We start from the raw sequence: 144,179 nt of genomic DNA on the forward strand, positions 1-144,179 counted from the left end.
ACGGCGGTGCCGGGCCCCCGTTTTGGGGGTAAATCGTCCACGCTGCGGGCACCAGGCTGCTCAGGCTGGCGGCTTCCCGCGGGGCCGAGTTAGGGGAGGCCGCATCCCCTCGCCGGGCACGGCGTCCCCGACGCCCGGGTCAAGGGCCGGGCCGGTCCCGGGAGGGGGGGCGACCCCGCCGGGGGCCCGGCGGCGCCGCGCTCGGGGCCCGGGGCCGGGCTGGCGGGTGGGCGGAGGGGGGCGGCGGGAGGGCCGGGCCGGCGGGCGCTGCCCCGCCGCGCTGAGGGGAGCTCCGAGAGCGGCGCGGCGAGGCGGGGCCGGGCGGCGAGGCCCCTGCGGCGGCGGACCCCCCTTCCCTCTCCTCCCTCCCCTCCCCGGGGAGCGGCGCGGAGCGGAGCGGCCCCTCGGCGCGGCGGCGGTAGGACCCGGCGGCCGCTCCCCGGAGGATGTGAGCGAGCGCGGCGGAGACGCGCGTGGGACGAGCCCGGCCCCGGCTGCGGGAGCTCGGCCCGGTGGCGCGGCGGGAGGCGGCGGCGGCGGCGGGGGGGCTGCTGAGCCAGGCGAGGGGCGGCCTCCCCCTCCCGGCCGGAGGCAGGGCGGCGGTGGCGGGGGCGAGGCGGAGCGGAGCGGCGGGGAAGGCAGGCCGGCAGCCGGAGCGGGCGTGTGAGCCCCATGGGCCGAGCGCCTGCGAGAGGGGGAGGAGGAGCCGCCCCGCCGCCCGCCGCCCGGGGATGGTGAGGAGGCGGCGGCTGCCGGGAGCCCAGTGAGGCCTTCGCTCGGCACCCGCCGGAGAGCCCGCCTCGCCGGCCTCCCCCTTCCCCCCGCTCGCTCGCTGGCTCGCTCCCCCCTTCCCTCCCCTTCCCCTGCCTCCCTCCCCGGCTCCCTTCCCCTGCCGCCGCCACCCTCCCATCACCTCCTCCTCCCCGGGCTCCAGCCATGTAAGTGACCCGCTCCCCCGGCTGGGAAGGGCTGGGGGAAGGAAGCGACGGGGCCGGGGCCTGCTCCGCTCGGCCGCGCCGTGCCCGCCGCATTGTGCGGGGCCGGGAGGGGAGGGGAAGGGAAGGGGGGCGGCCGCCCTCCGCCTTCCCCGGGCGGCGGCCGCTGACCCGCCTAGGCCGCGGCGGCGGGGGGCTGCCCCGCCGCTGCCCCCCGGGCACGGCCGGGCTGCGGCGCCCCGGGGCGCCCGGGCGGGGCGGGGGGGTGAGGGAGGCCGGGCTGCGGGCGGCCCCCGGCCGGCGTCCTGCCGGCGGCCCCGGGGCGGACAGGAAGCTGTTGGCTCCCCCGGGATGCGGCGGATGAGAGGGCGGCGGGGCGGGGGGCTCCCCCGGCGGCCCTCGGGCCTGCCCCCGCCCCGGCCCCCTCGGAGCCGCGGCCCGGCGGCGGGGGCTGGGGCCGCCCGGGACCTGCCCGAGCATCCCCCAGGGAAGCGGGGGTGGCGGGGGGGCGGCGGTGTTTCTGAAGCTGTGGCAGATAAAGTCGCCAAGTGCCCCCCCGTTCTCCCACCTCACCCGCCCCCATTTTCTCCCCTTGTCCTCTGTAGCCGCGTTGTTCAGCCCAGCTCCGCTTTGCGGACCACTAAGTGTTTGCCGACGGGAGTGTGATTATCTCCGTGGGCATTTGGCGTGTGTAGGTGGTTGTGCAGTGTTTGTGGACTTGATTTTTTTTTTTTTTTTTTTTTTTTTGCAGTCGTGTTTTGCAGAGCTGTAGGGAGCTGTCTGCAGATGCCCCCCCGCCCCCCCAGGTGATATTCTGCAGTTGCCGAAATGTTCTTGGAGACTTGTAGGACTTTTGCTTCTGCTTCCTTGTAAAACACATAATTATAATCGAGTAATGCTGCGACTTTTTATTTATTTTACTGACAGTACGCTACTGATGCTAATGCAGCTTGCACCTTATCGGTATTCCCCCCCCGCCTCCCACCCCCTTGGGGAAAGTATTTAACTCTTTTTCTTCTTGCTTTGTTTTCCTACCACCTCTAACATATAAGAAGCAAATCCCTGATTTGCTCTTGTCTGTTTTATTTATACCACAGGAGGGATGTACATTTCAAAATACAGTTATAAAGGGGAGTTACTAACACTTAATTCAGAAGAATATTTGTTTACAGGTAAATAAATTTGACATACTGCATGACTCGTAATTACTTTTATGTAGTAGTTAATTTCCTGATGACAGCCACAACATTTGTCTGAGTTAATAGATTTAAAGACACTGTGGAACTACCTTTGATTTTTTAAATAGGAAGGTTTTTGTTGTGTGTGATGTTTATAGAACTGTTTTTGGTGTGCAGCAGTGGTAAATCAAATTTAAGAATTGCTCCAGTGTCCGCAAGTAACTTGCAGCTCCAGCATTCACTTGCTGGCTTATAAAAATGTCCTGTAAGTGATTGCATTAAGAATTAAATAGATTCACGACTGACTTGATTTGTTTGGGGATAGATCAAAACTTCTGTTATAAATACTTTAAAATGGAACTTAATTAAATGTGTTTAAAGTTGGTACAGAAGTTCTGAGCAGCACAGTTCTTAAATTATATGAGCATAAACTGTAAAAGGACTTGTTCTTGTTCGGAAACATAAAGAGGATTTTGTCTGGCCTGTGTCTTTGACAGAGAGAGGATGAAGTACTCTCTTTTCTGCCATCACTCAGTCTTGAAATAGGCAGCTTAGTTTGTCCTATCAAACTATAGTTGTGGTTGCAGCTTGGACAGCTGGATGTCGTAACTCTGGCCCCTCACCTGAACAATATTAACCTCCTGTCTATTGATCAGCAAAGACATGAGGGCACAAGCATTTCAGATTACAGTTTTGTAAACCTAGATTAGGCTAACCGATTAAAGGAAAAGTGGATGTGGCTTTAGAGATTTTTTTTTTTTATTCTTCACTTACCATTTTTCCTATAGCTCTTAGTATCAGAGAAGCCTTTCTGAACCTTAGGATAACCTGCACGTGCAGCCATGAAATACCAGTTTAGACATGGTGTCATTCGACACACAACATAGAGTAGCAAATACTGGCGACCGCACCTAACTCACGGCCCACAATGCGTTTTTGTAAAGTAAGCGTAAGCTGCTGGAAAACCTGGTCCCTCTAAGCTTTCATGAAAGGTATCTGCCCAGATTTGGTAACTGGGTCATGGTGCGAAGCTACTGCTGTGTGCTTAGAGGGCCTTCAGCGCATTGGAACCGCTGTCACTCCCACGAAACACCCAGGGCAGGATTTGCATAATGCAGGAGATGTACTTCACTGGTCAAAGCCTGGTGGGGACACCTATCTGTACGCTCCACTTGAAACACTGGCTGGAACCCAGCTTTGTTGGGTCTGTGCCGTTCAGGTGCAGTTGGCTGTCAGCTGTGAGCTTACACTGGGATCTACTGCGGGAAGGGAGTTTAGGTTGCTCATGATATCCCATGTAATGGGCCCAAACACACCCCCTTCTGCCCCCCTCCAGTTCCTGTGTGTCTCATCTACTCTGGTGATGGTGTCATGTGGCCAAGGTAGGCAAATAGGGGCAGCTGGATCCTTTTTTGCCTGGTCCTGCTGTTGTGTGTTATAAGAACACACAACAGTGTGTACAATGTGTAGCACATTAGGGCTCAGGGTGTCCTGGGAGCATGAGGACTGTGCCACAGCAGAGCGGTGGGCATCATCGATAACTGGTGGTGTGAAGGGCAAAGTGTTAGTCCAGGAGCATGCTTTGCTGTGACCTGCTTTCTGATCTGGGCTAACTAGTACAGCCTAGACGCAGTCTGACATGCCAGGTGAGGCATGGCAGGACTGAGGTTGGTGGGTCTGATCCTCCTTCAGTCTCTTGTTTACTCTTCCCTTATAGGCAAGGTAATTACTGTAAATGCTCCTGCATCCCGTAAGCTGCGGTTTCAGTTTCAGTGTTACGGAAGAATTCCTTTTTTTCCTGCTCTGCTTTAGGGTGTGAGTAGAAACAAATATAAAATCTCATCTTGGAAAGAGGGCAAGGAGGACAGATTTATGTCTTGATCTTGTAGAGACAAAAGAAGGTGAGCATAGTAAGTGGAAGAGAATGAGAGGAGCTCTAACACAACTCTCCCAAATACGGAAAAGGCGGTTCTGCTCCACCTTCTGTTGGACAGTTGGTTTGACTGACTCCTTAAAGCAGGTTTCGCTGCTGCAGTGCCTAGGGAAGTGAGTTATCTCATTATTTATGAAGAAGTTAATAGCCTTTAAGGAATTAATACATGCGTAAAACCAGCGTCATCGTGATAGGATGCTGATGTCATGCCACTCATGATTCACTGCGCTTCAGCCACATGAGGAATACTTTGGTATTGAAAAAGGTATAACAGAAATGCATATTGAAAAACAAGCAAACAGAAGGCTAAGAGAAAGACGGAGTTGTTTAGCTTTTGACAGTGTTCAGTCAAGTGCAGACACAGGCTGGAGCAGCCAGGTCACAGTTTCTTTAGATGCCTTCTGTTCACCGGGAACCATTCCTAGATGGCCATAAATGAGGACTGTAATCATTCCTCCCCCCCCACCCCCCCTCCAAGGATTTTATGGAAAAGGAACTTTCTCTGGTTTACGCATCTTCAGTAGTATGTTGACCTGTAGTTAACTGGCTCTTCTATTCCGAGAAATTACTCTTACTTGCTGCCATTGTCTTCAATAGCGTCTTTTACTAAAATAGATACATTAGGCACAGCTTGAATGTGTGTTTTAAAATATACCAGATAGAGTGGGTTTGCTTCTGTTGAAGCTGTGTCTATGTGTCTATCTTGTTGGACAGTGAGAAGGGATTCCCAGCCTTTCACACCGTGAAGAAAAATTAACTTAAGTTCCCCTTATAAAATAAGCGCTCTGGCATAGCTGATTGAAGGACTGAGGTGGAGCCCATGCTGCAGGTTGGTGTCGGGGAATGCTCAGTGTTTTCCCACTTCCTTGTGCCATGCTACCCCATCTTCTGTGCATGGCTCCTTTACGATACCTGCTACCCCCTTCCCTACCCCTCTCCCCTTGAAGGAGATGGGCAGGTAAAGACACATCGCTGACAGCAGGGCTGCAGTAGCAGGTGGGGAATGTTTCTTGGGTAGAAATTGTAGGGAAAAGGCAGTCCAAACTTTTTGGACACCACAAAGAGTAGAAAAAGTAGTTCCTCTGAACTTTGGATTCCTTTGTTTGTTGATTTCTTTGTTGATCTGTTTCTTTGGGCTGTATTGTCATTAAAATTCAGATTATGAGATGACAGTTTAGCCGATGACAAGCCAGAGGCTGCCAAGTGGTAATCTTGGCAAGCATTAACCCAGAAAAACCTGGAGTAAGTTAGCTGCAGATTGCAGAATTTTGGACCTTTGCACTTTCTTCTATTCTTAATAATTGGATTGTCCTTTCTACAGACTAGTTTGGCTTGTAGCTCTCTTTTTTACATGTGGTTATTGAAAAGGATATTGATCATTCAATGCAGCTAAATTGTTGAATTCAAGACGCAGAGGTAGGTTGCACAGTCCCCGTGTTGTCTTAGGGCACAATGCTAGAAGCGTTAACTTTCGCACCTGGGTGTTGCATTTTCAGACGTAAACTGTGATAATCTTAGGGGTTTTGTTCAACAGTTTGCAAATTGCTAGATGCTTAATCCAAGCCTCTAAACAAGGTATAGTTTCCTCTTGACATCAACAAGTAAGTCTAGCTCACATGGCTGTTGCGCATACATTTTTGAAAGGAGAACGAAAGCCTGCCGTGTTCGTCAGGTTCTATCCTAATTGCTCTGGAGCTGAAGGAGTTTGTTCCAAGGTAACTCTGGCAGCTGTGGGTTGTTGGTCTCTATTCTGCAGTACATGGTGTTCTCATATTTATTTATGAAATTAAGGAATTCTTACACATCTCTTGTTCCAATGTCATTTTTTGTGTTTTTTCCCTCCCTGAGGCAAATGACTTATCTGTTTCTTGGAGCTGATAATTATAACCAGTGAGATATGGCAGATTTGTAATTTGGTAAAAAAACCCTGGCTTGTTTCTGGGGAAAAACTAGAAGATAAAGTGTTACTGGAAAAGCTGAAGAATAGTGATAAACAGTGAAAGTTCATAGGCAAGGTATCAGGGGAGTGACCTCCTTTCTTCCAGTCCATTTCTGCTTGCAGTGATGGAACTTGTTCAAGTTTGACCTCCTTGCTTTGAAGGCTGCCTGTTTCAGGGCACAGCAATGTACAGAGCCCTCTGTTTCATTTCTAGGTTGGATTCATTTTGACCACCTGTTTCTTCCATCCAGGGCTGTGTCTTAGTGAGTTATGGGGAATTAGTTGCTTTTTAATCTAGTTTGTGACGGATGGCTATCACCTGCATGTTCAGAGATAATTGATGCACGTGTGCCAAATGCATGCAGAGACGGTATGTATTTGTTAGATGGGAATGTGATGTCTCTGTGGTTTGAGAGAGACTCCAATAAAAGCTAGGTCTTTGGTGATGAGTTACAAATGCTGCTGGGTTCTGGTTTATTAAACTTCTTAGTTATTGCTGGGAATTTGTCACCAATGGCATTTTTTGATCACCCAAGTGATACCAGATTGAGTGGCAGTATGGACACTTCAGAGAGAACAGAAGTCATTAAAGAAAAACAAACGACATTTGTACCACAAGCAGAAAAATAATTCGATTCAATTTAGAAAAATAATAAAAGCTAATGCATTTGGGAAGAGATTACTTTCATTGAGGGAGAGAAATGCGAAGAACGTTTCTGTAGTAGTCAGCCATGAGCTAGACACATTTTCAGTAAGATACGGCAGTTTTGAGCTATTTAGATAGGGACTTCATCTCATAAAGCAGAGGGGTAAAAATCCTAAGTTACGCTTAGGTGTAATTCACTGTGAGAAAGACAGCAGAAAACTGCGGTGTGTTCAGGGAAGAGCAATAAAATTGATCAGGGTGCCACAAGGACTGATTTAGGATAACAGAAAGGTCCGTGAGCTTATCTGAGATTCTCTGTATACCTCTAGGAGAGGCAGGAGTTATAAATATCCAAGATAGAGAAGACACGTTTTGGGGGAGTTGAGGAGATCTGAGTGGGATTAACAGGATGATGCTGAAGCTATGAAAATTTCAAGGAGAGTATTAGGAATTTTTACTGTTAGTGCATCTCTAAGATGCACTGTGTGTTATTTGATAGAGTGCTCTACATCAGGCTGTAAAGAAACCTTCCGGAAGATGTTCTGGAAGTCTTCTTACTAGGAAATATTTAAGCCTAGACTTTGTGAAATCTCAGAATTTTTATTGTTGTGGAGAGTGAGGTGTTGTTGGAAATATGGAGGTCTACTGGGCAAGGTCTTGCGTCCACCTCTAATGCAGATGGTGTCTGGTGATGTTGTGACTGCCCACAATCAAGCTGCTCAGTGAAGAACCAGGACTTTAGCAAGCACGTTTGGCACCTCCACCTGCCGAGATGTAAAAATCCTTGTGAAGAGCAAAGCCCTCATTTAGGATTTGTAATAATAATAAAAAAAACACCCCAAACCAACAACCCAGCAATGAAAGCTACTCCCTGTTGTATCCCTTACTGTACATATGTGACATGCTTCAAAATGATGGTGCACTCTTCTCTTGATCCTTTTAGAAATATCTGAGAAGGAGAAAAACGGAAAAAAAACCCCATCCCTTTTGTGGAGCCTTCTGCGGGAGTTCAGGAATTTCAACAGAGTGATCTTTTGGCATAAACTGGTTTTTCAAGAGACATTCCTGCCATTATGAATGAAGTAGCAATAGTGAAGGAAGGGTGGCTTCACAAACGAGGTAAGTGTCTCTTCCCTCGAGGACAGTAGATTTGCTTTCTCTCACGCGGTGATCTGTCCTTTAGCAGCATATCTTCAAATAGTCCGTTATTTTCCCATTCACCCTGATGGAAAACAGCATATGAGGAGCGTGTGTGACTTTCTCTCAAGTTAGAGACAACGCACATATAAGGGGTTTTCTTTGTGTGTGTGCATGTGTGTGTGTGTTCACTGAAAACTGCGTCAACTGCTTTGAAAATGATGATAAAGGTGGCAACTGAAGGAGATGCTGCTTAGAGTGTTAAAGGTTAAGCCGCAGCATATTTTGTTTTATATATAGGTCTGTAGCTTTTCTTTTTGTATTAGAAGGTAGAATTGTCTTGAGGTGAATCTTCATTTGAACGGTGAAAAATATGCCTGTATTTTGTGAGCAATGCTGTGCTCTTGCAGAGACTTGCTAGAGAATGTGCTGTTTTGTTTGTGTCTGAACCGCTCTTGGTACCAGTGTCCTAGACGGGAAGAATAGCCTTGAGTTTGTGCGCTCTGTGCATTTCTGTTGTACCACTAATGGCATTGGATTTTTATAAAAAGTCTTTATTCTTTACTGGGTGGCAAAACTGAAATAACATAGTCGTGTACTGTTACGCTTTTTGTATTCTTAAATGTTTTATTCCCAAAACAGTGGGTTTGTTCTTTTTTGGGGAGGCAGGGGGTATTTGTTTTCAAGTACTACAGCATTACTTCTATAAGGTACTTGACTTACCTGTTTCTTTGCATTCTATTATCGTTTCTTGGAAAGGAGAGAGCGGTGTTAGGTACTTTCCACAGTATCGTCATTATTTTGGACCAAAAACAGAATCTGTGTGCTCCAGCAGTAGGGAAGCTTGCATGGTTTTGCAGACTCAGGATTTTTCTCGAGGGTTTGCAACAACTTGCCTGAAGGTGCAAAGGTGTAGCATAATTATTTCTGGAAGAAAATGGAAATACGTTATCATAACCTTGATAAAGGCTGATGGTTCTTCTGCAACAATAAGAAATTTCTAAGAATTTAGAAAACATGTTGATAATCCGTGTTTTAAAAGGGTGGAAACATATATTTCTAACAGCTGGATGTGCAGCTTAGTTTAGCAAATTGTCTGATGCTTGATGTAAAAGTGTTTTGATAAAGTTTCTTCTGTATTTTTTGTTCTGGTTTATTTCAGTTAGAAATGCCTTTCCACACATTATCTTAAATAACTTATTCAATAGTTCTGGTGTACCCAGGCTACCTTGTTCTGATAAAGTGTTTGAGAATTATGCTGTGTTTGGGTAAAATAGGAGAAAGAAACACAGAATTATGCTTCCCATTCCCATTTATGAATCTAGAAACTCTTCAAATCAGAGATATGTTTTTAGTTTTAAATGATGTTTTTAGGCTGAGTGTTTTGGTTTTTTTTTTAACCATCTATTGTTACAATTCTTTCTGCACTTACCTGTAGCTTAAAAAAAATATTTTGTTATTTTGAGGAGCACTGTACAAAAACCTGAGGGAGAAACATTTATTTTAAAAAGTGTGAAAATGGAATTGTATTGTCAGGATGATTCCGAGGCAGATGTGTTTGAAACTTTAAAACAGTCATGTTGTATTTCAAGCTTGTGTGTATTTACTCTTGAGAATTGAATTTTCATTGTTTCTAGCATTACGGTAAAGCTACTTTCAAGTAAGGAGACCTCTGGAGGAGGTCTTGGTAAAAGATGCCCTGATCTCCTGATCTGATTTTTTTTAATTACCTTAGAGAAACAGATTATTATCTCTGATGGTTTGCTGATAATATTATGATGAGATTATCTGCTGAACACATTTCCATTTCCAAAATGTTACTCTGCATGTTCTGCATATTTGAGACTGAAAATTTGTGGCCAAATGCCCAAACTGTTAAAACGTATCTTGGCTTTTTTTGGATGCCAGGTTTCCTAATCTTTTTAACCTGTTCCCCAGTGCCTTTTTGCCTTCTTGGTGTGTGCGGTGACACCTATTTCATTCCACTTCGTTGACTTTGCAACTGTTAATTTGGCGTTGTCCATGCGAGGAGGGTTTTAGAAAGCAGTGCGCTCTCTCCTCAGCTTGCCAGTGTGTCAGCTCCGTTACTCTTCTTTTTTGTAGCTGTTTCGGGATTAGCTGACAAATTCTGTTCTTTTGACTGGGGGTGCCCATGGGGGGGAACTGATCTACTCATGTGCACGTGTTTTCTAAAGGGTTGGGGTTTTGTTTTTGTTTGTTTTTTTTTTTTTTTTAATCATCTACGTTTATTGCCAGACTCTATCAGTTTGCTGGCTCTGCAAGATCGAGTGCTTCAACCACAGGATGTTTCCAAAACTGATGTCTGATACTATGAGCTTCTGAAGTTAAGGCATAAACAGTAATTACTGCAGGGAGGGACAGCTAAAGGAGGATTTTAGATATAGGAAATGTATATTGTTTGTCTTTTGGATCATTTATAAAACCGAAGGTTGCACTGCATGTGTTCTTTAAAGCTCCTAGGGCTTTCCACATGCAAATATTTTAAGTAGTGACTGGATGAAATCCAGATTGGGCAATGATGTTCTCTCTACCTAACGTTCCCCCATAGCTTTGGTTGGATATGGTGTCTCTTAGTTCACGTCCTGAGCAGTTGAACAGCATGGCTGTGTGCAGTTAAACAGTTGCTACATCTTACCCCAGCAGTGGCTTAATTTTGGTGGTTTTAATGATTTGTGTATGTATAAATCAGGCTGCAAAGTGCTCTGGAGCCCTTCTGGATGGCAGGTGTATATAAGCATAAAGCCGTCATTAGCAGGAGCAGGTGTTTTGGCCTGGCAGGGAAATAGCAGGGCTTTCTAGAATTGTGGGGTTGTTTTCTTCTGTCAGCATGCTTTACATTTCTGTTTTTGTTTCCAAGATTAAAAATACAAATGGAGAAATGAAATTAAACATCGCTGCCTGGCCGAGAGCTCTTGGCAGTTCTGTAAGTCAGTCGCTTAAAGGAAGCTCTACTTCCAGTAGCACAGATGTTTGTTTGTGCAGGGGCCAGAGTCATCTCCATGACATGTCTGACCTCAACCAGGCAGAAATAGAAGAATTCATGAATGAATTTCTTCCCCCCCCCCCCCCCCCCCCCCTTTTCCCCATTGGCAGCGCTTGGTGCTGTTACTCTAATCACAGTGAGGTGATAGACTCTTGTGTGAAGACAGAAACAATAGTTAAAATACTAACCGCTCTTTGCCTAACTGCGTGGCTGACGTGTTCCAGCACACACGTTGAAAAGGTGAAGAAACTCATACTTGGGGTTGGTGTATTGTACATGTACACCCAGAATATGTAGTCCCTGGTTGTGTTTCGTTGAAGGTTTGTTTAGTGGGAAAGGATGGGGGAAATGGGTCGATGCAGAGGTGCTATAATTGTGATTGAATATGAGTGGGGAAGGAGAAAATTATCTGCCTAAATTGCTGCTTGTTGAGTTGTGAGATTACAGGTTTTCTGGATGTATGTCATGAGTATCTTTAATTTTGGTTGTGTGTTGTGGAACTTTTTGGATAAAAGAGGTATGCCCGAGTGTACTTTATTTACTTTACTGATCCATTTTAAAGATCTCATTGGAATTCTTGCATCTTTCTGCTCTGGTCCCTGTTTATAAAGGTCCCTCTATTGTCTTCAGTCTTCATCCTGTTTGTGGTTTTTTTTTTTTTTTTTTTTTTTTTTAAAGTCTTTCTGCAAGGCTAACAAAGAGGGGGATTGTGCGTTTTGATACTCTGTCATCTCTGTCTTCCCTAGTATGTCCGGTTTTCTTGTTAGGGCATAAACTTGTATGGAAAAAGGAGTCTTTTGGAGGCAGGGAAAGAGGGGGAGGGAAAAATGTACACTGACATTTAGAAAAGGAAATAGAAATCTTGATTTCTCACTCTGAGGACTCTGAAGCAATTATAAGCAGCAGGAGAGACCTGTGTATTCATCCATTAATATTTAGCAGCAAATGTGGAGCTAGTTTTTGCTTTTGGTTTTAAATAGTATATAAACACTGCACAGTAATTTTAACTGTGAAAACCGGAACATGTCCTTCAAATGTCAATTTGTGTGGACTTTAGTCAGGTAAAACTATTTGACTGGTTGGGAGTCTGGCTTCCAAGCTGATCAAAATTACTAGAGGTCCTTAAGTGAGGAATTATAAAAAAGATACTTACTCCACTTGTGGAAATACTACTATATTTTTTTTTAAAGCATTATTTCTGTAATGAAATGGAGTGATACAGACATCCTAATAAATAACCAGTAGTCCATTGTGATTTGTCTTCCTATAGTTTCATTGCATAAAACGAATGCAAGATCCATATGTAGAATACAAGCCAGGAATTAAATGCTGATTGTTGCTCTTTTAACTTTCTCTAGCAGAATAGCACAGATGGTGAACTTTAGCTTTTTTATTTTGAGCACCGGTTCATACTTTCAGTATTCTGTTAGTATGAACCAAAACAGGATCTTACGAGGTATGACCAGAAGTTAGCTTTTTTTTTTTTTAAAGCCAGTAGGTCTCATGTTGCTGTTTTTCTTCACCTCTTCTTTCTTCTCTCTTTTCTGTTCTCACTATGTTCCTTACCCCTGTGTGCGTGTGTTTTATTTTGGGGCGGGTTTTATTTTTTACCTTGGCTTCTGTGTGTCCCTGGGATGTAGCAGTGCACTTTCTTGATGACCTGTGCAGCCGGAACCTTCAAGGTTCAGATTAGCTGAAGGATTGTCTGGCTTTCATGGTATTTCAAAGGAGTGGCTGTGGCACTTGACACAAAGGATGGTTAGACATATCTGAACTCTGAAGATGCCGGCTATAGAGGGCACAGCTACTTCAGAGGAAAAACTGGGGGGAAGAGGAAAGGTAAGAAACAAGATAAGGGCTGAACAAAGAACGGAGGAGGGAAGTTTGTAACGGGGAAAGAAGCTGGTGCTACTTCCAGAGCTGAAGGGTTGGGTTTATAGGGAAATCTGTCGCTCTTCTTATTGGAAACAAAAGATAAGCTGTGTCAGTTTGTGGTTTTTCTTGTGTGTCTCTTTTTCAACACAAGGGGCAATAGTTTTGCAATGCTAGCTCTCGGTTGCTTTCATTTTGCTTGCCCTGTTCTGGGAAAAGGAGATTGGGGAGGAACCAGGAAATCATCGACCAATAAATCTGACCTTGGTGGTAGGCAAGATGCTAGAGACATTAAGAAAGGATGAGATCACAAAACATCTGGAGAAATATGAGCTGATAATGGCTAGTCAGCTAGACTTTTGGAGGGTAGATCTCATCTGATGGAATTATTTGTGGAGAGATCATAGGAAACAGGCTGGATCCAGTGTACTGTAAAAAGTCTGCTTTGGATGACAGGGAAGTCAGATGCTGAGAATTACTTAGTACAGTGTAACTGTACTGTACTACATCTTCGAGAGAGGTCGTGTAGCCTAGAGATTGCTCATCTTCCTTCCACTCAGCAGACTACTTAAGTCTTTGACCATCTTTGTTACTTTCCAGTGTCTTTTTAGAAAAGTCTTTCTTCCAGAACATTTTTTCGTGTAGGAAAACTCGTTCTTCAAGCCACAGCTTCACATTTTTGGAGGATGAAGTCCAAATGATTCTTTTTTCAGTAAAAATTACTCCCAAAAAAATCTTTATTCCAACATTTTCCCCCGCCTTTTTTGCAAAATACTTTCAGATCTTTAGGGAAGTCATGCTAGGTTAGATGTTTTTCTCTGTGCTTGTAAACTGACTGTCTGGAACTTACATGCGAGTGACACGAAACCCACTCTCGCTTTGAATGGCAAAGGGGAAGAGCTCAGATGTTGATGCCCACATTATTTGTGTCAGTCCTGGAAGTTTACTTTCATATTCTGTTTTAATGTACATCAGAAGCGAAACAAACTAGCTCTCAATTTTATCTCTAAAAGTGGGGTAGCATCATAAATTACTGTTACTTGTCGTTAAAAGAGCTTGGAGAATGAGGGATCTAGGACGTTGCAAGCCCTGTTAAAGCGAGCCTGGGAATGCTTGATACAGTGGATTGTGGAGAAACTGCCTGCATTGGCTTTGGTCCTCTCTTTCATGGTTCCTTCATTTTTGAGAAGGAAAAGGCAGGCCTGTGCAAAAATAAAAAAGTTGTCCACATGTGGTTTTCTGTTCTTTTTTTCTCTCAGTAGGCATGTTGAGAAGTCACCAGGTTTGGATTTAGGAAGAAAGAAGTACTAAGCGAGTATGCTATTTTGAGGTAAAGACAGAGCAAGAGAGTAAAGCTCACTTGTTGTTCTTGCAGCAGTGGTTTTAAGCAGGGTGCTGTGCCATGCATTTTAAGTTTGGCGCCTTGTCCTCACTTGAAAATGTCTTCCCCTGCAGCCCCTGTGTGGATGCCAGAAGGTTCCTCCCCTTCCAGCATTCCCTGCTGGCGCTCCCCCTGCCTAAGCACCAGCAGTTGCACTCCTTGCTTGTGCCCGTGGCTTCCCCTGCCGAAACTTGCTCTGTGTTAGCACTCTTAGCCCAAGACTTTACCATCTGAAAAAGCTGGTGAGAACTTTGATGCTCTTAGGCAGTACATGGTGACATGCAGTGTATCTCCTTTTATCCACAGTTTATGTTACTGGCAAATTCTCTTAAAAAGTGGGGTAGGTATTGGTCTCGGACTCATTGAGGAAACAAACCATAGTCTGTGTTGGAAAGAGGGGTTTACTTAACATACTAACATTTAATTTGAATGCATTTTAAAAGACAGAGCATTGTAAAAAAATAACTGTCAGCCTTGTGTTTTTTTTCTCTTTTACATATTGAAGTAACTGATTTACTAAGAAAAAAAAAAGACTTAAATCTCATTTAAAAAGTCATCTCTCGTGGGGGGAAGACAGAGGCGGGATTATTATTTTCAGATGTATTATGTTGCAGGTACAATGTGCCTCTTAAAGGGGGAACAAAAACCAGGAAACTATATGAGGAAAGAGGAAGAAAAAGAATGGAGAAAGAATAGCACCATATTAGGTGTGAAGTAGTGTGCTTCTGTGAGAAATATTTACTGCAACTGAAAGGGGGAAATAATGAAGACTGACTTTGACTGCAGTTGGAAAACATGTTATGGATCTCTGGGATTATTCTCCCACCTCTTCAAGTTGAGCCAAAAATGTGAAAAAGATAGCTGGTCAAACAGTATTGTGAAATTTGTCAATTTATTCAAAAGTGCATGGTCGTATTTGAGGACAGCAGAGGTAAACAATCATCACAGACTGCGGGCAAGTCAGTTACTGTTTTCCTCAGTCTCTTGGGTAAGTTGGGAGAGCGTGTTTTGAAGTGCTGTCCAAAGCCTAGGCCTTGGTGAACTGCATGTAGAAATACGCCTTGGAGTCAGTGGTTCTGTGCATTACTGCAGTGGTATTTTGTGTTAATACTGAGACTGAGTGCAGCATCTGAATCATTTACAGGGCTATCAAATCAGTCTTCTGCTTGCACTTTACTAATGTACTCTTAATGAGGACCACAGAACGTGTGTGCTGGGGAACTGAGTTTTGTGTTGGTTGTGAACCATCGCCTTCATAGGAGATACCTGTTTTGGGAGGAAGCTCCAGTCTTAGAATGATTGAATGGTTTGGCTTGGAGGGGACCTTTAAAGATCGTCTAGTCCAACCCCCTTCCCATGGGCAGGCACACCTTCCACTAGACCAGGTTGCTCAAAGCCCCATCCAACCTGACTTCGAACACTTCCAGTGATGGGGCATCCACAGCTTCTCTGGGCAACCTCTTCCAGTGTTTCACTGTCCTCACAGTAAAGAATTTCTTCCTTATATATAATCAAAATCTACCCTCTTCTAGTTTAAAACCGTTGCCCCTTGTCCTGTCACTACAGGCCCTGGTAAAAAGCCTCTCTGAGTCTTTTTTGTAAGCCCCCTTTATATGTTGAAAGGCCACGATGAGGCCTCCCCCGAGCCTTCTCCTCTCCAGGCTGAACAACCCCAGATCTCTCAGCCTTTCTTCATAGGAGAGGTCTTCTAAGACAAGCTGATAGGAAAGTCTAACTCATGAAGTCGATGCTGGTGTTATTTTAGTGGACTTAAGGTGCTGATGGGGGTCAGGGCTGCTTACAGCAGTTGATGCTAATTCTCAAAGTTTAAGTGCAGCCCTTATATTTGTTATAAATCGGTTCCCACCTGTAGAAGTCACAAGATTTTGAAGGTTTCGTCCCTTTTTCTTTCTGAAGCAGAGGAGCTTGCTAATCCTCATGATGTAGAGGAAAAAGTGGAAAACATAACCTGTGTGTCTTCTTCACAGTTTAGACTAAGGAGAAGAAAAAGGGCAGTTTAATTACTTTTAGTAAAAAGTCTCAAAAGTATACAATTTAAAATAATTTATAATGTGTGTTTTTTGTTTTCTGAACACTCAGCCTTAGCAGTATACCCTACTATTTCTGCAATTCTGTCAAAGGGTCTGGGCGATCAAGAAATGTACCTTGATTACGCTTCAGAAAGCAAGCAGTGTGAAAGAATAAATTTTGCCTTTGCTGCAAGAGGCTTGATTGGTCTAATGGCTAAGAGAAACATAAAAATGAAACTGTATTTGAACTGCTTTTTTATCCATCAAACACCAGTTAAACTAAATCTCAAGATTTAAGAGAAAAAAAACACTTAAAATTTTTGCCATGTGTTTCCATATGAGCCTTTGTACATGCCATATTACATCTGCCAAATGAATGCTGCCTTGTTTGGAATGTTGTAGTTATACCGGTGTGGAAAATGCATTTCAGGGCATAAACCCTACTTTGTGTAAGGATGCACATTATTTTGTATATTCTTGCCATTATGCCTAGGTTGGAGCTTCACTGTTGAAGTGTCACTAAGAAGTTACACCCTTGAAGAAAACTGCCAAGCAGTTCAAAATCCATTGTCAGGCCTCTTCATCCCTGCAAAGTGGGAATACTACCTTATATTTGCTGCTTGCTTTTCAAGGACTTCCAGGCATGGATTGTCTGGATTGCATTTTTTTTGTGGGTCATACATATCCTTGCGCCTGCCTGTGGTCTGTAAAGCTTCTATAAATAGCAGTCAGTTAACTAAATGAAAGTGTTTTCTCTGTAATGCAGATTTTTGTTGGTTTTGCTGTGTGTGTTTTTTTTGTTTTTTTTTTTTAATTTTTAACTTTCGATCATCTCCTTCCCCTCTTGTCCTCATTAAGGAGAAATGAAACTTCAGAACACCAAGAGAAGCAAAGGCATGTATTTCTTAATTCAAGACTTGACTTAAATTTGTAGTTTTAGCTATATTCCACTGCAAGTTTATGCATGGAGCAGGCTAGAATCCAGTTGCGATAATCTGTGGTGACAGTGCTGGTTGTGGGGCTTGGAAGTAGTTTTGTAGGCAGAAATTGATTTCTGGACATAGGATATGAATCTTTTGCCGCTATGAATTAAGTAATCAGATCACTCTGTGATACATGTTCTTTGTGTTGCCCTGGCAGTGTCTTGAGAAGACCGTGCTTTAGATTGGGAGGTTAAATGCTACTAATCATCACAGCTTTTTCTTCAATATTTTTTTTTTTAAAAAGAAATCTTGCCTTTTTACATGGTTGTTAATAGAAAAATGGTTTCACTGCTTTAATACTGCCTTTGGCGATATGTTTTAGACAGTGAAGGAGTAGGATAGTAGCTGACTTTTTCAATTTGAAATTTTATATGCGTCAGAGATCATTGTTCTAGGTTGTCTTTGCTGGTACAGATACACTTTTACTATAGCACGAACATTTAAAGGTATATAACTGATGTATCTCCTGGTGTGGAAGTCAAAGTTGCCTTGTTACTTGCATGATAGGAAAAGTATTTATTCTAAATAAGAATTAGGGAAAAATTACTTTTTCGTACATGGAAAATCACTGCAAACTTGCTAGCAGCAGCATTCAGCTAACTTGCAGAGATACTGCCTATTGAACACTATTGCGACAGCTTGTTTCTGTCGTTTTTGCTGAAGTTTAGCCTGTAAAGTCAAGATATCTTGATCTGAGAGATGGGGAGAGAGTTAAATTACATCATCATGGAAGAATACCAGCATACTTAGCTTTAAAGCCATTCAAGACTACATTGGCACCCCTTTGTTATACAGTGTAGCTGAAAACGAACTGCAGCAATAATGAACCAATCCATCTAAATCACAGCAGCTGAACGACTGACTGTTCTATCTCAAAATGCAAATGCCTTGTGCAGAATGGATTTAATTGTAAATGTTTGCTTAGTAGGGAATATGAGCCTTTTAGTTTGCGACGATAATCGTGAATACGAAGACCCACAGAATTTTAGGGTTTACATAGCTTGTCCCTGTTCTCATGACAATATTTCAAGTCAGTTTTTTAAAATGTACCATTTGGCTTTATTCTAGCCAGTGAATAGAACTCTAAATGCCCGCTCTCTAAGCGGTGTTTTGAAAACTGAAAGATAAATTTATCTCTATGTATTTAGATCAGGCAGGATTTTCTGTTGTATTTCTTTCAAATCTATGTTAGGGCTTTTATATAGCATCAGATAATAAGAGGAGAAAGTGCTGACTTTCAGAGCTTGGATTTGTTTCTGCAGTGCAGAAATGCCAAGTGTAACTTACAGTATTAGCATTTTCTTTGAGGTTCTAGTAAGGTGCCTCTCAAATAATTAAAAGGTTACTGTTAGGAATTTCTGTTCTCGTAAAAAACCTAAACAAACAACACCCCCCCCCACACCCCCCCCCCCCCCAATATTAAAATCTTCATTTTTTTGTTAAATTCTTGAAACCTGGCTGCTGAATGCAACTAATGAGGATGAATCTCTGTCACCGATTTGAATGAATTAAAATAAAATAGCATTGCCATTTTATGGCAAGGAAAGGAAAATGCTTTCAGAGCTTCACTAGTGAAAAGAGAAAAAGCAGAAATACCTGCCTCCAGGCTGTTCCAGGGCATCTTTCTGTGTAAGGAGAGACAGATAAAACTTTGAAAACACATACACAGACAAAAAGTGTGCGTGTTTCTGCTTCTGTTGGCATTTTGTGTGTGTGTTCTTTAATAGCCTTCACATGTGGATTAGTCCTTCCGAAAAAAAAGGCAACCGAGCCCCCTGAAGAATAGGCCTTTGTGACACTGGAGAAGTTTACTGCGCCAAAGTTATGGTAAGAATTTGTAAATTTTGGCTGCTGGAGTACTTCCTTCCCCTGCTATGTTTTTAATGTTGGAAACTTATAAGTGTGGAATAGAGGGTGTTTTTTGTGTTTTGGGTTTTTTTTTAAAATGACATGCAAACATTCATTTCACAAACTAAACCACCCGTTCACATGATGCTGCTGGCTGTATATAAACACCCTGTTGATCTTGTTCTGCAGAAGTCTTCGCTGGGCTTCCTGAGTCATACAGAAGTGCTCCGCTGCTTTTTTCGGGGCTGTGCTTTGGACTTAGGCTGTATCTGCTCAGATTTACTTTGCCAAATTAATGTCCCTGAAAGAAATGTTTTTACTTGGAACAGGGCCCTCAAAGCCGGGATGTTTTTCTATGTCTCTTTTTCTCCGTGTGTTTAAAATATTTCATTCTGCTATCTTGGGAATGGTTTTTGTTTTGCCTGTATTCCTCGGATAAAGCTGAACCTGTCAGGGAGATGTTTAGTATTAGTTGCAAAACCATCTTCCTCTTACATATGATGTTGTTTCTTCATGCAGATTTTATGTTGAATGTTTTAGTTTGTGGGTAGGCAAAATAGCTTGGGATGAGAGAGCCCTGCAGAGCACGGAGGGCCGAGAGGACGCCGCTAGCCGCGGTGCCAGGTGAGCCTTCCCGGTGGCCTGGGACGCGGCGACGAGCTGTGCAACACAGTTGACTTCACAGGGGTTTTCTGGAGTAACCGAGGGCAGAATTCAAGTCCAAGGCTAGACTGTCATGGTGACAAAATATTTAGAAAACATTTTCTTGCTTGAAACAAAAGCTTGGATTGTGCAACACGAAGTACTGTCCCAGTGTAATAAACGACGTTGTGTGGTTTTTTTGAAGGGTTCTGTGTGTTCCCTGACCATCAGCTCTTGCCAGATTCAGTGTGTTCAGGTAAAACGGGGCATTTTTCCTCCGGACTGTTGGCTTTACAGGCTGGGTTAATTTTCCTCCTTTACGCAATGGGGTTGCAAAGATGTAGCGGCCAAATCTGGCCTCACAGTTTGAACATGGTGGACAGCCCTGTTAGAGGCAATGGAGCAGCTTCTTCTCTTCGGCTGTGGTGGCTCAGCTGCGTTAAAAGCAGTTGCTTAAAACTTACACCTTGTCGTTGGCATAGACTGATCTGGTCCCGAGTAAGCTCTAGGACTAGGCTTGGTGATTGCTTTTATGGGGTTCAAATGTACTGTTCTTGCTGCAATAGGAAACTTTTGTACTGTAGGTGTTTCATCCTTCAATAATAACTGCTATAACTTTTTTTTTTTTTAATGCCTGAGGTTTTGAGATGTCCTAGCCTTACTGATATCTACCCTCTGACTTGAAAGGAAGCCAGAGGTCTAAAGTGGCTGTAGTAGATTGTTCCTTGGGAATAATATAAAATTACTTTAAGATGAGCAAACCTGTGACAGCACAGTGAAGATTACTAGCCAGCCGTATACAATTCAGTTCAACATAACCGCGCCATTTGGAACTAACACGTTTTTTCCCAGTCTAGTGTGTCTTCCGGGGTAATACCAGTTGTAATTATGGAGAAGAGCATGATTTCACATGTATACCGCCTCCTCTGCTTACAGCAGCAGGTGGCCAATTTTTTTTTTCTGAAATAGGGACTTCTCTTGGCTTTACAGCAACTATATAACCAGATAGTCTGCAGAGACTGTATTTTTTGATCTTCAAAGAAGCTGATGTTTTCAAAGTTGCTGTGGTTGTTGGAGTATACTGTCGTTCATGAAAATGGAAAACAAAAGCAAAACATGGAGGGGGAGAATATCCTTTTCCAAGGTTTGCATCATCTCGCATCTTTGCATGCTTGGCATGTAACCTTGGCCCATTCAGAGTGCTGCTCTGAACAGGGCAGAGCTTGTTCTTTGGGCTGCTGCTTTGTTGCTATCTACTAGTTCCTCTGTTGCACTGAGCTGCAAAACCAGCTGCTTTTGCTTTTCATACCTATTTTTACCATCTCTAATTTGCTATTAAGATGTTAACTTCTGCCTCCTGTTAGCCTAGCATGTCTCTATACTGAGACTACAACATGGGGGCAAGCAACCACTTCTGTGCTTTCTCTTGTGCTACCCTTTCACACTTGGAAAATGGTCCCTGTAAACAGCTGCAGTACTGCTTTATTATCCTCTTTAAAAGCTCTGGCTCCTTGTGTTGCTTATAAAAGGCCTTGAGGAACTTGCAGCGCATGTGTACTGAGACTGCCATTCACTGCGATGCCCAGTATTGGTCCCCTTTTTTGTGTCTGTCTGTCTGTCTGGCCTTCTGTTGTCCCTGTCTTAAGACAGTAAACTCTGCAGAACAGGGACTGTCTCATTGTTTTATTTGTACAGCAGGTGGCTCAGCTCCAGATGTGTATCTGAAGTTGCAGTGTACCGCAGTAATACAAATCATTATGGTATAGAAAGCTGTATCTAAAATAGGAAAAAATAAGATCAGATTTACTATTATGAGTTTTATGCATTTTAAGGGTTTTTGTTTGGTTGGTTGGTTGGTTGGTTTTTTTCCTGTGTTCGTCTTCTGACTAACAGGTTACTGGCAGGCATGTGCAAATATCAGTATATATGAAGTTTTCTTCCCACTTTAGGGAATCCTTCTCCCTACGTCCAGAGGAAAGCTTTCTTCTCAGCAGTAGCTCCAGTCTGCTAGGAACAGGCTACTTCACACCAGTTCTTGTTGGTGTCTTGGAGAGGTTTGTTTACTCCCACGACTAGACTGGGTGTGCTTATGGCAAAACCTCATGTTTCTGGAGAGTTTGCTCTTTTCAGGCACCATTTTAGAAGTGGAATGACACACAACAGGATGTGTGGTTGTAGGTACATGTTCACACTTCGTAGGCCGTGCATACCTTTTTGACTATGTACAATCCTGTGCTATTTCTCTCATGATTCATGTGGCAAAATAAAACATGGAGGAACACAGAATTCATTTCTCATTTTTATGCCCAGTACACACAGAATATTTATTGATTTTCATCTTTCTGCTGACTCTTAACAATCCTCGAACCAGTTAGTGGAGGCAAGGAGATTAAAATGAAAGCACGTGGCCAAGCAGACTTGAGGTTTTGTTCCCTGAATTTGATTTGAAAGTTGCAGTTTGATAAAGTTGCATTAATTCTATTTTTTGCCTTTGTATTTTTATAATTGTCCCGAGTTACCTACATGTACTGTTAGTGTTAGGATTTATTTTGTAGCATTTTGAATGCCCCTCCTTTGAGTGGACGATTAGACTAGATCACCTCTAATGGCTCCTTTCACCATAAAGTATTCTGCGATTCTTGACCAGTTTGATATTGGGAATCTCATGCAAAGCGCAGCCTGGTTTTGAAGGAGAATAACAACCCCATTTGTAGAGTTGTTTGGTTTTAGTTTTGATATTCCTTGTGATGGCCATCAAATAGAAAATAAATAGCAGTTCCTCTGTTGTCAACAGGCCTTTTCATTTTTCAGTGTTGGCTGATCTGTTCAAATACAGAAGCTGGGATTTTTCAAGGAAAAGGTTCAAAACATGTAATAATAAACAAACCTCACTAATTTACTACTTGTTGTTAGTGTTCTGGGTCTGTGATTTGGAACCAAAAGTTGGTTTTTTGCTTTAATTACTAGAATGTCTGGTTTACTAAGATTGCTATGTAGCTGTGAAGCTGCTGGGAGTTTTGCTTTCGTTTGTTTGTTTGCTTGGTTGTTGTTGCTGTGAGGCTCGCTGTCAGAAAGTAGAAATGTTTTCGAGCCTCATCCCAGCCTTTCTTCTTCACCCTTCTGTAGTCCCAGGGTAAAAGAAGGGGGAGAAATAGGGGTAGCAGGGAGTGTGGTGGGGCTAGTTCTGTTCTTTCTCGTGCTCTCCAAGCAAGGCTTCAGTTATTTGATGTCACTCATGGAAGTTAAATGAGGTGCCTTGGTGGTCACCTTCAGCAATAGCTGGTTGGCTGCAGCTCCTTGAGTCTCTGACCACGGCAGAGGAGGTGTGCTGTAGATTCACATTGTGTTGCTGGTTGTTGAAGTTTACAGCAACAACCTGTTACAAAAGTAGAGGCCTGGGCCATGAGGTCCAGCTTATCAGCAGTGATTGACAGGATAGTCTACTGATAGCAGAGATGACTTGGAAGCTGAGCATGGCTGATCTGCTGCCCTCAGCTAGCACCAACCCACAAATTTCTTCCTTTGCCCTGATGAGAACAGTGACCGTGCCCTTCTTCAAGGCCTGTTCATGTTGGTCTAGTAGCGGTCCATCATCCTTTGACCGTTATGATGAGCAGCCACCTTTTGGAGTCAGACTTGGTAAACCAGGTGATCCTTAGGGTGATGGATCTCTGCGGTTTGTTCCAGGGTGATAGTCACCTCAAACAGTCGACATTAAATGCTGCTTTATGAATGCCCTTAAGTTGTAGAAGCTTGTTTCACAACTGGTGATCTGGACGGCTGCAACTGGAGTCCCAAAGGGCAGAGTAAATTTTGGACCTGAGGTGCCATTTCACTCAGAAAAGAGAGCCTTTGAGGGCAGGGTTGAAGTCTGGCGCAGCCAGAAATGGGAGACCTTGAGCAGTCTCCAGCCTCTGGAATTTGTTTTATCTGAGACAAGACTGTTGTGTGAAGTCTGGAGTCAGGGTCTCCATATGAAACTACATCAGATCTGTGTTTAGATCTCTGTCTGGAATGAGATAAAAGAATCCCTTTGGGACTACAGCTATTTCTTATTGCTTTATAACCTAAAATCTCCAGAACAGGGAGCTTCCTGAAGGATACATGTCTAATACCAGCTTCCTATGAAAACTTTCACTAATTTTTTAAAATTGTACTTATGACCTGCCATGGATTTTTTTTTTAATTTTTCTACTTCGAAAACTTGATGTATCTTCCTTCCTTTTGCCACAATACCAGGATAGTGCTGACTATTTTGGAAATTGTTTTCTTTGTTCAAATTTGGACTTCCAAATGCAAACACCACCTGCATCTGATACCCTCTTCCATTTTTGCTGGGCTGCAAATGCTGTTAATAAAAGGCGTAGGCATCCCCCATTCCTTGTTGCCCAGGGGAGGTAGGTAGGTCGGTCGAACTGAAGGCAGAGCATCTAGAAGCTGAAGAGGTGGCTGGTGTATTAGAATACCATCCTGGAACTGAGAATCGAAGCCAGTCCTCCCCTGCTCTGCCACAAACTTCCTCCTATATGATCATCTCGGATAAGGTTATTTTTCTCTCTCTGTGCCCCAGTTCCCTATCTGTAAAATGGTGATAACAGCACTTCCCTACTTCACAGGGGTGTTGTGAGGACAAATGCAGCTGAGGCTGTGGGGCTCTTGGATATTGTGGTAACCGGGGGCACAGATGGAAGAAGGGAAATGGTCCGCACAAAAGCTTTCTGTTCTTTAAGCCCAGCGGTAGGTTACAGCACTGATGTGAGCGTGGTTTCCGCTGAAGTCATGGCTTGACTGGTGCCATGTCTTTTCCCCAAATGTTTCCTTGCTCACTACTGCCTGCCTACCAGCAAAGCACTTAACATCCTTGCTAAATGCTATTGTTTGCATCCTTGGTTGCAGGCTCTGAGAGCCCGAGAGCTGGGGTGAGACTTGCTGCTCGTGTGTTTGCCGGCCTGGGCTGCTCGCGCTGACTGAATGGAGTACGTGCTCCTGGCAGCAGCCACCCAGTGCATTTCACAGACTCACTCAGACCCTGGAAGGAGTTAAAAATACATATGAATGGATGTTCCCTCGTGAAATTCAAACTACTGTAGCAGTTAATCTGAGCAAGCCGTGGACTGCAGTCTGACCAGAAGAAAGCAATTGTCCTCAACATAACTGGTTAAATTTCATAGAAACCACATCCTTTGTGTTGCCACTGACAACATAACATTCCTTAACGTTTGATTTCAAGCGGTGCTTTATTACCCAGCTGTACATGCAAACACACTTTCTTCGGAAGAATTTCTGTCCAAAGACACCACAGAAGAGTGCAAACCTCTTTCCGTTTTAACGTGGACTTCGTAGTACTTGTTTATATATAGTACAAGCAGGTAAGAGACAGGAAACCTATCTGCTTAACATTTACATTGTCACATGTCCAAAGGGAAGGCTGTGGTGAGTTGTATATTTGTTCAATCAAATCTCGCTCATGCAAATTGAAGTGTGTTTTGGGGGAGCTTTTTGGGCCAGGAGGTAGGAGTGTACTTCCTTTATTGCTTGCTCCTTGAAACACATAGCTCATGTCATCTTCCTTGTTCACCTGCTTTGATAAATTCTATATTTAGTTGCCTCTGCCCATCCACTTGAACAGGACAAAAATAACTTCAGTGTAATCCATCCTCTCTCTCCTTTCCTCTCCACCCCTCCCCTCCCCTTTCCTGCTGCTGGGTTTAGGGCATTCCGTTGTTTGGGAAGTGGTGGATTTCTTGTTTGTTTTGCTTTGTTTCCTTACAAGTAGGGTTGGGGGGCAGGAGAAAACGTTTATACCCTGCAATAAAATTGTTGTGGAGAGCATGCAAACTGTCAGAAACACTTCCTCCTCTCTTGTAACATTTGCTGAGGGGTCAGAGTGTGTGCAGAGTGCGTGGAGGGAGGTGGAGCAGAGAGGTTGGGAAATGACTTGCATGTGGCATACATCTGTCTGACAAAAAGCCAACCGTGCCAGGGGATAAATAGACAAACAAATAGTGTTTCAGTTCTGAACTCTGAGGTTGAACCTAAAGTTTGCGCAGGAGCAACTCTTCAGATAAGTTTCCAATGGACCTTGACTCCTGTTGTGCAAACATGTAGTAGCTAGCACAGAGGAGACTGTCCTCTAAATCCCTGCTCGGGAGAGGATCTACACATAGGCTGCGCTTTGCAAGGCTTCTCCTGTGTGCCACGATGGGCATATATATATATTGTCATAAAGTCTGACACAAATCCGTGCTGGCCCGAACCCCCAGAAGTATTTAAGCGCCTAACCCCTTGACTTTAGCATGAATTAAGCACCAAATTAGTTAGGCACTTTTGCTAATCTAGCTGTGGATGTTGACTGTTTTTATCTGTGAATTGGATAAAGAATGTCCACCGAACTTACCAAAATGCTTGCTGCCTATGTTATCTGAAATATTACTGTCTTCCACTATTAAGCTGATAGGGATTTGAGGGAAACTGTATTGTTTTGGTGAAACTGCTTTGAGGTGCAGCCTGCCAAGTTCTTGTATCTTGAGCTGAGTGTTGGGTATGTTGTTGTTCCTGACAGACACACTGTCTGGAGATGTAGGGGGAGTGTTCGTTCCCACCAAAAAAAATTTGCTTTTTGTGACTTCAGCGATTTTTACGTTGTATTAAAGGTGGTGATGAGGAACAGAAAGATTGAGGGGGAAAAAAACCTCTAGTTGATGCCTAACAGAATTCAAGTTGTTTCTTGTTGAAATTTTTCAGTCGGTATCTGCTTTTCAAAAGAAAGTGAGATTCCACCCCACCCCCTCTTTTGCATTCGTAGAGTTACTGTAGGACAGGAGGAAAAGAATTGCTTTTGAGAACTGGTCACCATTTTAAAGATTAAAATTCTCCTCTCTTCCTCCTCTTTTGCCTGTGTGCCGATGCCAGCCCGAGCCCCATGGCAGTGTCGGGGTGGCAGTGCCACCCCATTTTGACTTGCAGCACCCTGGGTGACACAGGCGTGGAGGACGACTGACTGGAGGACGCCGGATCACGTAGGGATTGCTGAGACGTGAAGTGTGTCGGGCAGCACGGTGGAACCGCTAACCAAACCTGGCTTTCGCTTAGGAGCCTAATTCCCGGTTTGAACCCCCAGGCTATGAATTTGTGACAGGACTCGCTAGCGAGCCTGCCTTGCCACCTCACCTCTGTGGGGTGGCATCCGACTGCCTTGGCCCCCGTGCTCTGTCCCGCTTTTAAAGCGAAGGGCGCTTGAGTTTTTAGGAACGTTAATTCCTTACTTCACAAGTACAAATATGCGCTCTGGGTGTTTGAAAAGAAGTGGGCCCTGAAGTGTGAGTGCACTTCTTACGCTTCCAGGCATAGTATAATCCTGTTAGTAGCCTGGGTTGCTGCGATCCTACCGGGCAGGCCAGGCTGCCTCGCAGGCATCTGCTGCTCTGCCTATTGAGTCAAGTCAATATCCTCAAAACTGTAATTTTCACTGTAATGATGGATTACGCTCGTCACGGTTTACAGAATTTTGTCTTGTGTGTTTAATAAAAGAAAACTGGTTCTAACACTTATTATTTCTGAAGTCCAATACATCTGAACTAAAGCTCAGCGTATGCAAGACAAACTATGCTTTAATTTTACAGTTGTCTGATGGGACTTTGCGATTTATTTGTTGTTACTTCCTTAATGATGTTGCAGTCAGAGGCACTGTTTTGCTAAATGTTGTGTAAAAAGTAAATTGTAGCACAGCAGATGTTGGTATTTGGATGGATGTCGGTGCAATGGGGGGACAGCAACAGTCATCTCTGTCAGCTGTCTTCAGGCTCGGCAGGCCTGCTGCGTGGTTACTTTGGTGTGTAAAAACAGCTCGTTTTGCAACTGGGAAGTTTGGCATTACATTTGGCACCAAGCCATGTAACTGGGTTAACACAAGTGTTTATCCAGCAATTTTCTCAAAATTGGTAACTTGGAGAAAATGTTTATTAAACTTCAGTACAAAGGAAGGGGGAAATGTGGCTGGAGCTATTCTTTTTAAAAGGCATCAACATTTGTAATGCTGAAAACCTTTTTTATTATTATTTTTATTTCCTCCACCCCTGTCTGTCTTTTACTGTTTTATCATCAGCCTTTTTGCAGCTTACTGTTTATAATTTCCTTTTTAAAGATGAAAACAGAGAAGCGTACCTGCTGAAATACAAAGTATATAGAGTGTCGTAACTATCTTTCTCTCCGTCCTGTGTGCTGTCATGAATGAGGTGCAAAGAATTGAGGAGTGCAAATGAAGCTATTTAATTACCACCACCACCACCCCGCCCTGTTTGGTAGAAATTACAGCTGCAGCATGGAACAGGAGCCCCGATCTGCACAGCAGTTGATTTTCATATGATGAATTACTGTAGATTTTACCTTTGGGTTAAGTACAAGAATCCTTGGAGGCCATTAAGAATTTTTCATAGAACTCCTGTCAATATCGGACATATTTCTTTATGGAAATAGCAACGTGGACTGCATTTTTAGTAAGGAGGGGCAGGAGAAAGCAGTAGTTTTGCAAAGTAGCAGCAGTTTCAATCAGATTTTATACCTGAAATTGGGAACCTGTTGATTTAAGGTGCAGGAAACTTTATCATAATGGAGATATTTAGTTTGGACTAATTTTTCTAATCCATTTTAATATTGTACTGCCCCTGCGATTAAATAGCTAAATGTCTTCACTGCTTAAACAGACTCCCATTTCTTTTGGAAAAGGGAAGATGATTAAACTAGGAAATTTGGATTCTCTGGTGAGAGGAAGAAAAGTATGTAGAAAAACATATTCTCAAACCAATGATGTGACCCAGTAGTGGACTTGTGCTTAGTTCATTTTGTAGTTGAACTGCAATTTTATCACCAAATATAATATCAGGACGGTAATTTTTATGTGGGTCCTTTGTTCTCTCTCTCTCTCTCTCTCTCGTGTTTGTTTGTTAAAGGAGAAGGTGTTACCAGTACCTGCCAGTTTCTGTACCCAAGCGTGGCTTTGTTTAGAAAACCATAATTTGCAAGACAGTCTGCCCACTGCAAAGATTCATTTAGTGTGCTGTGGATAAATGAAAATTGCAAATTAGCCACTGCAAGTGTGCAGTGACTGCTTTTTGGAAACTTTTTTTTGTCTCTTAGCTTGATATTGAAACTGTAATCCTGATGTTAAAATTATTTTCTCACAGTATGGAGGGGGAGGGGGAAATAAATGCAAGAAAGCATTAATTTGAGAATAATCTAAACTTTATAGCTTCCCCAGACCAGAGGGTGGGCTGAGTCTTCATGGCCAGCCTGACTTTTGGAAGACTTCACTGCGAGCGTTGGCTTTGCCTGTGCTTGCCTGTGAGGGAGCGGGGTCGTGCAGCGATGTTGTGTGCTCATGGCCAGGCTCTGCATTACCTCTGTTTAAAGTATGTACGTCTGTGTGTGTATTTAAAGGATGTAGCTTTGCTATTTCAACATGCTGGGATTTGGCCATGTTTCAAGAACGAGGTCCTGAATGGGGACCAATACTCTCCCCATGGGCTGGGCACAACCTGCCCTTCCAGCTGCCCCCGTTGCTGCTGGGACAGGACAAGGACCAGGACTGGGACCAGTGATGGCCTCAGGCACAGCTGGTGTGGCCTGGGGTGAGGGTCAGGCTGCCACCTCTCCCTGCCCTGCCTGTGCTCTCAGCAGCCCAGCGCCATCCCCTCTGCCCAGCAGAGGCCCAGCGCCGGGGACACCGCGGCTTGTCCCTTTGTCAGCACCTTCCTCTCTGACGCAGCAGACTCCAGCCAGGATTGTGGTAGCCACATCTTGGCTCATCTCTACCACACTCTTCCCCCTCCACAAGGTGCCTCTGTCCTCCCCCTTTCTCCTCCTGCTCCCCTCCTGCCTTGCTGGCAACAGCCGCAGGGTTTTCAGGGTGGCCTTGCTTGGCTTGACCCCTGAGGTGGCAGGGGAGCTCCTAGCAGCTGCCGCCTGAGCTGACAGCATCAGATCAGGGACCAGTGGAAGAAAATGCTGTAACCAGAGCATGCGGTAAGCACTGAACAGCAAAGCAGGGTTTGCATGCAGAGTTTTCTGTACGTGTGCATGTACCTTCCTTTGCAGAAGTCCCTGAGGCATGAACATGGCCCCAGATGACCTTCTTCAGGAACATTACCCCAGGTGACCTGCAGGTTTTTCACTCTCTTCTTTTTTTTTTTTTTTTAATATTTTATAAACAAAACAAAGCAAAAAAACCCTCATATTAGTTTAAAGCTTTATTTATGGTTTTCTGGTGTTCTCACACTTGAAGTATGGGAATCTAACTCTTGTGGATGGTTGCTGTAGATGTTGCAAGTTCTCCTACAAACCTGAAGGGTAGCTATAACCTGGCTACACCAGGGATGTGTTTTGGTGTTTGTTTTGCTTCACTTCTTTGGGGGCATGCTAGTAAGAGTGGGAAGATGAACCACAGAGCGGACTGTGCTCAGTCATGGGATGGGGCTTCTAGGATGCAGGTGGTAGAGGGGATGTGTGTGGCGAGGAGCAGTCGTGTGGCGCACTGTGCTTGGAAAACCAGGTGCTGAGGAAAGGTGGGGCCAGTGCAGCAGTCCCTGACCTCTGAAAATCCGGTGGGGCAAGTGCCCCGCAGGTTTGATGCCCATGGAAACTGGTATGAGTTTAGGGCTGGCTGGGGGTGGAGGTGGGGGTGATGTTTGTTTTTCCCCAGGGAATAGGAGCAGTTTTAACAGAGGAGACTGGAATTTTTGCCGTGTCTTCCCAAAACAACAGGGTAGGGCACTGCAGGCTGGAAAGCATAATTCAAGCTCTCGTCTTCCTGCGCCCATCTGCTTTTTGCTTCTGTGTGGTATATACCTTTCATTTTTTATGCTTTTTATAAAATGAAAAGTGGCTTTAATGTACCAAGATGCTGTTGCAACATGAAAATTAATTCGTGGTAGCAATGTCAAGATAGACAAGTCTTTATTTGGTCTTTATTCAGGTGGGTCTTTATTTCATTCCTCCTTGTGTAAGAAACAGGTTTTCGTGTGACTGATGGGAACGCATCTCTCCTGGAGCTTAGAGCTGTTAGGGAGAGGTGTGATGAGCTTACTATAATAGATGACTTTAGGGTTCAAACAATAATAGTCATGATTATATGTATGTGTTTTTAGTAGTACATACCTATATTTCAGTGTTGTAGGACTAAATTGTGGTACCACTCAAATCAAGCAGGAATTTTGCTGTTTAATTATATTGTGACTCAACATTTTTACTGTGTATTGTAAAAACAAATGAATTTTAATAGTGTTTAAGATGACAGAAGTGTATCTAGCTGAGCATGTGACCCTGTTGAGGCAGCAGCGTGGATTGTGCTCCGCTTTATGGCGATGAGACACCTCAGTCCAAGGCACAAAAATCCTTGGCAAAGTTTCTTACGCCTGTGTTACTCAGCTAAGCTTAGCACCAGAGCTACAGTGGCTGTTTGCTCTCACGTTACCCAGTGGTGAAGTTGCTTTAATAAATTCCCAGTATGCAATTAAGTTACTTTGCAAAATTCCTCTGAACTGAGGCAGGCACTCCTGTTATCTGGAGGAGACTTCCATTGCTGAGTTTGGGGTAGTGACTCAGTAGAAGTTATCTGTGGAATACTAAATTTGGAGGCGTAACCAGGAGGTTGCCATGATAACAAATATTAGAACTTGCTTTCTGGGAAGTGCTTCTAATTTTTCCATTGATGGCCATTAAATGGCTCAAGATAAATGAAACGTTTTATTAGAACTAACATGGTCTCTGTGTGCTCCTCCAGGGTTTTGCAGACTTGCTAGTGACGAAATGAAGAAGGGAAATCCAAATTAGCCCCAGCCGTATAAACAGCACACCCTTTTTTTATGTTGCTTCTTATTTTTGCCATTGAAATATTTGCTTAACTTGGCTTTTATGCATCTTTCTATGAAATATTTACCCAGTAACTGTTTGTATAAACATGTTTAACATTCTGCATTGATTTTTTTTCTTGGCACTTTTAAGAAATTTCCTGATTCACAGCATGATCACACAATTACTGGTAGAGCTTTTATTGTAAGTGGCCTAAAACAACTCTGTGTATTTATGTTGAAAATTAGGACTCAAACCCAGAAGCTAAAGTATAACAATACGATGTGTTAATTTCTTACCCTCCATAAATTGCTTATTTATAAAAGTCCATGTTCTGCAGCTTAATTTTTACAAATAGAGCTTTTTTTTTCCGTTTCAAACCGCCTCTGAAGTTGGTCCATATCATCTGTTTTAGAAAAGCTGCTGTTTCCATAAATCTCCCCTAATGTCCCGTAGCCTTTTTTTCACTGTTTCTTTACAATTCCCCAAGGTTTTGATTCGCTTTGTGAATGACACAATGATCTAGTAATGGGAGCCTAGAAGAGCAAGCCAGGGACTCGTGAGTCCTCGCTGCGGATGTTTTCTGTGCGGTTGCGTCCTGCTTTTTCCCTCCCCTGCTCTTGCTTTCCCATGTGCACCCACCCCCCAAGTTACCAGTTCACCACTCGGCTTCACCAACTTTGGGACTTTATTGGGGAGCCCCTGCTGAGTACTTTTCAGGTTTAATGTTCGCAAAGCAAATAAATGCATCATAAAAATCACTCTCGCCTGAGTCTTTGGCTCTCCTAATCTTTTTTTAATGGGGCAGAGTGGGGGAAGGGACTTAAAATCAATTTTTAATCAATTAATGATGCTTTTCCTGAACATCCTCTATCTGTAGGCAGCCCTAGGGGTACCAGCTAAAACTGTGCTTTCAGACTTATTTTGTTTAATCTCTGGAGGAGCTTTGGTTTGTGTGCATTTCTTTGCTTTGTCCCCTCTTACGCTATCTGTCAGTCTCTAGACAGGATTTACTGAAGAATAAACTGGATATGTCATATTCAAATAAGGCATGTGTTCAGATAAGTGCAAGAGCCACAGCTAAGGATGCTTATGCTAAGAGGTAAAATAATTAAATCAGCTTTTAGATGATGTCTAGAAAAGCCCTTCCTTGTTCAAATACACCAGGGTGTGGCGTGTTTGGTGTTTTTGGTTTGGTTTTTTTTTTTGCTTTGTATTTTTAGTAGTGATCATAAAATCTTCGGAGGATTAAGTCACACCCTTTATATAAATACATGCAGTGTATTTGAGAGCCCGATTTGCAGAAATACTGATTGTATTAACTTCAGATTGAGCTCGAGGAATGTTGTAGGTACCTCCCTCCTCTAAGGGAAGATATTTAAAAAGTTGCAGAGGCTTATTAGCTGCTTGTGCTGTTTTCCATCATAGTGTCATGGCAAAAATTACTTGGGGAGAAATAATTGTTCCAAGCATGCTTAATTCAGTTCAGTGAATTTGACACCTCCTCTGTCATTTTTATTTATTTATAAAAATGAGAGAGTTTTGGGCACCTGTCAAAAGCAGAGGAATATGTGATGGCACTTTCTGTTACAGGAACGTTTTATTTTGTTAAAATGCTGTAGCTGCTTGCGAGCATATTACAGAAAAGATTTCTCTAGTTGTGTTGGACACCTCGTGGTAGTTTCAAGTCCTTTTGCTCCCACCATGAGGTAGTGGAGATGCAATTCACTCTGAGATTGTTTTCAGCATAGCTTAAGAAATCGCTTTATACTTTCCTGTAATTTATGTAGCTATCCTTAAAACTGCTGTTTTTCATGAAACTTCATTTACATCTTCTCCCACTGGAGACAGCTGTAGGTTAGGACTAGCCTGACTAAGCTGTGCCAAAGGTAGGAGTAAGGAGTTTTTTACATGCTGATTAATTCTCTTTTGCTCCTTTGGGAATATCTGGTATTGCTTAAATTGATTGCTGTAAGCAATATGGCAACATTTTTGACCTTCTAAACTGAAATTCAGCAGGAAAAAAAAAAAAAAGAAAACCCTCCGTGTTTCAGTTTTACATAACCATACAGCTGAAATACAGCGATAAAAAATACCGAGGTGTCATCGTCTGTAGCGGTGGTGTTGGCTGGTGATCTCAAACCCTTTGACAGAGATGGGATGGGAGGACGTGGTAGTTGTCCATCCCCTGCATGGAGAAAGTATTGGGTGAGAATCTGTTTTTCTTTCTCCGCAATCTGACTTCTGATCTCTCCCATGGCCTCGCTTTGTGAATCAGAGCACCCATTCCTTGCCTTCATTAGGTGCTTCCCATCTGCGCTGTTGTGTAACTAAAGGCAGGGGTAGCTTCCAATATGCCTGTTTTTCTACGCGGGGCGCCCGTAGAGCTTTGTGGGCAGCGCTAAGCCAAGGCTGTTGCTTTCTGAAGTCAGTGCACAGGTGCGGGGGGCCAGGTGAGCAGGAGCAGTCCGCGCGGGGCTCCCAGTGTTGCTCGAAGGCCAGACCGCTCAGCCGTCCCCCTCCGCCCCACCTCCAGGTCCCCTCTTCCTTCCCTCCCTCCCCAAATTCCCCCAAGATATGATAATGAAGCAGGTGCCCTGTGTTGCAGCTTTGTGTGAGCGTGAGAAACGGCAGTGGGTTTAGAAAAGCCAGAGCCAAGCTGGAGGAGGAGGAGGAGGCATTTCTTCTTAACCTGTTGGCAGTCACGTCAGTCACGGCCATGCGGGTTGCCGGCGCGCCGCACGACCGTCCAGCTGCCCGAGGGAGAATAAAGCGGGGAGCGGATTTGCCGTGCCCCGAATTAGCCCGTTGCGACCGTGGGATCCCGCGTTAGGGCCGTGCAAGGCGCGGAGGAGCCGGGCTGCGAGCTGTGGAGCTGTGGCCTGGCGCAGGCGGCCCAGGGGCTGCGGGCTGACCTCCCCGCCGGGGAGCAGGCCCGGCCGGCGGCAGGCCCGGCCGCCTCATTGAGATTCAGGGCACAGGCGGCGCCTCCGCAGCTGTACGCTGGAGGCGGCGGCCGAGGAGGCATCCAGAGAGGGGCCAAAAAAAAAAATTCATCAAAGAACGGGCCCCCTTCGCTGCGCCTCTCAATAGGCAGGCAAACCAGAGGTCCTCCTCTCTCCGCCAGCGTGTTGGGAAAGGCATTAGCATAACCTCTTTTTTTTTTTTTCTTCTTCTTTCTTTTTCTTTTTCCTTTTCTCAAGCTACTGAAAACCTGGCACTGTGTTTAAATATCTTGTTTTGACAGTTTGTTGAGGGAAGGGAAGAGTGCTGCACCAGCCTGGTGGGTGTCTGTGCAGCTATTTTTAAAAAACAAAAAATACATATTTGAACTGAGAGTTTTCATTTGGGTCACCCTAGGCTTGTTTAATTGTTTGGTGTCAAGTCGTTAAGATCCAGAATTAGCTCGCTGCATTTGGAAAGGTCTTGCTTCCGAGCGCTTTAGAAATGCAAAGGCAAGTTTTCAAGCCCTGCTTTCTTTTTTCCAAATCTGTTTTGATTTCAGCTGGTTTTGAAGCAAGTGGACGCATAACCTATTTACTCGAGCAGTAGAAACTAACGGTAAATCCGTGTCCCGCTCTTCGGCGCGCATGAGATGGCAGCTCCTGAAAGCTTCACGTCTTTAAGGAAGCTGGCATCTGCTTTGCCAAAACCTCATTAGGCCGACAGGATGCAGACCACTTCTCGCAGCCATTGAAGTCTCAGAAATGAGTCATTCCGCCTTTCACCGGTGGCACATGAGCGCTGGGATTGGCATAACTTTCGTGTTTCCCTCGGACGGTTCAGGGCTGTACAATCAAGGAATGTCACACGTCTCGGAGCGGGTGGGAACGTAGTGAAGGCTTGCATAACTCTGAAGGCTCTGATATTTTGAGTGTTACCCTTAATTGTAATTAATGGTGCTACTTCTGATGCTCAGAGCAGAAAGTTTAATGCATTATTTATCCATAGATTTGTGGCAGCCACTTGAGTGCATTTAATATGACTGAGACCTTGTTTGCAGTTGGTCCTCCTGGGCTTGTTCTGGTGACTTTGGGGCATAAGAAAGTTAATAGTTGGTCCAGTGCTTCTGTAAATATCAAGGGTATCATTGGATGCTGACTTGGTGAACCTAATGATTTTTTTTTTTTTTCAAACCATCGGTATGTATGAGTTGATTAAAAAAAAAAAAAGCAGAGGCTTCTTAAATATAGTCTGTTCTGAATTAAAGGGTGTGGTGTTGGCTTTGAATGAGCTTGATGCAGCAACAAGCATGCAGCAGTTGGTAAATAAAGATGGATTTTCTTTTGTTCTGCTGGTGCTTGCTGCTCATTATTCTCCACTTACCCCATGAGCTTCCCAGGGAGTGGCAGCTGTTTCTGATGTTAGACACTCTATCAGTGGTAGACAGCTCCAGATTCGGTGAGATACTGTTGTGGGGAGGAGAGGAAAATAACCTAACCCTGCATTATTGTAAATCCTCAGTAGAATTAACTTTTCATGAACCAAAAGAGTTTTGTGTTTAACTTTTTCTGAAATATTCAGGCATAAGCGTGCTTTGCAGTACGTGTTACTGTGAAAAAGCTTTTCTGGCATGAGATGGATTTACATTCTAAGTGTGTGTTAAGTATTTTAATGTGCAGTGTGTGGGGGCAGACACAAGGCAATAAAGGGAAATCGGTCTATAGCAATCTTGGTGTATACTTCCAGATATATACAGTTTGGGAATCTTTGCAATTTGGAAATTGCTTGGAGTAAACAGAATGGTACATAAAGATTTTAAATAATAAAGCTAGCAAGCTACAGAGGAGTCGATTTGGTTCCAGGATTTTATATGTAGGATTTATAACCCATGCTTTTGCTTTCCTGTCTCTGCAGTGTTAGCATTCTGTTACTGAAAACAAAGAAGGCTCTGCCAGGGCATTACACAAGCAATGAATCACAGAGGAAAAAATGTTTTGCTTTGTAAATTGTTCACTTTTCCATGGTGGATCATTATTATTATTTTTTTTTAGGGTTGTCTGATAGAACTTGCCACACATGCTTGCATTTACTGTACTTCGTACAATTCTAGTGTGACTACATAACTACTAATATTAGTGACTTCAAGTAAGTTCTTGCTTATGGTTCTTAAAAACAAAACCGCAACAGGAACAAAAAACAGAGGGCAAAAATTGAAACAGCTCAGTTCACTCTTCAGGCATGACAGCTTACTGAGTATATCAGAGGAAGGAAAAGGTGTTAATGTTTTTCAGTCAGCTTTGTCCCAGCTGACTGTTCCACGTAAATATTTTTTGTCTGTATTGACAAACTTCTCTTCTGCCTAAAATACTTGGATTTGCCATCATGATCAATGTGGTCCTCCTCACAGGTTGTAGGAAGTTTATAGTGGTTTAGCTAATAATGAAAATAGAAATTTGTTTCTTAAGAATATGCACTTTGTACATTTTCTCGATGACTGTGCTGGTGAGTCTGTGTTTCAGAACTTCAGTAGAGGAATGATAGTTTGCTCAGGCTTGAATGTAAAATTCTATGTACAGATTATCTGATTGGGCAGTCACACTCCAGGCAATGTCTTGCCACTTTGCTGCAAGATGCAGAAGTATAACCTCAGTGTGGTATATAGTAAAATTTATACCACAGATGCTGCAGTGTGCCTTATACTGTCCTTGGCAAGAGCGATCATCAATAATATGTATGCTTGCCGTGTTACAGGATTCATTAAGCTCCAGACATGTGGAAAAAGAAGTTTAAAATCATGTTACTGATTTGCAAATTAAAAAGGTGGATCAGGAACCAGAACCAGCTAAAGCAATAGATAAGGGAAGGTCCAAGCAGAATGGTCCTTGCAGAATGCCTGGCAGTAATGAAATCCTTGATTTTTCACAGAGGAAGAGTGAAGAAAGAGCGAGTGTGGAGGAGGACGCTATATATGTATGGAATACACCATTTTAAAGACTATGTGATTAATGCTGTTAGATGATGTGTTTCTAACAGAGAAACAGATCAGTGGAATAAAGCTTTAAGAAGGTATGAGAGCCAAACATAAGCATCTCATCTAAGAGGAAGAGTCTCTTGTGGCAGTACAGTGTAATTTTGTGTAAAATTATGCATGCTTCACTGAAAATAACCAGATAATAATTTCAGAATCTGCAAAAAATATATGTCTCCTCTGTAAATACCGATGGGGAAGACGTGTAGCATAGATTAGGGAGTTAGGGAAATGGAAACTCTCTGTCTTGCCCCTCTTCAGATGTTTTTCGTCCCATCCAATCTGGATTTAGTCCTAAATGCAGGTATGATAAGGGGTATGAGATGGTTCCTAGGTCTCCTGGGTCTGCTTTATGCAAGACAAGAAAATACCAACGAGTCAGGTACGTAACAGTGCGTTCCAAAATCACGATAGTCTGGGCAGCCGCCTCCCAGCCTGCTTACCTGGCAAACCTCTCGGCAAGAGCTGGGCTGAACGTGCCATGTATCTTCTTGTCCCTGTAGTCACATCTGTGGTGTAATAGTAATGAGATTGTAGTAATCTCATTGATCTGGGCTGAGTTGGACTGGTAATTTAAATGTGAAAGGCTTCATAATCTTCTGCTGATCCCAGAAAGTTTTCAGCTTTTAATTAAGGTCAGAATTAAAAAGATGACAACAACAAAACGTTCTACATTTACTGCCTTGTTATAAATGTTAAGCCATGACAGCTATAGGTGAGTTCTTCTGAAATTCCTAAAGCAACGATGACATTTTTGTAAACCCCTTATAGGTTAGTAGAACACTTGCAGCTGTAACGAGACATCTGTAAAAGAAAGACTGAGAAGGTTTGCGCTCATTCCTTTTCCTCTCATCTTCCTTGTCTGGTGCCCTGTTTCACCCGTGCAAATGGATGTTTGCTGCAGACATGGCTGCTGTTGGAAAGGTAGCTCTGTGTGACTCTCTCCTCTGGTTAGGTAACTCTTAGTTTTTTTGCTTTAGGTTAGAAGATTAAAAGCCTAACAAGGGCTGAACAGGTGAAAGCAGCAGCTCGGGGTGCATGCACCCGTGGCCGCGTGGCGTGGGCGGTGGCGTTGCTTGTGTTTCTGTGTGCAGGAGAGAAAAGTATGAGCCTGAACGGAGAAGAAGTGACACAGCTGGTGCCTGAAGCAGGTTGAAACTGCACCGCAGAAGGAGAGGAGGTCTGTGGGGAGAGGAAGGAGGCAAAGCAGCTGCAGGGGAGTTCCTGGGGCAGGGTGCACATCGCTGGGAGAGAAATTACTGGCGGAGGAGAGCTGAGCAGCAGGAACAGAGGGTGTGAGCGTAGCCGGGGAGAGCAGGAGAGCAGCAGAAGTTTGCCAGAGCCAGTAAATCTGGGGAGCCTTTTCTTCTCACTGGTCTTGGTGGTTGTTTGAAGAGCTCGCCAGCAGATGAAACCGTGGTCACTGAGTACCAGCCGCTGCAGGGGCAGCCTCATGGGGCGCGTGGGCAAGCTCCTGCTGCAGCAGACCTGAAGGAAGCTTGGCTTCTAGTCTGCTCCCTCGTCCTCTCCCTGATGCTGAACAAATGAGAAACCATACTGGAGGGAGGAGAGTATAGCTGCTGCCCAGCTGTGGGTGCTTAGTACCCACCACTTTTAATTTTTTTAAATCGGTTGTTGTTGGGGTGAGCAGAGTTGGAAAAGTGTGGCTGGTACCCCGATCTGAATAGCACCTTGAGTGAAGCCTTTGTGGGTTGGTTGAATAGAAACATTACTGCAGGACCTAGAGGCCCAGACTGACACCACGTAAAGCTATTTGAGGTTCTGGAGAGGCTGCCTGAGAAGATGACAACATGGACAAGGAGCAAAGGGGGAAACTGAGGCACATTGACAGAGTCACCCAGAAGAGCCACAGGTGGAACCTCCGTCTTCCTTCTTTGCAGCCCAACTGAGTAAATCCAGTAAATAACTGAGGTTTTTATCAACTCTTTTCTTTTTATTCTACGGCTGGAGATTTGAATGTGGCTATAACACAGTCACGCGACTGTTAACCTGCGCAGGTTACTCAGATGAGCAGTAGCATGGTGTGAGCAAGGGATGTTTTCCCTGACAAAGGTGAAAAATCTTTCGGAATAGGTGTTTGTTTTCTTCTTTGTGGTGGCTATACATCATCCAGTGTTTTCCCCTTCATATTGTGATATATCATCTCGTGTTTCACGCTTGAGATGTTGTGAGAGGAGTGAGTGATGTTATGTAACTTAAGCAGAGAATTATTTTCTTATGTTCTAAAACTGACTGTTGGTTTGATAAAGCAGTTGACTAATTAGTAAATTACCCATTGTTGTTTAAAATACTTGCGCTGCAAAATGTAAATGAAAAAAATTTCTCCACTTGTCAGTATGAAAAATGACAATAGCAAAAATAATACATAGGACATCTGCTCTGATTTTTTTTAAGATTTAAAATGCATTTAAGGCAGATGTTGCAGAATTTGAATGGAAATCGGAGTAGATGGAAGAACAAAACATAGCTGTTTACCTTTCATGAAGTCCCATTTTTATGGGACGCTAGCAATATCTGAATCAGTGCCTGTATTTTTCCACTGTTTGTATCAGAATGAACTGAATGTTCTTACAACTGCTGCTATGTCAGGATGACATATAGTTTCAATATTTAAAAGAAATTATTGGCGAGTCAGTGTTTCGGGGTGTTTTCTGATGATCTCTCCCTTTACCCATCCTTTCTTTCCAGGAGAATACATAAAAACATGGAGGCCGCGGTATTTTCTTTTAAAGAACGATGGCACGTTCATTGGCTACAAGGAACGACCGCAGGATGTCGACCAGCGGGAATCACCTTTAAATAACTTCTCAGTAGCTCGTAAGTGTTTTTACGTGCTCCCTCGTCCAGTTTGGGGGTTGATGTCTTCTTGTAGTCGTAGCGCCTGTAAGCTGCATCAGTAACATTCGAATCTGCGCAGAGCGATGTGTCCAAACACTAAATGTGTTTATTTAAGATGATAAAACCCCGCTGTGTTTCTCAGGAATGACTGCGATGTGGAGGTTTGATGCTCTGCTTTTTTTTGCCATTTTCTACTAATTTACCGTTTCTGGTTATAGAATAAAACGGGGTTATTTGTTAATATTTTGTATGTCTGTTATGCAGCAAGTTGCTTTAAAGTGAAAATTAACCCAGGCACGTGTCTCGGTACTTGGCAGGTAGGCACAGCCTAAGCGTTTCAGCCTCTGTCCTGCCACCAGATCTGGATTCAAGTGGCATTGACATAGGTCAAAGTTATTTGTTTGTTAGCGTAAGAGAACATGGAGTGAGCACTGCTTTTAATGAAAGACACTCAGTTTTTCTTAATTTTGAACACAAAACTATATTTCTTCCATTAGAGCCAACAAAAAGGTTTGGAAATAATAACATCTCTTAACCTCTGCACTCTGTCCTATGCAAACATTTCCGACTTTGCTCAGGTGCTGCAGCACAGGATGTGATAGAAGAATCTGAAGATAATTTCCTTTTCTTGCTCATGTTTTTAACCTTTTGCTGTATACTTCCAGCTTTTATTTTCTCCTGTTCTTAATCTTTCCTGTCTCATGATCTGCCTGTGTCTCGTTCCACCACTTAAAAATAGATCGTTATGGCACCTGTTATTAACAACGATCTGTTTCGTGTTCCTGGTGGAAGCGAAGCTCTGCTGAGAGAAGGGTAGGGGCTTTCCCTCTTTATTACAGGGTAGCTTGAAATATATGGGGTTCATCTTTGTAGTTGACCTTTAAGCAGACAGATTTATTTCGGAACACCCTGGGCCCGGAAGAGGGCTGGGCAGCACTAGGAATTAATGCAAACGTTAATTCCCCCCCCCCCCCGCCGCTGGTAGCAACATATACCTGTTCTGACTGATGATGGGAATAAATAATGGACGGGCTGTTGCTTGATGCCTCTGTGTGGGATGCTAAGAGTGCTTTGGGATTTCTTGTCTCGTTTTAGAGAGAGAATGGTCATAGTGTTTTCATTTTGGTAATGACACAGTACTTTCCTCTTTAGACTGGTATCTCTTTATGGATCAAGAAGGTAAAGAAAAGCAGCAGAAAGCCATTAATTCATAAATTAATTCAGTACTTGGTTTGTAGCCAGAGGCTCTTAACAAATGCACTTTTTACAGGACACTTCCATCCTGTTGCTGCTAACTGCATTACTTAGGATAATTACCTACTTCAGCTCAGTGCTAAAGGAGTAGAAAAAGATGTGTCTGCTGCCTTCTCTTTGTCCTAGTTGCCTTCAAAATGAGTTAACTTAAATCAGTTTTCACAACAGGAATATGGTGCTTTTTTGGCAGATTGAGCCCATCAGTCTTGGCATTTATAGATAAACAAGTTTGTTACCATGGTAGCGGCATTGTCGAAAAAGACGGACACGTGCCTATAGAGTAAGGCGTAGCCCCCATCAGAGGGATTGCAGGGAGGGTGGTGGAGGGAAGGATGTTCCTAGCAGTGGCTCTTGCCTGCCGAGCCAGCGGCAGGTCGGGAAGGCCGTGGTGACTGGGGGGGGCCTCCTTGCTAGAAGTCATTATTGTGGTTTTGGGCTCAGGAGCAGCTGTTGCCCCACCAGGATTTCATTTCTCGTGTAGGCACTGGCGTGCAGTGCTGCCAGCACCTGATGTGCAGTTCCCTTCTGGGTACCCTCCACACTTGTATTATTTGGATGTGTTTTGCACCACAAGTTTTCCCTTTGAAACCTGCTTGCTTGGTACTTTTATTTGGGTTAACTTGTCGAGTTATTGTGAGTGAACTCGAGCTGCCTCTGGAGGAAGGCTCAGCCAGAACACAGCCTCGCGCTGCAGAGGCAGCCTGCAGAAGGCTCCTGCCAGTGAAAGGTGGGGGGAATTTAGCTTAAATGTTTTGTGAAAATTCATCCTTTTTTTTCTTTTATTTTCTTTTTTTTTCCAAGAGACCATGGTAGCCCTGACTTTTTTGTTAATTAGTGAACTAGATTTTTTTTTTTTTTTTTTTAATGAGATGGCAGGCTGTCTCTGTCAGTCTGTTCTTTGGAAGTGGTCCCATGTTTCTGATTAAAATCTTTACCCTCTTCTGCTCTAAAATAATGTAGGCTTTTTTATCTTTGCAAGTAAAAGGGTTTTTTTTTCATGACTGGGGGACTCTTCTTACTTGTAGTGTAAAATTCATATTAAGTGTTTTGTCAGCCCATGAGAGGTAGGAAATACTCAATTCAGGAGAAGACAGTGAAAGACAATAACATCTAATGATGTCTTTTCCCTTAACAGGTATGAAGAAAGTGTTAGCAATAAATACAGAGTGTGCTTTTCAGTCTCTTCTTTCTCCTGCACTAGCCTTTTCCTTTCAGTCTGTGAGGGTTTTGATCATACATCTTTAAAAACTTGTTTATAGGGCCCCCGCACGGGTGAAGAGAGGGTCTTTTTTTTAAGTACCTTTTTCTCCACCTAATTTTCCATTTAAAATAGCCATATATCTATGTTTGTAATTTAATGATATGTTTAAGGAGTTTATTTTCCCTCGAAGTTACCTGTTGGTGATTTATTTTTAAAACAAACAAACAAACAAAAACAAACAAAAAAGGCAAAACTTCTGAAAGAGGGTGGATGAGCATTGAACTGTGATTTTTGAGCCATATTTGTGTTCATGTTCTGTATTTCACCACTAGTAAGATAGAAGGAATAAAAAAGCTTGCACCTAAATAGTTCTGCTCCGGAGACCCTGCAGATAAATAACCAATAGAGCCTGTGTTGTAAATCTGTGAGATAAGTAGCCTTCATACCGATTGTAATCTCGGATTATCGTGTATGTCTGCCTATTAGGTTATAAGCCTTTAAAACCATATAGCTGAGAAGAGCAGTATATTGTGAAAAACCACATGGAGAGAGAGGCTATTCCTGTTAGAAAGAAGGGGTTATTTCTCCGACTGTCAAAAAGGAGGGGGGACTGTGGTGGTTTTGTTGTACAGCTGAAAACGTAATTGCTCGACAATATGAGGGCTCCTTTTGGGACAGGACTGCGTGTCTGCAGTCAGGCATTTATCACAGGGCACGGGATGGCCAGATAGCGGACAGATTTTCTCTGTCTGCTGTTACTAGGGGCCACCTTAGTCTGGGTCTGTAACTCAGGGCTCCCTGCTCCTCGCTTTTGCCATGCTGAGCTGTTTGGGGGCAAATCTGTCCTGTGGTGCTAGTAGAAAAGGAGCATTTGAACATAATATTCCTGTTTGCCATTCCAAAGTTTTATTTCTTTATCATTCTTCTTGCCTGATTTACCTTTTTTTTTTTTTCCCTTTCCTTCCCCCCTCCCCTTCTGTAAAGAAACTAAAGTAGGAATGGGAAGGATTCTTCCTTCACATTGTTTTAAAGTGTGATGCCATTATATAGGGAGCAGAGTTTGACACTTTCATCACAAGTAATCTGCCTTTTAGCTTAAGTGCTGGGGAAGCAAATATTGTGACATTTTAGAAAGTCACTGGGATAATACTAAGTGTCTTTCAAATACAAAATGGTAATTTACGTTTGAATGCCTTGGTGTCTATTCCTGTTAGGAACAATTTCTCTGTCCTACTTACTTTAAAAGACCAAATGCCAGGAAGGAATCAAGAGGTTCTTTAGAGCAATTTAAATCATTTTTAACAGGCTGCTGTTTATAGTACTTACTTTGTTGCAAACGGGGAATACTTTTGTTGGCCTGTTGGACAGGAAAAACTGTCTTCAAAGTGGGTAAGCGACCCTTGGCCCATATTTGAAAAGGAATGTTTTTATAGCAGAACCCCCAAACATGCCATCGATCAGACCTAATCTTATACAGCATCTGTATCCATGCTCTGCTGTAGTAGTGCATGTTGCATTACATGATTATAGAAGGCAAGTTTGGTGCTTCTCTAGCTTGCCAACTACAGTAAAGAGCACAGAGTCAGTTTTAAAAGTAAGCAAAAACCTGCTGCTGCATCGTTTTGTTGATAAAATCCATGCGATTGTGTATATGCGGAGAACTAAGTGGCAGTGTCAAACTTCCTGAAACCTATGTGGTACAGCACTTTGGTAAAGCAATTTAAAAATAAAGCCTTCTGTATTTCTTGATATGTGCTGTTATGATTGAGCAGGGTAATTAGACAGCATATTGTTCACTAAACAAAACACTTCTATGTGACATACTTGAATTATAGTGGTTATTAACTGACAAATCTCTATTATTCATCTTGCTGTATGCCTTAAAGATTGCTGGATCAGCAAGCTTAACAAGTATCAATGGACAGTGCTGATTTAGGGGAAAAGTGGTGATGTTTAATTGGTCCCCTTCTATGACAGAAAATGCCTTGTGTGGTTTATTATGCTGAAATTAAATGGTTAAAGTTTAGAGTTCATGGCTGGTTTAAATATCTGTACTGCTACTTCAGAACACTTAATCTGAGGCACTAAATGTGAATTTAAAGGCTGTTTTAGAGTAAGCAAAACCTCTCAGTGTATTTCTTCATCATGTCGCACTTCTGGGTAAGTAAAGGAGGACAGCTCTGGATTTGCACAAGGTTAGAAAGAGCCTGGTTTTCTTCTTCGAGTCTTCAGCCAAATTTAGTATCTTAGGGCTACGTCGTGCAGGCTCGCAGAGGACAACGCCAGCCTTCATCTATTTGTGCTAGGCACACAAAAATGGGAGACAGAACAAACAACAAAGGAAAGAGGAGTAGCTAAGCTAAGGTGGATGATCCCAGAGCAGGAATGAGATCTCTTGAGTTGAATTTATCGGAACCAGGCTTACTGGGCTGCACTGGCTCGTGCAGTTGTGTTCGGCCTTAACGGGCATTCTGCGAAAGAGGGTGGAGGTAGCTGGAAGGCTAAATATGGCGCTCTGCAGGCACGGCTGCGTCGCTGTGTGGAAGTTCTTCAATCTCGGTGAATGAAGGAGTGCCGTTTATCACACTAAAACCTTTTCATGACTCATTAATAAACTTTCTCTTATCTAATTGCAGTGCTTTAGTAGGATGCAGTATAACCTCAGCGTGCTATTAAAGAAAAATTAGATTTTCTTGTCATGAAAAATGCAAAGTTACTCATTGAGAAGCTTATAATTCCAGTAGCAAATGGGGCATGAAATATATTGCCAAAAATACGGCGTCCAAAAACACTGGCAGTAAATATTTCATCTTGGTGCTAATTAAGAGCTTGAATTTAAAACTGAGCACTCTAAATTTTCACAATAATAAAATTACCCTAATGATACCGGTGCAGCCTTAGTAACGTGCACCTTTACTCTGGCCGGATTCTGTCCTCAACTTGCGCATTGCTGGTGGTGGAGGATGCTCATAGCTCCAGCAGTAAGCAGAATTGTCTTCTTGTCTTCATAGTGCCTTTTTATTTACTTGGAAGTTGATTTAGAACCTGAAAACCAAATAATAGCGAGCTCGTGGTTTCATTAACTGCAAGGAAGAGAGTTTAATGTAAGGAAAAAAACACCTCAATTATCCCCCCCACCCCCCTTCTTAATTTTACTTTCCTTTAACAAGAGCTGTTTAATTAGCATTAGATTATCTATTAATATAAATCTGAAAAATGTGGTGTTTTGGCTTCTGTCGTTATTTCATTGATTTTCTTTTGTTTTTCAGATCCTCTCTTTTAGTATAGCTAGCGTACCCTCAATTAGGTTTTCACATTTTCAGGCCCAAATGTGAAGGATAAACACTCATAGCATCCTATGAAGCTTAAAATAGTAGGTGTGATTTAAAAAAAAAAAAAATTAATGCTCAGCTCTGGAGAGAGCGTTTTTATGAAGGAAGTGGTGGTTTTGCGTGTAGCTGTACTTCTGTAGCCTTTTTAGGTTGTGCTTAAACACTGGCAGCGATGGAAGCTGTTAGCTGCGTGTCCGTCCGTACAGCATCCGACTCTGCGGCAGCTGTCCCAAAGGCGTTTTGAAAGGGGTCTTTTCTGGGGGTGCCTCTGCAGTTTGATGTTCCCTCTAGTGTTTGAGGACTGGAAATGCTGAGTCTAATCTTCTTCAGATCACTGCAAAATGACCAGACACGCTCTCTAGCAACTTCTTGAAAGCCAAGGACAGGGTTTTGTGTCGGGAAAGTCAAAGGGAGGGAACGTGGGGACTTGGCTTTAGTTTCAGTGGATGTAATTGCTGCATTATCAGCTGACTTTGTCCGTGTGCTCTGCTCCGGATGACCTTTGGAGTGTAGGACCCAAGCCTGGACGGCTTCTGTGTCATCACATCACATTTCTACTTACCTCTATAGGCAGACCAAATGCGGAGCCTGTCTAAGCAGAATTTGATTTCGGTGCTGCTTAGATGACTATCTCCCAAGCTATTTATTGGTTTCATCAACACAGTAAATTGTCTCAAGTCTCCTAAAGAAGTACTTACAGAGATTTCTGTGGCTGATTAATTGCAACAGTTTGCTAGATAAGAATAAAGACAAATGATTATTTAAACCTGCTTATGTACCATGACTCTTTCTTCCTTGATTGTGGTAGAGTGCCAGCTGATGAAGACAGAACGACCTAAACCAAACACATTTATCATTAGATGCCTCCAGTGGACCACAGTAATTGAAAGAACATTTCATGTGGAGACTCCAGAGGAGCGGTATGTTTCACTCATATTTAATACATAAACTACTTGCAAAAGCAGATGCAAGTGTTCAGCATTAATAGCAAGTCCTTTGCTGAAGCTCTTACTTATCAGATGATGTACGTCTAGACTGAAAAGCGACAAATAATTTTTGAGCGCCTCAGTTTTAGTGCGTGTTCCAGTGTAAAAGATACCTTAAAGGGGGTTTCAGCGAGTGGATTTTGGGTAGTATTTGTAAATGAAATGTTGCTAGGTTGGTTATCCAAAATGGACAGGTGCAGGTGTCTGCCAGCACACAGGTAGTTATTTCTGGAAACTCAGGGTTCATTTCTCCCTGGAAATGTTGTGGTATGTGAAATGAAAGGTTTCTGACTTGGGAGTTTCTGGAAGGATGAGCACAAGCAAAACAAAAATTCAGGTGAAGTTGAGTTGTTTCAAAATACTGACCTTTTAAATTCTTTTTAGACACCTTGTTTGTAAAAGAAAAAAGTTAGTTGTATCACTGCTGATTGCTAATGTTTTATGCAAATTAGATAATGAAGGTGATAGTTATCTGCTGCAGGTGCAGATTTCTGTTTCAGCTGTTAGGAAACAAAGCTAAGAGCATGCATCCTGTGCTCTCATCATTGGAGAATTGATCTCTTACCTCCTGAGAGAACAGTTTTCCAGCACAGCTATTGTACAACTACAAAGTATTTAAATATTTACTTGCTCTTCAGGAACTGAACTTAAATTATTCCAGTACCATTGCCCTAGGGGAAGGGGTATTTTAAAACCCTTGTCCTCCCTAGTTATGATACTGGCACATTTTTAAGATTAGCGAATTCTACCTAATATTCTTTGCTTTTTTCTTTCGTAGCCTTTGCATGCACTGATTTAAAGAAGGTTCCTGTTTATTACTTGCGATTCCATTACAATGATCAGATGAAGGTGAAATCAAATTAAAAGCAAAGAAAAATAAACTGGTCCTTGTTTCTTTTAGTAGCTCTGTGGTCAGTGACCCTAAAGGGAGTGAATAACAGTTTCCACTTGGGGGAAGATTGTATTTCAGTCTTGTTTTGTTCCTTCTAGCCAGTTAAGTCAGCTTTGTGACACTTCAGGGCTCGGAGTGTTAGTCACCTCTGTTGTGTACGCTTGAGACTTAAAAGCTGAGGGTGAAATTTCTGGTTTCCCAGAAATCAAAGATATTCTCTTCAGGAGGGCCGAGATCTCAACCAAGTCAGTAACAAATCTTAAAAGAGACGTCAAGGTAGATATGCCTTTAGCTTTCTCTATGCCTTTAAAACCAACGTTTGTCTTTTGAGAGAGATGGAGAGATAAAAATACAGAAGAAAAAGTTCTTTTTGTAATAGTTCTGAATATGAAAAATGACTAGTAAATATAGGAATGCGTTTGTGATGGTGAATGAAGTAGTCTGTGCTGGGACTACAGGGAGAATGTTCGGGATGTTTAGCATTACCTTGCTGCCCCAGACAGGGCTGGATAGTGCACATTCAGACAAAATCCAAAATAAAAAATGCACAGGGTGGGAAAGACTTTATGTGTAATTGGTGCAGTTTTTATTAGAATCTTGTGTTGGGTACTTTTTCCCATGGACTTTGCTTCCTCTGGGGAATGATCTGCCTCTTCCATCCATCACAAACTGAAATTCACATGTTCAGATATGATTTTTTTAATTATTTTTTTAGTAATTTCATCGAACCAGTGAAAAATTTGACATTGATTAGGATGGCATGGCTTCACTGCAGATTGTGCATGGAGTTGTTCAGCATTGGCTACTTCTGTTCCTGCTGTAGTAGCAAAGTATTTTACCTGGGGTGTCCTTGGGAGAAGAGTTTAGCCAATCCCCCAAAAATATCAACTAAACCACTAAATCCCGTTCCTTACAGATACAAAAGACAGTAAAATATGGTAAATTCACATAGTCCACTGAACATGTCTTCAGCCCCTGTATGCCTTAAAGCCCATCCCAAAACCCTGTAAGCCCTTACGAGTTGTATGCTTTATGTTCAATAAATTCGCAATGAAATGAAGTGAAGGCCAAGAACTTCAGTAATTTCGAAAGGTGTGAAATTTCCCAAGGGACACTGGAGTGGAAGTGGTCTCCATAGGAGTTGAAGGCGTCAGTATTAGAGGACCCATTGTTGAAACAGCTGTGGAAACTTGATCGTAACCAAGACCTGTGCCTAAGATAAAATGCCACTGCTTTTGCTGACATTCTACTAAAATTTACACAGGAATTGCTGTACTTCTGTTATCGTCTTTACAACAGAGGAATAACCTAAGTATCCTGGGCTTTCATACCTTCTCCTAGAACACCCCTTGCCATTAAAATTTGGGATATGTGTACGAAGAGGTGGCATAGTGCCCCCAGCAGTTGGATATATGTCTTTCAGTGCACCATAGGAATGGAGAAGCTGTGTTTAATTGCTTTGTGCTGCATGGGAGCCTTTTGCTTTTCAGGAAGTCTGTTTTTGTTATGTAAATCTCTGGATCACCAGGTCATATCTTGAGCTGCTGACTGAATGCCTATTAGAAATTCTGTTGTCTGAAAAGCTTTGTATTGTGTCCAGACTGAGAGGACTTCAGTTGTCTCTTGTTTCTAGTACAATTAATAAAGATGCATGTTAAAAGCGCTCTTAAAAATGCATTTTTACAGTGCTTGAAAATGCACATAATTCACTGTATGTTGCATTGATTCATCAGAGAGCATTAGTTGCTTTGTATTCCTTGGTGACCCTTGCCATGGCAGACAGTAATCTAAAGTCACAAGTAACGAATGTCTTTGCTTACATTTTGCCAGGGAAGAATGGACAAAAGCCATCCAAACAGTAGCAGACAGCCTCAAGAAACAAGAGGAAGAGATGATGGATTTCAGATCTGGCTCTCCCAGTGATAATTCAGGTGCTGAAGAAATGGAAGTTTCTATGACAAAGCCAAAACACAAAGTGGTAAGTGAGCATAGCAGCAATAACAATATTTTTTAGGTCTTCTTGAATTTAGACAAGAAATAGCCATCAAGACACATCTTTTCCCGTAACAATTACACAGTTGGTTGTAGGCGCAGCTTCTGGAGGAATCAATTGTCTGAGCTGAGCAGGTACCAGGCAAAGCCTGTCTGGGTCCACTGGAGTTCTGAGTTCCGATGTCCTTACTGTATGGCTTTCAAGGCCAGTTCAGGTCCGGAATTGGTTTGCCTGTTTTCCTGTGGTACGGAGCCTGAAATCATGGCTTCCGCTGGACCACGTGACTGTGTAAACTCCTTGTAGGCTTGTGTGAAGATATTCCAGTGGATTTGCAGGACTTAGGGTGGGTCCAGTGGATGTAATTGCTCTGGATTAAGGGTTTAGGCTGTCCCAGACAGCTACTGTGGTGTCTGTCCATAGTGTTCCTAGAGCTCAGGTTTTTGCATCAGGCACAGAATTGTCTGAATGCACAGGGCTGGCTCAGCAGTGGCCTTCCATGAAAGGAGTATGTGCCAGAGGAGATCTTTGCCCTGTGGAGCCCTTTTAGGTATCTGTCTTCAACTCCCTTCACTGCTTTCTACTCCCTTGTGGTCTCCTGTTCGGGTTTCCATTTTCCAAAGTATTCCCATCTGCTCTTGTAGGAAGGAATTGGTAGAATCTTCTCCCATGCAAATACTATATCTGTGGATTGTACCAAGGCACTTCCTTGTGTCCTTACCTCACCATTGTCATCCCCACTTACTTTCATAAGTTTGTTTCAGTTTTGGGAAAACTGATGAAGTTTTTAAGGAAAAAAGATAGCCATCCACCAGTGTCATCACTAAGTATGTGTGCCAGCCTTGCATCATGTCAGTGGTTTTAGAGTGATATGGGTGGCTACATACCTGTCACTCTGAATTGTAGCTGCCGTTAGCCTTCTGTGTCCTTGACTGAACAGATACCGCTCTTGCTGAGCAGCTCTTCATAGAAATGCAAGAACCACCTCGTTGGTCAAATAAACACGTTCTTCTGAGACAGTGACTGTCTCTCTCTGGGCATGTTAGTGAGGATAGTCAAAACGATTATTGGAGTCCTGGCATCGACTGTATTGAACAGTTAGCAGAAGGTCTCCTCAGCCAGCTCTAGGGAAGAATATGGAGGAAGTTTGCTATTGGGAGCGTATTAAAATTTTCTCCCAACCTAGGCTGCAATAGCCTTTGGCTGTGTAAGTCTTACTATTGCCATATGGGCAATGGTCATTGATATGACAGTGCAGAGACTATGCTCAGCCTGCAACAGATTCTGATTTTCCCTAACATTTTTCCTAACGGTGAAACAAGTAAGAGCGAATGGCGTATCTGTGAGGCAGTCATGTGGGTTTTGGTGCTGTTCAACAAAGCAAGAGAAAGCTGGTCCCCTACGGAGGTGGGGAACAGGTATGGGTTTAATGCCTGGAATCAGAGCAACATGTGCCTTTCAGTGAATGTCTGCACTGACAAAGCGGTCAAAACGTCTATGGATTAATAATAATACATTGCGTGGTATTTGCACAGTTGAGTATTGAGTCATGTGAAAGTGTTCTGTTAATTGAAAGCTTATGGTTTTCCCGAAATAGTTTGATTGATTATCTTTGGGAGTGCACTGGTATTCATTTTTATGGAAGAATCGTTTCTGCTCCTGAATTCTACTAAGCAAAAAGATTAAAAAAACCACATATGCAACATATGCAATGTATTCTCACATGAATGAGAAATTCTAATCTGAGAATGATATACTTGTTGTTAGTTCATGTAATTCAGTTCTTGTTTATCTGTATCATTAACAGACCATGAATGAGTTTGAATACCTTAAACTACTGGGAAAAGGCACTTTTGGAAAGGTCATTTTAGTTAAAGAAAAAGCAACCGGACGGTATTATGCTATGAAAATTCTGAAGAAGGAAGTTATTGTAGCAAAGGTGAGTAGATGGGAAACTTGGGAATGTGGTTCACCCTCGATACAGCCTTCAGGAAAGTCATACCAAGGATTCTCTGAGTACTTGCAAATAATTGCTCCGTTAGTGTTTGAAATGGACCCCGATCTGGGGAATCACTTTGCTGATTTCCTTCTGCTTGTGTTTCAGGATGAAGTAGCGCACACGCTGACAGAAAACCGTGTTTTACAGAACTCGCGGCATCCATTCTTAACAGTAAGCATTTCTCCCTCTGCTGAGTGTAACTTGACATTATGAAAACCAAGACTTCCCTTATTTTTTGTTATTTATATAATACGTCCGAGATTTGTGTTTTCGGAGTGGCTTATATTTTTGTACTCTTCCATTTTTGGGAAGCACAAATTAAAATGCTTTTTTAAGTCTTCTGATTCTTGTAGAGCAGGTCCTCAGTACCTCTTGAAGACAGTGTTTCAGGGTGTGGTTTGACTTTATGGCTCACCCATTTAATGGCTTGCTATCTGTGAGAGAAGTATCTGCTTTCCTTGTCCTCCAAATGCTTGATCTCCTCTTTGTAGCAGGGATCAGGGTGACCCCGATCTTGTGACAAACAAGTTCAGGAAGACATAGTGGGGGAAAACCCTGTAGTTTTGCCTGCCTTTGTTGTTTTTTTAAGCTCCCAGAAGCAGCTTACTATGGAATCAGAGCACTGGTAATGCCAGCCAAAGGGTAGTGGTGGGAGCACGTGGGATGGGGCAGGGAAGAGCAGGACTGTGCTTTATCCGCTGCTTTCCCTTTGGATTGGCTTAGCTGTAAAATCAAACCATACTCTCAGTTTAGACCTGCAATGCCTGCAGTTTCTTGGTTGAGTTCGGATACCTAAATTCCACCTCAAGTTTTTGTTTCTAGTATTTATTACAAGTTGAGTCTGAATTGTTTCCAACCACTTAAGCCCTGTAAGAGACCTGTGTAGGATTCCAGCTGTTTCCTTTGTCCGGGTACACAAGGCCTTAACTGGAACTTAGACTTTTAAGCGTGGCCTCTGGAAGTAAATATTGGCTGTATCGGGTATAATCAGTAAATGTTTGTTGACATGTCTAAAACCCGATCCTCCCTCTCTCTGCAAAAATATGACTGGTTTAAAAATGCCACTCCTAGTAATGAAGTCAATGATATCATATGCGATATTTTCTTTTTAATGCTTTCATAAACCCAGATATCTAAAACAAGGGCTGTCTTGAGAAGTCAGCTACAAGATTGGGTTACAACCAAGAAACTTTGGCAAACAAGTTGATGTTACTCTTGCCACAGGAATACATATGACAGGACTGTACAAAGGCACCTTGTGATGCTTCATCACACCCTCTGCCTGGTCTGTTTTTGTGAATTGCTCACAAATTGATATTGGCAGCGTTGCTCAGTCCTCTGGCAGGCTGTCAACAGGGAGCAGTTGCAGGCAGCAGGGCAGAGACCAGGGAGCTGGTGCGGGTAAATATACATGTGTTTCATACAAGAGGTCTCGTAGGCAGTGCGGTAAAACCTTGGGCTCTGGGGTCTGGTTGTGGCCTCTTGTCTGAGAGATGAAACTGTGGGAGCTTGTGGCCTGGGGAGGAAACTTCAGAGCCACTATTGGTACGTTTTGTATCACTGTTAATGGGCCAGGACTTTGTTTCACGGCATTATAGGCATTACCGATAGCTTCTGCAAGGGATGGTTTTAATGCTTTATTAAATTTATTTAATGAAATAAGTTGGCGGTGGATCAGTCCTCAGCTGCAACAGGAAAGCGTAAGTATTATATAAGATCCAAGGACAAAAAGTCCACTAAAATAGAAAATTTCATGTCTGTCTATGTTTCTGAAAATCTCTTAAAAATGCTTTTATAACTATCGGTGTGATCTGTCTTCTAAAGTTCTGGTTTAAATCTGTTTCAGGCTTTAAAGTATTCCTTTCAGACACATGATCGCTTGTGTTTTGTTATGGAGTATGCTAATGGAGGGGAGGTAAGGGAAATGTAGTAATGTTTAATACTCTAGGATTTTCCTGTGCTACTGCTAATTCTGCTTGACATTATTTAGCTAAGGACCATGTTTGCAGTACTAATTAATGCAGCTTGTCCCAGTTAAACAGAGCTGTTCGCAGGTTTAACTAATATTAAGAATTAAGACTCTTAATTTTCTTAGCTCCATTTTTAGAGAATAGGGGGTTTGGGTGTAGGTTCATATTTTACATGACAGCAACATATTGTAATCTCATATTTAGTAATTCAAGAAGGCAAGGTTGCTTTCTAGTTGCTCTTCAGACAACCTTTAACACTTTTTAATTAACACAGTGAGCACGCGTTACTTTGGAGGGAGAACTGGAAACAGCAAACTGCTGTTAGACAGTCAAGAAGGAAAAGTGGGAGTATTAACATGTCTCTAAATCATGCATTAAGCTGTAGTTTTAATATGTAATTGTAGTTCAATCAAAATGGGTTTTTATAATTTTCTGTACATACAAGAATGTGCAACACACAAACTGCTTATCAGTGTGCATCTGTGAGTATGAGATATAATTGTCTAGTCATTTAATTTATGATGCTTTTTAACACATTTGGGAATACAGCTGGGTGAGGATGGGAAGGGGTTTTCTCTTAGGTAATACCACATTCCAAGCAGAATGGCTTGAGAAGTGTGAGACATAACTCAGAAACATGTGCAATCTAAAGGTAAGAAATTATTGTTCTTGCAGTTGTTTTTCCATCTGTCAAGAGAGCGTGTCTTTTCTGAAGACCGGGCTCGGTTTTATGGAGCTGAGATTGTTTCAGCACTGGATTACCTGCATTCAGAGAAGAACGTGGTTTATAGAGATTTGAAGGTACGTAGAAAAATAATTCCATAGGCTTTTTGGTTTGGGGCTTTTTGTTTGTTAGTCACAAAAGCAAATAAGCCTGAACTATAAGAAAGCCTTTCCTGACTGAACTTTAACATAACAGTTATTGCAGCTGTTGGACTTGACTTTACAGGATGTCTAAACACTTTTATAGTCTAAGAGGTTGTATAATGCATTTCTCAGGACCCTGTGTTTCAGAGAATATGAAGGGGTACTGAGCTACTTGGGTTGCATTTTCACTTGCCAGCTTATGTTCTAAGAGAAACCTTGCTGGCTCTTCTGCATGGTGGAACATAATCGTGGGCTCTTCATCCCAGGTCTTACCAGATAGATGCAAATTCATACTGTGTGATGTTTTGCTTCCTTGCAATGTGCCGCACAGCACTATCTTCATAGTACCTGCTTGCAGTTAGAAAATTGGATAAGCTTCAAGTTGCTTGTTTGTTTGGTGAGCAGAGAAGGGAGAAAAAAAAACCCCAACCAAACAAGAAATCTCAGGGCAAACTAACTTGGGAAATTGTTGAGGAAAATGCAAGAACAGCTTCTGCGCACCCCTTCCCCCCCCCTCCCCCCCCCCCGCCCCCCAAGTGTTTTCAGGAGAGGATGAGGGGATACTGGTAGTTTATTTAGGAGCAATGAAATAAAATGAAGCATGCTATCTAATGTTTTCAGGCTACATCAAAGTCATTTCGGGATTCCTGCTGGGTTTTGTCTCCCATATCACCATGATTCCTTTGAAAGTGCACTTTATTTCATAAACAGTGGAAACTCTGTCCTGAAGTCTGGATGGCTTTCTCAAAAATTAGTGGCACAGGCTAGGATGAATACCACGTGCTGAGTAAATGTATAAAGTGATTTTCATGTAAAGGGTCTCTTTGGAAGTGGTTCCTTGGCCTTGCATTTGATTTTTGTTTCATTTGCTATCCTTTACTGGTACAGAATATTTCATAAAATCACTTAGAGTAAAAGCAGGGATGAAGTTGTGTGAGGGAGAATACTTAATCTATTTTTAAAAGAGCTGGCGTTCTGTTGGTGATAATATTGTAGAAGCATAAATACAATGTCTACATTCTGCGTTCTTTCTGTGCATAGGATTGGTTACCCAAAGACTGCAAATTAGTTACCTAACATTCCCTAAAGAGCTAAGGAAGGTGATATAAGTGTATATTTACATCATGCATGCTTTGGCAGCTACTATGGTTCTGACCGCAGTGAGAACGAGGTTGAAAACTGATCTGCAGAAATTCATGTCTTTCATTGACTTGCTCAGGAGCAATGTATGTTATACGTAATAATGTCTTTCATTTGGATTCTCTTCTCAGCTGGAAAATCTTATGCTGGATAAAGATGGACACATAAAAATAACAGACTTTGGACTATGTAAAGAAGGCATCAAGGATGGAGCAACAATGAAGACTTTCTGTGGCACTCCAGAGTATCTTGCACCAGAGGTATGTTTATGTTGGCTGTTGTACTAAATTACCTTCTTAAACGCCATCCGTGATAGCAGTAGCAATACAGAATAATTCCTGTGCCATAATGTGTTCATACAGTAACTACTGTTCTGTAACAACACATACTGAGAATTTTTTGTTCATCATGTTCTGGGACATATCTTTAGCATAACGATATGTGATAATTTTCGGGCAGGGTAGTATCTTCCTTCCACTTTAGGGAATATTTATATTTTACTGGAACAATGCTTGCTTCCTGTGTCAGAAATGTAGTTTAAAAAACCCCTTTTAAATCACTTCAAATACTACTTAATGGATTAGTGACTTTTGCAATTTGTTTGCTATGCGTTGGCCTATTTGAAAGCTATCAACAGGACTTCACTTAAGAACTAAAAGTATCGTCCAATTCTTTTACTCTTTGAAGATAGTATAAGGCAACGTGTTTTCAGAAACAGGACAGACTAAGCTTTTTCTGCAGTGTTTAGCATGGTATGCATTAAAAGTGCCAACTGTTTTATGACTGTAAGAGCATGAGATGTCTCTCAGTGTTAATTGGAACTTTTCAGTTTCAGAGGAAATAAATCCAAGCAGGGGATCTCAGTCCCCAAACTGTATGTTTTGGGGATTTTTTTGTACCTTTTTTTTTTTAAAGTGTAAAATGCCAATGTGTGCTTGCAACTTTCATCCTGGAAATACTGCTTCTGAGAGTTACGCAACACAGATGGTGTTATAGCCGTGAGTTAGTTACGGGCAGATCAGAAGTGAAATTGTGTGATAGAGGATATATGTATACATGGTATTTTGCAGGCAGACGCTAGTTTTCTCTGCCCACGTTCTGAGCTGTCTGGAAGCAGACTCGCTGTATTAGCAGGGCACCAAGCCTGCGCTAACACGGTGTGCCTCACAGAAGGGCGCGTTGCCTTGCAGTGGGTGCTTTGCTACCCATGGCGTTAAGGCTTCCATCCAGCTCGGAGCGCAGGCAGAAGCAAGTCTTGGGCTGCCGGCAGATGATATATTGTTGGCACAGCCAGGATGTAGCCTTCCCCGAGATGGGAGACTTGGGCATGGCAAACCTTCCTTGAGTTGAAGTATGCAGAAGTACAAAGTATGGAAAACCAAAGTGGAGGAGGAATATTTCTACCGAGAGCTGATGTCTTTGCTGATCGGCGCTTTTGTGCTCTCTGCTTGCATAGCCGTGGCAGTGTGCTCTTGTTTTTTGTTTGTTTTTTTGTTTTTCTGTTTTTTAAATCCCAGTTGCTTTCAAGGGCCTCCAGTGTCTTCATAATAATGAAGAACGTGGGCACCTGTCAAAGTAGCTTGCAGCAAGGAGGTGGAGCCAGTCTCATGGTAGCTGCCAGCTCTCCATGGATCACCAGAAGTCTTCAGTGAATGTAAATTGGGGTCCATGCACCACAATTTGAAATTTCCTGATGCAGGGAGTAATTAGCAGCACGACAGAGTATTTGTTATTCATAAACATGGCTTTTATTTTAGCTTCCCTCTTAAAATCGATTGCTGAACTTCAGGTTCTCATCAAGGATTTTATGAGGACACTAAAAATACTGTTTTGGTTTTGTTTTTTCCTAACTTGGAATGTGGGGATTCCCTATGTAGGTGTTATGTTGTTCTTTCTGTTATATTATTTACTATTATTTTTCTTTTTAATATTTATGATGAGTTGGCTCATCCAAAACCCTGAAGGACAAATCCTTTTGATTAACCCAGCTCTCTCCCTTACTTGCAAATCCCATCTGTGAGTTGGAGTGTTAAATTCTGGAGGCTTTTGTCATCTGGTCGATAGCATGCGAAAAATCTGGAAATTGTGCGCGAGTGATATTCCGTGCGTTTAAGGTCACACATCCTTAAAAGCAGGGGTCTCAATCTTCTTGTCTGCGTTTGTAACTTGAATCCGGCATAGCGGCATGTTTGTACAGTTGTTGCATCGTTGTTTTTAGGTTCATACTGGAATCTCGTGCATGGATGATAGTGACTGAACCCTATCAACTTTGATGTGTCAGGTGTATCGATGGCTGTGATGTTTACAGGGGGTGAAGGAAAGAGTTCTAGTTAGTAATCTAGATTATAATACAGAGTATTAATATGGTTACTAAAGTAACATTTGAAGTATTCGCTGCATTTCGAAAGCACCTGTAGCATTTGTTACGTACACAACAAAGGCCTCTGTGGTTTTGCTTTTCTTTCAATCCTCTCCTATTGCATCTCTTGCAGCAGTTTAAAAAATAAAAATCGGGGGCCCCGTGACTGATTTATTTTAGGTAACCCAAGTGTAGAGGAGTGCGAACAGGAAGCGCTTATTGAACGGGGTGACTCAGAGAGCGGTAACTGCATTGTCACACAATATCTCCTGCGAGCCGAAGGGCCGCGATGCCTCGGGAAGGACGGGGCCGGCTCCTGGAATCCTGTCCGGCTGGCAGCTGTGTCGGCCGTATACATATACAGGGCAGCTGCAGAGCCAGCTGTCGTTTGGTGTGAATCATACGGCAGGGGATGCTGTAAATAGACCAATGTGGGGTAATCTAATACCTGGCAGCCTTTTGATTTTTACTGCAGGCCCTTTCCCTCGTTCAGATAATTAAGGGGAATAATTAGTGAATAAAGAGAGGCAGAGTGCATACAGTTGTTACATGGAGTGTCGGTGCTTCTTTTCTGTGTGCAAAACCTTTATCAAGGTTTGTAAGAGTTTCAGATCCTGCTTTTGTTAAACTTGAGTCAACTTAGTTTGGCTTTCACCGTTTTTAATTCTGAGTGTAAAAGTATTCTGAATTGTAGCAACGTAAAGCTCACACAGATACCATGCGACAAAACACGGTGGTGGTGCGGTCGTGGTTTGTGCTCTTAGCTAGAGTAAGCAATTCAGTGGAGACCCGTGAAAAGAGTAAAGATGGCAACTAAAACGTGAGGACAGGGTCTGGAACATGAGACTGTTAGTGTCAGCTACAGCCAACTGCGTAGGAGACACAAAGTCTAGAGAAGTCCTCGTAACATCCACTCCACAAGCCACAAAACACTCCCCGCTGCCTTCAGCAACCTTCAGTGCAGAAGATCAGAAATGCACTGTGACGGGGCTTCTCTGGAGCAAGCAGGAGAGATGGAGGGCGCTGCTGGGGTCCCGAGTTCCTGCAGTAGCCAGGGCTTCGTTAGGTAGAAGTGCCCAGGAGAAGGGAAAAATGAACTGTGCTGGACTCCTTCTGCTGTGAGACCTGGCAGAAGTCCACCCCACTGACAATTCCTGGGTTTGCAGCCCTCTAAGGAGAGGCAGGAGTGTTGGAGCTAGTGAGCAAGTGCCTTTGGAGGGGGGCAGAGGGGAGGAGGGGAAACATTTCCAGACAATTTGGCTGCCGTTTTACGGCCTTACAGCCGGTCAAATGTTAGGAGTGGAGTTTTGGCTCTTAGTATTTAACGTAGATTAGTTATTTAGTGTTTGTGGGTGGTCTTCCAGGATGTGCAGAGCCACCCTTCGGGGGGGTGCAGGTTGATATGAAGATGATGAGGATGTTTGGCTTGTTGCTTGTGAAGTAATGGGTTGACGGTCTTTTCTCCCCATACTGGCTCCTTGGTGGTTTGGGGTTTTTCTAAAAAATTGGATCCCATTTGGAACAGTTTGTGATGAGTAAGTGAGAATTTAACAGCTGGCTCTGTAATGTGAGAACAGTTCTCAGCCTTTGGGCTTTCGAAGGTTGTGCTTATCGTGACCATAATGTGAGGGAGGGTGGGAGGAAGAAGAGAAGGAAGCTGCTGTAATGTACCCGCTGCCTCCTTTTCCCCCTCCTGCTCACCTAGCATGGTGAACATGGATGCCAGTTCTTTTCAAATGGATCTTCTGTAAATATTCTGCTGGTAGATTCAGCTGTGACGTGGGAAAAGATGAACTCGCTGGGGTAAATTTTGCCTCGAGTTCTGTGTTCGTGCCTGGTTTGGGAATGTCTTCTAAACCCTCTTCCTTACATTTCTGCAGGTGCTGGAAGATAACGACTATGGTCGTGCAGTGGACTGGTGGGGTTTAGGAGTTGTGATGTATGAAATGATGTGTGGCCGGCTCCCGTTCTACAACCAGGACCACGAAAAGCTCTTTGAGCTCATCCTAATGGAGGAGATTAGATTTCCACGCACTTTGTCACCTGAAGCAAAATCTCTTTTGTCAGGTTTGCTGAAGAAAGATCCTAAGCAGAGGTGAGACTGTTGCTTCAGTTACGCTTCTAAGCAGTGGTGCCCCCAGAAATACTGGAAAAAAATTCTGTTAAGACTTCACAAAGCAGCTAATAATTGTGCTATGCAGAGGCATGTCTATGAAAGGGAACTATCTTCAAGACAAGTGACTTAAAAGTGACTGTTTCTATGTTGCCATATGAAAGGCCCATATTGCCATCATTGAAAAAAAATTGAAAATGGTACTGCGCAAAGGGCTGTTGAATGCACGCGTGCCAGTGGTTTTTCTTTATTTAAAGTTGAGGAAGGTGTTTAAGACAAAATTGTAGTTTTGTTTTTAATCCATTCAAAATGATCATCCACCAAGGTGCAGCAAGTGGATCTACTCATTTTAGTTTTAACTTTTGACATGAGCAAACTTTTGACAGTGCAAATAGCAACATGAAGCAGCTTTGGTGATCAGAAGGCTGAACTTCAGATGGATGGCTGCCATTAATGCAAAACTATAGCCTGGGACAAAGCAAGTTAACCCTGCCGTCAGTCCTAGCGAATACAGTGGCTGCTGTGGGTATAAGCCGCTCTACACTGAATGCTTTCACCTTCTGTCCCAGTTCAGGCTGCTGTCTGTTTTCTGAATTTTTGGTTAAATCTGTGCCAGTGATTTAGCATCCAGCTTTGGACAGCAGGTGGTGGTGCTTGTACCATGTTTGTGGTGGATTTTATACCATGCTTAATCCACTTTTCCTATTTCCTCCTTTTGGTTTTTTTTTTGCTATGCTATGTTATTTAAAAAGTAACACTTGATTTAAAAACAGAAAAAAACAAAACAAACCCGCAAGCCCTTAATGCCTAACAAACAGAAAATAGAACGAGATCCAAAAAGGATGTTGACCTTCACACAAAGATAAACATCAGTCTAAAAACCTGCCATCTTGTCAACCCAGACATTTTTAAAACAAACAATATTGTGACTCTGCCCCTGATCTCCTGTGGTGAGCCTTCCACCATAAATAGGCCCCAAATAGGAAATCTTTCATGTGAGGTGCAAGCAGAGTATGCCGGTTTGCTTTCTGATGTTTGTTTAGTCTGTGTGTGTGTGCGTTCACATAGCAGGAAAATGGTTTTTGCCGGTACATGGATACTTGTAGCAAGGATTTTTGTCATCACTGTAGGCTACTTCCATCACTATTTTTGATGGAAAATCCTGTTGAGAGGTCTTGTAATGCAAACTCACAATTTGTACTACCAGAGGATTCAACGTAGCGGTGACATGGGGAAGCGGGAACGGCTGTAGTCAGGAACATCGCCAGCCTTGTGCTGGTGGCAACAGCTGCACACCCCTCCCGAACCCGGCGCCTGCAAGGGGACCTCCAGGAGAAGGTGCTGTAAGCGATTAGCAGCCCCCCCAGGCACTGTGCTCTGCGAGCGTGGTTGCAGCCCCTGCCAACAGGATTCCTGTCCAGGAAAGCGCTGGGTTAAATACAGTTGTGACCCTTTTGTAGCTTATTCAGGTGGGGCCTTTCAATCACTGGAAACACGAGCAGCATCTGCTGTAATTTGTTCTTAAAGGAGCATCTCTGATGAACCAAAATGCAATTTGTTTACAAACAAAGAACACCCACTTGTTTCTAATTACAAGGTTTTCCCAATGCCAATAATTACTCCACAATATGCTCATTTTATACAAATAGCCACTTCTTCACATGTATCTTCTGCAGGCTTGGAACCAGCAATGCTCTGATCTGCTGGACAGATGAATTTTCATGCTGCTGATAGAAATAACTATAGACTAGACAAGCCTGCACACATGCCTGCAGCTTGCTAATTACACTGGTGCTTCCCAAGCTTTTTGGATCGTGGACCATTCTTAAATACTGGTTTCTCACCAGTCATCGTTCACCCAACTTTTTAGCTGAAGCTGTGGTTCTGCAAATCCACTGTGCTTCGTGGCGTTTTGGGCAGAACAGAGAACTGAGCTGGAAGCACTAGGGGTAGAAGTCCTGAGTTTTGGCCTTGTAGCTTTATTTTCTTTTTACTGTGTGGTCTGTGTGCTGGGGTGGGCACCTGGGATACTTGGTAGTTGACTCATAGTGACTTCATGGAGCCATATTGAAGAAAAACAGCCACATAGCTGTGAAAATACATTCAGTGAAAAGTTAAATAATGTGCGATAGTCTGGTTGACATTAGCCCGTTGATGATGCTTTGGGGAACCACTATATAATTCAACAGAAATCCCCTCTTCCACAAAGCCCAGTGGTGGACAGAAGTTGGTGTCATTGTAATGTTGTCTGTGGCAGAAAACATCAGAATTGGCAGCATTTAGTAACTGCTGATGAACTTCAGAGTGGGATGGAGGAGACGGCCAAAACCATGAGAAAAATGAAACTGGGAGATGTTATCCCTTCCTGTAAAATCCTCAAAAAAACCCCAACAACAAAAAAGGTTGATATAATGAAGCTCAGTGATGAGGATATTTTAAGTTAAATATCAAGGAGCTAGGGAATTGTGACCTGCATCAGTGAATTAAATATTAAAATTACCTGATGTACCTGAGCTGGATATATAGAAGCAGTCTTAGCATTCTGCGTTCAGTAATACCAGTTCAGTCTCAAACTTAGAGGCATATGGGGAAAATGTGAAGAACAATGAATTGCATTCTGCTTTTAATCATGGCTGTTTTCTAAATTTGGTCATATAAAATCCATTTTGTAAGAGAAAAGGAATTTTGAAGTTTCTTTTGGGATTGATATAAGTTTATTAACCTTGTAATGTGAGCCCTAATTTTCCTAAGAAGGAAAAAAATCTATTCTGTAAATATTTCCTTTTAATGTGACCTGAAATTCTCCTTTGCTGCTTTGTGACGTGTATCAAATGGAAGGAGGTAATCAGAGCATTTTTTTCACACAAACAGCAAAGTTTTTAACTTCTATTATTCTTTCTCTGGCTGTGGAGACTGCAGCCTGTGAAAGTGGGCATGGATCAGAGCACTCCATGTAAACCGGCTGAGTTTAGACAGGTGGGTAGGTTTGTAATCAGCAGAGTGTCTCGCAAGCTCTAAATCTTGGCAGGTTTTAAACTTGAGAGAACTTCAGTATGGTTTCCTCTGAATTTTGATCATGTGTTTTCACTACATTCCTTAGTGCTCCCTGTCATAGGTCAGGGTCGTTCAGCCTCTTTCAGATGGGGTTTGTCACAAGCTGCTTCATCTACTTCTGTCTTCTGTGGTGCTGTTGGACCTTGCCATTCAGGAAGAATGAGAGGAAGATGTAGCATTTCACAAATGCCTGTTAAACGATTTAATGGCTTCACAGAGTTGTAGTTGTGGCTTTGGAGCGCTGAAGCTGGTCGCTGGGAACTGATGATCAGTCCTTGGAGCCACACAGAGATCTGGCACTTCGTTCTTTCTAGTGATGGTGGTTCTTTCCACATCCAGAGTGCAACTTTGGCTGCAGATGCTGAGGAAGATCAGGGTCAATCAAGCCTTTACTTGCACGAAAACCAAACTCCTTGGTTTTTTTTCCCTTGTGAAAGGCAGTGATTTGTAGTTAAGGTGCATGTCTGGGTGCTCTGCTATGGGAAGGGTAGATGGCTTGAGCAAACTCGCTCTCAGACACAGCTAGGTCTGCAGCCCACACAGCAGCTGCTGGAGTTGGAAGAGGTAGAGGTGACAGTCATGGGGACCACAGGGGCCTGGACGTGGTCCCAGTTAGCTGGTGGCAGGCAGGAGGAGGTAACCTTGAATAGCTGGTCCTCTTAGGCAGCAGACTTCATGCCTTGTGGGCATCCGGAGTTTTGAAACCACGCATGACAAGTGTCTTGTGTTTGCTCTGAAATGTGTGTGTCTTGAGTACAGAAGTGTTTCTAGCTCCGGACAACTCCAGTGTCCTGGCTATCACTTGAAATGCAGAGTGCTCATCAAGTCTTCATACATGTTTTACCAGGTGCTTTGAGGTAGATGGAGATTTAGCTGTTGTGTGTAATTTTAGTCTAAATCGGTTCAGTCCAAAGCTATTCAGAATGAGTTTGGACAAACTTCAAACAGTTCACCCATAAGAAATCTAAATTGAAGCTGAGGAAAACATAAAAGGCAAATTTAAAGAGATTTTTATTCCCAGCTTTCTAGAAATTGGTAGTTTAGAGACTTCCCAAGCCTCAGCATCCTCAAACATGACTCCTTTGGGATTACTAATGTTGGGGGGTGGGAGCTTTTCCAGTGTTACTGGAACCACTATGTTTGTGTCACACGCATGTGGTTAATGAAGAAGTGGGGAAGTAAAGCTCAGCACAGAGCTAGGAATTGCATTAGGCTTTCCAACTGTCTTAATCTCTGAGCAGGAAAGCCCCCAAAGACTGTGCGCGCAGGGCTTTGGGAAGAATATGGCCTTTTCCTTCCAAATTGGAGTCATCAAATTGTGCTGTTCCCAAAGCCACCCAGAGCTTCCCTGCTGCTAGTGCCGGTCACAGGAAAGTAATGTAGGCGCAGTTCCTAAATCCTTCCCGGTGGCTATTAGAGACCCCTGAAGGTAAGGGCCATAGTAAAAGAAGTTACTAGTCTCCATCCTGACTGTATCAGAGAAGGAGAAATAGGAATCTGTGTGCTCTGAGCTGGTGAACACCAATAGCTTTCGCTGAGCTGATTTTTTTGAGCCTGGTGGGTACATTTGCAGTGTTGTAGAACCAGGTTTGGGGGCAGGGGGGAGTCAGAGAAATCATGTGTAGACAGAACGGCAACAGAAATGGTGCCTAAAACTGTGGCCATCTTCTCAGATGAGGATGGTGCACGTGCAAATCTGTACACAACAGACATCCGTCACCTAAAAGTATGACAGTCAGTCCCTTCAGATGAGGATTCGCCCACAGAATCTGTGTTGTGGCTCCTGCTGTGGTGAAGCACGAGCTTATGAATGGGATTATTTGGCAGGGCAGAGTGAAGGCGGTTGCTGCCCGCCTTCCTGTGTCGGAGCCTGGCTGTCCTTACTGTAGAAACTTTTTGACTATAAAACTAGAAGTTTGTGGGTTTCTTCTTAAAGAGCTGGGAATGGACCTGGGTGCTGAGCACTGTTTCCTTTTACATGGACAAGTAGAGAAACAATACTTTCCTGTGATCCACTAATTGCAATTTTCTGGTCTGTGATAGTACTACTTTCACTGTTGACTGCATGTTTATACACTATATATTTTTTATATATATATATATATAAAAATTACAGTACACACATTTTAAAAACGTGTTTACATTTGCATATGATTTCTCTGTGGAATGGTAGCTGATTGCCCTTGACTCATGGAGCACAGACATTTGTCACTAAATGATTAAAGGAACTTGCAAGCAATACACAGTTTCATAAAAATTAAAAATGTGGAAGTGGTTTCAGTTTAATATTGACGTTGCACTTTATTAATAATTTTCTCCCAGGGATTTAACTGAAACATAGGAACAGAGGCTCTCAAATACAGATGAAAGTTAAATGAATAACCAGAATTGTTTGGCAGGTATTTTTTAAGGATCAGTTTAGACAGAAGTTTGGGTTTTGAGGCTTTTTTGGGGTGTTTTTAGTTTTGGTTTGTTGTTTTTTTTTTTGTTTTTTTTTTTTTTTTTTTTTTTTTTAATGGCTTTTTGGCCTCTGCGCTTTCTGTTGTATTTCCTTGTATACTGTAAATCTCAGTGGCTTTTTCTTTTTAAGTCCTATTTATACTATTTTTGGTTCTGTCTGAAGACCTAAATGCAGAGAATTTAACTTTATTGCACAAGGATGTTTCCAAGACTTTTATTCCTGCTATATTTTTCTTCAGTCATTGCATGTCCTTACAAAAGACAAACCTGCTGCTCTTTCAGTTCTCAGTGGTGCTTAACCATGATTTTTGCATTAGGTGCTGATTTAATTTTGTTCTCCTTGAGAGGGTCCTTTCATAATAATTCTGAAAAACAAGAGTGTATTTTGGAATAAGCCCATATCCAAAATATGAAGTTTCTATCGTTTCCTCATTCACTTTGAATGGATTTGTTTAATAGTATAGATTTTTAAAAGGTAAGTAAAACATCAGGGGCTTTACTTGGCATTTCCCTGAGTACGTATTTGCCCTTCATGGAACAAAGGCTCGTATTAGATAACGTATTCTCCAAAGCACTCGGACATGGCTGCAGCCAGCCAGCCTTCCTGCGTGCTTCTGCAAAACATGCTTCAGGTTCTTCTAGCTTATAGTCACTCCTGAACTTCTGTGCAGAAGTGCAGTCTGTTGACATCTGTGGATAAAGAGGATTGACTCCACCCTCTTCTTCACCACCCATCATCATCTGCGCTGGGGAAGCAACGAGGAGCCTGGTAGAGACTTGACAAAGCCTCTAGACCTGTGGGGAACCAGCCGAGAGAGGAGTACTCACAGAGTTTGTCTCTGTTCCAGGCTACTCTGCAGCTGTATAATGTGCTGCCAGGCAGATGGGAGAGCCATCATCTGGCTTGGTTTGACCTGTGGGGCTCTAGGCTTAACTTAGACTCGGTCTTTTAGCTTACCTGGGGAAGGAGAGCATCACCCAGCACTTTGTGACTTGAAGACTGGGGATCCGTTCCCTGTTCCGCTGCACGTTTCCTGAAGGAATGTGAAGGAGCAAACCCCTTAGGTTGCTGTGCTGCTAAATGAAAGAGGGCTGGGAAGCAAGCGTGGACTCTGAACTGCCAGGCACCTCTGCTGCTTGGTCTCTCCGGTACAGCTTGTGCTCCCTGAAGACAGTGCTCGGGCATGGCTGAGAGGGTTGCATGCACCAGGATCCATTCCCAGTCGGCAGTAGGGACAAAGTGTCACCGTATTTGATTCCTCCTTGCTAAACAACCGTCCAACGCTGTCCGAATAGCATTGTGCCTTCAAACTATATGCATGCAGTACAGTCTCAAGCTGTCAAAATACCACTTCAATGGGCTGTAGCACAGCCTTCACATTATCTACTCATTATCTTCACATTATCTACGTTATTGCAGCACTACAGGCTTGGGGAGGAGTGGCTGGAGAGCTGCCTGGCAGAAGAGGACCCGGGGGTGCTGGTTGACAGCCGCCTGAACATGAGCCAGCAGTGTGCTCAGGTGGCCAAGAAGGCCAGTGGCATCCTGGCTTGTATCAGGAATAGTGTGGCCAGCAGGACCAGGGAGGTGATAGTGCCCCTGTACTCGGCACTGGTGAGGCCGCACCTCGAGTGCTGTGTTCAGTTTTGGGCCCCTCACTCCAAGAAGGACATCGAGGTGCTGGAGCGTGTCCAGAGAAGGGCAATGAAGCTGGTGAAGGGTCTGGAGCACAAGTCTTATGAGGAGCAGCTGAGGGAGCTGGGGTTGTTTAGCCTGGAGAAGAGGAGGCTGAGGGGAGACCTTATTGCTCTCTACACCTACCTGAAAGGAGGCTGTAGCGAGGTGGGGGTCGGTCTCTTCTCCCTAGTAACAAGCAATAGGATGAAAGGAAACGGCCTCAAGCTGCACCAGGGGAAGTTTAGGTTGGACATTAGGAGAAACTTCTTCACCGAAAGGGTGGTCAGGCCCTGGAACAGGCTGCCCAGGGAAGTGGTTGAGTCTCCATCCCTGGAGGTATTTAAAAGATGGGTAGACGTGGTGCTTGAGGACATGGTTTAGTGGTGGACTTGGCAGTGCTGGGTTAACGGTTGGACTCGATGATCTTAAGGGTCTTTTCCAACCTTAACGATTCTATGATTCTATGATCTCTGATATTCTGAACTGAAACCCTTCCCTCCACCCCCAAATAATCATGTATTAGGGCCGCAGGGTTACCGCATGTGGCCTGGAGGAGATTCAGGGCCAACTGCTGTGCAGCAAGGGTGAGGCCTGGCCAGGCAGCTGGGCTTCAGGTTCAAAGAACAGCCCTTGGCCTGTTTCTCTGTAGCGGTATAGCTCAAGCCTTGGTCATGTAGAGCTGTTGTTCCAAGCTCTTAAAATAGGGATAATATCTCAGTTTGCCAGTGGGACCAAGAATTAGAGAACAGGCAGATGCTAGAGGTCAGCCTGAATGAGCATGGTGACACCTCTTGTACTTAGAATCCTGAGCGTCTTCTTAACCTTGTTACCTGAAAGTAAGTCTCCTGCTGATTACTCAGTTTGTGTTTTGTTTTCTCAGTGCATGCCTTTGCTTGCAGATGTGGTTCAATCTTTTAGAGAACATTTTAACCTCCACAGCAAAATTTAAGCATCTGTTAGCTCAAGACTGCAACTAAACTGATTGCATCTATAAGCTGTGTGGACAGTTTTATTTTGGAATAGAAGTGCTTTATCTTGATATACCTTAAGTCAATAAAACACCTTTTGTGCTTTTGTGAACCCGAGGAGGAGGAAGGTTTTGCATACAACGCGGTATTATCGCTGCAGTTGTCAACTGTTTTCTTTAATGGAAATTTAAATCGGGTTGCATAAATCAGTTTGTCGTAAAAATCCTTGCCTCTCTTACACTTCACAATCAGATTCGGTCTTACTGCTGGCATTACTCTGCTCTAGAAAATTGTACGGGGTAGTCACTTGTTAATGTAGAGAGAAGGGTGTGTGGCTCAGACCTTTTACTTGTTGGATCTGCTGTGGTCCCTAGACAGCATCTTTCCTGAAGGGCGGGTCTTTTGAATAGTGATTATTATTTTTTTTCTTTGTTTGTTTGTTTAAGAGAGACCTTTATTCTAATTGTATTTGTTAGCATGTTTTCAAATCTTTTAGTGGAACTGTGTTGAAGCCTAAAATAGACTATCCTGCAGCCCTTGCACAAAAACCAAACATGAATGCAAATGCTAGAACTGCTCCCAAATGTATTATATAAACTCAGAATTTCTTTACTACTGTTTAATAAAAATTGTATGAGAAAAATAACTGTACTCAAACATTTAATTACTTATTTTGCCCCAAACAGGTTAGGTGGTGGTCCTGATGATGCCAAGGAGATCATGCAGCACAAATTCTTTGCTGGCATTGTTTGGCAAGATGTATACGAGAAAAAGGTACTTGTACAACTGTTCTCCCAAGGTGAATTGTAGCTGTGGATACGCTGAATGTTTCAAATTTTGTTGCCCTCTGTAAGGTACGCAGAAGCCCTCCATGGAAGAGGTTTGCAATTGTTCTTAACGAGGCTAAATTGCTTCATGTTTCTTAACATACTGTAATCGGATTACTTCTGAACCAAAGCTTTTTTTCCGCAATGAGAGGACTATGTCTCAATGAGATACTTGTTCCTGTGACTGAATAAGTAGGGTGTAACCAAAATTGCTTCCAAATTTAGACAGTATATAAGCTTTTAAAATGACTTTTCCTGTGAATTCTTGTTGCCGTTTCTTGCTATCAACTGACGTATCCCTCGCGAGCCCAGGAGTTAGTGTTGGTTCCTCAGCATCGGGAAGCAAAACTTCCTAGAAGCAGTAGTGGAAGATGGGCTGTTTGTTCCCTTTGCGTTTTTCCTGTCTTGAATGATGAAATTAGACCGAATAGGCAAGTGCAGAGAAGTGTAGACTTTGACATCTATTCAAACCTAATATTTTTTCTTTTGGTGACAGACGGCTGATGTGATGTGTCTGCATTTCATGCTATTTCTCATTGGTTTTCCTTGAGACCCAGAGCTTGTAGGCTTTCCAGTGGGAGCCACTGAAATCAAAGAGCTCAGCCCTTTACGTAGGAGTGCGTTTCATCAGTTGTCTGTGCCTTGCTGTCCCTTCGTTCACAGATAACTTATTCCACTCCTCCAAGATGCCCTGCTTCGTGCTCTCAGGGCGATCTGCTGTTGTCCCATTTGATTCTCACCAGCCGTGTTTTCCGTAACGCTCACGTGAAATGCAGCTAACTAAAACGTGGGTCTGGTGATTCAAGGCTCCCATCTACTGGTGCCATGCGATCTCACTCAATCCCAGCCTTTCCCGTTTCCTGCTTTCCCCCTGCAGCCCCTCATGATGTCAGATCTCGTTTGATTTCTAAATACAGTTTAGTTCTCCCTCCAGTTGGTGGGAGCAGGTAAGAAACTTAGCAGAAACTGAGTTTTAATTCTTTGGATTCTTTCAGTAAAACTAATACAGTGATCTGTTAGCAATGATTGTATTCTTAAAAAAAAAGAGTGTTAACACCGCTGGTTTCCATACCGCAGCAGGAGAATTGTCCAGTGCTTGTATACAATTACAAAGAGAGCTCTGTTTCCTTCGCTTCTTTCACTTCCTCACAGATTTGTGTGGCTAAAGGGAACTGAAAAGTCATAAAATAAGTTCTTGTGCCTTGAAAGTGTAGATAAGAGTTTAGACCTCTGTCCTTTCAAAGCATCCCTTGAGAGCGAGCTGCGTGCGGTCATGAGGGCGGGAGGGAGTTGCATGGTTTATTCAGTATAATGTAAAAAGTATATTTGAATTACTGTTCTAAACAGGAGGTTATCCTCATTTTCACCCAGCTGACAAGCTGAATACTTGGGCTTTTGCTGGTTTTTTGCAGTTTAAGGTAAAAAGTTGATAACGGGGCTCAAATGTCTTCAGTGAGGTTATTTGGTCTTTGATGGTAGTCCTGCTTCCCTGAATGGAGAAGAAATCGCACAATCTGGAGGCAATTTATTTATCCATAGGACTGAGAAAGCCTACATAAATTGTCCCATAGTAGTACTGACTCAGATTGTTGTGGAAACTACCAGGAAATTCACATATTTTGGAGACAACAGTGTGCTAATTGAGACTATTTCTGACCTTGGCATATCCAAGGAGGCTGGATTCTGGTTTTGCTCCTGTCCCGTTAGCGTGTGCATCTGAAATTGAATGTAAACCATTACCTACTGTAGAAATAGCCATGCTGTGCAAATGAAGAGATTTCAAAAAGCCTGTGAGTAATTGCTGCCTACGTTCTGGGTGGTCTAAACAGAATCTTGCAGCATTTACCTGAAATGCAGTCTCACGGATAAAAGCTGACTTTTGTCAGCTGCCTAGAGGTGTTTATGTGCGAAGCTTGGTTACCCACTATCTCCAGATAATGGTGAATATGTTTATGAATATAGGCTTGGGGTAATCGAGAACACTTACTTTGTAATTAAGTTTTTTGGAAACGTAGTTTTGCTTTGAATTATAAGGAGTTTTGAATAACTGGGGTTGTCCCAAGAATATAAAATATTCATTAGACTCTTCTGAAAGAGTGTCGTTATTTGTCTCTGGTGCAAAGAAAGGTGGGATTTAATTCACAGTATTTTGCCCACCCAGAAGTGAAACACGCAATGAGATTTTAATCATATGGGGTTTTTTTTCTGGTCTTTTCTGTCTCTTAAACTTGCCTGTCTCTTAAGCCTGCGGGTGTCATGCTGGTCTGCAGCAGTGGGAAGCTACAGGTGGCACCTCTCTGCCAGTGGAACTGCAGAGCTATTGCAGTGACAGCTTTTCAGTAAAGCAACATATTTGCTTGGTAAAGCCAGCGTTAGAGCTTTCTGCGGCTTCCCCTCTGTTTCCAGCTTAATGTTCTGAATTTGACAGCTAGGAAGAAAAAAATTGTCTTGTGGGTGCATCATAATCTGTCTCAAATTGCTTTTAACAGATACTAAAATAAAAGGGAAAATGATACAGGCAGCGCTAGCCCATTACACATGTGTTCTGACTTAGGATTGCTGCTCCGAGTCATTCTGCTGTGCATAGTTCAGGTGTCTGCTGCAGTGCCCAAGTCCTAAATCACTCTGTGCTGCGCACAGCAAGCTAGAGCAACTGGGAGCACCGCGAGTGCCAAAACCACCATTAGCTTAAAAGGACAGCTAGAACTTCACACACACAGGCACGCACAGCTTGGCAAAAACAGACCAAGGTTCGCTGTAAGGAGACGGAGAACAGAGTTAAAATGTGAAAGAAAGAATGCTCATCCTCAGCAGGATTTTTATACGTAATCTGCTGGTTTGATTTGATTGCGAATAGCATTATTAACATTATAATGCGAAGCATTCCCTCTTCAGTAGCTTCAGGAGGACTGTAAGGCTCAGAGTGACTTGTGGCTTTGGGATATCCTGTTTCCTCTTCCTTTTTAAATTCAGGACATAAAGACCACTTCCAAGGACCTCATTTTTTTCCCAGGAACATTTTCCAGGCTCCTTTAAGCCATCCTTGGGCACGGAGGATCATTAATAATTCAAAAAAAAGATGATGAATAGATACTGTAATTGTGCTCTCTTAAAATAAACAGAATTTTTATGTCCCTTAATTTTTAAAGATTGGTTTTAAACGGTAGAATGTTTCTTTGTATTTGGAAATATCACCTTATGTGTAGATTACACTGCAAATGATCCTTCAGATCTAAGCCCGAGGAAGAGTTAGGGGTGGGGAAGAGGGGCTTTCTTTGTACGCTCAAGATTTGCTGATGTTTTCCAGGTAGTGATTTCTGTCAGTGGTGTTCTTATTTTTCTGTAAGAGCAGAAGTGCAGGTCTCGGGGTCACTGCCTAATTCCAGTTGGAGCAATTTACCATTTGCCTTCATAAACCTTTCCCTGCAGTTTCAGATTGGAAGCCATATACTTCCTCTATCACGCTCCTAAATTGTTGCCTGGTGTGGCTCTGTGCTATTAAAAGATGGCCATGCTTAACCCCAGTGGTGGGCGAACTGAAGCCCAGTGCCCAGAGCTATTACATGTCCTCTGTGGGAGGGCTAAGAACAGTGTTTACATTCTGTTTCTACCGCATCGTGCAGCGGGGAGGTGAGCAAGGTCTGAATCCCAGCTCCGTTGCCCTCCAAAATTGTACGTGTTCCAACTCTGTGCATCTGTATGCAACCAGCTCCGCCACCCCGCTTCCCAGGCGCGCTCCTCCTCCAGCCCCAGTCAAGCAGCTCCGCTCCATCTGGAGTTCCTCTTGCCAGCGCTTGCCTAGGTACACATGGATGATTTCTAGCCTGTCTGCCCAAGCGAGTGTCAAGAATAAAACCCAAATAGTGCGACTCGTGGTGTAATAAGAGGAGAATGTTCACCACTAAGCATGCCCTATTTTTTGTAAGCACTCCGGATTTTTTAAGTTCAGAGTTGATATCAAACTGCTCTTGGGGACTGGGAGCATAAATGCTTAATGTTGCTGCTCCCTTGTCCTAAATTCTCCCGGGTTGGTCCGACCTACAGCACAGTTGCAGTCAGAGCTGCATGGGCACAGTAGCTCTGTAGCTGAAATTTTTTTGTGAATATGACAAACCTTGTGGTGATACGCAAGGCTAGCTGATCAGTTTGGTATCACTGAGCATCTTGCTTATTCATTTTCATCCTTCTCAAGCATGAATCTGACTAGATGCAGTTGACAATTTCCATATAATTAGGTGGGGAACCAATATATACTATGATTTTTAAACATTTGTAAGCATGTTATTTATTACTTGAAGAAATGTTAGGGTTCTAGGTTTTCCTTTGTGCAATTAAATCCTAGAGACAAAATGCCTTAAATGGCCCATAAATAGGAAGTGCACACCTAAATAAATACTTTTTACTGTATATGGTTCCTTCTTTATGAACTGGTGTTTTTTAAACTTATTTTAGGAATGTAGGAAAAGGCACTGTAGCTTATAACTCTATTGCAAATTCTACCTGTTTCAAACAGTACTGCAAGAACCTGTAAATGGACAGTATTTTTTTTTTTTCGCTTTTCATAGCTTGTACCTCCGTTTAAGCCACAAGTTACATCTGAAACAGATACAAGATACTTTGATGAAGAATTTACAGCACAGATGATAACAATCACTCCTCCTGACCAAGGTAAAGTTTTCCCAAATGTTGCCCACTATGTTCTCCAGAGGACCAGAAATAATTTGCTGTAATTACGTGGTCTCTTTAGGCCATGTGAAAAAGCATCAGTTTAAACTTGCGTGTTTTCCATACATATATTTGACCAAGAAGCTGTTAAACTGATGTGGAACTTTCCAGTTTGGGAGAGGAAAAACCTGTTTTAGTGAAATTATTTGTGCCATTGTCTTTTCCAAATCTGCACGTTCCCACTGGAAAATACTTCTGTTCAGGAGTTTTGCGTGTGTACATCTGCACACACACTGTGTAAATGCAAGCAATCAATTGAGTATGGACTAACGTCCATATTCAATCAAAATATATTTTATTTTCATGCTAACTGAGCATGTTTGATGCTCTGAAAAAGCAATTGCCAGAAATTCAGAACACTGCATATGGATTTAAGCAATGCAGCTCCTAGCAATTTTAAATGGACACCCGAACAACTGTTGACATACAGCAATCAGGATCTTCTGTGATGCCCATTTAATGGGCTGCGATGTAAGCCTTCCTGTTTCTTTGTCCTTTCAAGTTGTGGAAGAAGAAAGCAACAGTGAAATTTTCTGGAATAACTTTACTGTGCATTATCTTACTGTTTGTTTACTTAAAAAGGTAGCAAATGTTGTCTACTGTTTTTTTCATTTTTCAGATGACAGCATGGATTGTGTAGATAACGAGAGAAGACCTCATTTTCCTCAGTTCTCCTATTCAGCCAGTGGAACCGCTTAATGTTTTGCAATGTTTGCCCATTCAGAAACAAAACAGACTGCATTTTGGGGACCTTACTTCAATGGACACTAGAGAACTTTCTATATTATCTGAATTACAAACTGTGTTTGTATTACGATTTAGATGAATTTGTAGGAAGCCTCACAGATTCTGTATTTAAAATAATTCTTTGATGCATTTTTGAGAAGGAAAACAAATCCATTCTTAAAGTATTACGTCAAGGCTTTTATGCTGAATGACCATAGGTTTTTAAGAATATACACCAAAACTGTTTACTTTAGAAATAATTAAGGTATTCAACATATCAGCAACTCTGACCAGAAAATACCCTTATTTTATTTATTTCATACAGTTCATTATCTAAATATAGAATCTGCACTCTGAACAATTAGATTTGTATAGGAAGATATAAGACTTTAGTAGCTAGTGCAATAATATAAGCAACAAAGTGAACAAACTCTGGAGGGTTAAGGTTCAAACTCATTTTGGACAGCAGTGAAGTGTCATCCAACTCCAGAAAACCAACTATAGGAACAGCATTAATGGCCTCAGTGAGGTAAATCAAAAAGCAAGAGTTATTTTTGTTATAACATCTGCTACAAGACATTACATATCAAAGTGAATCCAGTGGAATTGCCATGTCATACAGATGAGTATTCCATTCTAGACAGTGCATTTAATTATTCCATTTGCGTAGGGTTTAGGAATACTTCATAGGATTGGCTTCTCAGAATCTAGAACACGCTTGATTTACCAATCTGATATGAAATGCAACAACGCAAAATCACCCACTTTCACCACTGTATAAAAATACCATACAGGTCTAAGTGAGAAATCATCTTAATGAGTGAGTCAACCAGACAAAAGTACATTTTGGCACTGAAGTAATGACTTGTTGCCGCTTTTTTTTTATGAAAAGATATATGAATATGTATAAACACTTAATAATTTTTTGCATCATGCCAGATCATTTCTTCTTTCTTGAGTGTGCATTAAAGGTATCAGCCAACAGTTCATGGTGCCTTCTCACTCTTGAAGATTCACTTTAACAGTGTTTCCCATGTATAAGAGAAAAACTAGGTTGAAACTTCATATGTGTTTGAATAATAATGGTGTTCAAAAAGTGAATTTTTTTTTTTGTTTTTCATTTTTAATCTTAGTGGAAAATTCCCCACACCCTATTTTTGTTGTATCATGTTTCTTTGTAATTTTCATAAAAGCAGTCTTATTCTGTCTCTGCTGCGAATGAATTTATTCCATTGTAGGTTGCGTTCTCTTAAATTGCTTTTTTTTGTTTTTCATTCTCTTGACTGTATAAAAATGATGACATGTACTGCAGTTAACTAGCATTTAATTTTTTTTTTATTTGAAAGGGAGTATATTATGAAAACCCTCGCTTCCCCTTTCCATCAGAAACTGCTGTGTTTGCACAGAGAGCCCATCACCCTGACTTTTTTTTTTAACAACGTTCAACTCTAGTATTTTTACTCACGATATGAAAGTTTCCCTCCAAATACTTAAATAAAAATTGCTTTAACAAGTTAGGTTCTTATTTCTTGTGGTAGGAGCCTTCTGAATTTGTAGAGATGGCAACAACTGCTCCAGTTTCTTGAGTCTGATGCGCACATCACTGAGGGATTTAGGCTTCTCTCCCCCTCCTCAGTTGTTTCATCTCTGCGCTGATCATTATGCAAGGATAATTTTGGAAAATGTTTGTTAAAAGGAAATACGCCCTGCGCCAGAAATAGTTTGTCTTGAGGTGAATGAGGACAGGCCTCATTTTGCTGTTCTCCTGATGCCCGTGCGATTGTGTTACTGAGGCCCTCATCTTCAAAGGTATTTCTATTCCAGTCACTCAGGCCAGTGTACGATATATAATACTGTGTTTCCTTTCTAGGAACTAATATTAATGGTTTCTAGGAGGTAGTTACACAAGGCTGGAATGTCCTTTTTCAAACAAGAATACAGAGGAAAATAGAAGAACATCCAAGAACAACTGCAGCGTGTTTCTAACCAAGCACATAAGTTGCAACTGCAGTAAGCCATTAAACATCCAAAACACTTTTTGGTTCAAGGAATAGGCTATAATTCCCAGTAGACTTTACTGCACATTTTATGCAAGGAGGGAAAGTGAAAGGAGGGATCTGTGTCTCTGTAGTGGATACCTTGCACTGATGCTGGACAGCCTCTCCCCTTCTGCCAGTCTGATCTCCTGGCTGCTCTCCTTTGCTTCCAAGCCTTCAGCTGAGTTTGCAGCCAGCCCGGGGACGAAGTCCAAAGAACTCTTCTGCAAGTCTACAAGCCCCGACAAGTTCTGAACTAACACACTTCATGCATCCAAATATAGGCAACACGAATGAACAAAGGTTACCATCATCTGCCCCAGGAAAATCTGGTCTTCCAAGTGCAGGAACAGACACGGATCGGGTTGTTCTGTTGAGGCTCAGTATTTTTCTGCCAGTTGTTGCTAAAGGATTTTTGTTTTAATTCCTGTATATAAAATAGAACTTAAAAAAAAAAAAAAAGCTGCCAAAAAAGTCTGGGAATCTTAGTATTGTTAGCAACAGTGAGCTGTGAGGGCCACACCTGAATGCAGGGTCTTCTGGATATTTTCCCTCATTTTGCTTGTGATTATTCAAAACGCCTTGCCTGTCATCTATGATTGAACGATTACCGGCATTACAGCTGTCTGCCTGCAAACGTAAAGCGTGTTCTTCAAATTCAGGTTTAGCGCAGAGGAGGAGCAGTAGCATATCCATCGCTGTTAGCGTCCTGTTGTCTTTCCCTACCCATCACAAGTCTGTGACCTGAGCACCGTTCACCTTGGGTTGCTTTTGTGCCATGTAGTCAGAGACTGCTTAAATCTTGCATGTTCCTTTTAGCTCTTTTATTTGAAAACCCAAAACTTTTCTAACCACGCGTACAGCCAAAACCTCCTCATTCTTCCTTCTGGCATTGCCAAATGTCATCTTGCTCTGGTGTTGCACATTGCAGCAAAGGTGGTGCATCCCAAGTGCAGAACGCTGGCAGTACACGTATGTTACCGCCCAGGAACTTGGTTGTAAATTCAGGTTGGGAGAAAAATAAAAAAAAAAAAAACCCAAACTTTGCAAGAGCCAGTGAGTAACACGCAGTTCTCTGTGTGCCACTGACTGCGGTCAGAAGGTGAGGTCGGCTGAGCACTGGTCAAAACAGAGAGACACTGCTGCTTGTTCTGCTCGGGGTTAGGAGGCGTTGGCAGAAGCCAGGTAATTGTGCAAATTCAATTTTATGTTGTCTTGTGTAACTGAAACATCCATTACAATCCCACTAGGATATGGCAGGCTGTTCTCCCTTTAAACTGGGTGAAGATCACCGTGGTTTATAACATTCCCCTCGGCACAAACTATGACCTCTTGCCCCCCACAATAACATGAACTGTGCTTGCTTCATTTTTCCTTCTACACCATCACCCCTCCAGAAGGTAACCTCCACCTGCTCTCGGGCAGGCCTCGAGTATCTCTGCTGCTATTTGAACTTGTTCCCAGTTTTGCACCTGAGAAAGAAATTATGATTGATTTTGGAGGTTTGAGGGTAAAAACTTTCCCTGATTGATTGTTTGAATGGGACGATCTTTGGTTTAACTGGGGGTGAATTCTCTTGGATTGCTTGCGTGCATTTAAATGCTCAGCACGAGTACTGTATTCTTCATACTCCTAAGTGTTTGTGGGGTTTTTTTGATCTTTGTCAGAGAAAATACCTTTGGCTTTTTAGAGAGCGTATGCTAAGTTAGATTTTTATCTCCAGTAGCAGGGTTTAGGATGGTGGTCCCAAGTTAGAGGTCACAACCTATAGCGGGAATGCAAACTCCAAGGAGACGGAGTTGCAGAAGAGGAGCCCACACACGTAAAGCGCCCGTGAGAGTCGCCTGGGTTTTCTGCCTGGGCGGTTTGGGAAATGATAATTTGGGAGGAAGGTTTGATTTGTTTCACTGTGTCTGAAAGAGCTGCGGAGGTAAAAACACATTTGAAGAAATGGGCGACTGTAAAAGGATCTTGTTTCTTCAGTGTTGCAAATGAGTGTGTTTGTCTTCCACTTTTAGCTCAATTTTCTTAATAACAGGGAGGTTAATTGCCACTAGAAGTAAAACGAAAAGAACACACAGTGCCTATAGCAAATGGGAGCTTATTATCCCCAGTGCAGCTGAGTGTACAGACGCTTGGTAGCTCTGTCTAATGGAACATATGTTGCATTCTAATCAGGTGATGACTACTTGCTCTGTGTCTGAAATCCTTTTCAACAAAACCATTGTGTTACAGTAGTCCCTTTTTTTTCCCCCCTTTAATTTTTGTACCTGCTGGTCACCATCCTGGGTTTGTGAGCATGGTGGGTTCTTTCTTGAGGACCAGATCAAGGACCTTGTATGTGAAAACACGACTTCTCTCTGTGGTTTTTCAGCGTGCTCGTAGCTCGGTTCTCGGTTTCTCCTTCGCTGAAGCCCTGCTTTCGCATGGTTGTCTGCCTGCTACTGCTCACGGCCTGTTTCTCTAGAGATGGGCTTCATGAACTTCTTCCTGTGTTAAATGTAACCCCGCTCTCTGCTGAGATTCCGTTTTTATGAATTTTTCCACACTCTTTCTTTGTGCCTTCTGTCATATTACTGTAACTGCTTGTATTTCGCATCTTCATCAGGTCCTTGGGTTTGTTTCAAGCAGAGAATGACCGCACAGACGGTGGCTGCTGTCTTGTCTGAATTCTGAGGGTCTCTCAAATTCTGCACATTTTTAAAATAATACCTAACTTTCACCCCACAGAAGATACTATAATTATTTTGAGTACAAGAGTGAAAATTCTTCACAGAAACAGCAGACACAATCCCTACCCCAAATGTTGTGGTCTTTTGTTATTTGTAAACTCTACCATAGCTATTTCCTCGCACTGTTACGTTTTTACGGTACTGATGGTGTTTGTTAGCCAGAAAACTGTTGGGTAGTACTGCGAAAACCTCTATCATCAGAACAAAAAATAGTGATTGTGCGCTTCAGCACAGTGCCTGGGAATTCATCGAAACTGGATGAAAACGATCAGAAAAATACATGCTTAAACATTATATTTTTTTGGAAAAAAGCAAAACCACTAATACTTCCTTCAGCTTATTGAAGTACAGCAGCTGGAACAACTGGGACTCCTTTGGGGAAGTCTTGCTGGCCATGCTGGGAGCAGGGGCACTGGGCTAGACGATCTCCCGAGTCCCTGCAAACCTCAGCTAGTCTGTGAGTCCGCTTGGTGAGTTAGGGCCTGGAGCTGAGCGCACCTGCGTTAGTGAAGGGGGGGTTCCCCTGTCACCTCTGGTGTCCATTTATACGTCCAGACTGACACAGCCGCTCTACTGCTTTCATACAATCATCATCTATGTGACTCAGCACCAGCTTTGCTTTGAGATGCTTCCAGTAGTACAAATCCTGCATTTTTCTCATTTATGTCCTTGGCCCTGGTCATCCCAAGTTCACTGCACTTACTGTTTTAAGCAAAGTGTGTATCTTTCTTTGTTGAATTCGTACACGTTTTATTGCATTATAGTTGTGTACCTTAGTTTCGCAGGGATATGAAGAGTACCTTGTATTCTAGTGAATTGTCGCTTGCTGACCTGGAGGTTGTCAGCGCGTTCCTCTAAAGCAGGAACGCCAGCGCTTGCCCTCGCGTTGCTTGGGATGGGTGCAGGCAGGCTGGATACTCTAGGTTTCCTCCTGAGATGATGACTAGGAGAGAAAACCCAGAGGGATACTTACCCTTTCAGGTGAAAGATGATGTCTGCTTTGCAGTAGGATTTGCACTCTAACAGGATCCTTTGGCTGTTTCTGAAAGGCTGCATTAACACCATCACCACCAGCCACTTTCACATCTGCTTGGTTTTGGTGGTTGCAGCTTTTCCTTTCCGCAGTGTCATGCCCAAAATAGATTCCTTTAATGGTCTTTTCACCTGCCTGACACAGGGCGCTCAGAAGTTGTTTCTGGTGCGGGCTGGAGCTGCCAGCTCCCGTAAGGCGGCTGGCGCCGGGAGCTTCGCAGCTGTACCCCGGGGATTTGCGTATGCTTCCAGTTTGCCGACCGCTGTTGAAAATGCCAGTTTGACGTGGGTCTCCTGACAGAACCGAATCCAGCAGCTCGCCACGTGTCAGCGGCATCTCAGCCGGGTGCCCCAGAACGGCTGAGGGCAAGGTCTGCTGCAGAGGCTCCCGAGATTGGCTTTTTGTTTTTAATTCAGTGAAGTGCAAATCTGACGAGGAAGAACGATTGCAACACCTTTTCCCACGCACAGGCCTGGCGTGTGGGAACGATACAGCATTTGAGTGATTTTCTTTTTTTTAATAGCTCATGAACTTTTCTAATATATTATTTGAGAAATTGCTCCCATGATTTTAAAGGCTGTATGGATGTGCAGAAAGATCAAAACAAGCCCTTTAATGAACTTTAATAAGGAAAATGGAGTGATACTGTTCTTAAGATGGCTGCAGCATATAGTAAGCTTTCCATACGATGTGTTCAGCTGCTGCAATTGTTCCTTATTCTGGTATTACTGGGGGAAACGAAGCTCACCAGGAAGGCAGGGATACCTGCGGACAGTCCGGCAATGAGTATAAAATGAAACTGAATAAAAACAAGGTGGAAAGAGCAAGGTCGCTTAGTGCAACTGCAGACTGGCAAGGTGCAGAGGAAGGGAAGTATAAGAAAGCAGAATAAAATGTACTTATTTACACAGGTGAGGTTGTCATAAATTTCATGTGTAACTAACGTAAAGGGATTGAACTTAGTATCTCCCTTTACTTGATTGATTGTAAAACTTGAAATCAAGTTACCTTTCCAAAGTTTTACTTTCTGTGTGCATTCGCTCAGCTGTTAAGGAAGTGGCGATCAAAGGTGACTGCTTGTTATGGAAAATGGATTGTTTTTTTCATGCTGGTGAGCAGCAAACTGAGTTGTGATGAGGGTGATGCTTCCTGGGCTGCCCTGTAGTTTTCCAGGTAACTGAGAAACTTGTCACCTCTGTGCCTTGCTGGAGGCAGGAGCGGCATCCTGGCCCTAGAGGAAAGCTCTGAGGTTGGCTGATGAAGTCAGCGGGCGAGTGACGCAGTGCTGCCTGGCGTTCCCCGGTGCACAACAGCCGTGTCGGCTTTCTTCCCAGACCAGTGCTGGTGGCCCGCTTTTTATTAGCCATCTCTCAATAATGAAAAAACACAGGCGCACGTTACAAGAAAGGAAAGTCAAGAGGGACACTTTTCAAACATGGAGAAAACCCTAGATATAAATACACCTATTTTTTCTAACAACAGGTTCAGCTGAAATTTTCACAGTACCAAGATGCATTTGTGCCCATGCCTAAGTAGCATATGACGGGGTACGCAGGCTGGTGGAGGCCCCGAGCGCTCGAGGGCTGCTGGAGAGGAAGGCTGGAGCAGCACAAAGAGGCTTCCAACTCCCCATCTGGAAAAATCCCCCACAGGAGCACAGGCAACGGCAAGGCCATCTGTCTGTCTGCTGCAGAGCAGCTCTCCTCTCCTGGGAGCAGGACGAAAAGCTGGCACATGGAGGTGGGCTTTCACTTCCCTGCTGCACGGAGGCTGGATGCAGATTGCTGGGTGTTACCTGCAGAAACCAGGCTGCTCCAGTCTGGCCCCTCGCCCTTGTTTTAGTCGGTTTTGTCTGAATTCCAGTTCTCTTTATTTCGCCTTTTGACTTGTTCCTTACAACACCTTCCTCCTTCCCGTCTCTTCCCAGCAGACAAGAAACAATGGATTTCCTCCTCCTCTCCTGCCTTCTCTCCTTCTTTTGTATGCCGCCTTAGCCTATGTCAGATCTTCTGCAGTCCCTTCTAGAGAGTGTGTTACAAATTTCATAATATCTCTTACTTTAAATAATTATTTTCTCTTGGGCAGCGTCCTGATGCTGGATGCTCCTCAGGTCGCTGTGGAGACTTCGGAGACCCAATATACAGCTAAGCTGCCTTTCAGATGGTAAAAGGAAGCTGCAAGACCCTCGTTCCTCCGTGTCTCAGACAAGCGCAGATTTAGTGAGCAAAAGGAGGTGTGGTAGTTAAAGCCTACAGTGTAGCCCTGCCTTCTCCCACCAGCACTGCCTGGTGTGGCGCACAAACTGGGAGAAGGTCCTGGCCATTGCCTCCAGTGTGGGTCAGGACCGTGCCTGCTGCTGGCTGGCTGTGGTGGCTTTCCTAGAAGACAGAAAATACTGAAGACAACGAAGTATTTGACTTTAGGGATGGACATATGAGCTGTACTTTCTCAATGAAATCTTATTTTGGATACTACGGTTCCTTAATGTAGCGAAGCTGGGTGAGTTTTGTCATCTGACCCAAACCTATAGGAGCACTTTACTTTGGCTATATAAACCTGCATCCTCAGGGTTGCCTGTAGAGCCTTGACTTGTGTGCTGTGGCATGAATACTGGCCTAACCAAAGAAAAGGGCATGCCTCCCATGGAGTTTTGAAGTGATTTCCTATTCCTATAGATAATTTTTCACATCCTTGCTGCTGCGGGAGCACAACTAGAAATCACTAGGGTAAGAAGAGGAGATGATAACTGCCCGGCACCTTTTGTCGTTCACACCTATTGCTCTAGTAGAGTTAGAAGGGTGTCACTTGCTTTCAAAAAAAAGTCTGGTCATCCCTCACTGTCTGGCATCCATTTCTGTTCCAGGGCATCCCCAAATTTGTGTGGTTTTCCAGCTGGTAAATACAAGAAACCTGGGGAAAGCAAACCAGACCATTTCGCTGCCCTTTTTCTAGCTTACCTTTTCATTGTGGAATGAACTATCAAGTTTAACCTATCCAGAGTTCTTTATGAAAATACAGTTAAATCCCTGATAAGACATTGACTGAAAATTGCTGATGGAAAACATTTACATATTTTCTTTAACTCTTTAAAACTCAAACTTTTAAGAACGCTTTAAAATCTGAGAAACTAAGACCAACCTTCTTCAGCATCCTCAAGCTGACTGCCTCGGTCTGCAGCCTGTACATCCCGAGACCTATTTAATCCACTCTTAGGGGTGTGAAAGGCTTGCGGTCCAACTCAAAGAAATTGGTTAAACTCTTGGACACAAGATTTAATCATGCCCTTTCCCATCCTACTTCTGCAGAACCACCGAGGCTTTCCGTCTCTGGCACCCATCCCTCGTTATCCCCTGGGAACCCACTGATCTAATTTTCCAAGAGGAGCGGGGGGTAAGTCCTGCCAGGCAGCTCTGTGGAAGTTGCCCAAGAAGTTTCAACACCCTATTCCTGGATGATACTGTCCCATCCTATAGTTGCCCCGCTTGGCTCCCGCTAGTCTGCAGATGCAGCTTCAAAATAAAATCAAGACAATATAACCTCCGCATTGCTCCCTCCCCCCTTCCGTAGGCAGCTATGTGAAATACAAACATATGGACTCCATAAATTCTTTTGTGAGCGGCCTTGTGTTAAATACTCACCCAAAGCAATAGTTACCATTGAACAAATAACAACACTGGAGCGTAACACAAATTATATGCAGGACGAGGTCCTCAGCTGCGTAGCTCAGCTTGCCCAGTGACACCGGGCTGATTTACACCAGGCCTTTGGGCTTGGCGTTGGTGCAGCCAGCTACAGTGCTACAAAACCAACAAGGAATCCACACGCTCCTCTTCCAAACCTTAAAGAGCTGCTCTTGCAGCTTGCTAAACTCCGAATGAAATGATGTTTTGTAGTGTCTGCGGATGAACAGTACAGGATAGCAAATCTTGCAATAAACATACAGCGTAATCAAGAATGTATCCACAGCCAAACAAACCAGACTAAAACAACTGAAATGAAATACTGCTGGAGACAGGTTTAAATATAGACTGACTCAAAAGCATGTGAAGAGCAGTTCTGCTGCTGGGGCAAACTGTCTCTCAGTAATATGAAATGCCATAGGGAATGTGTCAGAATAGTTTGCTATAACAAATAAACACACATGCACAGCCTCCCCCCCCAGCCGACTGAAATTTGTTTGTAATTAATGGTAAATTCTTATGTACAATCTAGGTATTCCCAAAGCCTTCTGAACAGTAATGAAACGTTAGAGCACGTTACATTAAAATAAGTATCAAAATAATGATCTTAAATTTATGTCACACCTTCCAAGGAGCTCGGTTCATAGCACTTTTGCTTGTGTGGCATCTGACCAGATTGTCAAACCCCATTCTTACGGGGTGCTGCAGGGTACTATAACTTCAGTGATTCATGCATGCAGCTGTTGGAACTGCTTGTTGGGTTGTGAAAAAGCTCACGGTGCCAAGTGCTGATCTAAGAGAACTCAGATCTCCATCAGCCGGCTTGGCTCCGAGTAGTTACTGAACAACAGATGGTAGCATGAGTTAAGCAAACTAAGAAAATATTCTGGGCGGAGGAATCAAGTTAAAAGCCTCGCAAGAACTGAAATTCTCAAGAAAACACAGAGAGCAAGTGTTGAGGTTTGAACTGGTTTCCATGGCCAAGTGATGCAGGCCACTAAACACTAAAGGGTAGTCTCATTTCTGAAGCACTCGCTACTATGAAAGTTTTCATTCAACTTGGGCAGAAGACGCTACCTGTGAAATTAATATTACAGACATTTCAGATACAGCTCAAAGCCACAATTCTTGCCTATTAAGCTATATTTGCACTGTAAAACACAACCAAAGAGATATCTGGCACTAAGGAAAAGATTTTCATCTGGTCATCCCAAAATGAACCCCCAAATCACATAATTTTGCAGTAGACTACAAAGAGCAGCAGCGATGACGGGACAGCATCGTGAGCTTGGGCGATATCTTCAGCAGAGCAGGGACAGCACTACGCTTCCACAAACGGAAAGCTTACGGTGAAGAGCAGTGCAGAAGCTCTTGCTGTATCCATCAGTAGCATCAGCACAGCAGGGACAAAGTCAGCGCGAGATGTAAGAAAAAAAGGGGATAGCAATGATCCTCCGCACAAACGCATGGATATATGAAAGTGCCTGGAGCAAACAAAGAGTGGAAGACTTGTACCAGCGAAGAGGGCAAGTCCCTCTGACTTGGTTTACAATAACTTCTAGTTCTTGGTCTCACTAAGTGCACTCCAATTTTGGCTGGGTGAGGAACAAAAGGTATTTTCAGGACTTACAGATGCTTGTGTTGAACAGCGCAGATAGGAGCTCACATGTACGAAGCAGTTTTCTACCGAACTCCACACGATGGCTGAGTAAGAAATCTCCTGCATTCATGTGAAAATGGGACCCGTCCAAATACACAGGTATCGCGAACCAGCCCTGTAAGGAGCAGTACCCGTGACTGCACCCAACTGAGACCAAGTTCTCTCCTTTTCAGAGAAGTGAGGACTTCCAGAACAACGTGGAGTTAAAACCACTCAGCAGAATATGAAACAAGGTACGAAGGAAGTATTGGAGCTGGCTTTCTTCTTTTAACATTTTTGTGAGGAGACAGCGGAAATTTGCACATTGACTATACATTTTCAGCCTTACATCTTATTATACTTTAATTCCTTATACAGTTCATCCAAAATGACTACAGTCCCAGGTTTCTAAGCTTGTTTTTACCGACTTTAAAAATATTTTAAAATCTAGTTTAGGGCAGTAAATAACCTTGCTCTCATGGAAAGAGAAATCAGAACAATCAGATTACTCATTTAGTGAAGTATTACTCAGTGCAAGAAAGCGTGGGAGAATCAAGCTCCTAAAATGAAACTCACTGGGACTGAGATACATAAAGGTGCATTAATTTTTGTATGTAAGCTACTTGGCTGAAAACGTAATTATTTCTTTAGGCTCAGGAATCTATATTCTGCAAACTGCTGCACCCTACCACAGAGCCCACCAAAACACTGAAGGATGTGAGTACGTTTCATCATATCAGTAGTTCTAGCAGAGTAAACAGGATGCGAGAGTGGACACAATCAGACCACATTTCCTTTTACCAGTTCCTCATTTCTGACGGTAACCAATGCTTAGGAGAACAGAGGAAGAACGCAGCAGGTCTAAGGGTGCTGAAGAGTTTCAAGAGTGCTATAAATTCCTAAGTGTATTCAAAAGCACCATAGATGAATACACAGCCTCGGAACCCCCAGAAAAGTCATAAAATACTTGTGCTTCTGACGGGCTCTGAAGGCCACGGACGCACCCTACCTGTGAACTGGAAGTTGCCAGGCCTCCTGCCTGTTAGCCTTGTCTCTGCACTGTAGGGTCTTCAGGACAAGTACAGCCTCACTGTGCAACAGGGACGCCTCTGGATCTCACGCACCAGGGGACCTGTGCTGCCTCTGCTCTTGCTAACGCAGCCCAACACGGCTGGCCTTCCCCCGGCAAGGACACACCGGGGCCCAGGTGCAACGCGCCCCGCAGGACACCCAGCCCCTCGTTTGCAAACCCGTCTTCTAAGCAGTCAGCGCCCAGCCTGGGCTACGGATGGTGTGACTGTCCCCAGGGCAGGACTTTGCACCCTCGCCGAATCCGGGAGACCCCTGCCAGCCCACTTTCTGGCTTGCTGAGGCTCCCGTGCTGCCCCCCCTTCAGGTACTGACCGCTGCCCCCAGCCCGGCGTCATCCAGGGACTGGCTGAGGGCCTGCTCTGTCCCATCGTCCCGGTCATTAGCGAAGACATCCAACAGCATCAGTTCCAGTAACGGCCCCTGAGGAATGCTGCTGGTAATCAGCTGCTGGCTGGGTTTGCCCTGCCTGCCGCAGCCCTTTGTACCTGACAGCCCAGCAAAGCTCCTACCCGCCTTACGCTTTACCTGCCCCAACCATAGCTCTCCACTGCGGCTTCTACCACAGAGCTTTGGGGGACTGCGTTGAAAGCCTTGCTAATGTCAAGGTGAATGATGTCCATTTCTTTCATCTGCCGATGCTCAGTTAGCCTGGTCAGACATAATTTGCCCTTGATAAATCTGTCTTGACTGTTCCCAATTCTTTCCCTTCGTGTGCCTGGATGCAGTGCTGGACACAGCTTTTGTGAGGATTCACACTATAATCTTCCTGTGGACCGAGGTCAGACTGACCAGCCCGTAATTCCTCACATTGTTCTCTTCAAAGAATGGCACAACCCTCACCTTTTCTCCATCGGGACCATCCCCCGGTTGCCACGGCCTTTCAAACGTGATGGGCAGCAGATTCCTAGTGCTGTTCGCCTGCTCCCTCAGCACCCTCCGGTCCATCTCAAAATCCAGCTTTACAGTCCTGCTACTGACAGAGCAAGCACCGCACTCTGTCACGTCTTTATGAGAAGGAACGTCTATGTGATATGTTAATTTAATGCAACAAAATGTGGAATATGACATAAGGGGCTTGGGGGGGGGTTGTTTGTTTGTTTGGAGTTTTTTGGTTTTTAAGAAAAGAGTGATATAACTTACATATTGTCTGGCATATAAATACCCTTGTTTATGATACTGATATCTTAAAATCCAAAGAAAAATAGTGCAATCAATTTATATTTATGCACAATTTACATTTTGCTTTTCTCTTGGTAGACAGCAAAATGGTCCATTTTGAATTTCAGACTATATTTTATGAATGGTACAAAGTCTTTTTGGAAAAAATATTCTGTTTTGGAAGCATTTGGTTTGGACCTACAGATTTATGAGGGGGATATTTTAAAACACACCCCACCCAAACTAGCAGTCCAGTTATAACAGTATCAATCAAGCTGTGAGGACTTAAGAAAAAAAATCTAGGCAAAACTAACATAGTGATGCCACCCTGTGGCTATAACATGAAACTTCTACTGAAAAGGTAGGATGAATGGGTATGTTTTATCTTAAGTCTCTAATCAGATTAAAGTGGACTCCTGCCCCAGGAGCCGCTGGCAGTTTTCGGAACTTCAGGGCAAGTTTAAGAGCATAGGTATGTAGAAGAGATCAAGCCAGTACCTGGTGAAACTATGTTGATTGTGACATTGCTGTGGACATCTGGCCCCACTACCTGCAACTTTATTTGTCAGGGAAACAAACAGAAAAACACCCGTATCTTACAGAGCAAGTGACAACAGAACAAATGAGAAGAGGATCATGATTTCAACTATTACATTTGAGTAAAACAATGTAAGAAAATACAATTAAATAAATCCTAAAGTTTAAATTAAATCCTACAACCACAAAATCTTTAAGCAATAATAACCTCTGCAAGAAATAAGTAACATCACATCTATCATTAGGTTTTAATGGAAATCACAACCATGAGAACTAAAAACTGGTAATAAAAGTGTAAGCTATAATCATTTGATTCCAGCTGAGGCTGAGGTTTTTCCTTAAGGAAAAAACAAAATAACAAAAGCCCAGAACACACAGAACCAGCAAATATCATTAAAACTTGTATTACAATGGTAGCAGTTCACAATGCAATCTCCTATAAAAAGTATGATATTTCAATTTCCTTAGAAATAAAGTATCTATACAAAAGAGTTATATACATAACTGTCATAGTCATTAAAATATTATAAAATATGCGGTATAAAATATACACTTCTACTCTATTGCAATTTTATTAATGTAAAATAGAAAGTAAGATTTAGAATAATTTTCTTTCAATTTTCTATCCACACGCAGTGTTGGTCTTTGAATTACATAGCTCCTATTTATTTTTTAAAGAAGCATTAACATTTTCTGAAGCCTCTTGGCTACCTTTAATAGGTTAACCAATTTGCTTAGATACAAACAAAACACAACGTTCAAAGCTTTGCCACCTTCCCCTGTAAGATTCAGTAATGAAAAACCCTGAAGAGAGTGGAAGAAACAGCACAAGGAAACTCAGCATCAGGGTACATATGGTCTTTCTTAGTCTTATCTGTCCTCATGCAACAGCCTGCTGGAAGAAAGATGCTCCCTTAAAAGAGCCTCTCACCAACCCTCTCATTTCACGGCATTTTACCTCTCATTTCACGGTATTTTATGGCAAAGCTGTAACACCCAACGTTACGCGACAAAGTTTGGCTATAGAACCTTTGTGCTGCTGCAGCACTTCTGTTCTGCCCCTTGGCAGAGTGCTTCTGTTGGATGGTTCGAGGTTTTCCTCCTTCTGCTTGGACAACCCCACACATTTCTACAACAGCTTGGGATCCAAGCTTAGTCTGACAATCGATGGTAAGCCACTGCACAGAACAGAGGACAAGCTTGAGATAGACAGAATAAACTGAGACATACTGCCACACTCTATACTATCTGGAGTTTCCCCAAGCACTGAGGACTTCACGCCTACGTAGTCAGCATATCGAAATCAAGATGGAAGGTAAAGGTGGCACAAATAGCTACTAGTTGCATCATCTGCCATGATGAAATGATATAACTGACTAACCAAAAATTAGAAGGGAGCAGTGTATCTAAGTTTGTACACATACAGCATAGGTGGGAGTTTAATATTGGTTAAGTTTTGCTAGGATTCAATTTTTTAATCCAGTCTGATCTTGTCAAAACACAAAACCATCACGCAGCTACTAGTAGGGTCCCGCATGGTGAAAGAGAGCAGTAGGTACGATTTGCATAGTGCTGGCATTTGCTGTTGTCTAACCAATTCACCTGGAGGCTAGTTGTGCGTTTTCAAAAGAATCAGACTTAAATCTAGGGATAAAGATACTGTTTCCATTTCTACCCCTTGGTTGTGCCTTTTCAGAAAAGACTCAGAAGATTTAAACCATTTGTAGATTGCTGCCACTTCTTAGTATCTCACAAATGATGGTAGCAAATATAGCACAGAAGCAAGGCATAAATGTCTTACCCATATTCATAAAGAAAAAAGGACATCATCTTCCGCTTACGCCTAAATAACTTGGGTTTTGTGGCCTGTCCTGAGATGAAATACAGCTGCATCTAGTTATCACCTCCCCAGAAAGAATAAAAAAAAAAAAAAAAAAAAAAAAAAAAGCAAGCCATGAATTGGCTAAAAGTCAGGGACCAAATGGGTAGGACACTAAAACAAAAGGAGGGGAAGAGGCTTAGGCCCTGGCTGTATTAAACAAAAGAGGTACCAATCACACGGTGGCACTGGTTAGATTTGTGTCCTGAGCTAAGATTTGTTTTGGTTTTTTTGGGGTTTGTTTGTTTGTTTGTTTGTTTTTAGGTGCCTGATCTACAAAACATATAGGAATTACTCACTGTGCGCACAGGACTAAGGTTATTTGTGTAACCACCAAATCTGATCTACCCACCCAGAACACAACACTACTATGAGGGATGCACGTAATGGATAAATGCTATTGAAGGAGATAACTCAGTTGTATTTGATCTTTTTACTGAAGTTCTTCATAATATTGTGTGGGTTTGTTCTAATGCAGATTGTAGATACTGGAGACTACTGAAGTCATTTACCACCTTAGATTGTCCCTAAGGGAATATCTGGTATCTCTGAAACCATACATTTCTAGTATTTACTCACATATGAGACTTAAAGGAAATTGTTTTATCCTGATCAGATCAGTTGACTTCCTTTTAGACATAAAACTGTGCTCTTTGAGATGTATTTCACCAGTAATGATATACGGGCCTCAGAAGTTTCTCATCCGTCTGTAAAATCATTACTGTAGGACATTTTCACTCATCAATATGCTGGTTCCTCAGAGGATCTCCTTCCCTCTGAACACCACGCAATCTTTGATTTTTGACACTTTGCACTGAATAGGAGGGGAAGAACATATGATAACAACAAAGCACAGTATAAAAAAAAACATTTCCTGCTCAATTAATAAACCAGACAATTTATCTGGCTCTCCTATGCAGTCCTAGGAGTACCCGATGTACAGCTCTATGACCAGTGGCAACGGACAAGGCCTCGTGAGTAGGAGTTAATTAGACAAAGGGAAAAATCTTTGGACTTCTCGCCCAAAGATTCTTCCCTTCCCATAGGTTTTCTCTGTAGGCAATATAAAGATTTAAAACCAGTCCCCAGTCCTGGCTCCCGTTGTTCATCTAAGAACCACACGACTAGAGCAGGAACTTTCCTCAATAATGAGATTTGAGTCTATTGGGAGATACAAGCACATGAGAAGCAGTTTTTCACACCTTCTGAAGCCAGAGAACCAAACGAGCTGGTAACCGCAAAAAAAAAAACCAAACCATTTCTTAAATGTACGATGCACCACCCCGATGCAAGAGTTGACGGCACCGTTCTGTGCTCCTCCTGCCCTGCTCCTCCCAGCCTCTAACCATTCTCTGCCAGCCCTCCCGCTTTTTTCTTCTCCCAGCTCTTCACTTCGCATCAGGTATCTGTCCTAACGAACAACCATCTTTCAAGGGGCAGGCTAGAGGATAACAAATAAGAACTTGAAGCTATGAAATCCATGTCATTGTTTACAGAGGACAGCTTTCTATGAAATACAGCAGCGACTAAATGAGCCAAAAAAACATATCTACCAACTACTTTGAAACATAAATCATTTGTAAACAACATGTCTCATCTCTCCGGGAGCCTAGAAGCAAAACAGTTATTTTCAGTCTCTCACCCTCAGGAGAGAATGAGAAAATGCAGATACATACTTAAAGGTTTCAGTTTGAAAAACATGCTTGACTGAAAAACATTTTTGTTCACTGCTTAGAGCTTCAAATGAAACAAAGCCAAGTTTTAAAATTCTTTCCTAAAACTAACATTTAAATACAGTAACCCACAGATTCTTCCCATTCATAAAACTCAGCTTTGTGTTTTAAGATGATTACCACAGGAACAACATTTTTATCTGCCCTATGATACCTGACAGCTGGGAACTGCACCAGCGATCTGCCGTCATCCTGACTTAATCTATTGAAAGACAGCTAATACTGTGGAATTACTGCACGTGCCAACTAATATGTTTACTACTAGCTCACCTGACCGACACAGGCTTTTGTTTCTTTGTTTGTTTTGGGAGTGGGGACAAGATACCTTTTACAGTTGCTCAAAATCAAGACTGGAGTAAGAACTAGTAAACTCTCCCATTTTAACCAGCTACAAAGCATGCAGAATGGGGAAACAAATGAGCCGGACTATGCCAGCACACAGATGGTCGACCTAGTAGTGAAGTGACAACCCCCCAGGATACCCTGAAGGGCACAAGTGCTTTTAAAGTGCCTCTGCATAGTTAGTTGTACAAGGTATTGCACTCAGGCTAGAAGAACGTTATCTTGCACCTCATTGTGGCCGATATATCCAAAGCCACACAACGTGCGGCTATGAAGGAGTGCTATGCAGCAATAGCTATCACCCCACCCTTCGCTAAAGCATTTACTGTTCTGTTGGGTTAGTTGCAGTACTCTGAAATGTAAAAATACCCAGTATGCTTTCAACAGCATGTCAAGTAAAGATGTCCCACAAGAGAAGCAAGTCTCTCAACTTGCATTGCAAGGGCCTTTCAATTTCTTCAAATAGAAATGCCGAGAAGGGAGGGGAAAGAGGTAAAAACCCCTTACTCCATGCGAAACATACTAATGACAGTTGAGAAGACTGGGAAGCGTGAGTGGCAGACTGCTTTGGGAATTCAGGGCAAATAATTGGGGAAACAGAGTATTAGCTAGGAGTGCCATGAGAATCTCTTTCTTCTCTCAAATCTCTTTCTTTTTTCCTACAGTCTGAAGTCAGCCACTTAAGTCATCATTTTCCTGAAGTAAACACCACTGTAGTTTTGTCTTTGGTTGGTTTGCAAGACAACAAGTCCAGTGTTTTTAAAAAAGTAATTTTCTTTTATTAGTTTTGCTATGTTGAGGAGCTTTCCAGTAGTACTTAATGATAGCCTCGCTCCTCCAGCACAAACAGTACTAGGCAAACTGGTCTCTGCAGTGATATGAAAGGAAAATGAGGAATGAACTAGTTTTTGGAGATGCACACTTGAGCGCTGACCGTTTGTCAGACCACTTCATGAGCTATTTTTGAGTGGGTATTCAGGACAACACGAAGTTTACAGTGTACATGATCAACTTCCACAAAAAAGCTGCTTTCCAAGAAAGACCTTGCAAGGATGGTACAGGAAAATTAGTCTTTGACACTGAACTATTGAGAAAAGCTTTTTTGCTCCAAGCCTGGTGTACCACTGTTCTTTCTATCAAAGCTACCACGGAAAGAACAATTAAAACCACTCAAGCTGTCAGTAATCATAAGATGTTTGTGACAGTTTAGAAAAAGAAAAAAAGCTAACCAGAAATCAGCACATTCGCTATTTGGAAAAGCCTTCAGGCCCAGCTAATTTTTTCTAGTTAGCTCATGAAGAAAGTGTTGTGTGTCCAGAATAGATTTACACTCACCTGAAAGCACACAAGGAGCAACTGATTTCTATTCTGATCCTACAAAAGTGTGTCCTAACATGAGCAACAAGTGGAGAAACACTGAATGAATACTCTGAATTCTATATCACATAAGGAACACCAGGTAAGAGCACAAAGTGGCCCCTTCCAGACAGGCGTATCACAACTAGGGAAAAGCAGAAAGTCGACTCAAAATCTAGAAATCCTTAAAATATAAAAGTTTATTTAGCTACAATATTAAAAAGTACAATATAAAGATATAAAACATAGAAATTCCATAATTCATTCACATGCTAAAAGGATTAATTGACTAGGCATAAGGAGGAGACTTCATGAAATTTACGGACATCTTAGCATAAAAGCTATTTCATCGGGTTTCAGACTTGAAATATTGAACAAGCATTGCAGAGGACTTGCTCTCCCACATCACCATAACTAGGAATAAAAAAAGAAAACCAAAAGAAACAAAGTCAGTGTGTCTACTGTTTCTGGAACATAACAAAGAATGCCATCCTATTCCATTATCAACTGTAACCATGGGACTCCCACACAGCACACTCAACATTTCTTTATATCATAGAACTGTTAACAATGATGGCAAAAACTTAAGATCACTCCTTGGGAGCATATTCATTCATCACTGCCCAGCATACTATATTGCTGGCAGGAAAGCAAGAGGATTTTTTGCCTCCTAGAACATTTAAATGAGAAGCTAAACTAGACTTGCACTAAGACTGATTAGACTACTTCACACAGGCATTTTATTCTCCATGTTTCAGACAGTTTTACAGCTGCTAAAGCAACATGAGAAGAGTTCCAAGTCCATCATGTGGATGAGCTAGGTATCTTGTTGGGTCTTCATACGCTGCAGCCAATTTTCAAGGCATATATAATTAAAATAAGCTTAAAAATTCAAAAGGCACTTACTCAATAGTGGAGCACAAAGAACAGGTAACTGCGTTACAGCAGCTGCAGAGCCTGATGCAGTTCTGGCAGATGAACCGGTCACACTGCGTACATGCTTCCTTGACATCAGCAGTTCTTACACACGATGAACACGCTTTGGAAACTCCCACGGGTGGAAGTGCTAGGAAAACATGCAATTAAGAAGAGATGTACTTCTCAGAAAGAAAGCACCTGGGAGTTCTAAGAACTGCAGAGCGGCATCTCCACTCAGCGTTACAGCTACAGGTGGCAGCACTTGGCAGAACGCGCCTGCAGGCACCGGCACAGGGCCCGCTGCTTCTAACTTTGCTGGTTCTTTTCCTGCCCAGTGGCAAGGCCACCAAGAGATTCTCAAGCAGGCCATACACGCAACAGTTTCTAAATCCGTCGGTGAAGCTCAAATCTAACGCTTCCTTAAATAAATAAGGAAGAACTACGGAGGGACACCCCCCCACACACATACCCAACGCGTGCCAGGCAGGCCGTGGGATGGAGCCTGCCCACGGCGGGGCCACTCACCCTTCTCCGTGGCGGCGGGGCACCTCAGCAGTTTCCCGTCGTGGCCGATGAGCAGCTGCCCGCTCCAGCGGCGCCCCGCGCCGCCCTCCCGGGCCTCCGCGCCCGGCTCCGGCGAGCGGCTGACGGCGCAGGCGGCGGCGGGGCCGGCGGGCCAGGCGCTCTCCATGTACGCCTGGGCGCCCCTGAAGAGCAGCCGCCGGGTCCTCTCTGCCGGCGGGAGAGGAGAGTTAGGGGCGGCTTCCCCCCCTCAGCCCCCGCCGCCAGGCCCGGGCTGAGGAGGCCTGCGGGCACAGGCCGGGCCCGGCGACTCCGGCGCCTCCCCCTCCCCTCCGCCCGCCGCCTCACCGAAGACCTCCCGGCGGTACTCCTCGCCCCGCACGCCGCGGCTCAGCTCACGCAGCCCCACGCGTGTCTTCAGCTGGAGCGGGGCCGCCTCCCCGAAGGGGCAGGAGCGCTTCGGCATGGCGGGCCCGGCCCGCCGCCGCCTCCAACGGACGCCCCGCCTCCGCCGCGTCAGCGCCGCGCCTGGCCAATGGCGGGGCGGCGGGCGGGGCGCGAGGCGGTGGGCGGGGCGGCGCCTCAGGCCCGGCCCCGGCCTCCCCTCCCCTCCCCTCCCCTCCCCTCCCCTCCCCTCCCCTCCCCGCCTGAGGCGACGGGGAGCCGGGGGCCCGCGGTTCCCCTCGCTTCCCCGGTCGCCGCGGCCGCAGGTCAATTTCGCTTCCCGCCGCGTCCCGACGGCTGGAAGTCGTCTCCTCCGTGCGTCTGGTCCTTGGTGTAAAGGACCCGGCAGGGCAAAGCAAAGCAAGGCTTTGAAACTCGGGTGCGTCAGTAAACCCTCTTCCCCGTGAGCGCTTCGGGCTCGTCTTCCCTCCTGCGAGTCCGGCCGGTTACGTTTGTGTTCAGGCTCGGGTAGTTCTTCCTAAAACTTAAACCGGCTGCCAAGGCTTTAGCTGTCTAAATGCTGTAGAACCAATGCAAATGTGCACAAGTGGAGGGATTCACTTTTTTTGAAACGACGAAGGAGGCTGGCGCACCCCCGCCGGGCCCAGGGCGCTCCTCGGCACCTGCTAACGGCAGAGGCGATTCACCGCTCCCTGGGGCCTCAGGGGCTGATCCTCGGTTTCAGTCGAATCACGGAGCTCCCCGGGACTTTCCGCTGTCATTGCGTGACAGGCAATTACTGCAATTAATTTCCTATTTATAGGTAAACTGTCTACAGCACTCTAGGTATCGTTTCACGGATTAAAAGCGCCAGGTTCAATCCCAAGTAGCTGTCAGACTGGTTACTATGTACATTTTGAAAATACATTGTTTTCCTCAGGGCAAACAAGACCTTTAAAACTAGTGTTGGTGTTCCTGGCACAATGTTTTGTGTCATTTGAAGAACCTAAACAGTCACGACAGTTGCACTTCTTCCAGAGAGGTTTCTAAATTCAGCCTTCACCTATGTGTGCTACGATTCTGAGCAAAATCACAACCAGGTATAGGAGTGATTTTTCCATCAATACCATGCTTCCACTGCCTGCCAAACTGCTATTAGGTTGCAGGTACAACCACACTGATTTCATACAGGTTAATGTGATTTGATTTTTTTTTTTTTTTTTTTTTCCTGTAGAGCTGATCAGCCCCTCCTTGTGGTCTGTGGAGTGGAAGCTATGGTTGTAACGCACAGTAATTCACAAAAATCCCCTCTGAGCTGGAAAGTCTGACTCCTGCCACGCTTTCTTTAGCTGTGAAGAGTTCTACTTTGGCTTTTTCTGCATGTACTTGAAATGCATGTTTAAGGACATTCAGCAGACAATTTTCCACTGTGCATTGAAAATGTGTGGTCTTTTCTTTCTCTCTAAGGAAATTTCTTTGTAAATATTCATTAGATACCCACCCTGATGTCCCTGAAGCTCTCTGGGGAGCACGGGTGGATCAGAATGTAATCCCAGTCAGACAGAGCCTGTCAGGACAGAGGGCAGCAGATCACATGCGTTTCATTAAGATGGCATAGGGTAAGTAAGTGTGACTGGAACTCGACTGTCTGAGAACTGGATGAAATACAAAGAAAAAAAAAAGTTAAAAGCCCTGTTCTGCTTGTGAAGAAGCAGTGCTCTGAAATGCTGATCTCAGAGTTTGAAGTAGATTTGAAAGGGAGCAGCGTCTGCTGCAGCAGCCGTCACTAAAGGGTAAATTTAAGGGCACTTTCCCTGAGGGCTGATTACATTTGACGGGTGCCACTGCCACCCCACTGCAGGGCAGATGCAGAAATCCTCTGTTGCAGCTATCTGAGTCAGCCTCAGGTGGTGACATCTCTTAATTGCTTTCTAAGCCTCAACCTTAACAACATCTGTTACTGATCAGCTATTGCCTATTTGTAAGCTATAAAGGCAACATAATTCTGTCTGCTCTGTACCTTAGCATCCTACAGGGAGGGACTTGGTTCATCTGCCAGTCTGTTGACTTGTTACCCAATAGAATGATTCTGAGTGTTTTATTAGTTTTGTAGCAGTAAGCCTTGAGGAAGATCCGCTGGTGATTTGGAAGTAGAAGAAAGGCTGAGATCTGATCTGGCAAAGCTTGCTGGCATCGAGCATTCATGAAAATTAATGCTGACAATTTCCCAGGTTAGTTAATGAGATTGCGTGTTACGTTATGCAGCTTCTGAATATGAAAAAGCAACCCAAACAAATCCCAAATCACTAATGGTAATTGTGAAATACGATGATTTTGGTTTATCCTTGAAAATGTGTTTGTGAAAGAAAGCAGAGAATAAAAAGACAGCCTTTTTCTTGCTACTTTGCTTCTCCTGTACCTGTGTGAATATTGCAGAGAAATTGCCTGGTTGATAGTTTTGTCACTTACTGAACAAAGAAAAATTGCGTTTCATTTTTTCAATAGTTTCCATTTCCAGTAAGCAATTTTAAAGAGCGAAATGGACTGCACTAGGCTTGCTAAGTCTGTCCCTCTTAATATTCTACTTCTGTCGGTGCTTCAAGAAAGTCAGGGCAGACACAGAAGGACCCTGGTCATAGTGCACCTTCGTTGCTTCTAGCAGTTTAGCATTCAGAAATTTCCTGAGCCAAAATTTCCATCTGGATCTTAATATTTAATAATTGTCAGTAGGCCTGCTCTTCATGAATTTGTCCAGTCCCCTTCTCAAAACTGGTAATGTTTAATTTCGTATTTTGTCTAGCAAGGTCTACAACTCAGCAGTATATTATTTTAAAAAAAAAAAAAAAAGCTTTGTCAGGTTTGTTTTCAGTTTGCCACCTGTTAATTTCATTAGGTGTCTCCTATGTCTGGTTTTATAAAAAAACATTCCCTCTGCATAACATCGATGACTATAAAGATATCTGCCGTATCATGCTCCTTCATCTTTTATCCAAGCCAAAACATTTTGTCACATTGAAGCACTGCTCTGCAGTGTGTCCCGATCCACATCACCTGTGCCACATCCCGGTGCACGGCACCCGGGAAGCCTTGAACGTGCACCCTTGCTCTGGAAAGGGACTGGGCTGTGTGGGAAGGGGGAGAGGGAGCCCCGGGTGCCCCAAGAGCTCTGGGCAGCAGGGGGTGGGTGGCCGAGTGCGCCTGGCGTAGCTGAGCTGCAGGGTGCAGCCAGCATCAAATGTCCTTTTCCGTACCTCTCAGTCTCTAACATCCTTCCTGAAGCTGGTGGCCAGTGTGCCAGCTGCGGGCACGCTGTGCATCTGCACAGCATGAATCTAATGAAGTTTTCTTCTTGGTCCCTTTCCCAATGATTCCTTAACATCTGATTCGTCATTTTGACTAATACTGAAGTACCAAACTGGTGCTTTCAGGGAACTATTCATAAATGGCTCCCAGCATCACTCCCCTGAGTGCTAATCACTTCATTCAGAACCCGTCACTCTGTGTATATAACCGAGGTTATTTTTCTCCCACGTGTGTTAGTGTGTACTTACTGACACTGCCAATTTATTGCCTGTTTGGTAGAGTGAGAGCCTAGAAAATACACAGCTGTAGCTCTTCCCAGTTGGCTTTTAGATTTGACTTTTAACAAGAATGCAGCAAACACTGGTACCTCACTGCTCATCTCCCTTCCGCAGCGTACTTATAAACACATTGAATTGCCAGAACCTCCCTCAGGTTTACCGACGTACAGTCCTTAGGATCACACCGATCTCTTTGTAAAAATTGGAATAAAATTCCTTTCGCACTGAGAACAATTTAATTAACTATATCACATTCAGACCTGAAATACAATAGACTTTGCCTAAAAAATGTGTAGATTTAGATTTTAAATACTCTAGTAAGCAATGACAGATTTTAAGATTTTTGTTTCTGATCCATCTGTAAAACAGTCATGATAAAAGTTTGCTTGTCAGCCAAGGCTTCCAACTACTCCAAAATATAATTAGAAATGAACAGGTAGGCAGAAATAAAAATCACAGACATTGCAAATCGAGACTGGATGGTTTCTTGAAAGGAAAAGAACTTACGAAGTTGGAAAAGAGCAAATAGAGGAAAATTCTGCCTTCTGTTTTAGGCAGGGTCAGACAAAATATCCATGATGGCTGATCTGGCTTTGTGAATCTAATTATTCATCAGTCTTACTTCTTCCTGTCTATGCCTTATTTTGCAAGCAACCTTTATCCATTTACTGTGACAAGCGTTCCATTTTAGGAACAGGTGCCAGATAAATAGCAATCCAGGAGATTATATTAGATTTTAAACTGTTCCCAATGCCTAATAGTAGGTTCCCATAAGCATCAGAGGACCTTAAAAATATGTTATCCGTCTCTTCAGAATCGGGAGTTCCGTTAACGATTCCTCTCAGTTTTTACTGATATAAAAAGAGTGTATTTTGGCCAACTCACTTGTTCTTTTCTAATGTCTTAATGTAAAACAGTGAAAGCAATGTTCTGGAAATTCTTTTAAGTGGAATATATGTTATAGTAGCTGATGTAGTTGGCCGTGCACCAGCAGGCAGCCTGTGTTAAGTCGGCTGGAGTGTCAGGATGCACACACGTCCTCTGTCAGGGCTGAAGTAAAGCACCGCGCCCCACACACTCAGTCCCACCGTACTCTTTTTTCTGTGCTCTGCAATATGGATTTGAAGATTAAAAAAAACTCCTTGAATAAACCGGCTTTTCCTAGAATGGCTCGGGGCCATTTCCTTTCTTCTGGACCCTTTTCGTATCGTATCACAGCCCGTCAGCCTTAACAGACAACATGTTTACAACTCGGACCAAAGGGTTACACACAGTTCAGCCTTTATCTGTTCACAAGTGCATGTCATTCTACTATGACTCGTTAGCAACAGAGCTCGTGCCCTCGTCTTGATGAGTTGTTTCGCACATCAAAAAATGTTTGATAAGCCAGTGATGTGCAGGATTAAGGGCTGGCTCCTGAAGTATGCTGCTGTTAAGCCAAGCTTCTACCATCTTGGAACAGCAGCCAGTACTCGCTCTTAAATTAGCACAGCGTGGTTGAATTTCATAGCATGTTACCACTCTGCCAGCTATGAGAGACACCAGTTCTGCTCCCTAGATCGGAACACTCGAAGGTCCCACTTACACTAGAGGGCACTCTCAAGACTGCAAATTGTTATTGCTGTTGCGAAGATCTTAACTGTTCCGCTGCCCGCAATGTGCAGGGTTTACAAAGGGGCTGCTTTCTCCAGCGTTTTTTCATTGTTGTTTTTCCTGGCCTTTCCAATTGTGTGCCTTCATTACTGCTGCACACAGTTTCCTTTTATTTTGCCTTTTTAGATTATTTTAATCTATCAAGAAAAAAGAAAACTGAGTTCTGACAGTGATAACTGCCATTACTTGACCTAACATTGTGCCATGGTGTTCTGATTTCCTCCTCTGCAGGAGACAATGTTTTTCATTTAATACTAGGGGGTTGCCCTAAGAATTCTTTAAATCTGTGTCCAAGCGAATGCAATTCCATTATGCTCTGTGGATTTCCCTGGGAGAGGCTACAGGTACCCCTGCCCTTTCACTAGCCCCTCACAGGCATGGGAAGGGCTAAGCAAAACTTTTCTCCCTCCACCTCGCAGCTGCATCCAAGCCCTGGTCTTGTTATTTTGTTGTGGAAATGAATCCTTGCTTCAAGACAGCTTTGTATGTTGTGCCCCACACGCTGGCCTTTATCCACTCCCTAAAGCAGCCGGAATAACGCGGGTTACATCCGTTCAGCTCAAACGGACTACGTCAGCGCACGCTGGCAGAGAACCTGGCTCTCGGCCCTCGCCACGTCTAACAAACGATTCCCCAGCAGCAGCCCACAAAGTGTGTTTATTTTAAATATGTGTGGCTGTATTGTCAATGCTGGATAGAGAACATCTCTGTCCAGAAAGCAGAAGCTGCACAGAGACAAAGCGAGTCCCTGAACGTTGCCAGGATAACATGCCACAGCTACAGGGACCATCACTAGGGCTAATGTGGAAATTTTCTTAGTACAGCCTTTTCGGTTGAAACCTGTTTACGCTGGGAAGTCTTGAAGGCACTCCTTCTATCTCTTTGCTCCATGCTGAGCAGTTCCCACAAGTGGTGTGATATAAGCTATAAAAGTAATAATGATATTCAGTCCTAGGCCTGCCATCCAGGGTGCCAATTAACAGAATGAGACTTTTTTGTGCTGCTGGCATGTTTCCCCTGGATGGAAATAATCAATACAATTTGTGTAGGGCTCAGACTTCCGTCAGTACCAGCTTTGGTATTTTAATTATGTAGTCTGGTGCAAATCAGCCTCTAATAAACAAAATGCCTTATCCCATTTGCAATGCCTTAGCTAGCTAACATCTTTTATTTCTTCCACTTGACCTCTTTTTCATGTATATTAAAATGCATTGTAACTCATTCTATACATTTATGCTCAGTACGTTCCTGCCACGTATATGCTTTCATCTTTTTTATTTTTTTTTTCTGCATAAGAATTTCAGAGAAGATACTGACGTGACACAATCGTATCTTCTTTTCTTCTATTGTATCTGTCCTGTCTGCAAGATTTGGAAGTTCTCCAGATGGATGGAGAAGGTGTTCGGTACTGCATCTAATACTGATTCTTTATCACTATTTAAACTCTAGGAAGGACTACCTATATATGCAAATATATCACCACTGAAACTGGTGAAAATATAAAACTATAATATCGGCATTGAATAACTGACTGAATCATGGAGGAGCGTGGCCTGACATTCCTCCTAGCTCTTCAAAATTCACAGCCCTCCAGTGTTCATCCCAGACACTGGTCGCTCTTTTGGCCAAGTTCAGCATCCAGCACGTGAGCTTGCTGCTGTTTTATTCCAACTTCAGTTCTTCTGGCAAAGTTGGAGATGATTCTCTCTCTAGCCCCCTACGTATTTCAGTACCCACTATAGGCAAGTAGAGATCACTGAAGGTATATTCTCATTTTGTCTGCAAAATGTATATACTTAAAATCAGTGGACCAAATCCTCAGGAAATGGGTTTGGTGTCTTAGTTACCTTTTCCAGTAATCTTCTTTAGAAGCTATAGATAGAAACTTAATGCTGTTTCAGAACGGCAAGGCAAACCTTTTGCGAACTTACTCAGTAAATGTCTTCAAACCGTATTTTATCTCACATAGACGTGATTACGGCCCCGTTGGTACAGATATAAACTGCATTCCTGAATTCTGAAAGAATGGGTCTATGCAATTGCAAGGTAGGAAGAAATGCTTCTAATAATCTTTCAAGTTGAGAGTGGTATTGTATTATCCGAGAACTGAAAATGTAATACTTTTAAAGGAGGCAGTGAAAAATGCAAAATGGACTTAAAAAAAACAGATGACCCCTGAGTGACTTATCTTTCTTGGATAACAGCTGGTTTTATGGACAAAGGAAAAGCAGTGGCTATAATCTATCTAGACTTCATTAGGCATTTGATATAGAAACATACAGGGAATAATTAGTTATTAGTTAGGGATTAGTATAAAGTGAACAAAGAACTGGATAAGGGGAGATGGAATGGCTGATATTCAAAAGCTATGTCTATATTAGCAAGCAGTGCAGCCCTATAGGAACAAATACACAAAGCAGTTGGTGCTCAGGACCCAATATCCACACTGTAGGCGGACGTTGCTTCTGACCAGCTCTTGTCTGGTCCCATGGACTGAACTCTGATTAGCATCTGGAGGACAGGGGACCACTGCTGGAGAGCATGTCTTGTTGAGTTGCATCCAAAAGGAACCCCGTTTCCACGCTGACACTACTCCATAGTGCAAACCAAAGGGTGGAACAGTGGTAACAGTCATTGCGGAGCAGGATGAAGCCACCACAAGGGCATAGCCTTGATGGCTGGAACAACTGAAGCTGAAGAAAATTGGAGTACAAAATGCAAAGTTCAAAATTTGAACTGCATTGCCTATTTTTGATGCTATAGGATGCAAAGCAAGCAGTAAAGTTGTAACGGTAGTACTGATGTACGTGTAACTGTGCACTGGGACCGTAGCTAGTCTTATCTGTAGCAAGGCAGATTCTTGAAACAAGAATGTCACATCATCTCCCCAATTCTCCTTTTCTTCTTCTCCCATTTACTAAGGACAAAAACCATGCCATTACAACAGATGTCAGTGGACAATTAGCATGGACCAGTGGTACTACTCATCAGCATGAGTCATGGGAAATGCCTTCTCTCCATCTCCTGGCCATCAGCCCCCCGGTATAGCCCAGCAGGCTGTTTGCATTATTCAAGATGCAAGTGCATCGTTGGCTCATGTTCACCCTGGCATCTGCTGTAAACCTCAGGTCCCTTTTAGCAGAGCTGCTCCTCAGCCAGGCGCTTCCCAGTCCATATCGAGACATGGGGAACCCTGCGCTTCTCCATGAGCTTTCCATTGCCCAGTCCTCAAGCTTGTCAAGGTCTTTGCCGTTTGTTGTCAGCCACTCCTGAATTCAGAACTCATCAAAGGACAGGTTTCCATTCATGGCAGAGCACTGTGCTATTTTAAGAATTTCAGTGGAAACATAACTCTATGGTTTGTAACCGGGAGTTTCCTCTTCAGAAGCAAAGAACACCATGAAACACCTTTTTATGATAGTGGCTGGTAATACACTGTATTTACCAAGTTTGTTGTCTTGTCAGGCTCACTAAAAGTTGACTCCAGCACCCCTTGCATGGGATCATCTCCATTTACAGGACAGCCCGGCTTCCACAAACCTCAGCAGCAAACGCCGTTGCCACACATTTGAAGAATTAGGCCCAGTTAGCATTAAAAGTTTTGTCTGACAAAGGGGAAGATGAAGATGCACGCTGCCACCTCTGCTGTAAGGGCACGTATAGCTGCCTGTATTCTGCGGTCCTTAAGAAACACATCTCCAGTGCTTCTGCCCAGGGTATTTTAAGGATTTCGGCAATAACCCAAACTGTCCGAAGCGCTCCACCACTTATCAAGCACTGTGAAGGTATCTCCTGAAACCTAACACTGTTGTCTGAGGCACTATTTACAGGCCTGTAATGCAAACTCTGGTGTATGTACGCAACTTGTAAAAGGTAATGCCTGTCAAAGGAAGGGGATGTTATCTCAAGACTGCGAAAACATTCAAATACAAGTGTTATTTTTCTCCTGACAAAGACATTTCCTTGCCAAAGACCTTTTTGTAGACAGTGTTAAAATTTGTACTGTTTCCAACCACTGAAAAATGCAGCTGCTGGCCAAACTTTTCTGCATTAAAGGAAGCTATAAAGTGTAGGTGCTTACAGAAGACCTTCTTTCCTCTTTTTTTTTTTTTTTTTTTATAGACAGTCTCATAGGGCTGATGGGCAAATATTTAACACACAGTCCCTACTCCAGAAATGTACAGATATTAGTAACAGATGAAGGTATTTTAGAACAACTAATTTCCTGTAAGTATATAAGAGATGAAAAGGCAAAATCTTGAAACCCTTATTTAGGCTTGACTTCTTTAATCCCTCACTCTATGGCTGACATCTGTGTGGATAATTTTGTACTTTAAATTTAAGCAACATGTAAGGATTCAGCCAGCCCCATCCGACTAAAATGTGTTCCTTAGCAAAGCTCCTTTGTGATGGACCCGTGATTTGGGAAGGAAAGAACCCATTTTCTTACCTCCCTGCAGCAGGCTGTACGCCACCGCTCCGCACGCGCCACGAGTGCCACGCGGTACGGTGACGGTCGAGCAGCCTCCGCACCTCAGGCAGCCTCTTTTTCGTTGGCAACACGGATCTAACAAAGGCACGAAACCAGCACTAACAAACTCACTCAAATTAGTAGCCAAAATCCACATCCCCTGATACAGTGCCTATACCACAAACAGGGACTTCTAAAGATAAGATAGGGGGAGCTGGATTTTCTTTCTTGCCTGATGCCTAGTTAAAAGGGTGATGTCCGCTCATCCTTTTTGCAGACATCCAGCACTTGAAACCAGCTCTCTGACGGACAGGAAACGTTACTGTAAAGAAAGCTGGGCCACTTCCATGAGGAATAAGGAGTGGGCCAGGGCTGGACTCCACGGCAACTGTTACTAGAAGAGGGTAGGGGCAGGAAAGTCATCTCTTCATTGCAGTTCTCCAGAGGGAAGATGGTCACATTGTTCCCAGTTTTACCCAGCTGGGAGGGAGGAAACGAGATAGACAGTCTTGACTCAGCTCTCCAGCTGACAGACAACAGAGGGACCAGTAAAAAAAACAGAGTTTTCCCAGTGGGTAATTTCAGCAGAGAGAGACTGCCTCAGTTTTGGGTTTTTGCCTTGGGCATTGCCAGTGTCACGTGGAGTTAGACGAAACTGCTTCAGATGCTTCGGCTACCAAAGACATTCTACATGAATTTTTATATACATATAAATATATAAAAACTGATGCAAAGGGAATGAAGCAACATGAGTTAATCAGCAGAGCAGTTCCCATACAGCTCTCAGACATTGCCCCGAACTGTGTGCTAACCTGCTGTCATTTACTGGACAGGTGACTCACCTGCTGTTCCAGGCTTCTTCTAAAATGGATGAGAAAAAGAGATTTCTATAAAGGCTTCTGAAAGCCCTAGCAGCACTTCTCTGAAGCCCTCCCACATTTTAGAGGTGAGAATTTTGTTATCTGAGCCAATACCTACCTTTCCTTTCCAGCAGAGTGCTGTTGATGAAGAGCTATACGGAGTTCACATCAGTTGCTCTGAGCCAGCTGGTACGGCAAGAACATTTCTGCATCAATTAGAAAATGTTTTTTTTCTTCATAGAAATCTTTGTTCGCTCAGGTGAGCTAACTAAAGATGACTAACCACGAGTCCCTGGTGGTAAAGGTGAATCCCTGCTCATTTTGTAAACGGGAAAGTGGGACAAACTTTATAGAATATGTAAAAAAAAAGCCAAACACTGAGAATCTGTAGATTGAAAGAAAATATCCATTCATTCAGTAATGCTGCTACTTATTTTTTAAAATTCATTAAATACTGAACCAGGTTTTTGTATGAAGTGTATTGCGTTAAAAAAAGAAAGGAAGAGAGAAAGAGAGACCAAGGACTGTTACTTTCAGTTGGTTTTAATGTGTCTTTCAGGACAAACCAAACAGGTGTGCATCCAAAATTCATCTGAAAAAATCTGCATAAGGTGTAAGTACAGTTTGCACATTACTATGGAAATGCTTAATTTTCTTTCCTTTTATAAAGTGCATTATGCCAGAACTGTAAGACCATATATAGCCAAATTAAAAATTACAAAAGCTTCAAAATCCTATACTGCATGTGTTAGGAAGCATACGCCTGACTATGAAGGCCATATTGTAAGGGTAAGTGTGAGGAAAATATGTCAAATACATTCATGTGCATGAGTGAATCAGTAATTGCTACTTTTAAAAAACTATAATCTTTAGCACAATTATGCCATTTTGGTAGACGTTTACCCTTATTCTTCCATCCAGATATCTAACAGGATGATGCATCAACCAGTTTTAGTCATTATTATTGCATTTGGCTGGGGAGAAAGAAGAAATTAAATTAATCACAGTGATTGTTATTAAAATGAAATTCCAAACAATACAAAATAATACACAAGGGAAACAGCCAAAATGAAAGCACATTTACATAAAAATGTTCTTATTAAGCATTGTGTCAGTCAGTAGATTAAAGAGCTTTTCGATAAAAGCCTGAACTTACTCACATTTAACTCAATGACAACACATATGAAATTCAATAGGAGTAGAACTTCCATTTAAAAAAATCCATGCTATGAACTGAAGTGAAATGCATGATATTATTTTTACGGTAACAGAGCAAGTCACGGGATAATTGCCTATTACATCATGCCCATTGACAACATCACTGGGTTTCTGATGAATCCTTGAATGCAAAGACAGGCAACGTGGATCTAATGGAGACTTAATGGAAAATAAAAAGATTAAGTGAACAAGAGAAAGTAATCCTGTGAAAATTAAACTATAAAACCTAATTTTTTCAATATGCCAAATACATCATTTAGAGTTGACTATTTAATCCAGTTTTTCAGCACACCGAGTGGCTCGTTATTGATTGTGGACTTTGCCTATAAATCAACCAAAGCTTAAATATAGCGGCAAACTCCTAACCCGAATGCACTGATGAAGATGAGGCCAAGAAAAGGAACAGGTCTAGATCATCCAGTATGCAAATGTCACAAGGTCAAGCCATGTGAAAACAAAACTTAATTACTGTATCTCCAAGCATCTTTATGCTTAAATGACCTCATATAAATGAGGCACATTTCACAGTGCTTGTGATAATTAGCACTTACCAAGCACCTTTCAGAAGTGCTTTGCAAACATTAAATAAGGTCAGAAATCTCATCGCTCTTTCATCAGAATACCCATGAATTCGACGAGGAGAGCTTCCTCATCAATGTCAGAGCAAGGACTGCAGGGCTTGACCCACTGACCTCCAAAAAACAGTTTAAAAGAGGTGAGGCAGTATTCCTAATTGCCATGTCACAGATTGCAAAGCAGTAGCAAGGAGATTAAATAACTTGTCAAAGATTGACAAAGGAGTTGTAGCTGAATTAAGGATTCATGGCTTTGGGCCCCACATTTTTTTTTTTTTTAGAGATAAAAAGTATTTGATTGTGGCATAAAGCCACAGTCTGTGATGAATGGGGGTATGAAGAGACTGCACTGCAGCCGGAGGGTGTAAGAATTCTGCCCTACAAGCAGCAATGCATCCGTAAACAGTTAAATTTAGTGCTTGCTATGTGCTTGTACCGGTACTTTTATAATTGCTTCTTGGCACAAATGAGTTTGAACATTAACCATTATTTAATATTGAGCGAGAAAAGACAAAGGGAATGAGTATGACACAAGGTACTCCAGATAGGTTTTTCTTTTTCCCCCATCTCTGATGCAAAGAATGTCATAATTTTGTATCCTTGGAGTTACCATCTCAGAAAAGGGATATTTTCACACACTACACAATGGCATTACTGGGGTTGTGATGCCATTTCCACAGCCCCTGGGAATGACACAAAAATATTGTTATAGTTCTCTGAGACATATATAGAAAAGGAACATTTACTCAGAAAATGCTGCAGTTAGGGAATAACTCTGTTTCTAGTGTATTCTTTTTCCTCTACAAGAGGTAGGCCTTTTTTTGAGAGCTCTTGAAGTATAGTCATTATGAATTAGAAGATCCACAAAGAAATCCAAGTGTATTCTTGAAGATTCTGGGACCTCTCCATGGCTTCTACATGTCCCGACCCCGGCTGCCACATGTCATCCCCTTCTATAAATAGGCATTACATTTTGCTGAGGAAGGTCAAAATGGGTGAGGGGTGTAAATACTGCAGCAGTCATCGTTAAGTCATGCATTGATTTATTCTTGGAAACCTAGGAGCTGTGGACGTGAGTGTGCCTTACAGAGCGGCAAGTCCCAAGTCCCTCAACAGATAACTACAGTAAAACTTTGGAAATTACAATCACTGCATTAGCAGGAAGAAACGTCTCAGGTTCACTGAGAAAACACAGCGTGCTGTCTCGGCTGCACTCTCCCTGTGTGCTCTGTATCCTGAGGACTCTTTTTTCCACCTTCACTCACTCCTTCCCTACTGCATAAAATAAAGACCGCACATCTGACAGTCTCCGCAGGGATTGCCTGTTAGTACACAGGATATTTGAAAGAATTATTAGACAGGTCAACTTTCTCCAGTTTGGCCCCTCTACAGATGTTATCTCAGTTACTAGAATAAGCTCTGTGATAAACATACCTCAGCTGCTCTCCATTCATTTTAGCGGGCTATTAAAAAATGATAATATAAAAATTATAGGTAATTGTGTTTGCTTTGCTTTGTGCAGTCAAAAATATCTACGTAACTTCACTGTATTTTAGAAACTGAAAATCTGTATAATCCAACCAATTTAAGTACACGGTATCTGTCTTATTACTGCCAACCCAGATACATAGACATTTTAACATTTGAAGTTAAAGAACAAATCCAAGCTTAACAATTCTAAAGTTACCCAGTAACTACTGGAAAAGGCTTAATACTGATTTCAGCAAGAAGAAATAACTCTATATGGATGTAAAATACTCTCAAATAGTAACATGGCTCAAATTTAAAAAAATATTTTTTCCTTTTTTTGTTAAGAATACTTTTTTGATTTTTTTTTTTTTAATGATGGCCACCAAAGGAGATTTTACACTGAATTTACTGAGAACTTAAAGATAAATAAAATGTTACAATACAGAATATATGTTTTGTTTCTCTTCAGTTCCTAGAAGAACATGTTGGTTTTAAATAGCATCTCCATTTAAAGAGGAAGCAGTAAGGAACAGATGAACGCTAGATTGTGCTCCTCATCGCTGAAGTTCTTCATTTGTTTAGAACAGCTGGATCATTGACTCTCTTGATTTTCCAACTCCGACCCATTTAACTAGGGAGGAAAACACATCTATTAGAACAATTACTGAGAGCAAATATTATAATCAATGAATTGGAATAATTTTCACCTTTCATCATGCTTCACTACAAACTGGTCAACTTTGTGCTGAAACACAATGCTAGGAAGTTTTACTGTCAAAAATCACTTGACTCCTGCTGCATTACCAGACTAGAAGTGCAATATACTGAAGTTTGAAAGCATGAAATAATTATACCATAAGCACAAAGCATTGCGGATGGAATGCCTAACAGAAGGTCAAGCATGTTTGTTGCAGGTTTAACTGTCGTTGTCTTGAGCGATAGGATGTCTAGCTAAATCCCTGCAGAGAGGAAGCGACAGCTCTGTCAGACTGTGAGGTTTTCTTGACGTGGACCAGGGGACAGTGGCGCACACAGGCTATAATATTGTTAAATATAAGGCTGCAATAAAAACATTATCCAGCGTGAGCAGCCACCCCAAATACCATACTATAATTGTTCCACTACAGTTTTTCTTGCCCATGGATACTACAGAACTGACTGTAGGTAGGTCTCCTTTAGCCATCAAACCCACCAAGGTGCCCTGCCCTCACACTGAGAACCAGAGAAACAAAGTAAGGGGAGCTTTATTCACATATCCCATCGCCCACACCTGTGTCCATGACTGCACATGAGCCACCCACCGAGTTTCAGGCTCTGCTATCAGATGCTTCCTAATCCATGAACAATACTGGAATTGCCACAGTTGCAAATAGCTCACACTCCCCAAATGTATCCTTTGAGGTGCTTTACGGAAAACAAAAGCACACATGCCAGCTTTTTAAGTGCTGCTGTGGAAATTCCCTTTCAAACTCCACTGTTCATGCTGCATTTAGCTCTTGGCACCTCTAGAGCTCTAGCAATTAGATTTGAAAAAAAACGGATGGCTTAACCTTTGGAGACTGATTATGTTAACATTCTCATTTTTCCAAAGGGGCAGAACTGGGCTAAACAATCTTGTATCCATTATGCAACACATCTCCTTATATGGGTAAGTATGGAGGAGGGGGGGAAAAAAAAAAAGACAAAAAAGAGAAGCCTGTGTTCAAACAGGGATGCAGTGCAGGAAGTAAAGTGAAAGGAAGAGGTTAGTAAACTGAGGGTATTGGACTAACTGTGGACTGAAGCATGGTGCAGAGATCCCTAAGCTTTCACTGACAGAAGGCAGCAGTTTGCCAAGAACAACACACGTTTATCTTTCCTCTGGCTAAATCCTTGTCAGCAGCAGCTTGGAGCTCTCTGCAATACTGCAGACCTGCCCACACAACACCACCCTTTGCTGCTTCTTGGCAAGCTGTCATTTACTGCCATCAGCCCAACCGCAGGTACCTCCACTGCCTCCTGCCCAAATCAAGCCACTCCCTGACTAACGAGTCGAGCACTTTTACAGAGCTGTTCCTGCCTGCTGTGGCATCCTCACATGAACATCTACAGAAAGATTTACCTGGCACTCCAACATGGTTCTCCACGCAGCGGATGTAATTCTGGGCCTTGGGTGGGAGGTCCTCCCATTTTCGTGCACCAGTTGTGTCAGTCTTCCACCCCGGCATTGTTTCATACTCTACTTCCACCTTCTGCAGTATCTCCTGATTAGCTGTGGGAAAACAATTTTTATCACAGTTGATTTTAGCTCCTCCACCTTAAAAGAACACACCTATCGTTCTTGACCAACAAAGTCTTTTGACAACATTTAAAATCTGATAAATAGAAAAAAAACCCCAGTATTTCTACTGACTGGTTAACTCATTTATTCTTAATTTACATTAATTTCTGTTACTTAGGAAGATAACTCTGATTCAAGAGGATCCAGTAATCCAGTTTCCTCTTGTCAAAACCTTAGGATGCAGTCTATGTTGTCAGAAGACTACAGCAGTATTTTTAAGGACACAAAGTTTATAGTAGTTCCACTTTGTGGTTCAGATTTGCACATAATAAAATAGAAGTCCTCCTGTAGACAAGGCACGACTTTCTCAAAAATTTTTACCTTCGCGGAACAGGGTTAAATCAGGCTTGCTAAAAACTTAGCTGTCTGCAAGCCTTTCCGCACTGGAATTCCCCCTGGGCTACTGTCAGCAGCCAGGAACTACCGCCAGTGGTGGGAAAGCCGGCTGCTGCCAGCCCTCCCCGCGCCTCCAGAATCCCCCATCTCAGCAGAACAAACCCCTCATCTTGGCATAGACCGTGATGGGTATCTTGAAAACATCATTAATGTATGAAAATGACATATTATTACATCTTAAAAGTTTTAACATGAAGCACATTCATGAGGCAATGTATATTTTTATTAACTGCAATGTTGCTGCTGTTAATTACAGTTATATGATGGTAGCCCATAAACAGCTTTATTCTGCTTGTATCCATCTCATTTTTGCACAGCTTAAGCAGATTTTAGTTTTACTTTACTTCATTAAAGGCTATTGCCAGTGATCCACAGTCACTGACTTGAATCTTGCTGACTTATAGACCCCTTGTCTTGTCAATTAAAAAAAAAAATCCAATGGGACAAGACATAGAGGCCCTAAGACAAGATTTTATTTGCTCTGAACTTCTTGTCGTCATACATACAGACACAAGGTGACTAGAAAATGCTAGCATACTGATACAGTAGTCTTTATACTGACATCACAGTTCTGCAAATTTCTACAGGTCTAGCGAAAAAGAAATCAAGCCTGATTTTAAAATGTAAACAGGCTTTCCCAACAAGAATGACTTAACAGGCAGGAAAGAGAAAAATAAACATAAATATTTAAAAACATACCTGGAAAATACGGAATTCTTTTTCCACCCAATTTGTAAGCAACACCAATTTTAATCTCATCAAGGACATCAAGAATATCCAGTTTTGTTAATGCCAAACTGTACAGAAAAACATTGGTTACAATTACACACGTGATGAATCTCCTCTTTAATACTGTCCACCTGTCTTTTTTTTTTTTTTTTTCTCCTAGCTTTGTATTCACAAATCCAGCTCAGGCAACCCAGCAAGCAGAAATACACAAATATATTAAACTATGAACTTATTGTTAATTGAATTCACGCCTTTGGGATGAATACATGACTGAGGTGCTAAGACACATTTCCAAATGCTTGGCTGCTCATACAGGCGCACGGTGTTCAGTTCAGCGCATGAAAATGCAGGCTGACTACGTAAAGTGGCGCTTACTGGACTTGGTTTGGGTGGGTATGACGGCAGGTCACTTCAGGTCACTACTAGCGATTATTTCTGTTATTCCTACCGATTCACAACAACTACAAGATGGACTTATTTACTAAATTACACTTTTAAAACAGACTTCGCAAGCATAATCTGGCTACTAAAATCACATACGCAGTTCAGTAGGAAAGATCCCAGTGCCTGGGCTGCGCCATCAAGGTTGTCAGTTTAATGAACCTTTTTCATCTTTTGAATGAACATACTGGAACACAAAAACGGAACCTCAAGAAGACACCGCAGTATTCACTGATCAGAACAAAACTGCATTTTAAAACAAGTCAAATTCTCTAGGAACAATATGCCAGACCTTGCTTGGTAAAAATACGAGTAGCTACGGATTTAGACAGGTACGTGCATACTAGTCCATGCTGTATGTGCACAGTAAGTATACGATGAATGCAATGATTAAATTAAAAGACCTTGTGGGAAAGAAGCGGCACAGAGCCAGTTCTTCAACTTTTTTGAAGTTTTTATCTCCCCATGTTTTTTAACTGTCAGTTACCACAGATGACATGGTTTTGTTGATAGAAATGCAGTAATTGTATAGAACTGAAATGGAAGGAAACGTAACGCCTCCCTAATACTATTTCCACACAAACAAGAGCTGTGTAAGTTAAAGCACAATACAAATCCAAGTAAAAAAAAAAAATTAAAAATCCTTCTGATAAATTAATGAACAAAGATCATTGTTCCTTTGTAACACTAGTAGCATAAACAATATTAAGTTAAGTCTCAGTTTATAAGATATTAAAATGCTTTGGGTCATGTGTTCGCATATATGAACAAGTTTGCCTGAATGCATGAGTAAGTTTACACTTTATATGAATAAAACTGTAATGAAACTTTGCAACTTTTTCTGAAATACAGATTGTTAATTAGTTATAAATTAATGGCTTGTGATAGTTACTGGCAATTTAGCATTAGACATAAGCTAGCTTGATGGCATTATGGTCTTGAGCAGTTCCTTTAAACAGCCACTTTGCCTTTAAAATGTCAATTTTATATATATTTTGAATTATAAAATAATTTATCAATCAAGTTAAGCTGCTCAGTCCCAAAGAAAATTAAACTCAGCCCATTAAAAGCAGAACTTATAATACAATATTAGACTACATCTTTGCAAACGAATGAACCTGTCGGGGCTGGAATGAAAGCTGTGCCAACTGCTGTACACTTTGTGTCATCCCCCTTATTTCACTTCAAGAGGCAGCAGTTCCAAATGATGCAGAATTGGTCCTGCAAGTATGAGCCACTAGAGCCAACCAAAGCTCAAAACCAGCGAGTTTTAGATCATGGCATAAGTCAGCATGAAAGCACTGGATAAAGAACACGAGAGCAAACTGTTATATTGTTCCAATCTACGTTGGTCACCTGATGTAAGCGAAGTGAAAACACATATGAAAAAAAAAAAACTAGTGCTATGATGTTGTAAAATCACTTGATTTGGGAAAAAAAAAAGTCAAAGGTATTAGATTATTATTAGCATTAAGACAATTCTCAGTTGCCCATTTTATTGCTTAAAATGTAACACTTTACTAGACTTATATTAATGTTACCTACATATTTATTCTGCGAAGCACAAAATTATCACTTCCAAATGTAGCGCAAAATCTGTGATGCTTACGCAGTGAATCCGTTGATCATATGAGCATATTTCAAAATGACAAGATCTAACCAGCCACAGCGTCTCTTTCTGCCTGTAGTTACTCCCCATTCGTGGCCACGGGACTGTAAAAGATCTCCAATTTCCTAAAAGAAGACATAAAGAATGCCGATGGTATTTCACTGAAAAATAGCAGGAAAACGAATATAAACGAATACAGACAAATAGCAAGGAAAATACAGTTGTTCAATTCCAAGGCTTTTTTGTAGGAAGAAAAAAATAATGAAGTTTTATTAGGAGGGACTAAGGTGGAGAATAAAGCCCCTCATGCACAGGATTTTTGCATTTCAATCACCAGCATCTCCAAAATATTTATTTGATATGACTATTTCATGTTTCAAAGAGACACTTTTCCTTCTTCATCTGACAGGAAGATTTCCTTGACAATTCTGCCCTGGTTTTAATTTTGTTTACATTTACTTTCTTCATCTGGTCTTTTGCCATCTGTTGGTTTTGGGGGCAAGACTGTAAATGCCTGGGACAAGACCAAAGCTTGTACAATGTCTAGGTCAACAGACTCCTTGACCATGCCTAGGGCTCCTAGGTTCTACCACAGTATGAGACTGCCAACTGTTCCCTTCGGGCTGGCAGCATTTATAACGTGTTAAAAATGAAGAAGAAAGAAACTTTACGCTCATGACTTATAAAACTAAAGGATATCACCAATTCATTTGAGCCTTTAGAGAAAGGATTTTAGTGACTAAATCCTTAAATTAGATTCGGATCACTGACATAAAGATTGCTGTGTGCATAGCTCATAATCAATACCCTGAGCTTTCTAGTTTCTTGATAATGAAAATACAATAGACAGTTTAAAAGAATCAAAATCTCTCCCTTTCTTTTTATTGATCAATTTGTGCATGACTAGCTGATGCACACACCACATTTATTCTATAAATCACACAGAACACAGGCTGTTAAGCCCAGAAGTTGTTATCTTGTAATTTAAGCTTTCCTGTGATGCACCTACAGTTCCAGTCTACAACAAACTCTCGCCACGGAAATGCACCTAACAATATTACATAAAATGATGAATTCTGTTTTCACATCATTCATTACAACAGAAGTGTTGTCACTGTAATCTAACATCATCACAATCATGTTTCTCTCCTCTGAAGAAAAATACCTGAAGTTTATAATGTGATTATACTCTCTTCGTGAGTGCGATTGCTTGGCATTATTATTATGGTGCTTATTTATCATTGGTATACCCTTACCCCATTCCATTGACATTTTTTGGCAAAGGTATATACTGAATTTTGTAACATTACACCTACATTAATCTGCTCAGTGGGGAAGGCTCCAATTCCCACCCGAGTAGTATACGCCTTCACCACGCCATACACATCACCGACATGCTGGGGAGGAACACCAAGCCCGGTGCATACACCACCTACGGTGCAGTTTGATGAAGTCACGAAAGGATACGTGCCTGTCAGAAAAACACAACAGCACAACCCTGTTTCAGCAATGATAAGAAACAAAGACTGATTTTCCTTTATGAGTTGAAAGGAGATTTTCATTTTAAAGCTAAACTGAAATAGCCACCAAAGAGCGGGGCAAATTCTTCTTACTATGTGTCCCCATTTTGCTTTTAAGAAACAAATTAAGCTATTCTTCCCCAAATTGCTTTCTCCTGTAGTGAATAATATGTATTTAGATTTCTAAAGCTCCACAGAAACCCCTCAAAACGAAGGATTTTTTCCACTCAAACAGCTGACTTATCCTGGCGATTTGTGTAAGCATATTATTAGTGAGCAAGAAGTTCACACAGACAAATAAGAAATCATATTACTTTCTTATACTTAAGGAGGTATCCAGTATGCCGATCTGTTGCAATGCATAAGCTTTTCTGCATTCATCCTGTGCAGCTTTCACTGAGGATTGCCCACAAGGGAGAAATTTAAAAGCATCTCAGTATTACTTCCCCTAGGCACTGGATCTATTATAGGATGCTGCTGCTGTGTAAAGCTTTTTTCACTGTCCTGCGTATCACAGAAAGTATTTCTGCAACATCCACGGAGAGCCTGGTGTAAGGTCACAGTCTGACATTCCCAGTGCTCTACACAAGTAGCTCTGAGTATCTGTAGCAAATTTTCTAAGTCTTAAGAGGTTATTCACGATCTCTACACTGTGACTCTGGATTGGAGCATCTCTCCAGTTTTCATTTCATCTTCAGGGAGACCTAAGTGGTTTAATTAGACTTTTGGTAAGAGAGCAGAACAGAGATCAACTGAAGAAGCTAGACTTACAGGTTATCTGCACCAGTTTAATCCTCCCTCCATGGCAGAGGAATTATCTCAGCAGCACTGCAACGGCTGCCTGGAACGTACAGCAATGTGCACACACATTTAGAAGTAATAAAGACAAGAATATCTGGAGTGAAATTTCAACTCCGCTGGAAGAAACGTCAGTAAAAATCAATATTTAAAACCTAAGCACTTAATCCTGTTAATACTACAATCTCTGGCTTACTGTGCTTTACTTTTGGGAGATCTGTTCCTATTAAAGGAAAGACTATTTTGTTTCTTTATTTCCCTGCTGTTTGCAAAGCTGATACAAACACAAATCAAAATAAAACTAATAAAAATAAAACTAATCTCTTAGGAGTTAAATTGAGTTTACAATTCAACTTACCAAAGTCAATATCAAGTAATGCTGCATTGGCTCCTTCAACAAGAATCTTCTTTGGGGAGCCATGAAGAGCTTCATACATAAAATACACGCCATCTCGAACCATGGGTCTTATTTTTTCAGCATATCCCTGCAAATTTGAGTAGAAATGTCAGCTTCGCCAGACAACGGCTGGAAGCAGGGAACACTGTGTTCACTTTTGAAACATGAAACATACAGATAACCCTAACATGCCAGCTTCAGTAACTGTGCTTTACCTGAAAAATACAACCATTAGCTTATATTCTATTGAAAACAAATCAATGTATTGAACCACTCACATAAGAAAATATGACTTGTTATGGCATTAGAATGCCATAATTTCTGTACCATAATTTCTATTCACAGAGATGATGTATACCTACCTCATTTTGTTGATATAGTCTCTATATAGTGTGTCTATAGTCTAGACACACTGAGAGTGGGACTGAGGAATAGTGCGAGCTCCAAAAGAAAAAAAAAATCACTACTCATGAATATTAAAAAAATATCTTTAAAGGTAGGGTGTCAGCTCTGAACAAGTACCAGACAAAACTTGGGAAAGTTACGAGATTTTTCTAGCATCCTCTTTTCTTACGTATTCATGAAAGATGATGTTTTACCAGCGTTTCTTCTGAGATTATTTATAAAAAGACATTTTTCTTGTCATATCAGGATCTTGAAACACAGCTTCCACAAACAGTTCTTCAGTAAGTATGGAAGTCTCTCAGACACACTAGATCAGTCATAGCTGAAGACCGCTAACTGCAAGTGTCACCCTGCTTTCTCTTGGCTACTTTAATACAACAGTTATTTTATGTCAAAAAAGTAAAATATTACCGAATTAAATCATCCACCAAAGTTTATTTTAATACCCACAATAAGAGAACATTCTATTACAAAGCATAGCTACTACTTATTAAAAGGCTTTATAATAATGAATATATGCATTTTTCATTTAAATTAATTCATTAGTTTAATAAGTAGTAGTTCTGGTACACTTCATTTTTACTTTTAAAATTAAAATAAATATTACTGTCTTCTGCTATACTTTCCCTGAAACTGAACAAATATTACAAGTCTTAAATCCTTACCTTTAGTTTTTTCAATTGTCCTTCTATATCTATTTCCAGTGTGGGAAACATTGACTTGTATTGTTGTGCCAGATTTTTAAATCTGTAAAATATTGAAATCGTATCTATGAAGAACACTCTTTGAGTTACTGTTCACCGAACATTTGGCAAGAACTCAGCTGATATCATACAGAGTATACACTGAGAGCTATAGGGAGAAAATACCCAGAACTTCAATACGTCAACAAGTGCATTTCCCAATGTACCAAATTACATTTTAAATAATGAGAAACTCTGTGAAGTACAGGAAATATACACACACATTCTTTCCAGTTTTCTTCTCCTTCTAGACAATTTATATACAAAATTCAGACACATTTAAAAACATCCCCTTACTAGCAAATCTGTCAGCCAAAATGTATCACTCTTTAACATAATATTTAGAAATGAAATTAGTTCTACCTTGAAGAAAATTCACCAAAGTCAGAAAGGAGGTCACAAATTCGAAGGCCTGTTCGTGCAGCTTTGGAAGAATATGTTGGTCCAATCCCCTTCTTTGTTGTGCCAATACTAATTAAAAAGACAACCCCCCCCCCAAACATGTATAAATATATGCAAAAATATGCTTTATGCTAAGTAATTTTGTTAAAGCTCTTCAGTATACCATATACTGGGCAGAAGATCTGAGACATAAAAAAAAGACTAAAGTTCTATAACAATAAATACATAGCAGCTTTCATGCCTCAGTGGATTTGCATAAATATTGCTAATATTCATGGTATACAGTAAAGCATTAAGCCTTGAGTCTGGCTGAGACAAGCTTAGTTGAAACTATGTGTGTATACACATATATTATACAGTAATAATGGTTACTATACTATCCTGTGGTACTACTACATTCCTTACCACAAACAACACAAAACAAATAGCATTTTCACAGTTGCACCGCTGTCTATAGTTGTAAACAACCACCAGTTCTGTGAGCCATCAAACTGGTTTCCTATGGCTTTGGCATTATTCAGACTATCTCTGTCCTTATGAGCTGCTGCTGCAGCCTCTACCTTGATGAGGATAAAAATGAAACTGTTCCCCTAACCACATGCCTATTTTAATGTGCATTTTAGAAATACAGTCATTTGGAGATCCCTATTTGTATGTTAGTTTGGCTGAAATTGTCCAATGGGATCAAAAACTAATAGACTAACAGAGAGAAAAATACAGTGTGTTCACATAAACCTTTGTTCTTTCAGAAACCAGAATAATGAAGTATGAATAGTTACATACTGTGCTAAAGTGTAAGATGAAAATATAAAATAATATCTCCATGAAGTACAACCGAATATATAATAAACTATTACAAGTGTGGAACCTAATCGTGACAACACTTCAGACCTGATTCAAAAGAGCATCACTGGTCTGATATGAAACTGGATTGGAAACATCATTTTAATAGAAATGGGTTTTGAGGATTTGGTAGGAATTTCAAAATGTCTCTATATGTTGCAGAGAACTGGAAAACAGAAATATGTAAGAATTCGTACCCTGCCTTTTCAGTAATACCTCAGAGTTTACTCACTAACATAAGCAAGAGCAGAACAGAGTCACAGAATTAGTAACATCAGCAAGGCTCTTTAGAGATACATTGTATTTCTGTCTTCCAAAATTACACCAATTCTTCAAATTTGCATACTTATTAATGAAATGAAGGCACTGAAAATATTTACTTTTTTCCTTCTTGTGCTTGACGTTGCACTTCCTGGAGCCCATCTACTGCCTGGTGAAAGTCAAACACTGCAATGGAAAATCAAATGGACATAGCGGGAGACCAAGGGAGAAAATCATTCTTTAAATCACAGATGTGTAATTTCAAGACAAAGACAGAGCAAGTATTCCTTAAACATTGTGAAAACCTGGAAAACATCACTCTTTAGTGGATACAAATTCCATTATTATGCTTCAGATACACAACATATAAAGAAGTTGTATTAGATCAAATACACGACTGCTCTGTGGAGTAAAAACATAGTTTAGCACCATGAGCTAAGCAATCACTTGTGAGATTTTTTTCCCCCTTCAATCATCACTTACCTATATGTGCTCTATCTGATATAATCAATCTTTTCTCCCAATCTTTTAAACCTATCAGAAGACATAAGGAAAAGTAGGATTTCAGCTGGGCTGATTGGTCAAACTTTCAGATTTGCTTTTAGTATTTCTATGTCTTTCTTCTAGTTTATATAGCTTCTTGTTAAGAAGACTGTAGACAAAATGGATAAAACATAAATGAATATCAAATATCAGCAATGTTTTAGTTAACGAACTTTTCTCATTTTTTACTTTTTCAGCTTTCTCATTTTGGTATGGTTAAAGACACTCCTTCTTAATGCCAGAATGCTGTGGCTTACATGCAATTCTTATTTTGAGGAAAGATCTTGTTTAACTCTGTATACGATAAACCACTTAAACTCCATTTGTGTCTCAGAAAAGAGAGAATTTCTATATCTAGAATCATGAAACAATTTAAGATGTAAGGGACCTTAGGAGGTCATCTGGTCCAAAGCCTTACTCAAAGCAGAACCAACTGAGTTTATACTTGGGCAGAGAAATGGGGACACAAACTCTGGGTTAAATCATCTCAGTTTGAGGTCAGAGGAAGCTTTGCCACACACTTTAGGATTTTATTTTCTATCCAATGTGGTATATAATGCCATAAAACTCCCTGAAAACCCATGAAAAGATTGCCTTTCAAAATCTGCCTGAAGACCACAACACAATTCAACATTTTAAATACTGTTTTCCTCATTATTTAAAATCCAGAGTGTTATTGCACTGAACATTTATGGTCAGAAATAAAGGCTTAAAAAACCCTCAACCTGGCTGCCAATATAAAGAAAAGTTAAAAATTACTTGATACAAACCTTTCTTTTCATTCTTTTCAGCTTCTTCAAACAGGCCTGGTAAATGTATAACCACTCCATTACCTTTGGGAACATAAATGATTTATTTTAAAGCAAGAAATAAAATACTCATTCTTAGGATGTAAGACATGTAAGTACTTGCTGTCTGAAATTTTATTTAAAAAGTAAGACTAAGTTTCTCACGTTTCTCACAAAGTGATCTAGAGAAATTTTTGGATAAATCCTTATTTTGGGTAAGCAGCTACAAGCCTGCTAAAATCAGAAAAAACAGAGCTTGCTTGTTTCAGACGTGAATGCTGGGCCTGCTCCGAAGCCAGCTGAGGTAAGCGGATTCTTGTCTTTGTTTGCGGTGGACTTTGCACCACGACTTCAGCCTCAATTGTTCACTGGTAAAAGCTCAAAGAAGTCCATGGCCTTAAAACGCTGACAAGTCTGTGCAACAATATTTACATTTTCTTCAATATTCACCTATTTGTTTTAAACTCAGCTCAAACTAGTGTTGTAATACATTATAAATGCCTTCTCCCTGCTTTTGAGCTACAATTTAAAATCCACCAGCAATACAGAGCATTACTGATGAGACGTGGAGGATTACTGACGTAGTGGGCTGGAAACAGCTGCTGCTTCCTTCTTGGGAACATCAGAAATATCTGCAAGAGCCTGACTCAGCCTAAATTTAGGATAACTTAAGTTATAGTCTTTACTAACTGACAAGGGAGTAAAGTGGAAAGTAAGACAATACATCGTGTTTAGCAGAGAGAAAAAATAGGTTTCATATATTTCAAACATCCACTTGGAAATTATCAAATGGAACAAAAGTATAACTACAGTTCCGTGACTCACTAAAACTTGCACTCATTTCTTGCACAGTCTGTATGCATTTTTTTCTAGCAGAAAGAATCATAATTTTGGATAAATAAAAGGCTTAAGTTTACCTATCACTTAACTATGAGTTTAATGTCCAGTAAGCAATGCAAACTTTTTTGCGATGCTATTTGCATTGAATATCTTTACAGTGAAATACAACATCACCTTAAACAGTTGGTAATGTGAACAAAAAGGAGACTGGATGATGACCTTCCAAGCAGAGCCCTGTATCCTGGGGCCTATTTCTGGAAAGTCAGTAAAGAGATACCAGAGATAAATGATATTATTTATTTAGCCTAAGTGCTGGGGTTTGTGTCCTTAAAGAATAGCATTTATATTTCTGAAAGTATAAAAAGAGTGTGCAAGTAGAGGGTGGGATCCAAACTTGTACCATAAAGTATAAGAAAGAGCAACATGACAGAAAGAGGGGGTTCTTACTTTCAGTTTTCTAGTAGCAGACACTAAACTGGCATGGAACATAGAATAACTGTTCATGTTAAAGCAGCAGCGAAATAAAAGACAAACAGCTGAAGCTGACTGACAGTCACCTACACATTTTTCTTTGTTTGCTACTATAAACTATAGTTGGCAGCTACCCACCATGTAATGTCATTTTATTTAATAAGTTCCAAAATCGTCTTACCAATAAAAGAAATTGCCTTTGGATTAATGATGCCACTAGGAAATAGGTGAAAATCATATTCTTTCCCATCAACAACCACAGTATGGCCTGCGTTATTCCCACCCTGCAAAAAAAAGAAACACCAGAAGATTAATGGTCTCCACTCTAAACTCTCAGCAGATTTGACGAGATTGTCTTTTTTTATTTATACATTCATGTCTTAGGTCGCTGCTTTCTCCACCTTATAGTTTCTTGAGATGCTGTAGTATTGTAAAAAGGGGGCTGAAGGGTTTCAGCAGGACTGTGTAGAATTAGGGAGCAGAATGATACCACGGAGTCGAGGCAGGACTGGGGCAGAGCAAGAGTAAATACGGGAGTGGTGGCAGAAGCTAGAAGAGAACTGAAGGTTTCTGGGAACAAAACTGGATTGAACTATCACCCACGAAGTCCCATCTCTGACATGCCTAGACGAGCCCATCCTTTTTGGGCATCTTCTGTGCATGGTCATCTCTTTAGAGTTAAGCTTATAATGCCCAATTTTTCCTTTTGAACGGAAGCTCCTCCTGCCTGCCCGCCCACAAACAGCTACTCCATCTCTAGGTGTTCAAGACAGAAAGTCTGTACAGGGTTGGGAGCATGTGCAGCCTTTGCAGCTTCACAGAATCTCCCTGCCAAGGGACGATCTTCCCAGTTAACACAATCACGCCTACGGAATCTACTACAATTCATACCTTATACGACCATCTACCAGACCTGAGAATGGAAACTGGTATTTCCCTCAAGAAACTGATTTTTCCCAAAAGGCTTTAAAAGAGGATGATGAGACAACAACAAACTTGGGAAGAGTAAATCAAGGTCATGAGTTGATGTGAACTGAAGCAGCAAAGTTTTGAAAAGTAAATGTCCAGTTTTCTCAACAGGCTTAATGTCTGTTGCTGTTCTATGGTGATACAACTTTTTGTCCTACTGATAAGGTTGGGAAATCTGACTGCTTGTCTGCTCTGATGCTACAGGGCTTCCATTTTCCAAAATGATGACAAATGTTCAGGGGTTTGATACGAGGTCTGACTGACATAGAAGTGTCTGGAATGAGGGCATCTACTGGAAGGAGAACTGAGACTGTGACTGGTAATTTGCAAATAATGAAGAGTGTTGGCTGAATGAGTGGAGCTGTTACATGAAACCTCTGAGAAAGAGTAGTCCTTTATAACAATCAATATAACACACCTTCTTCCTGAGTTTTTGTTTACTTGTTTGCCGATTTGTTTGCATGTAATATACAGGAAAATAGCAACTCATTCCTTTCAAATTGTGGATATACACTGAAACACAATATTAAAAAAAATAAAAGATACAGGTTATAAAAAAATTTCAAATTCTTTTTTAAGCAGTAGGATGGAGGGAAACATTAAGAAATATGCCTTTAAATACAACAAAAGCAATTCTATGTTTTGGAAGATGTGAGCTCAATAATGAAGTTTAAAAAGATAACCTGCTAAGGGAGAGCCGAGTATGAGTTCTGACAGAAAAATTGGTACGAGCAAAATTTCATTTGATTTAGCAAACTGCTGGGTAGCTCATCTTTGGGCTGGGAAGGACTCCGAAGCGTCTTGCTAATGCACAGTTATAACTTGTCTGGAGAATCCTGAAGAAAGCAGAACCGTCCTGGGTATTTAGCTTGCCCCCAGACATAATAAGCCAGTAGTAGAAACCTGGATCTAGTTAAAGGTACTGAACTATCTAGCAGGCTAATAAATCATGCAGGAGACTCATTTACGTGATATTTAAGAGGTCTGAGACTGGACGGATTGCACTGGTTGAAACACTAGCTTATTTTATTATAGTGGTATCAGGCTTGAGAAAGAAGCTAGTAACTTCTTCTGAAACCATCAGCTTTCCTTTTTTGCTTGCCTATAGACGATGGCAAGATGGAAACTTTAAAAAGAATGAACTCCATCGTTTAACGCTGATTTAATATCTACTACAAACAACAATTTTCACGTTTCCCAAGAAAATGGGGAACCAGACTCCTTCAAAAGTATTTGTTGTCACTAACAGTATGGTTATAGTCTGCTTTCCTTAATCAACATGAACAAATGAAATCAGGCTCGAGGACTCTCAATCTGAGATAACAGCACTCCTGAATTATAGTCTGAAGTGTTTTCTTGTACCCTAAAATTTTAGAAGGAGGGATAGAGCAGTATGAGAATATTTATGAAAGATAGTTTATGATTTTGGCAATTTTCCTGAACTACTGATACACAGACAAATGCTGTTTCTTTCTTTAGCAAATGCTTAAAAATGGACACTAATCAATCAGCTGTGAAAGCTGGCATACATAAAAAAATGCTGAAGCACAGGAACATCAGCAGATATGATACATCCTTTAATGGCCAAAATCTCTGAATCCACTTTCAGTCCCTCTGGACAAGTAATATAAACCAAGAATTCAGTGACAGACCTTATAAAACAGCACTTCTCTAATCTAAAGCTAATGTTGACAGCTCTGGAACTGTTTTGTGCACTGCTCATGTTGGTCTGTGTTTCCTAAACAAGTCTCTTCCGAGTATATTTTTACAGCTCAATTAATTACATTTTTACAAATATAATTGAAGTGGTAGCAGAGCACTGACTTGACCAACAGACATGATCTAACTTGCAAAACATATCCCTGGTCTGATGAGATACTTTCTATTTATTATCTGGTCATCTCAGTGATTTCTCATGTTCAGTTTCAGAGATATTTTAACAGCATGTTGGCAGTCTAATGGCTCAGATATTAAAGATATCTACTCCTCTTCTAATTTTACTTGAGTTCTAAGAGTCAATATAGGGTCTATATGAGCCATTTCTTTTGCTAACGAAGTATAAAGGAAACCTAAAAGCTTGTATGGGCTTAAGCTGGAGATTACATGACTGAAGGTGCATGGTACACTGCAACCACGTAAGCTCCCTTCTTCTCCTCAAATGGTATTTCATTAAAGTGGTGTCAACACTGACACACCTAGTGACAGTATTCTCTGGACCCTCAGGATGCTTCCACTTGGACCAAGAAATCTTTGTTTTTTCTTCTTGGCCCTTGCTTCAAATGCAGCTCTGCATGATGAGTGTCCATTGAATATCCAGACCAAGCTCAGAGAATCTCTGCTGTGCACCACTGATCTCACCTGAATTTTATTTATCTCTCATCATTTGCACTTTCCTAGGTCTCTAGAGATGGTATCTGCCTTCTTTTGTGGTTCTTCAAAAACTTCTCTAGCTAAGGGAATGTTAAGGCAACAACTTCTGACAGATTAATCACCAGCGCCACTTTGGCATCATCTGTATTGGAAAGTGATGGTATGACCAGAAATAACAATTAGCATTCACTTCCAAAATCTAGGAAGCCTGGGCATTCCCATTAAACTACTCTGGTGTGGGAAGTTCCATTCCGAAGAAGGAACCATTAGGGGAGCTGCTGAAGCTCCAAAAGGCTGAGTGCAACTGGGGTGACAGCAGTGTCTGGAACATAGCATCCACTTCAACCTGAAACCTTCCTTACTGCTCCTGCAGTGACTCCGGCATGTTCTGTAGCACTTGTGCGCCTTCTGTTAAGCCACTTTAATCTCTAGTGACTCTTAAAACTGTACCGAATGCGGGAAACCTACCAGGTGCAGGTGATTGGGGCTATCAATTACAGCAAACTGCAACAATGAAGTGGGACTCGAGAACTAGAAAGTATTAAGCATGCCGAAGACAACATGACATACATCTTACTGTAGTAATAAAAAGACCTAAATATCATTTAGGAAGTTCATTTCCAGAGAGCACACAAAAATCCTTCCTTTGAGGCACTGATTAGGTACAGCGATACTTTTTGACTGTGCAGCCATGGCTGTTGTTCTTCCTATCAGCTATATGAAAGTTTCAGAGCGGATAAATGCTTGTTTCTTACAGTATTTGGTAGGTGTTAAAGTTCTTCACATTTAAATCAGGCACCTAAAAAAAAATAACTTTCATTGAAGTCATTCATAGCCTGCAGTGGAAAATTAGTATTCAGCCTTTTCAAAGTACCTACATTGCTTAACAAATCAGTTTTTATTAACTTTGAAAGTGCTAGAAGTTGAGGCTCCATTAACAGCATTAAATATGTATAACTTCAATATATTTTGCCTAAGGAATGCTCTGTTACCTTGTGGTGCTTCAATCTATACCCCCTTTCTTCTAAAATCTAGCAGACCACCAGCAATGTGGTTTAAATTCAACAACATAAAATGCCTGTTATTAGAGGCTGGAAAACAGACTTTAAGTTAATGGAAAGAGTTGCAGCATGTTGTTTTCAAGAGTGAAACAACAGGAAACACACTAGGCATTATTTTCAGAGCAGAGTAATCCTACATGGTAAGGTTTCATTGTTGGAGAATTTTTAATTATTTTTAAAGGATGTTAAAGTTAAATTCAAATAAAAATGAGATTTTTTTTTTTCCTGGAAGATTTTAATCTATATTTTCAGACTTCTAATAATCAAAGTGTAAAGTTACATGTTGTCCCAGTACCAGAAGAAGCTAAAGGAACTTAAGCTGCCTTATAAAACATCCAAATGTTTTTTTCAAGTACATTATTTAAAAAGAAAATACTTTTCCAAGCTTTTTATGTGCTGATCTATTTGTGATATTGGATTCTTGCACTGAAGTGATGTACTTTGATTACTATTCTACAGCATGTGAACACAAGCACTGCATAATACACTAAATTGAGAAGCTATTCCATTTTACCAGTGTTAACAACTGTATGCGCTTGTATAAATACTATCTTTCAGGGAATTAATAATTATAATGAACAGGTTGGCAGAGGAGAACACAGAGTCTTTATCTTGTTAGTAGAACTTACAAAAAAGATAAAGAAACAAATCCACCTTCCAAAGTGCTCAGCCATTTCAAGGCTGATGTTTTGTTCTGTATTGTTTTGAGTCTTTTTTTAAAATCATCTCTTCTATTCTCTGTAGCTGAAACATCCCAAGTTAGAAACAGAATTTCTATTCAGAGCAGCAGTGAGGCTGTTCAGTACCTGCAGCAGGAACTCCTTCCTCCCAGCTAGCCTTATGATACATGTTTGAATACGAATGAAGCGTGTCCTGATGCTCCGATGTGTTTCTGCCTGCTCTTGCCAGCCAGGTAGCGTGCAAGAGATTTCATTCTGCATATGTGGGAGCAGTGTTTGAGTGGTGCACCAGCAGTGCGCGGCAGTCTGAGCTCCTCAGCCAATTGGTATAGGCGGTGAACGTATAAATGGTCATGACCAGGTTTCGAATAAATGAATTAGAAACAAAAAGGTAGGCCAAACTTTGGATGGGAGATATCTGTGCTAGAAAGCATGTGGAGGTGTCTGGACAGAGTGTCAGTACTGGCTGATATGCCTAAGGCAAACCTCACATGTATAAATGGGAATATCAAGTAGGAGCAGAGAGATTATATTACTTCTTTTCACAGTGGTGCAACTGCTACTAGAATGCTGTGTCCTTGGTACTCGGACAAGATTACAAGATGATCCCCTCTGGCATTATAATCTATGAATTTATAATCTATGAATTGGAATACCAGCTACAAACCAGCAGTTTGGGAAGTCTGCATCTGAAAACAAATGCTATGATTCCTGTCTCTCTCTTTTCATTGTAAGTGTCCCAGCCCTACTAATTCCATCCATCCATGAAGCAAAACACTTTCTGAAATTCAACTGCATCTGCAGGCCAAACACCTCTCATCATACTATGAAACAGACTATAAAATACTTCAGTTTTCTTATCTGTATTGAGTGATTTTCTTCCACTTACAGCATTTCATGTATGATTCTGAATAAACAAGGAGCATTGTTACATAAATTATTTCTTCTTTCTCTTTACAATTTAATTAACGATGGCTATTTCTAACTTACATTAGCAACTGCCTGGAACTAATTTGAATAAATGTAGCTAATAAGTGTTACCAGCATAACTGGCTTTGACATGAACTTTATAATAATATAAATCCATTGCCTTTCATGGTATTTCTCTTGATTTACACCATTGCAAAACATCATTGGTTTTAAAAAAAAAAATCCAACACAGACAAATGCAATGCATTAAGTGCTTTGAACACTCAGACCCTTAGGCGCAATGTCACAAAACCACCTCTGTGTGAAAGCTTTTGTCAGATGACTGAAAGTGCTGCACGTTCCTGTTGGGAGGTTGCTACCATAGGCGCTTGCTATAGTTTCTTTTACTGGAAGTTTCTTCTTGCTAATTTTTCCAGTTAAACTATTGTCTGATAGCACCCAACTCACCTCAACTCAGTTCCAAGAAGTGGATCATAACTTTTTTTTTTTTTAACCCAAGCCATTGGGGAAGAGCTGGGTTAGGGAATAATCAGAAGTATGCTTAGACCAGAAGAACTGAGGGAGCCATGATTTTTAAAGCTGCAGTGGTAACAAAGAGCTGGAGTGAGTAGTAAGTGTTATCTCCCGACACCAATCATCAGCAGCCAAATCTAGTTTGCCTTGCTCTTCTTCCCAAAGAATATGTTTGCAATAACAGTCTCAAGTAAAAACAACTCTGCGCAGAACTGCTATGTCCGATTTCTGCATCTGTTGAAGTGTGTTCCTGCTCTGCCCCTTCTGTCTCATAGAATGAACAAAAGCCACAGGACCCCACCTTCCCAATTAAAATAGTGATCTCTTCAAAAATTCCTGAATTCCCACAGAAGGAGACCTTCTAAAGCCTAATGAGATCATTAGTATGATTATAAACACAAACACTCTTGAGAAGAGCTGAGCAAAACTTTTGACCTTTTAAAGAAATATATATTATTATTTCTAGTGGAAATATCAAAACCTGAAGCTTATATCATGTTTTGCACTAATAATGTAGTATCTTTCCTTTATTGCAAAAGAAAAGTGACCCTAACTTATATGGATACCTTGGTCTTCCTAAGTATCTGAAAAATGCAACTGGAAAAGCCAGGTCTAATTCAGCTCAGGTTTTAAATAGCAGTCAGTGTAGGCAAACTAGACACTCTTAAACTCCAGTTATTTTCTCTCAAACTGAATTTACAGTTTTGTCAAACCACGTAAAAACAATCTACTACAACAGACCACTACAACAAAACACACACTTAAATCCAGCAGAAGATGTAAAGAAAATAACAAATTCGAGGCATATTGATAGAAAATGCTATATTGGAAAAAGCATTCTGACTAATGTTAGCAGAATCCTCAAATAAAGGAAATCAAACATGAAAAACCTAGGCATGTCTGCTCATCTGTAGTCCTCTCTTCTGAAGAAGTGTAGTCATGTCCCTGTGGGAAGTAATATGATCCAAGGATATGAGCATAACTTTTCTTATATCTGTAAACAAGTTAACAACAGCTAGTGAGTTACAACAGGAATGAAAGAGAACAGATGTCATTTCAGCTTAATTTTCAGCTGCTTTCTTTTGATGCTTGTAGAGGATAATAAATTTATCAGGCTTTAAAAAAGGGATTGAAAATTAAGCTTGCTTTCTTATGGAGATCTGGAAACTTTAAACCTGACCTTCTCATACAGTATTTATAATCCTGGTGGTCCTGAGATGATCTCGCTGATGCCCAAAGGAGAGGTTAGTTTAAAATAGCAATGTTACCGTGTTGTTCTAAAGCCTAAAATGATACAGTGTAGCATGTAAGTATTTATAAGCAAAATGAAAAATAAAATTTGGATAAAATACCAAAGTGACATTACGAGTGACATTATAAGTGACAGATTGCTACCAAAAAAGTTTCAATTTTGAAAGGATAGACTTCTTTATTATAGCTAAGGAAACCACTCGCACTTAATGAACGCTCTCCTGTGTTGAATAGCAAAATAAAACCTACTTGCTTTTTTTGCAGGGAATCTTGCAAAACATTACTTAGAAAGAAATATGCCTGTATGAATGTACGTGTATGTCCAAACGGGATTATCAACCTTCCCAACTAGAGAAATCAAAAACACAGTCGTGCAGTCACTGCACACTCATGACTCCAAGGTCATCAATCTCTTCAATGAAGATCATCAAGCACTAAATCATTAGGAGATTAAAGTCTTTACATGCTACTGTATCCTGTAGGGAGAAATTATACTAAATATCAGGGTTAAATCTCACTGAAAGGAGAGCAACACATGATACACACAGAGAAAAACAGTAGCCAACAAGCCCCTGTAACTTCACATGATCATCACATAAAACTGCCCTGATTTAATCCCCGTTGCAGACAGCTCCAGCGGCCCCTGATCAATAGGGACGGCCACAACAACGCGCGGCTGCTTTGCCCTGCCGTGTCAGCAGCACAACAGAGGAACAAAGGAAACCGCCCTGTCCCGCGCCTCAACCGCTGAGAAAAACTCCTCTGGCATTTCTGCCACGTTTGGTTTTTATTATTCGACCACTTGCCCACAGTATATTCCTTTGCATTCCTCAAAGTACCATTCCTAATACATGGTATTTACTTTGCATTCATTAAAACACTAGAACAAGGAAATAAGGAAACCAGCAATAATATGCAACAGTTATTTGTATCGTGTTGGGCACGTCCCTTCACCCTTTCCTAGATTTCTCTAATGTTGCAATGGTATCTCAAACCCAAACCGTTGCTGGGCTTTTCTTACTGGTTAGCCCCTCTCGATCTTATTCGTTAACATCTGCTACGTCGAGAAAACTAGCCACTCAATGTCCTTGGTGTATGACTTGGTTAAATCTCTTCAGTCCGAATGACTGCGAACTACTCAACCACAACAGACCTTAAGAGCAAGTTTTTCTGGTACCTTTTTCAACCTCCTCAGCTTTTCTTCAGTATTAACATCAACTATAATTTTTGTCCATCTGTCTCAAAAGATCAGATGATCCCTTTTTAAAACGAAAGCAATTCTTAACTTGAAAGCATACTGACTTGGACAGAGGAAATGTTTTAAAAAGTCACTGCGGATTTAGTGAAAAATAAAAGCACGTTCATATGAGAAGCTTAAGAAATCTAGTAACAGCTCTTCTTATTGCAATCACATTCTTGCAATTTGGTGTTGTTTCTTCAATGCCAGTTCTTAAGGGAACGCTGATAACATCAGGCAGATTGTTTCCAGAATTCCAGAAGGCAGAAGTGTCACAGGTCCGACACATCCAGCATTGTCATGGGCATCACTGGAACAGCAGTGACAAATGAAGGCTTGAAAAATCTTAAAAACTGGCTTGGACTTGTCCCCGTTGCTGAATCATTGTCACTGGTTTCAGTATGAAGACATGCATTTGTGCTGCAACTGTTTTACCCATCTATTCAGTAACTGAGATCAAACCCACTGCAAGATAACCGGTTAAATTCCCTTATTATGACAGGGGCTCTAGTAATTTACCAGCAATATTTTTTATATCTTTCATATTGAGCTTTTGGGAAATCTTTTTCTCTTTCCTCTCCTTCAAATTTTTAATCAAATTGTTTAGGGGGCATTTTCATACAGTGCTTTTGGATGATTTGTTGAAAAACAATTTATTGCACAAGAAAACAGTGAGGAAAGGAAGAATTGTTTCCTCTCCATTACAACAGGAATTCTTAGACATTCTTGGCACACACCTAAATTATAGAAGAGAAAGCATCTCATGAGCAATTTACCATTATTAGCAAAGATGCATGGTACTTCTCCTGCCATATACGACAACGCACGCTATTTCCTTTTCCATTCACACCCACACAGAACTGTACAGTAAATATGTTCAGTGAAAAGTTATTATTATAAGTGTACCTTACATAGTCTCAGCTTAAGGAAACAGCTAGAACTGTATGACTACCAGCTGTCGTCAGTTAACTCTGAACTTACTACAGCAGTTCTATATATGACTTCTGGGGAATAGATCTCGTTTAAGTGGTGCCTCTGGAGGCACATCACCTCGGTAGCTGTGAGAGTTGACTATTTGTTTGATCATGCTCCAAAACAGATCTGAGAAATTATCTAATTAAAACCCAGGTAGGCACAACCAGCCACAAGCTCTAGTTTTGAAGGCAGCCACACAACAACATGTGAGGTGATGTGAGAAACACAGCTGGCATGAGAGCTGCCACTGAAGAAATCACCATCTGAAGCCATGTTATGAAAGATGCCAAACCTCTCTTCATTAGGATGTTAGACGTATCCAAATTACTTAAGCTTACATTAGGACTTCTTGTTCTATGACAACATGCTAAGAGGCCAGGTAAAAAGTGAACTTCCCTCTATGTCTGATATTCTATCAGCTAAAAGCTTTAAAATAACGCACGAAGCCTGTTTTTAAAGGAAACATCATAATGAAACATTTGCAGTTGAACTCTTTGATTGTACCCTTCCCTGAAAATATACCAGGGATTAAAAGTATTGCACAGCATAACGTGACAGTTCTATGCCCCAGGAGGCCACAATAAGAAAGAAGTATTAGATTCTATCATTCTGCTTCTGAATGCCTTTGCTTGCTGAAAGAGCAGTTGAGAGGAAAAATGTTCTTGATGTTCTCCATTAATATAGAATCACAGAATGACCTGAGTTGGAAGAGACCCACAAGGATCATCGAGTCCAACTCCTGTCCCTGCATAGGACAACCCCAAAATTCACACCACGTGTCTGAAGGCGTTGTCCAATTGCTTCTTGAATGTTGTCAGGCTTGGCGCCGTGACTACATCCCAGGGGAGGCTGTTCCAGTGCTCCACCGCTCTCTGGGTGAAGAAGCCTTTCCTAATGTCCAACCTAACCCCCCCGGCATATCTTCCTGATGTTCCCTCGGGTCCTGTCACTGGTCGCCAGGGAGAAGAGATCAGCGCCTGCCCCTCGTCCTTCCCTTGTGAGGAAGCTGTAGACCGCGATGAGGTCTCCCCTCAGTCTCCTCTTCTCCAGGCTGAACGGACCGAGTGACTTCAGCCACTCCTCGTACGGCTTCCCCTCTAAACCCTTCACCGTCTTTGTGTCTGTCCTCTGGACACTCTCTAGTAGCTCCATATCCTTTTTGTACTGTGGCACCCAAAACTGCACACCGCGCTCAAGGTGAGGCCGCACCAGTGCGGAGCAGAGCGGGACAATCACCCCCCGCGACCGGCTGGCAACACAGTGCTTGATGGACCCCAGGACACGGCTGGCCCTCCTGGCTGCCAGGGCACGCTGTTGGCTCATGTTCAGCTTGCCGTCGACTAATAACCCGAACTTAGACAAACCTACCTAGTTCCTTAACAGCCCTAAACTGCCTCGTTATTAATTTACTAAGAAATACCTTTTCTGCTTGTTTATATGGGTATGTGTGCCCATGTATCTCGTATTTTAATGAAAGCAGCATGTGAAAAGTTTTGTTCAGCATCATCTACGAGAATATCCAGAGATCCTTTACCCTTATTGAACCGTCCTCTTTCACAAAGAATGCTTCGAGTATACCAGTGAAATGAAATCAATTACTTCAGGTGAACTAAGATTTCATATTTAAATTGTCACATATTTCGGTGTCACTAATGTGAAAAATTAAGTGAATTATGGTGTGTACCTAATTCATTTGGACTTAGACTGTGTATAACCGAAGTACTGAGAAAGGCTGAAGCAACATCATCAACAAATTGAAACCCTTCAATTCATGTGAAATTGAATTCTGAAAGCTCAGGATAATTAAAGAGGCCGGGGTTTTAATTGAACATATTTTTATTTAACATATTTTGAAGCCTCCCTTGTGCCTGTGAAGGACTTCCTCTTCCCACTTGCCTGCTTGCCTTTCTTTCCAGTATCCCAGGAAATATCATTTCATTTCCTCTGTAGCAATCTAGCTGTCACAGACTTTTTCCTCAAGAAATCAACACACTAAAAATACTTGAGAAACATTTAATGAAAATTATTTCCTTTCATAGAAATATTGGGGAACTACTATTTTGAGAAAGCTCTTCAAACTCAATTTGGCCCTGAATTGAAATTCCTGTTCAGACGGGGTGGGGGTGGGGGGGAAACACCACCTTTTTCAAAATGTTAGCTCGAAGAATATGCTACCATGATGAAGAATTAATCTAGTTGAGACATTGTTTTAAAAGACATAAACATCCCCCTTTCACACATTCATTTTCTAGCTTTCCCTACTTTCATTTCGCTGAGGACTAGAACAAGCTGTTGAACACCGTTTCCGTCAATGTCTCAGAAAATGGAGTGGACAGGAAACAACCTTGTCAATCATCATATTCTAAAACACAAAAAAAATCCTGATGGAACTTTTTCTGACATTTTCTCTAAAGTCTCTAATAAGGGAGACCTTCCATGTTTGTTGTTTAAGCAATCTCTTCCAGTACACAAGTGCTATCGCACTAAAAGTTTTTCTTAGTTTCTAGGAGGAATGCGAAGCAAGCAAGATTCTGGTCCAAACGCCGACGTTTTTCATGGTGGTACGCAGCATTAACGAAGTCCCTCTCAAACTGATTACGCCTATAAGTTAATGACCTACCACTATCACACTGAGAGAACTCATCAGGGCTGTTCACGTGCTTAAGGTATGTGCACATCTTTACTAAACCTTAACAGTCCCATCTGAGTTCTAACAGAGGTAAAAATCATACACCATTATCTACTTGCATGATTAGCTTTGAAAGTATGAAATCTCAAATTATTAAAATGGCATCTTTTTAAAAAGCATCCTCAAAATTGCTAAATATGCAAAAAACCTACTTAACTATTAACCCCCCCCCATTTCTCACTTCAGTCATACAATTTTTGCTACTCAAAAGTAAATCATTACTCATATTTTCTCTTTCAAATGTTCTATATTCTTCCCTAAATCCTCATCCTGAAGACAATTCCATTAAATCAGCATATTAGTAATCCTACTGCAGTCTCATACACGTAGTGTGTGTGTGTGTGTGCGCGCGTGCGTGTGTGCGCGCACGCGTATCAGTGAACGCTATTCTGAAAAGAGTCCAGAGCCCCTCTAGATCCACCTGCCTTCCATCCATCCTGGTCTCATCATCAGGCTACAGAAAGATGATCTAGATGTGCCCAGCAGCGTATTAAGCCATCTAAGCCATCTAGACTGTTGTTAACACACTAACCCTTCGGCATGCTCACGCACGCAGAGTCCTGTATCCTTCAAAGGGTGTTCTGGGGCTGCACCTGGGGGCCATGCTTGCAAATTAGTTCTCTGGATGGACAGCAAATCCATCTTGAAAGCAGCCTCAGGGCATCCCTCAAAAGCAAGTCTGAAAAGAACCAATATGATTTCTTGCACTAACAACAGTAAACCCATGAGAAAGCAGTGTTTGACTGGGGCTTATGTGAAATGCTCCTCCTCAGCTAAAACCTTTAAATTTTGTTTTCTCACCAAAGCAATTATGAGACCTGTGTTTAAATTCCTAGCAACAGCTTGGGGGGGGGGGGGAAGGGAGTATGAAATAAAGATGGAAAAGTAGCTATAGTCCTGATAATACATATTCATTAGCTAACTTTTGCACGGAAACCTTTCCCCAAGGTGACTCAAGATCTTGGGAGTTTAATGTCCCAATTGAAAATACTTCCTCCACCTTCTAAATATCTAACTCACATGACAACATTTATTTACATAATATACTGAATTACACAAACGTCCTTGGATTTATCATCTCAGCTTCAAGGATATCTGTAGCTTTTCAGTAGGTATCATGCATTTTAAAGCGAAATAAATTTCATGGTACATACTAATTGAGTCGGACTAAGCTGACTACTTATTCATGGAGTCATATAGTTTACAACTGAACAGATTATTAGCTGTATTGGTCTAATATGTTCATAATCAATGTCTGAAAACAGTTCTTTTAAAAGTTATTACTATTATTTGGGATCACATTTGTGTCTAATTTGGTTTACATTAGGCAAATAGATTGTTTTAAGAATCCTTGCGTTATATTAAATTAAAAAATACATCTAAGCAAAGCCATGCAAGATGTTCCGTTTTCATCACACTGTTTAAATCTTGTTCTTTTACATAACTTGTTGTTTTCCCCATTTTACTCACGCGCCATTTTTAAAAATTTTTAGAATAAACTTCCAGGCGCTTTGCAAGGAACACAACCTGCCCATCCAAAAAAGCCTCTGCAGTAAAACTTAGCAAAACTCATGAGGTTTATTAGCTGCTGGTCTTCAAGCCGGCTCATAACGTTGTTTGTTGTTTGTTTCCCCAACCCCCCCCCCCTCCCGGAGGAGCAACAAGCCCGGGGACACCAACCCCGCGACCGGCACCGTTACATCCTCGCAAGCAGCTGACCCCACCCCAGGCTCCGGGGCTTTGCTTCCCACGGGAACCCAGCGCCGGGAAGCGCCCGGACCGCGGCCCAACGCCGGCCCGGCCCGGCCCCCCCGCCCCGGGCAGCAGCGGGCCGCGGCCGCCGGCAGCGCTGCCCGCCCCGCCCCGGGCAGCCGGTCCCCGTCCCCCCCCGCCTGCCGGCACCTCGGGATCTTGTGTCGCTTATCGTGAAGGGTCAGCTATTTATATTTATAGTTCAGGGCTTTTTCTTTCCGAGTGGCATTTCGAGGCGCGGCCGGGGAGGGTCGGGGGGGTGGGGGGGCATATGGCTGCCCACCGGGGCGCGTTCGCGTCCCACCGCTCGCTGCGGGAGAGGGGACGGGGAGGAGGAGTAAGGAGCGGGGAGAGGAGGGAGAAAACCGACAGGAGCGAGGAGCGGCCGCAGAGAAAGGCAGGCAGGCAGGCGGAGGGGGAAACGGGCGAGCAGCGAGGGAGCGGGGACCCGCGAGGGAAGGCGGGCGCCGGGCCCAGGGGAGCGGGGGGAAAGCGGGGGCCGAGGAGAGCAGGAAACGCAGGGCGGGGGAGCGGCGGGCAGAGCCGGCCCGGCCCGGCACCCACCTGGCACCGGCACACAATGTCCGACTCGGTGGCCAGCAGGTCGACCACCTTGCCCTTGCCTTCGTCCCCCCACTGCGCCCCCAGCACCACCGTCACTTTGTTACCGCCCGGCTCGCTGCGAGCCCGCTTCAGCCCGCCGGCGGGGTGGCTGCTGCGGTCGTTGGACGCTCGGGTGCCCGACATGGTGGGTGGCTGAGCGGGTGGGAGGGTGGCCGTGGCTGGAGCCGCCGCCTCGCTCTGCCTCCCTCCGGCGCCGAGCCCAGCCCCTGCGCGCTGCCCGCCCCGCGCCGCCGCCGCCGGCCTTTAACGGCGCCGCCGCCGCCCGCCCCGCGCGGCGCGCTGACGTGCGGCTCCCGCTGCCCCGCCGGGCGCGCTCGCACACGCACCGCGGCCGCACACGCGGGCGGGCTCCTCACCGTCCCCTCACACGCACACGCGCGCAGGCTCCTCACACACGCACACACACGCGCGCAGGCTCCTCGCACGCAGGCAGCCCCCTCACAGTCTCCTCACACGCGTGCACACACACACACGCAGCCTCTTCACACGCACACTCCGGGGCACTGGGGCTGTGGCACTGTGAGGCCCACACGGTCCTGAGGCACGCGTGTGACCAGGGCACCTCAGAGGGACGTGGGCATGTGCCACCCTCAGACACGCTTCCCTGAGGCAGCCAGGCCTGCGGCGCAGACAGACAGACACACACACAGACAGATGTTGGGCTGGGTCACGCGGGGCTGTGTCGCTGTGAGGCACGCTCACGCGCTGGTCTGAGGCGTGCGGCTGTGTCACTCTGACACGGGTCTGAGGTGCCCGGCTGCGTGATGGAGAGACACAACGCACGGGTCTGGGGTGCGTGGCTGTCGCGGCAGTCTGAGGCCCGTGGGGCCGTGTCACGGGGACATACGGACACATGCCGTCCTCGGGTGTGTGACTGTCACCGGGAGATGCACAAGCACCGTGGAGGTGTGTGTGACGGTGTCACAGCAAGACAGACCCTGAGTCTGTCTCTGGGTCTTAGGCACAGGGGCTGTGTCACTGTGAGACGCACACACAGTCCCGAGGCGCGTGAGCCTGTGTCACTGCCAGACAGACAGACAGACAGACGCTGGCCTGAGGAACACGGCCCACAGTCACTGAAAGACAGATGTGGCTCTGAGGCATTTGGGACTGTTGCTGTCAGACACCCAGAGAATTGCACACGCAGAGTAGCTTGACACGTGTGCAGGTACCCTCAGGGTACCCTGTGGTACGTAACAGTGGGAGAAGGACAGGCACACAAGCTTCTCCATGACACACAGGTCATGAGACACAAACATCCACCCGCTGGCCCGAGAAACGTGGGCAGGCGCACTTTGCGTTTGACAGACACAGACGCTAGCCTAAAATACATACGACTGTTGTTACTGAACTGGCACACACCCATTGACAGGCACAGACATACCCTGTCCTGGCGGCCTGAGACACCCGAGACCATTTTGGCGAGGCACACGTGCACACCCGCGCATACACACACCCACCGACCTGAAAAAACACAGGACCGTCACTGCGAGACAAATAAACAAGCGAGGCGCGTGGAGCTCTGTCACAGGGACAGATTTACGTGCCCGTTTCCCTGGTGCGACAGGCGAACAGACAGTGCCTGGCGCCCATGACCCCTGCCCTGTGCACAAGCCGTGCACCAGGCTTGACTTTTTCTGTAACACACGTCCTCGAGCTCCAGGCATGTGACGCCAGGTCCTTAGGAAAAGCAATTTGAAATGTGTAAGCTTGCAGACCAGCCTGAGGCACATGCGGCTGTGTTAGTACGAGGCATATATATGCGCGTACATGCCTGCACACACGCGCACGACACCAGCAGAACACACCAGGTTGCAGCTTCAGACAGGAGGAACTGCACCAGCCGCTGCTTGTGCTCTCCTCCCGGCAAATGCATCCGTGTGATTCCTACCGAGAGCGCGAGTGACAGAAATTCAGCGTTTTGAAGTGACGCGTTCCTTCTCTTACTCTCTGGCTCAGATGAGAGGCCATGATATATATGAGATTACACAAACACGTTGGGTATGCAGCGGTCACAATGCAGAAAGGTACTCATACGATCCGTTACTCTGGTATAAGGATGAAAAGAAAGTACTGGAATACTCGAATGAACTGAGAAATAAAAATATAGCAGCATGTACAGCCTATTTCAAACGTGCATACGTGGGCTCTATATGTGTGCGTGTATGCATATACACGAGCATCTACCCATGCGTATACACATACATGTATGCGCTTATGTATGTGCGTGCATAGAAATAGTCTAGAACATATTCCAGACTCCAGCACCTTGTAAGCATTTGTGGCGGCAATCAGAGCAGACATTTGCTCTACTTCATGTCGAGCATTTGCAGTATTTCCTCAGGGAAAAGGAGGTAGGGAAGAGTTACTGTTCTGTACGCTCCAGCTGAGTATTTAGCATTGGTCAGTGGAGGTGATAAATACGGAAGACTGGAAGCTTCTGATGTTTGAGCCTAGTTTCCCCCGCTACTGCAGTCAACTAAATCGTACAACACCTCGCTGTTCCTACTGAATAACTGTTCCAGAGCTGTTCTACTTAGAAACCTCTGCTAATTTCCAGCCACCTGGCCAATTTATATCCATATGTTCTGTGCTGATGTTGCCATTTAGTTTAAATAATTCTTCCTCTCCCTTTCCTGTGTATATGTTTATAGAAGGAATTACATCCTTCTGTTTTGCTCAGCAGAAAAAGACAAGGTTTTTTACTCTTCTCCTCTCAAGACCAGCTCTCAATTCGCTGGTCGTGCTCATCTACCTGCCCCGCACCTGTTCTGAATTCGGTTCATGTTTCTTGAATATGGGCACCTAGAATTGCACACTGTGGTCCACGTCAAGTTCCCTACTACCCTCTACGCAGGAATTAATATCTTCTCCTTTCAGCTGGAAATACCTCACCTAAGACGTTCCTGGACCTGTCAAGTTTCACACAGGTGATGGAAGTCGGCTCCTCTCCCACACTTCTTCACTGTGCTGCTGGTATCCCACACACTGAAATACTGCGGCCTCTTCCTGCCATTGGCGCTCCACACGCACAATACAGCTACTGGGCACTTCACGTATGTAGTCACAGCCAGATGCCACATGCGATCTAACGTGGCCTGAAAGACAAGCCTCTAGCCTGGGTTTCAGAATTTTGCATTACAGAATTTTAACCTTTACTTTTATTTTGACCATTGTTTCAGTTGTAAGGATGGAAGATTACTGTGAAGTCTTTTAAGACGTTTGGTTCCTGTGGTCTAATATGAACCAAATGTCTGGCCACAACTCCTCAAGCATAAGCTTTACGCCAAACTCTTTGGGCTTCTTGCCCTGGTACCAGCCTGTCTAGAGCTGCCCAGCGTCCCAGACCAGTCAAGCTGGAACTTGTTCCACCTGACGTGGGAACAGCCAGCACTGGCCATGTTTCTCCTCACAGCCACGCACTGAGAGCTCGTGGACCTCATCTGAATAACTTCTGCACTGGTCTATCATCTCCTCAGTCGTTTGCAGCCAGCCTGGTCCTGCTATACTACAGAAATTCTTGTTAACGACTTAAACTTCTCTTTACCCGATACCTCAGTCCCCTTTGTAATTGTACTCACCCCATACTCCACACCACATTGAGTGTCTCAATGAAGTTCATGTCTACTGCATTTGGTCTATCTTGACAGTTGGCAACGGAAGCCAGTGCCAGAGTGATCTGTTTCTGCTTTTGCTCGTCCCTTTTGTACTTTATCCCAGTTTCATTCCCCTCCAGGCTTTTATTTTCTTTCAAAATTCCCTCTAAAGCTTTCCTTACTGTGCCACCAAATCTTTCAGATTTTTTTGCCGCTTAATAACAAAATCGTTTTGTCCATTAAATAATAAAAATTGTGCCATCTCATTGTGGAATTGTATTTGTCAGGCATTACGTTTACGGTTGTTTTTACAATTTGGAAGCCTGAGCACCAAGGACAGCAGGGGTGTCACTCACTTCCCTCACACACTGATTCTCCTCAAAACTGACGGCTTGCGAGTCAGCTCCACACAGCTAGAATGTAAAAATACCCTTTGCTGCAAGAAATACACATTCCTGGTGCTGTTCCTCTGCAGGAGAAGCTGTATACAGTGACATTTTCAAGTCAGAGAGGATCCCTGGGTTGTATTTATTATTATTTTTATGGCATTTAGCATTGCCATTCTTGCATGGCTTTTTTTTCTCTCTTTATGATACTCTACACCTATTAGCGTAGGGACTCAAATCTTTTTCCAGCGTAAGGTTATTGCTGTTCTTGTGTTTGGTTGGTTGGTTTTTGGTTATGCTCTGTTTTTTTAAAAGCAAATCATCCTGGCCCGACTGCATGTAAATTGCCCTCCTTAGGGACCGAATCTAGCCTTTTTAACAGGAGATGACAGTGTTTTCAGCTATTTGTTCTTTGTGGCTCTCAGCCGCAAAGAATACGTTAATAACTTCCATGTAACTTCAAAGAGACTGGCTCGGTGGAAATTTCTGTATTTTTTTTTTGTGTAAAAAAAGATGCCGTTTCTCTGCTCTTAATAGCCAGAAAGTATTCTAAAGTATTCTGGGGCTTTCTTCTTATGTCATTTCAGATGTAGCAAACTTGAACATTTTTTGATGTTCTCTTCAGCATTTCTGTAATCAGATCCACTGTCACTCTGAGGTGGTCAGAAACTCCAGTTGTATTTTCTTTCCAGTGCCGACAATGTCTAACCTTCCATTTCTGTAAACTGTTTTACATGAAAAAGTTACTGAACACTTTGCAAGCAAACTAATCAACCAGGGGAACGCTCTTGTGTAAAAGTTCAAACCGTGTAACTCAGCACAGAAATAATATGAAGCAGTTCATTACTTGCAGTGATTTATTATTCTTCTTACATCAATTTAAAAGCAAACTCAAGTCCACCAAAATCAATAGATTTAAATCCATTTTGATGTGCGAGATGGAAAAAAAAAATCAAACCTTCAGGATAGATTTTGCTCAGTTAAAGGCAAATGCTTGACTTTTAAATTGAGTAATACATGAAATTAACAGTGAGGTCCTGCAGAGCGACATGCGGCTTGCAAGGGCTGCAGGTACGCGCTGCCCCCGTCCCCTGGGAGTCGCCTGGCGCTGGGCGCTGACAGAGGAGGGAATGAACCATCAGCTCAGTAATCAGCGTCTCAGAGGAGCCCCCTGCTCCTCAGAGCTCTCCCATTAAAACCAATTCACCTGACAGCGCTTGACCTTTGCAATTTCACAGAAAAACTTTCAAGCATTTGCCTTCTCAGATAAAAAACCACGGTGGTTTTTACTTTAGGGCAACTAATAGGAGCAAAATAGGTCCATGTGGTTAAAGCAGTGCACTTTAGATTTACTGCAGAATAAATTAACCAAAACTGTACTGTTTCTTTTGGGAACTACGTTTTTACCGAACACTTGTTTCTTCACAGCCCTGAAAAAAATAGTGAATTGGTGCAAAAACACATGAAGAACTATACTCTGAGAGTAATAAAAAATGATTTATTTGGGCAAAGCGTACATCAAATCGTAAAGGCTCTGTTTGTGGTTCAAAATTTGTTCTGTTTCCATGAAAGGCTTGGAGTGTGCAATAGAGTGCACTGACAGAGTGTGCAGATGGTATGAAGCTGGAAGCACCAAGAATCACGCTGGAGACCAGGAAAACATCCTGTGAATAGGAGTCAAAATGTGATATGGTTGCAAAGGAAGTCGAACATCATGCTGAGGTGGAAGAACAAGCTGTAAAATGCAGGAAGGTGTCCTTTCGCTCTCCTCAGCCCTGCTGAACCGCCCAGCTGCGCTGTGAGGAAGATGAGATCCAGTTGAAGACAACCTAGAAGAGTGCCATAAGTGCATGAACACAGATTTGGAAAACCCTAGGATGAAAAAACTAGGAAAGCCCCAGGATGAAAGACAGAAAGGGCTGAGGTTGTTTAGTCTAGGGAAAAGACCAGAGTTGACATGATAACAGCCTCCAAATACGTAAAAAGCTGCTGCAAGTTAAAACGGAGTGGTATCCAAGTTAAAACGGA

The 144,179-nt window shown here is 42.5% G+C and overlaps 3 protein-coding genes across 6 annotated transcripts; 1 reads left to right on the forward strand and 2 right to left on the reverse strand.

The window, feature by feature from the left end:
- The first annotated feature begins 649 nt into the window (after positions 1-649).
- AKT1 (AKT serine/threonine kinase 1) lies at positions 650-76,195 on the forward strand. Of its 4 annotated transcripts, none has more exons than XM_082316816.1 (14): positions 650-938; positions 7,575-7,750; positions 40,053-40,181; positions 46,798-46,909; positions 49,698-49,845; positions 51,665-51,796; positions 51,962-52,027; positions 53,703-53,771; positions 54,502-54,627; positions 55,965-56,093; positions 60,073-60,287; positions 69,152-69,239; positions 73,858-73,960; positions 74,637-76,195. In XM_082316816.1, the coding sequence occupies exons 2-14, from the start codon at positions 7,705-7,707 to the stop codon at positions 74,714-74,716; spliced, it is 1,443 nt and encodes a 480-aa protein (XP_082172942.1). In that variant the 5' UTR covers positions 650-938; positions 7,575-7,704; the 3' UTR covers positions 74,717-76,195. The 4 variants fall into 4 exon arrangements, with proteins under 4 accessions (XP_082172942.1, XP_082172944.1, XP_082172943.1 ...); XM_082316818.1 differs by lacking the exon at positions 650-938 and adding an exon at positions 1,717-1,741; XM_082316817.1 differs by lacking the exon at positions 650-938 and adding an exon at positions 2,053-2,107.
- A 17,587-nt stretch (positions 76,196-93,782) lies between these two features.
- On the reverse strand, positions 93,783-95,893 carry SIVA1 (SIVA1 apoptosis inducing factor). The gene is made up of 4 exons (XM_082317069.1): positions 95,749-95,893; positions 95,404-95,610; positions 94,867-95,026; positions 93,783-94,374 (listed from the first exon to the last, which is right to left on the reverse strand). Exons 1-4 carry the CDS (start codon positions 95,864-95,866, stop codon positions 94,317-94,319), a joined length of 543 nt encoding a protein of 180 aa, XP_082173195.1. The 5' UTR covers positions 95,867-95,893; the 3' UTR covers positions 93,783-94,316.
- Positions 95,894-106,874: 10,981 nt separating this feature from the next.
- Positions 106,875-138,361, reverse strand: ADSS1 (adenylosuccinate synthase 1). The gene is made up of 13 exons (XM_082318505.1): positions 138,110-138,361; positions 123,300-123,402; positions 121,790-121,852; positions 120,960-121,010; positions 120,596-120,662; positions 119,334-119,441; positions 118,893-118,974; positions 117,784-117,910; positions 116,424-116,578; positions 115,108-115,232; positions 113,028-113,125; positions 111,714-111,863; positions 106,875-110,243 (listed from the first exon to the last, which is right to left on the reverse strand). Exons 1-13 carry the CDS (start codon positions 138,290-138,292, stop codon positions 110,191-110,193), a joined length of 1,365 nt encoding a protein of 454 aa, XP_082174631.1. The 5' UTR covers positions 138,293-138,361; the 3' UTR covers positions 106,875-110,190.
- Positions 138,362-144,179: the final 5,818 nt, after the last annotated feature.

Source organism: Platalea leucorodia (assembly GCF_965183815.1).
Source record: "Platalea leucorodia genome assembly, chromosome: 7".
Lineage (NCBI taxonomy): Eukaryota > Metazoa > Chordata > Aves > Pelecaniformes > Threskiornithidae > Platalea > Platalea leucorodia.

Excerpts from the sequence above, each read along its gene's own strand:
- AKT1 (XM_082316816.1), top strand. The coding sequence starts at position 7,705 with ATGAATGAAGTAGCAATAGTGAAGGAAGGGTGGCTTCACAAACGAG. Across the intron at positions 46,910-49,697 it reads GTGGAGACTCCAGAGGAGCG|GGAAGAATGGACAAAAGCCA; the intron begins GTATGTTTCACT and ends ACATTTTGCCAG. Across the intron at positions 69,240-73,857 it reads AAGATGTATACGAGAAAAAG|CTTGTACCTCCGTTTAAGCC; the intron begins GTACTTGTACAA and ends CGCTTTTCATAG.
- SIVA1 (XM_082317069.1), bottom strand. The coding sequence starts at position 95,866 with ATGCCGAAGCGCTCCTGCCCCTTCGGGGAGGCGGCCCCGCTCCAGCTG. Across the intron at positions 95,027-95,403 it reads CCCCGCCGCCACGGAGAAGG|CACTTCCACCCGTGGGAGTT; the intron begins GTGAGTGGCCCC and ends ATGTTTTCCTAG. Across the intron at positions 94,375-94,866 it reads TCTTTGTGCTCCACTATTGA|TTATGGTGATGTGGGAGAGC; the intron begins GTAAGTGCCTTT and ends TTTTATTCCTAG.
- ADSS1 (XM_082318505.1), bottom strand. The coding sequence starts at position 138,292 with ATGTCGGGCACCCGAGCGTCCAACGACCGCAGCAGCCACCCCGCCGGC. Across the intron at positions 123,403-138,109 it reads ACATTGTGTGCCGGTGCCAG|GGTGGGAATAACGCAGGCCA; the intron begins GTGGGTGCCGGG and ends TTTTTTTTGCAG. Across the intron at positions 118,975-119,333 it reads TTTGGTGAATTTTCTTCAAG|ATTTAAAAATCTGGCACAAC; the intron begins GTAGAACTAATT and ends AATATTTTACAG.